At 45.1% G+C, this 144,179-nt stretch overlaps 2 protein-coding genes across 2 annotated transcripts in view; both read left to right on the top strand.

The window, feature by feature from the left end:
* Window positions 1-40,149: 40,149 nt before the first annotated feature.
* On the top strand, window positions 40,150-110,401 carry SLC13A3 (solute carrier family 13 member 3). Its single transcript, XM_082272978.1, has 13 exons — window positions 40,150-40,311; window positions 66,596-66,861; window positions 68,654-68,817; window positions 74,723-74,789; window positions 87,532-87,717; window positions 88,382-88,507; window positions 89,372-89,467; window positions 94,286-94,390; window positions 95,935-96,032; window positions 99,219-99,331; window positions 99,939-100,100; window positions 102,272-102,409; window positions 109,325-110,401. The coding sequence occupies exons 1-13, from the start codon at window positions 40,201-40,203 to the stop codon at window positions 109,490-109,492; spliced, it is 1,800 nt and encodes a 599-aa protein (XP_082129104.1). The 5' UTR covers window positions 40,150-40,200; the 3' UTR covers window positions 109,493-110,401.
* A 17,870-nt stretch (window positions 110,402-128,271) lies between these two features.
* The window catches only part of OCSTAMP (osteoclast stimulatory transmembrane protein), a 16,397-nt gene continuing 489 nt past the window's right edge, over window positions 128,272-144,179 (top strand). Inside the window, exons 1-3 of the mRNA XM_082271998.1 lie at window positions 128,272-128,327; window positions 141,316-142,366; window positions 144,157-144,179. The exon at window positions 144,157-144,179 is cut by the window's right edge and continues 489 nt beyond it. Coding sequence (XP_082128124.1) covers window positions 128,281-128,327; window positions 141,316-142,366; window positions 144,157-144,179 — 1,121 coding nt within the window. The 5' untranslated portion in view covers window positions 128,272-128,280. The remainder of the gene's footprint in view (window positions 128,328-141,315; window positions 142,367-144,156) is intronic.

The raw sequence follows: 144,179 nt of genomic DNA, 5'->3' as shown, positions 1-144,179 counted from the left end.
GAGATTTGAAGATCCAGAGATTGAGGTCGCCCGTCCCACATGGACAGGACCTCCGCTTGGAGACCCCGCGTGTGAAACTGGGCAAAGGGAATCGCCTCGAAGGCCGAGACCATCAATCCCAGACATCTCATGCACGTCCGCAGAGACGAGTGCGGAACGTCCCTGAGGGACCTGACTTCCTCCTGAAGAGTTCTGAGTTTGTCTTCCGGCAGGAAGACCTTCGCCTGCACCGAGTCCAGAATCATTCCCAGGTAGGGAAGACGAACCGACGGACTCAGCGTCGACTTTGGAAAATTTATCGTCCAACCAAACTCCTGCAGAGTTTGCATCGTGACAGACAGGTCCTTCTCCAGACCCTGGCTGGTCGCAGACCGAACCAGAATGTCGTCCAGATACCCCAGGACAGAAATGCCCTGGGCCCTCAATAATGCCAGAACCGGTGCAAGCACCTTGGTGAAGACCCGCGGAGCCGAGGCGAGACCAAAAGGCAACGCCACGAACTGGTAGTGATCCTCCGCAATGGCAAATCGAAGGTACCTCTGGTGACCCTCGAAAATGGGGATGTGAAGATACGCATCCTTCAAATCGATGGAGGCCATGAATTCCCCCGGAACCAGGGCAGCCACCACCGACCGCAGGGATTCCATGCGGAACTTGCGAACCCGCACAGAGCGGTTCAGAGCCTTCAAGTCCAGAATTGGACGAACCTTGCCCTCCTTTCTGGGCACGGTGAACAGATTGGAATAAAACCCCCGAAATCTGTCCAGATGAGGCACCGGAACTACCACTCCCTGAGCATTCAGGTCCCGCACCGCCAGGTGCAGGTCCCGTAAACGCTCTGGAGACAGTTGAAGATTTGAGGGAAAAAATCTGCTCTCCGGCCGAGAGAGAAACTCGATCTTGTAACCAGATCGAACGATCTCCTGAACCCATCTGTCCCGCACGCGGGTCAACCAGGGCTGAAGAAAACCGAGCAAGCGTCCCCCACCCCAAAACTGGGTGAGGGCGCCCCTTCAGGCCGCACTGTTATGGGCTGCGGATCCGGATTGACCGGACTTCTGTTTACCAGACCAGGGCTTCTTCTGAGAGCCTTGACCTTTGAACGGTTTGCCCTTGTAGTGCGACCGAAAGGCACGAAAGGACCCCTGAGGGGGCCGAAAATTAGCATGCTTCTTCCCAGAAGCCCCCTTAGCCTTGGGGAAATGGGGCAAGAGAGTGCTCTTACCTCCGGTGATCCCCTTAATCAACACATCCAAGGACTCCCCAAAAAGGCGAGACCCATCATAAGGCAGATTGGCTAAGGTCTTACGTGAAGACTGGTCCACCGACCAACATTTCAACCAAACCAGGCGGCGAGACAACACCGCCACGCTGTGCACACGTGCAGCCAACGGAACTAGGTCCAAGTCCGCATCACACAGATACATGACACCCTGGTGGATTTGATCCACCATATCCAGGGTCGCCGGCGAGGCCGAATCGGCCACTAGGACGCGCCTAAGCATCTGCGTCCAACTTGCGATCGCCTGGGCCGCCATGAGAGAAGCAAACAGAGCCTTAAGCATAGAACCCGTAACAGAATAAGTATGACGGGCAAGAGACTCCAATCTCCTATCCGTGGCATCACGGAACACAGGGGAATCCTCTGCCGGAATCGCAGTGGATTTGTTTAAAACCGCAATTGCGTGATCCACTGGGGGAGGCACACACCACCTTTCATCAGTGGAAGGCGAGAAAGGATAACGCAGCTTGAACCTACTTGGTACAGCAAAAGGTTTGCGCAGATTGCGCCATTGTTCCTTAACAGCGCGCTGAAAATCATCATTGCAGGGAAAAACCTGCGGCGTCCTTCGTTTTCTCTGCGTCCCATAAGCCGCCAAGGCAGCGGGGGGACACACTTCATCCTGCAAACGCAGCGTTTGCTTTATGGAAGCAATCAATTCATCCATGATTGCAAGCTCTTCAGGCGAGCCAGGGGGAGAATTATCAACCCCTTCAACTTCAGCCTCCACCTCGGACCCCACTAGATCCAGGGAGGAGCGGGACCCCGATAAGGAGGCCCCCGCCATAACAGCCCCATCACCTTCACCCTCAGAATCAGAGGAAAGAGCAACTCTGGGTCTTTTAGTAGATTGAGCAGCCACCAGCATCTGCACCTGAGCAGCAAGGCCAGCCACAATAGTGGCTAAATCCCCCCCTGGGGGGGAAACAGCGGTCCCCTGGCTTTCCACCAAGGCGGTAGGAAATTTGCCCTCCTGAGAATCCATTGCCCCTATAACAAATGCCGGATAATAAAGGGTTAACTGCCCCTTTAACTCGCGCGGCGAGCGCAGCCCACCGCACCACACACAAGCACAATGAGACCCCCACAGGGACAATAAAACTGACACAGGCAATGGATAGGAAGGATATAACCTGAGGAGACCCTCGCCGCTGCTGCTGCCTCGATCGGTGTTCCTGGAGAAGAGGAAGTGATGCTGCCAGGGCGCTCTATGAAAGCCTATGGGAGGCTACAAGAAAATGGCCGCCATGCATGTAGAACATGCGGCCGGAGCGAGTGTAGGCAAAATGGCGCCGTTTGGCGCCGAAACCGCTGCTCCACAGTACAGTAATGCACACATGTCTGTATAAAAAAACATGTCAGATCGCCGCAGCGATCGCTGTATAATGCCCAAACATGCCACAAAACATGCCCCACAGCACACAGCTTCTCACACTGACAAGGCTGACACACACAGTGTCACACAGCTCCCCCCCCCCCCCCCTTGCAGCCCACAGCATGCAGCCGAGAGGTAGGGAGACAAACAGTGTGAATAGAGGCAGGGTTACACAGTCCCAGACTGACACCCCCCCAGACAGACAGGTCCCCACATAAATACACTTACCTCACAGTGGCGTGGGGGACCCGCACAGGCGAACAAGCCGCTGCACATGAGGCAGGGAGAGTCGCATACAAGACGCACAGAATGGGGGTTAAGAAACCGCACAGCGTCCAGTGAGGTAGCCACCTCACCAATCATCCCTGCACCGAACAGGGATGGGTCGTTCACTGTGCCAGGAGCGTTACCTGGCTTAACGCTCGATGGCAGGCTGGGAAGCCACTGACCCACGACCTGCGACCAGGGGGATCAGAGACCCAGCCCGCATGATCCTCTTCATCCGAAGAACTAACTAAAGCTGACAAAAAGAACAGCTAAGTAAAGGTAGAGAGAAAACTCAAACAAAAAATCAAAAAAGAAGAAAGAGTCTGGGGCACAAAGCCCCAGCACAGAGAGAGCCAGCCACTCCTGACAAGCTAGACATTAAAACTGAGATATGGTTGCAGGAAGTAGGAGGGTATTGACTGAGGGGACCACCCCTTGAGGGTGGGATGTGTTAAAAGCTTTAATGTTAACATATTCTGTTGCCTAGCTACTCCTTCGGAGCAAAGTCTAATACCCCATATGTGACGAATATGAAGAGGCGGCGACTGTCGGAGAACGTAAGAGAAATAGGGTTTCCATCCGTCCAGATTTCAGCACAGGATCGGATGCGGATGGCAGCGGGTGTCAGCGGAGGTGACCTCCGCTGACACCCGCTGCCCCATAGAGCTGCATGGAGGATCCGATCAGATCCGCCTAAAAAACTGACAGGCGGATCTGATCGGACCGCCCGTGTGAAAGAGCCCTAAATCTCTCAATCCATCTTCCTTTGTAGTGGAAAAACTGTACCCAAATTCACACTGGTCATACAATCTTCATAACACAAAGCGAGGCACACGTGTCACTGCTTCCCCATCACATATACACTCACCAGATACTTCCCCATCACATATACACTCACCAGATACTTCCCCATCACATATACACTCACCAGATACTTCCCCATCACATATACACTCACCAGATACTTCCCCATCACATATACACTCACAAGATACTTCCCCCCCACAAACACTTTTTGCAGATACTTCCCCATCACATATACATTTACCAGATACTTCCCCATCACATATACACTCACCAGATACTTCCCCATCACATATACACTCACCAGATACTTCCCCATCACATATACACTCACCAGATACTTCCCCCTCACAAACACTTTTTGCAGATACTTCCCCATCACATATACATTTACCAGATACTTCCCCATCACGTATACACTCACCAGATACTTCCCCATCACATATACACTCACCAGATACTTCCCCATCACATATACACTCACCAGATACTTCCCCATCACATATACACTCATCACATGAGTTTTCCTCACACTCTCATGCTCTCAAATGTGAAGCACACAAACACTTACATTTCCTCTGTCCTCTTGCCTCGTGGAGTGACCTTCTGCTCCCCCCATTGCCTCTTGTCCATCTCCTCCTGTGGGCAGGCTGGGGAGTGTAGTCTCTGTCCCCAGGGATTGATATGGGGCCGCTGGTGATAGAGACTACATGTCCCACGATGCTTTGCAGCTGCTGGAGTCCTGACAGATGATGGGCTCCCTCCCCCTGCCAATGAGGAAGCAGGGGAGGGAACAGAGCGGGCGGCTGCTCTCACATATTGCAGTGTGAAGAGGGGAGAGGAGTTAACAGCCTCGCTATCACTCGCAGTCTGTCAGAGGATTAGTGAGAGGCTGTGAGGGCAACCAGCTGGACTGCGGGTGAAAGAGCGGCCCCGCTACCTAAGTGAGTGCCACTTGAGCCAAATGCTGATAAGTGCCACTGTATAGCAAGCCGCTGGGGACTGTATGCGCGCGGGAGGCGGCCGCGGGAGGCAGACACAAGAGCCGGGACTCAAAGGACAGATGGGTTTTTTTCATGTGGGCGGTTGCTTTTTTGTCGCCGCCCCCCCCCCCCCCCCCCCCCACACACACAAAGTGTTGGCCTAGGTCAAAATACAGCACTGGTCATGTGTGCATCACCCTCTAGTCTGTGCTTTTAGAAGTAAGCATAGTTAAAATATAGTTTCGCTCTGGGTTAAACCTGAGTCATTGAATCTGGGTCAGGGTTACTAGAGGCCATGGTTGGATGACTCATCCTGGACTGGTGCCTCCCCGTGTTTCTAGAATGTTGGAGAATGTTCTAGAAAATAGTGAACAGAGGCTAGGAGAGGTTGCCTTGAGTATTTTGAGGCCTTTAGCCAATCCCCAGGTTGGGGGCCTGGCAGGGAACTAGAGAGCCTTTAAATAAACATGGCCCATGCTAGCAAGGGAGTCAGGTAGAAGATGGAGAAGCATTGCTGAGGGAGGCTGCCGGTGGCCCCCCTTACTTGAGGGACCCCTTACTGGGGGGTTAACTTTAAACTGGAGCTCAGGAGACTGGCTTTGAAGGATCCCACCATAGGAGGCAGTTGGAGAGATTCAAGCCAGGGAGGCAGCGGAGAGAGCAAGGAGAGAGAGTGAGGAGATCAGCATGGTGCAGGGATAGACAGGGGGAGAGACTCAAGCTGTAGCAGGGCTCTCTTGAAGACAGCGGTGTGCCAGGTCTTCATCTAACCTTGCCCTGGCAAATTTCTCTATGTGCATGTCAGTCAGGAGGACTGGGTAGAGGAAGGTAGTCAGGTGCGGCTGTTGGCAGCCAGTCAGGCTAGCAACTTCTGCAAGCAGTGGAACTGGGATCAGTGGCCACAGGGAAGCAGAGGGTGATGTTTTGTGCTCTTCACTCTTTACAGGTATGTGCTTCTTTGCTAAGGGACTGAGTCTGAGTTCCTGCCTGTAATGGGCCATTGCTGAAACAACAATAGACTGGTTCCTCCAGGAGTGAACCAGCAGAAGCTGTACAAAGAGGAACAAAGTTTGTGCAGGAGGAAGGAAGAAGAGGAGTCTGTAAATAGGGAGCAAGTGCCTCTGAAGTATTGTTGTCACACTGGGCATCCCATGATCCTTTACCTCAGTGCTGTCCTGTGTCACTACACACTGTAACTTGATCTATGTTGTGTTAGGAGAGACATGCTGAGCCTGGGCTCTCTCCACCAGTCTAGCTTACCTCTGTTACCTCATTCCGAGTACCTGAATGGGGTCCTGCCATGCACACAGCGCGGACCTCATGCATGCACTTTTTAACTCCTTCCTACCCTGTGGCCAGGCCATGGATTTCTGAAATGCAAGTTCAGTACCGGTTGCAAGTACAACCGACCGTTAGGGAGGAAGCCAGTACATCGACCCCCTCGCTACAAGAGGACCTGTCACCTTTACCAGGTACCATGACTGATAATTGGTTGCTTTGTGTCTTGAGCTAGTGCTTGGTTACTCCTCCTCGTCTTGCCGAGTTACCCTCATAGGCGAACCCCTGCTGAGAACGTGATTTTTACACGAAACGCGTCCAGGACTTGGCCTACACGCTGGCGTCCGTCCGCCGTATCCCTGTTGTGGAACGGCGGACCATCTGATGTGAGTTTCTGCTTCATTGCTCTTTTATGTACATGTTTTACCACAAAATTCAATAAATATACTACACCAGGGCTTTTTTTCTCAGAAAAAAAGTGCAGGAACTCCCCTTTCTAAGTTACTTTGTGTCTCCGCCCCTACCCACCTTTGAGCACTAACCCTTGGTTCCACCTCTACCCACCTCTGAGCACCGACACTTGGATCCACCCCCTACCCAGCTTCCAGCACAGCCCTTTAAAGAATATAGAGCTAAGTATAATTTTGTAGTGGAATGTATGGAATTTGGTTATGATAACAAGAAAAGCAATAAAATTGATCCCCCACAGCCAGCAGCAATATACCCCCCCAGCAGCAATAGACCCCCAGCAGCAGCAAAAAATCTCCCAACAGCCAGCATCAATAGATCCCTTCCAGCAACAATTAACCCACAGTATCAAAATGTCCTCCACCAGCAACAATAGATTGCCATCCAAAAATAGATCCCCTCCAGCATCAATAGATCCAGCATCAGTAGACCCTCCAGCCCCCTTTGCCATGGCATACATTCAGTGCTAGAGGTGCCGGAACTGCGTTCCCCCCCGCGTTCCCGCTGAAAAAAAGCCCTGTACTACACTATATAACATCTTTGGCTCCATGTGGTGAGTATTTGCATCTAGTGTATGCACGGTGAGAATAAGGATGACCTTTTAGACTCAAGGGATATCTCCACTGGGATTTGACTTAAGGCTTGGCTCCCTGGGAATTCTGGTGAGCATTTATATAAATGCGTGGTGGAGGATTAGTGTGTAGTGTAACGTACTGGCTGGTGAAGGTCTATCACCCGTTTTGGATCTCTTGTGTGAACTGTGCTCTATTCTCGGATACCTGAGGAGCTCCTTCTTCTTTATCTCTCAGACAATGTGGTTTATGGATTTTTAAAGAATTGAACTTTTATTTATATTTACTATTATCCATTATCTATGGATCATCAGGGACTGATTATTTAGTATTGACTTGCTACCATCCAGCGCTTCACTCACCCCATGCTTTTCTTAACCCTCTTGTAGTAGTAGCTAAGCTTCATACCCCACATGTACCTTATAGACTCTGGTTCTTTTGATACGCCAGAACCAATATGCACCCCTTTGAATAACTTCAGACCAGGTTTCGAACAGTTGATGAGACTTTACAGAGAAGTCCTTTAGCAAAATCAGTGTGAACAGAGTCCATATCCAAATCCTAACTACAACTGAATGGCTGCCCAGGCATAACTATACAAGGTAGTAGTCCATCTTGGCATTTGCCATGCTTGGATGTTTTTCCAGAACCCCGGTTTCTCCTACAGACTACAAGGTGCAGTCCTTCTCCACAACAGTCACAGCATGTCCGGTATTGTACAGGCAAAAGCCAGCCCCTGGACCTGAGCCTTCCCCATTTTTATATCAAAGATGGGCAAGCTGGATCCAAAATGCCTGGGAACTAAAGTAAACACATTGAACTCTTTGCCCTCCAGCCACTAACACCCTAAAGGTAACCTGACTACACGCACTCCTGGACCACTTCAAGAGATTGAAGTTTGAATGAAGTGCCTGCCAGAGAGGTAAGTAGAAAGGGGACTGCTGTAGTTATATTTTTACACTTGGCAACAAGGCCCCTTTAATGAACATGGAGTCCAGCTTTAACGTAAATGTACAGTAGGTACGGAAAGTATTCAGACCCACTTAAATGTTTCACTCTTTGTTATATTGCAGCCATTTGCTAAAATCATTTAAGTTCATTCTTCTTCCTCATGAATACACACAGCACCCCATACTGACAGAAAAACACAGAATTGTTGACATTGTTGCAGATTTATTAACCACTTAAGCCCCGGAAGATTTTACCCCCATTCCGACCAGGGGGTATTTTACGACTCGGCACTGCGTGACTTTAACTGACAATTGTGCGGTCATGCAATGTGGTACCCAAACGAAATTTACGTCCTTTTTTTCCCACAAACAGAGCTTTCTTTTGGTGGTATTTGATCACCTCTGCGCTTTTTATTTTTTGCGATATTAATAAAAAAAGAGCGAAAATTTTGCAAAAAAATGACATTTTCAACTTTGTCTTTTAAAAAATATCCAATATACTCAATTTATGTATTTTTTTTTGGCCAAAATATATTTAGCTACATGTCTTTGACAAAAAAAAAATTCAATGAGCGTATTTTTATTGGTTTGCGCAAAAGTTATAGCGTCTACAAACTATGGTGTAAATACAGAAATTTACGCAGCTTTAATTTTTGACTGCCTATCTCATTTCATGAAGTGCTAAAATGGCAGGGCAGTACAAAACCCCCCCAAACTACCACTTTTTGGAAAGTAGACATCCTAAGGAATGTTCTGAGAGGCATGTTGAGCTCATTGAATATTTCATTTTTTTGTCACAGGTGTTTGAAAAATGACTAAAAATTTTTTTTTTTTTTTTTTTACACAAAGTTGTCATTGAAATGATATATTGCTCACACATGCCATGGGTATATGTGTAATTACACCCCAAAATATATTCTGCTGCTTCTCCTGAGTACAGGGATACCACATATGTGGGACTTTTTGGGAGCCTAGCTGTGTACGGGACCACAAAAACAAATCCCCACCATCAGAATTTCAAAGGGCGTACATTTTTCATTGCATTTTCTCACTACCTCTAACGGTTTAGGAGGCCCTGAAATGTCAAGATACCACAAAACCCCCCCAAATGACCCCATTTTGGAAAGTAGACACCCCAAGCTGTTTGCTAAGAGGCATGGTGAGTCCATGGAATATTTTATATTTTACCACAAGTTTTGGGAATATTACTATTTTTTTTTTTTATTTTTTTTTTTTTACACAACGTTGTCACTAAAAGATAAAATTCTCACACATGACATGGGTATATGTGGAATTACACCCCAAAATACATTCTGCCACTTCTCCTGAGTATGGGGATGCCCCATGTGTGAGACTTTTTGGGAGCCTAGCTGTGTACAGGACCGCGAAAACCAATCAACACTCCCAGGTTTTCTAATGGCGTAAATTGTGCATGTCACCTCTGCACTACCTGTCACAGTTTCGGAGGCCCTAAAATTCCAAGATAGCACAAACCCCCCCCAAATGACCCCATTTTGGAAAGTAGACACCCCAAGCTATTTGCTGAGAGGCATGGTGAGTCCATGGAATATTTTATATTCTGCCACAAGTTCCGGGAAATACATATATATATATTTTTTTTTTTTTCACAAAGTTGTCAGTAAATGAAATATTGCTCACACATGCCATGGGTATATGTGAAATGACACCCCAAAATACATTCTGCTGCTTCTCCTGAGTACAGGGATACCCCATGTGTGAGACTTTTTTGCAGTCTAGCCGAGTACAGGTCCCCGAAAACCAGTCCCCGCTTTCAGGCTTTCCAAGGGCGTAAATTGTTGATTTCACTCCTGACTACCTATCACAGTTTCGGAGGCCCTAAAATTCCAAGATAGCACAAAACCCCCCCAAATGACCCCATTTTGGAAAGTAGACACCCCAAGCTATTTGCTGAGAGGCATGGTGAGTCCATGGAATATTTTATATTTTGCCACAAGTTCCGGGAAATATATATATATATATATATTTTTTTTTTTTTTCACAAAGTTGTCAGTAAATGAAATATTGCTCACACATGCCATGGGTATATGTGAAATGACACCCCAAAATACATTCTGCTGCTTCTCCTGAGTACAGGGATACCCCATGTGTGAGACTTTTTTGCAGTCTAGCCGAGTACAGGTCCCCGAAAACCAGTCCCCACTTTCAGGCTTTCCAAGGGCGTAAATTGTTGATTTCACTCCTGACTACCTATCACAGTTTCGGAGGCCCTAAAATTCCAAGATAGCACAAAACCCCCCCCAAATGACCCCATTTTGGAAAGTAGACACCCCAAGCTATTTGCTGAGAGGCATGGTGAGTCCATGGAATATTTTATATTTTGCCACAAGTTCCGGGAAATATATATATATATATATATTTTTTTTTTTTTTACACAAAGTTGTCAGTAAATGATATATTGCTCACACATGCCATGGGTATATGTGAACTGACACCCCAAAATACATTCTGCTGCTTCTCCTGAGTATAGGGATACCCCATGTGTGAGACTTTTTTGCAGTCTAGCCGAGTACAGGACCCCGAAAACCAATCATCGCCTTCAGGCTTTCCAAGGGCGTAAATTGTTGATTTCACTCCTGACTACCTATCACAGTTTTGGAGGCCATGAAATGCCAAGACAGCACAACCCCCCCCCAAATGACCCCTTTTCGGAAAGTAGACACCCTGAGCTATTTGCAGAGAGGCATGTTGAGTGTTTTGCAGATCTCACTTTTTGTCACAAAGTTTTGGAAATTGAAAAAAGAGGAAAAAAAATGCATTTTCCTGTTTTTTCTTCATTTTCCAAAAAAAATTAGAGCTGCAAAATACTCACCATGCCTCTCAGCAAATAGATTGGAGTGTCTACTTTGCAAAATGGGGTCATTTGGGGGGGGTTTGTGCAATCTTGGCTTTTTATGGACTTCAAAACTGTGATAGGTAGTAAGGAGTGAGATCAACAATTTACGCCCTTAGAAAGCCTAAAGGTGCGCATTGGTTTTCCGGGTCCTGTACGCGGCTAGACTGGCAAAAAGTCTCACACATGGGGTATCATTGTACTCAGGAGAAGCAGCAGAATGTATTTTGGGGTGTCATTTCACATATACCCATGGCCTGTGTGAGCAATATATCATTTACTGACAACTTTGTGTAAAAAAATAAAAAAAAATAAAAAAAAATTTTTTCCTCGAAACTTGTGGCAAAATATAAACTATTCCATGGACTCACCATACTTCTCAGCCAGTAGCTTGGAGTGTCTACTTTGCAAAATGGGGTCATTTGGGGGGGTTTTGTGCCATCTTGAAATTTCAGGGCCTCTGAAACTGTGACAGGTAGTCAGGGGTAAAATCAGCAATTTACGCCATTAGAAAACCTGAAGATGTGGATTGGTTTTCGGGGGCGCGTACACAGCTAGGCTCCCAAAAAGTCTCACACATGTGGTATCCCTGTACTCAGGAGAAGCAAAAGAATGTATTTTGGGGTGTCATTTCACATATTCCCATGGCATGCATGAGCAATATATCATTTAGTGACAACTTTCTGTAAAAAAACAACAAAAAAAAAAAAAATAATAATTTTCCCGAAACTTGTGGCAAAATATAAAATACTCCATGGACTCACCATGCCTCTCAGAAAAAAGCTTTGGGTGTCTACTTTTCAAAAAGGGGTCATTAGGGGGGTGTTTGAACAGTTCCGGCATTTTATACTCAATCTTATCCACACATCACCCACTCTTCTAACCACTTGAAAACCAAGCCTTTTCTGTGCCTTTTTGTTTACATGAAAAAATATTTTTTTTTTACTAGAAAATTACTTTGAACCCCCAAACATTATATATTTTTTTAAAGCAGAGGCCCTATAGAATAAAATGGTGGATGTTGCAAATTTTTTTGTCACACGGTATTTGCGCACAGATTTTCCAAACGCAATTTTGCGAAAAAAATACATTTTTTTTAATTTATTGCACAAATACACTATATAATTCCAATTTTTTTGGTAAAATTTAAAAGATGATCTTATGCCGAGTTCATAGACACCTAACATGACATGCTTTAAAAATTGCGCATGCCTGCGCAGCGACAAAAACGTATGTACATTTTTGAAAACCTTTAAAAGTCTCTACAGGTTACCACTTTAGACTTACAGAGGAGGTCTACTGCAAGAATTACTGCACTCGATCTGGCGATCGCGGCGATACCTCACATGCATGCTGCAATTGTGGTTTACATATGACACTAGACCACCGCTTGCGTGCGCCATTGCGCGCAAGCACCGGGGGTAAGGGGGGGGGCTCAATTTTTTTTTTTTTTCTTTTTTCTTTTGCTTTTTTATGTTATTTTGACACCTTTCCTTTAATTTTTTTTTTTTTTAAATCATTTTTATTGTTATCATAGTGAATTTAAATATCCCCTATGATAGCAATCTGTAGTGACAGGTACTCTTTTTAAAAAAAATTGGGGTCTTTTAGACTCTAGATCTCTCCTCTGACCTTAACGCATCTGACCACACCAAAATTGGTGTGATAAAATACTTTCCCAATTTCCCAATGGCCCTGTTTATTTCTGGCGAAACAGAAGTCATAAAATGCTCGTAGCCTCCGGCATCTTAGGCCATAGAGATGATTGGAGCCATTCTCATCTCCAATTAGCTCTATGGTTAGATAATTGAACCACCGGCTGCACTCTCGGGTTAACCGGTGGGACAGGAGAGCCAGAGAAAAACCATGGAAGGCTGCGGAAGGCGGCGGTGGGGGGGGGGAGGCCCCTCCCACTGCATGTAAAAGCAGTCTAGCGGCCAATTACCTGCTAGAATTGCTTTTACATGTAAGCCGACCGCTGGCTGTAAAAAACGATACCAAGATGATGCCTAAATCTGCAGGCATCATCCTGGTATAACCACTCAAAGTCCAGCAACGTACCAGTACATTGCTGGTCCTTGTTTGGCATATAGGTTTTTTTTTTTTCATGCAGCCTGTGGGCTGAACGGAAAAAAAGAGAACCTATCAGAAATCAGCACAGGAATAATGCGTAGTATTACTCATCATTAACCGCCCAAACAACCACCCACTGAATTTAATGATGGGTATACACGACACTATCCACGTATACCAAAATAGGATTTTAACTGCAGTGCTGAAATCAGAAAATCACCACAGCTGCTATCAGCAAAGGTATCCATATATGCTGAGCGCAAACACTGTTTGTGTCAGAATATATAAAATCAATGCGTGGTAGCCGACGAGGGACCTGCAAGAGAAACAGGTCACAAAAGAATGAAAAAACAAACAAAGGACATTGAAAAAAAGTATAGTAGGAAGGAGTAGAAGGACATATAAAATGACTGACAACAACAGTTTTTGGATCTTCATCATTAACCGCCCAAACAACCACCCACTGAATTTAATGATGGGTATACACGGCGCTATCCACGTATACCAAAATAGGATTTTAACTGCAGTGCTGAAATCAGAAAATCACCACAGCTGCTATCAGCAAAGGTATCCATATATGCTGAGCGCAAACGCTGTTTGTGTCAGAATATATAAAATCAATGCGTGGTAGCCGACGAGGGACCTGCAAGAGAAACAGGTCACAAAAGAATGAAAAAACAAACAAAGGACATTGAAAAAAAGTATAGTAGGAAGGAGTAGAAGGACATATAAAATGACTGACAACAACAGTTTTTGGATCTTCATCATTAACCGCCCAAACAACCACCCACTGAATTTAATGATGGGTATACACGGCGCTATCCACGTATACCAAAATAGGATTTTAACTGCAGTGCTGAAATCAGAAAATCACCACAGCTGCTATCAGCAAAGGTATCCATATATGCTGAGCGCAAACGCTGTTTGTGTCAGAATATATAAAATCAATGCGTGGTAGCCGACGAGGGACCTGCAAGAGAAACAGGTCACAAAAGAATGAAAAAACAAACAAAGGACATTGAAAAAAAGTATAGTAGGAAGGAGTAGAAGGACATATAAAATTACTGACACCACAACAGTTTTTGGATCCTTTTATTTTTCTTTCTAACTGTTCCTTTACTTCTTGATTTGGGAGGGACTGCGATCATCTGCGATCTTCTCTTCCAGCTTGGGTCTCTCAAAATGTCGATGGACATCCAACATCCTTCGAGACCCTGTGTTTATGTGCCCTACACTGTGTCGTGCTGTACCCTACGCTAATAATCCACTAGTGTATGGTAGCGCTCGAAACATTCCCCGATGCAGAGACCAGGTTGGTCAGGACATTTGGGACAATAATAACGGGTGTCACGCCTAAATCCGCGCTTGCTACAGACACGACATCTTCTTTGGGGCCATCTTTGGGTAGGGGTACTCGGGAGGACATGTGAAAAATGCCTCTCATGCAGCCGGCTCACTGCATCTGGAAGGGGAAGTTGGGCAGGCATGCCTCCTGGGTACAGGTAGGCAAGGATGATCTCTTCCTGGAATTCCCGGAAAGATCCAGTTCGTCCTGACGCCCTGTATAGGACAAAGGCGTTCAGCATAGCCAATTGGTATAGGTAAACAGACACTTTTTTGTACCAGCGTCTGGCTTTACGGGCAACTAAATACGGCGCCAAAAGCTGGTCGTTAAGGTCCACCCCTCCCATGTTAAGGTTATATTCGTGGACACAGAGGGGTTTCTCCACAACGCCAGTTGCCGTAGGAATTTGGATCGTCGTGTCTGGGTGAAGGGAGGACAGAACATAAACATCCCGTGTATCCTTCCACTTCACCGCAAGTAATTTGTCCGTTTTCAAGCAGGCTCTCGCCCCCCGACTAAGACGGGAATCTACAAGCCGTTGGGGGAAGCCCCGGCGATTAGGTCGCACGGTGCCACATGCGCCAATTTGTAAATCAAGAAGGTGACTAAATAGTGGCACGCTTGTATAAAAGTTGTCCACGTACAAATGGTACCCCTTTCCGGATAAGGGTGACACCAAGTCCCAAACGATCTTACCGCTGCTCCCTATGTAGTCTGGGCAGTTGGGGGGCTCCACACAGCTATCTTTTCCCTCATAGACCCGGAAACTAACTGTATAGCCTGTGGCCCTGTCACACAATTTATACAGTTTGACCCCGTACTTGGCACGCTTGCTGGGGAGGTACTGTTTCATAGCAAGGCGGCCAGTAAATTTAATCAGGGACTCGTCAACGCAGACAACTTGTTCGGGGGTAAACAAGGCTGCAAACCGCTGATTGAAGTGGTCTATGAGGGGCCGAATTTTGTGGAGCCGATCGTATGCAGGGTCTCCCCGAGGACGACAGAGTTCATTGTCGCTGAAATGCATAAATCGCAGAATTTGCTCGTATCTCGTCCTGGACATAGAGGCAGAGTACATGCGCATATGGTGAACTGGGCTAGTGGACCAATATAGCCGCAATTCACTCTGTTTAGTTATGCCCATGTGGAGGGAAAGGCCCAGAAAGATCTTAAATTCGGAAACCGTTATAGGTTTCCAGCCGAATTGTCTGGCAAGGTGTGAATTTGGGTTGGCGGCGATGAACTGTTGTGCATATAAATTTGATTGATCCACAATAGATCTGTAAAGATCTTCCGTGAAGAACAGCTCAAAAAAGTTCAGGGGCGTAAAACCAGCTGTCTCCACGTGGATTCCAGGTTGGGCGGTGAATGGGGGAAGTACTGGCGCTGTAGTATCAGTGGGTTGCCAATTAGGAAATGCCAGCGCATCAGGGAGGGCACTATGGGCTCTACGGGCCTGTCTTCGAATACGCGGTGGCTGCGGGCCACTACTTGTGCTAGCCACCGCACCAGCTTCAACTGCACTTAGGGGACTCGCCACGTCACCAGGTCTTACTGCAGTGCTGGTTGTACTAGGTCCAGGGTGTACTAGGCCGCTGGCGCTTGCCAGGTCGCCAGAAGGATGAGCGGCACTAGTACCCACACTCTGCTCCATACGAGCACCCTGCGATTCCTGCATCACAACAACTTCAGAATGGGGTCGGGTACGCCTGGGTCTAACAGGGACCCATCTGTCGTCGGAGCTATCTGTCAGGGAGCCGCTGCCGTCATCAGGTTCATATACTGACACTAATTCGGTCATTGTAGCTTCCCCTTCGCTATCAGATGACTCGGTCAGCATATAACTGAGAAGCTCTTCATCCCTGTACGAACGTTTGGTCATTTTGGTAACTAAATTTACTCGTACAGTGATGCGACTCACAGGTAATAAAAGCACCTGGTTGTTGAAGATTATTTCAAGCGCTACAAAAAAAACTGCTAATGCTAGCAGGGATCAGGCCTGACTCTGCTAACACAGCGGTTTTGTGTCTTGTGTTTTTTTGCAAGTGACAGTAATCTATTGATTACTACACTTGCCTGGGTGAAAGGGTTAAACGCAGGTGCTGGCCGGAATCAGTACTGATCGTGCAAACACCGCGTTTTGGGAACCCTAAACTATGGGGGCGCTAGTATAGTTCTGATCAGATCAGATATTGATCTGTTCAAACACTATACTAGAAATGGAAGTGTAGGTGCGTGCGTGCGTGCGTGCGTGCGTGCGTGCGTGCGTGTGTGGCAATCAAGGGGTTACTTCTAAACTATGCGCTGGGGATCTGGGGGGGGTGGCGGGGACCCTAAACCTCCTTTGGGAAAGAAACTAGCTAGCTAGCGCAACCTCAAGTCACAATGACACCAATACAAAATACAGTAAAAACAGTATATTATGTGTGTATTAGTGCTAATGTGACAGAGGGTGTAGGGGTTAACGGGATGTGATCAGGGGGGGATCAGGGGTTTAAATCTTTATTGGAAGGGACTGGCGGGTATCCTAAGGATAAAAGGAACGGTGGCAAGCGCTAAACCTGGTCACAAGTCACACTTATACGGGTATATAGAAAATGCTATATACTGTATACAGTGTGCGTTGTGGCAGGGGGTGTAGGGGTGATCAGGAGGGGATCAGGGGATTAAATCTTTATTGGGCGGGTGGGGGGGACCCTAAACCTGCTTGGGACACAAACTTAGTCGCCTGCGCTAATTCTGATCACAATGACACTAATACAAAAATACAAAAACACAGTATATTACGTTTGTATTAGTGCTGATGTGACAGAGGGTGTAGGGGTTAACTAGCGGTGATCAGGGGGGGATCAGGTGGGATCAGGGGCTTAAATCTTTATTAGGGGGGGGTGGCGGGTAATTCAAGTGGAAAAAGGGGGGTCGCAAGCGCTAGACCTGACCACAAATCACACTTATACGGGTATATAGCAAAATGCTATATACTGTATACGGTGTGTGTTATGGCAGGGGGTGTAGGGGTGATCAGGGGGGGGTCAGGGGCTTAAATCTTTATTGGGCGGGTGGCGGGGACCCTAAACCTTCTTGGGACAGAAACTTAGTCGCCTGCGCTAATTCTGATCACAATGACACTAATACAAAAATACAATAACACCGTATATTGCGTTTGTATTAGTGCTGATGTGACAGAGGGTGTAGGGGTTAACGGCGGTGATCAGGGGGGGTTCAGGGGGGATCAGTGGGTTAAATCTTTATTAGGGGGGGGTGGGGGGTAATTTGAGTGGAAAAGGGGGGGTCGCAAGGGCTACACCTGTTCACAAATCACACTTATACAGGTATATAGGTATATGCTATATGCTGTATATAGTGTGTGTTGTGTCAGGTGCTGTAGGGGTTAATTGGGGGGGCGATCGGGGGTGAAATGTGCCTATCTAACTGTGTGTGGGTGTGCTTGGTGCAGTACTCACAGTAAGATGTGCTCTCCTCTCACGCTGGATCCAAAAAGACCGTTGTGGGGGGAGGGCACATCTCCTCTAAGCCTGTGTTTACATTTCACAGGCTTAGAGGATGATCTGATTGGGCAGGACCGATCAACAGGTCCAGACCAAAAATGATTGGCCTGGACCTGATGACTGATCGGTTCTGAACCCAATCGAGTCATCATCGGCGGCGGGGACGCGCGGGAGCGCGCACAGGGCCGGCAAATTGTGCTGACGTAGGCCTACGTCAGTTTGCCTGGCCGGGGCTGAGTGCCGACGTAGATCGTCGTGCGCCGGTCGTAAAGTGGTTAAAAAAGAAAAACTGAAATATCACATGGTCCTAAGTATTCAGACCCTTTACTGTGACACTCATATATTTAACTCAGGTGCTTTCCATTTCTTCTGATCATCCTTGAGATGGTTCTACACCTTCATTTGAGTCCAGCTGTGTTTGATTATACTGATTGGACTTGATTAGGAAAGCCACACACCTGTCTATATAAGACCTTCCAGATCACAATGCATGTCAGAGCAAATGAGAATCATGAGGTCAAAGGAACTGCCTCAGAGACAGAATTGTGGCAAGGCACAGATCTGGCCAAGGTTACAAAAAGATTTCTGCTGCACTTAAGGTTCCTAAGAGCACAGTGGCCTCCATAATCCTCAAATGGAAGACGTTTGGGACGACCAGAACCCTTCCTAGAGCTGGCCGTCCGGCCAAAACTGAGCTATCGGGGGAGAAGAGCCTTGGTGAGAGAGGTAAAGAAGAACCCAAAGATCACTGTGGCTGAGCTCCAGAGATGCAGTCAGGAGATGGGAGAAAGTTGTAGAAAGTCAACCATCACTGCAGCCCTCCGCCAGTCGGGGCTTTATGGCAGAGTGGCCCGACGGAAGCCTCTCCTCAGTGTAAGACACATGAAAGCCCGCATGGAGTTTGCTAAAAAACACCTGAAGGACTCCAAGATGGTGAGAAATAAGATTCTCTGGTCTGATGAGACCAAAATAGAACTTTTTGGCCTTAATTCTAAGCGGTATGTGTGGAGAAAACCAGGCACTGCTCATCACCTGTCCAATACAGTCCCAACAGTGAAGCATGGTGGTGGCAGCATCATGCTGTGGGGGTGTTTTTCAGCTGCAGGGACAGGACGACTGGTTGCAATCGAGGGAAAGATGAATGCGGCCAAGTACAGGGATATCCTGGACAAAAACCTTCTCCAGAGTGCTCTGGACCTCAGACTGGGCCGAAGGTTTACCTTCCAACAGGACAATGACCCTAAGCACACAGCTAAAATAACGAAGGAGTGGCTTCACAACAACTCCGTGACTGTTCTTGAATGGCCCAGCCAGAGCCCTGACTTAAACCCAATTGAGCATCTCTGGAGAGACCTAAAATGGCTGTCCACCAACGTTTACCATCCAACCTGACAGAACTGGAGAGGATCTGCAAGGAGGAATGGCAGAGGATCCCCAAATCCAGGTGTGAAAGACTTGTTGCATCTTTCCGAAAAAGACTCCTGGCTGTATTAGATCAAAAGGGGGCTTCTACTAAATACTGAGCAAAGGGTCTGAATACTTAGGACCATGTGATATTTCAGTTTTTCTTTTTTAATAAATCTGCAACAATGTCAACAATTCTGTGTTTTTCTGTCAGTATGGGGTGCTATGTGTACATTCATGAGGAAGAAGAATGAACCTAAATGATTTTAGCAAATGGCTGCAATATAACAAAGAGTGAAAAATTTAAGGGGGTCTGAATACTTTCCGTACCCACTGTACATGCCACGTGGCTGTTGGACTTATTCTGGGCATCCTTCCAGAAGTAGAGAATTTATTACAATCTATAGTAACAGAGCCAGAATAATGTCATACTAGGCTGCAATTACAGGGGGTTCAAAGGGTGCATACTCTCCAGAGACACTGAGGTCAGGAGGCCGACCATAGCAGCTACTTTGCTTTATTCACATTGCACAGTACATTCTGTACTCAATAAAACTGCCTTCTCTTATCTCTCTAGTTGGGTTATAAGGATCACAATGATGAACATTTACCTAGTTTTAATCAAAGGTGGCTGAATGAGATTTCCTTTAAGACATAGCAGGGGGTCCCTCTTAAATTGTTCTCCTGGGCTTTGTGGCTTTAATCTTTCTCTGAGCCAAAATAGATGGTGAGATGAGCCTTGTGTTTAATCCGGTTACTCAGCAGTTGATGATGCCAATGTGTATCATGAAATCAGATAATTATTAGTGATGGAATCATCAAATGTATAGGTGTCGGTTATAATTAGCTTAGCACTTGGTCACATTCCGAGAGGCGGTTAGATGGATTAAACCTTTAAGATACACATGCCTGGTTGCAGTTGTGACATCTGCAACCCTCGCTCTTATGGCACTGCTAAGGCCAATGAGCCCCACCATGTAATACATGAGTAACATATTTATTGAATTGATTTGCACTTAAAGGACATGTCCACCCCAACTGAAATTTTAGTTCTATATTGATGTTGGTCCATCACATCCCTTGACAAGAGGATTCATTAACCTTCGGTCCTCAAACTTATAATAAAGACACAAACCCCGTGACATTGGTTTAAACGCCCAGAGCAGCCAACTTATTAACAAATGAATAAATAACAGAAATAGAACAATTTCAACAATGTAAATTCAACAATGCAACCAGGAGAGGGTCTTTGGGTGTCCTTAAGGCACACTTTATGACTATAATCTGCCATGTCCATGAAGACGTTACGACTTACACATTTTAGACTTTCCCCCAGGGGACCTAGCTCCTGGGAGAACCACCAACAGCCAACCAGGTGGAAGCGCTATACCGTAGATGGCCCCCAATTCTTTAACAATATGGTTTTTCACTAACCCCCGAAAGACCCCCTGACCCGCAAGCTGCTGCGACAAAAGTGCTAAATGTTCAAATTCTTTTTTTTTTAAATATAAAATGAGCAACACAAAAAAAAAAAAAATTGTCTCCCAAACCAAAATACACCAAAACCCAGAGTACAGGACGGGAGGGAGGGAAAGTCTTCTTGTCACCTGATTTTTCTGGAATGACTACCCATTAACCCCTACACTGGACCACCCTTGCGGCTCCACCTTACCCATCTGACCTTTAGCCACCAATCAGGTAAGCTAACCCTCTACCACACTTCTTTAACCCCTCCCTGACCTGTTCCTCCCTTGGTCATGGTGACCCTCCATCTATTCTCTCTTCTCCGGGTCACACTTTCTTGTTTCTTATAGTCAGTAAACTTCATTGCTGCTCAGCAACTGATGTCAAGTTGTTACCCCATGTACAGAGTTTAATACTGGTCTTGAATAGATCTATGAAGTCTGTCTAAGAGAAGAGTCCGTCCAATGTTTTTTATCCTGTGTTAAGCCCTGATGAAGGGGAAGTGGTGTTTCTTCCAAAACAAGTTTTTACGACTTGTTTTTTATCAACCAATAAAATGATCTTAGGTTCTTTCATCTGGTTTTGATCTGGCACTCCTTTCTGTATTTCTATAGCTACCAGCATAGGGAGCATGTTTGTGCCAACTGCCATTGAATCTTGTGGCAAGCTTCACAAGTTGCCAATGCAAATTCTGTGTAAGCATTCTGATTTCAGCTAGAAGGGAGATAACTACTACACTGTGCTACTTAGATAACCCATAATGCTCTGGGGATTCCTTGTCATTAAATGTTTATTTATAACACAAATACAGTAATAACATATAAAAAACAGATATAAAACATCAGTTAAAAACCTCAAGCAATCAAACTGAACTAATGAAATGATGCTAGTTCCCATTTACAATAGTTCTGGTTCCTTAATGGACAGTGACTCAATATATGATCCTCTATTTTTCATGAACCAGCAGCCACTTCATTTCACAACCAGCGCTGGTTGAGTTAAGCCTTCACAGTGTAGGTCATGGAAGTACATGTGATCTTATGAGAAAGTCTCATGATACAGAGTTATGATAGCGTGTCGGTTGGTTCATATAGAAAATTCAGTTCTTTCAGTCTCTAAAAAGCTAAAAGAGTAAACAAGTTGTAACAAGCAATGGTAAATCAGTTTACATTGAAGTGTATCCAAAGCCAAAACCTTTTTCCCTGTACCAGAGACACAACAGGAAGTGAGAATAAATCTCGCCTTAGTGAGGGGGATCCCCTCTTAAGCAGTTGTCCCCCTAACTGATGTCTCCATTGGAAGATTTGCCTTCACCTCCTGTTTCAGTGCTTTAGATACACTAACCTAGTCCTTAGGTTTCTGTAGAAATTATTTTTAAAAGTGTGCAGCAGCGTTCCCATGAACTATACATTTCCTCTTTATTGCCTTTCGGAAATCAATGCCCCACAATCAGAGTTGTATAAAGTACTCGAAACCCATACTTGAGTAAAAGTACAGGTGCTTTATCAAAAAGTGACTTGAGTAGAGGTGGAAGTGCTTGATCAAAAAGTGACTTGAGTAGAAGTGGAAGTGCTCGATCAAAAAGTGACTTGAGTAGAAGTGGAAGTGCTCGATCAAAAAGTGACTTGAGTAGAAGTACTAAAGTATTGAACATTTTTTGTACTTAAGTATTGCAAGTAGTTTTTTTTTTTTTAATTTTGCTACTCAAGTACTGAAAGTAAAAGTACCAGTAGTTTTGAAAAAAAAAAATTGCTACTCAAGTACTGAAAGTAAAAGTACAAGTACTGTGTTATGTAGTTATTAAAGAAAGAAGTCAAAAGGTTGAACATCATATTGTTTTTTATTATTTCAAATGCAGCTTTTATTTATACATACAGTAGCTTTTATTTTCGTATGTGCTGATAATACACATGTTTTGAGCTTCATGAAACCTGCCATTTACTGTTCTGGCAGTGGTAATTTTTATAATTGTAACAAGTAACTATGCAGCACAAAAAAAAAATATTGGAGTAGAAGTATTGAAATCATCGAAAAAATGTAGTGAAGTAAAAGTGGAAGTAGGAGAAAAAAGTTCTACTCTACCTACGTCGCTGGACTCCTAGTGATTTCGGCAACGCAGCCGGAGTCGGGCCGGAGGAAAAGAGGCAGCGATTGCCGCCTCTCTACCCGGATCGCCGGGGAAAGTGTGAGAAGACCCGCCTGCTTATTTAAACAAAGCAGGTGGATCTTCTCAGTGACAGACAGGAGGAGATCACAGGATTCAGCATAGCTGAACCTGCGATCTTTGTCTTGTCACAGAACCCCCCCCCCAGACACACGCACACGTCAGTAAGCATGAGACTCACATTTAACCCTTTGATCACCCATAGGGTTAACCCTATGCCAGTGTCATTATTACAGTTATTATATAGCACTGATTACTGTAGTAATGTCACTGGTCCCCCCAAAAGTGTCAAAAATGTCAGTTAGGGGTCCGATCTGTCCACCATAATGTCGCAGTCCCACAAAAAATCGCAGATCGTCGCATTACTAGTAAAAAAAAAAACAATAAAAATTAAATAAATCTTTCCCTTAGTTAGTAAATGCGATAACTTTCGCGCAAACCAGTCAAAATACGCATATTGCGATTTTTTTTTTTTTTTACCAAAAATATGTAGCAGAAAACAAATTGGCCTAAAATGTTAAAAAATTTTGATTTTTACATTTTTTTTTGGGAATGTTATATATCAGAAAGTGAAAAATCTTGTTTTTTTTTTTTTCAAAATTGACGCTCTTTTTTTGTTTATAGCGCAAAAATTAAAAATTTGCACAGGTGATCAAATACCACCAAAAGAAAGCTCTATTTGTGGGGAAAAAAAGGATGTCAATTTTTCTTTGGGTACAGCGTCGCAGGACCACGCAATTGTCTGTTAAATTAAAGCAGTGCCGAATCGCAAAAGTGAGGAAGGGGGTCAAATCTTCCGGTCTTAAAGTGGTTAAAGAGGAGCTCCAGTCTCCCCCAAATAAATTAAAAGTCAACAGCTACAAATACTGTAGCGGTTGACTTTTAATATAAGAACTCTTACCTGTCCAGGGATCCAGTAATATACTCCCCCGAGCCGATTCTTCAATTGGCTTTCGGTGCAGGCACCAGCATCTTAGGTGAAGGAAACCAGTGATGTCCTCACCAGAGCCAATTCTTCAATTAACTTTGGGTGCAGGTGCCCCTTCTTAGGTAAGGGAAACCAGCGATGTCCTCACTCGAGCCAATTCTTCAATCGACTTTGGGTGCGGATGCCGCATCTTAGGTAAGGGAAACCAGCAATGTCCTCAACCGAACCAATTCTTCAATCGACTTTGGGTGCATGTGCCCCTTCTTAGGTAAGAGAAACCAGCGATGTCCTCACACAAGCCAAATCTTCAATCGACTTTGGGTGCAGATGCCGCATCTTAGGTAAGGGAAACCAGCGATGTCCTCACCCTAGGCAAGTCTTCAATTGGGTTTGGGTGCAGGCGTCAGAATCTTAGATAAGGGAAACCAGCGATGTCCTCACCCGAACCAATTCTTCAAATCGACTTTGGGTGCAGGTGCCCCTTCTTAGGTAAGGGAAACCAGCGATTTCCTCACTCGAGCCATTTCTTCAATTGACTTTGGGTGCAGATGTCGAATCTTAGGTAAGGGAAACCAGCGATGTCCTCACCCTAGGCAATTCTTCAATTGGGTTTGGGTGCAGGCGTCAGAATCTTAGATAAGGGAAACCAGCAATGTCCTCACCGAACCAATTCTTCAATCAGCTTTGGGTGCAGGCACTGGCATCTTAGGTAAGGGAAACCAGCGATGTCCTCACTCGAGCCAATTCTTCAATCTGCTTTGGGTGCAGACGCCAGCATCGTAGATAAAAGAAACCAGTGATGTCCTTACCCGAGCCAATTCTCTAATAAGCTTTGGGTGCAGGCGCTGGCATGTTAGGTAAGGGAAACCACCCAGCGATGTCCTCACTCGAGCCAATTCTTCAATCTGCTTTGGATGCAGACGCCAGCATTGTAGATAAAAGAAACCAGTCATGTCCTTACCCGAGCCAATTCTCTAATAAGCTTTGGGTGCAGGCGCTGGCATCTTAGGTAAGGGAAACCAGCAATGTCCTCACCGGAACCAATTCTTCAATCGACTTTGGGTGCAGGCACCCACGTCTTAGGTAATGGAAACCAGTGATGTCCTCACCCGAGCCAATTTTCTAATCGGCTTTGGGTGCAGGGGCCGGCATCTTAGGTAAGGGAAACCAGCGATATCATCACCAAAGCCAATTCTTCAATCGGCTTTGGGTGCAGGTGCTTGCATTTTAGGTAAGGGAAAGCCTTCCAGCTTCACAGATGGTTTTCTACTGCACATGAGCGAGCCATGCTGCGCTTTTTGAATGACCCTGCAGTCTTCTGGGACCTATGACCAGAAGTTGGAGCCGGTACCAGTCAAATTGGATACCCACTCCCCCTCAAGAAGTGCCAAATGCGGCAATGGAGGGGGGGGGGGATGCAATCAAGCTGAACTTTCACTATTGGGTGAAGTTCTGCTTTAAATTGGTACTATGGGCAAAATCACAAATGACGTATATGATGCACTCTGTGACTAGCGATAACATAATATTTATTCTGAGTTTACCCCTTAACAAAGTTTTATTATCTGTTGATCCTGCCAGTAGATTCAAACCAGCTCTAATGTGAAGGGGTCTCTGATGAAGTGAGGGGAAATCTATTTATTGGAGTCCTGGATAGGACTTTTTATCCTTTCCCAAGCCATCCTAAACTAGAAAGAAAAGATTCTGGCTTGACATACACTTGGCAAAGATTTCCATGTATGCCGGGTAACGTGTGTGACATATAGCAGAACATAGAACCCCATAAGACGTCATTATTCCTGGCAGCTCTGTCTTGTATATTGCACTACACTAGAAAAATATCAGCCATGTCCCTTTAAGAACACTGCCCCTTCTCACAACGTGCCCCCACCATGCGTCCTCATGAATTGTATCACTGTGCTAAGACCGGTCATTCACCCGTGCTAAGGCTCCTCCAATAGGAATGTCATTCAGTTACTTTACCCCAGACTTTGGAGTTCATTTATAAAACTGGAGAGTGCAAAATCTGGTGCAGCTATGCATGGCAGCCAATCAGCTTCTAATGTCAGCTTGTTCAGTTAGGGCTCTTTCACACGTTCAGATCCGCCTGTCCATTTTTTTGGCGGATCTGAACGGTCCCCCCATGCATCCCTATGGGGCATCGGGTGTCAGCGGAGACATGTCCGCTGACATCTGATCCAATCCGTCAAATCTGGACGGATGGAAACCCTATTTTATATCCATCCAGCGGATCGAATGGGATCGGATGAGAACGGACCGACGGTCCGTTCCCATCCGATTTTCCCCATAGAGATGCATGGGGAACTGACAGCTGTGTCTCCGCACACAGCGCTGAGACGCAGCTGTCATCCTCCTGCTCAGCGGGGGATCGGCAGATCGATCCCCCGCTGAGAAAAACGGACTCCGTCCGACGGACCGAGTGTGTGAAAGGTGCCTTAAGCTTTGACAATCAAACCTGGAAGCTGATTGGTTTCTATGAACAGATGCACCAGATTTTGCACTCTCCAGTTTTAGTAAATCAGCCCCATTTAATGTGTCCCGAAATAACATCAGAACACAACCTTCAGCCTTCAACCTTTAAATGTAAACCCTGTCCCCAAAACCTTACATCGGCTTCAAGGTGTTATCATCAGATCAAACATTTCTTTTTTTTAATGGTATTTATTCTGCAGCTTTTATTAAAATAACATCCTGCTCTGGAGGTCCTTATTTAGGCACTTCCTTTTATAGGGTGACAACTCTATCCCTGTCTCCTCATTGTGCTCCTGTGTTGTCACCAGGTCATACACACTTCTGATGGAGACTACAAGTGGACACATGGTAATGAACCGTGCATGAACTCCAAACTTTATGGCACTCACACCCCATATAATAGCTGCCTTATTTCTCTTTTAGAACAGGGATTTTCCAATTCAATACTATTTAAAAATCCCTGTTCGAAGACAGAAATAAAGGAGACTACAAGTAGACATTTCACCACTCACCCTTACGAACCTTCCTCGGCTGACAAATGCCAGGCACCCATCACTGGAGTGCTTGTAGGCCTGAAGTGGCTGCAAAGAGGCTGCAAGAGATCAGCAGCACTGAGATGTAACAAGCGATGGAAAATGGCATTTTGTTGGAAGAAAAAAAAAAAAAAAACAGCAAATATCAATAATACAGAGTGCTTCAGAAAACAAAGGGCTCCTTAACACCATGCTGTGCTAAACTGTATGGATCAATGCAGGCTCAACGCAAAATGCATGCAGAAAAGGACTGTAAATCCCTGACATGTAAGGTGGCATGTGCTGCGTAAAAAAAAAGGTTTCACAGTAGATTAAAACTCATTGCGGCCCGTCGGGTTAAAGAAAATTATATTTTATGACATTTTAACCCCTTCCTGCCTCCCCCTTGATTCCCCAGTAACCACTTCAGCTCCAGAAGGTTTACCCCTCCTTCATGACCAGGCCATTTTTTGTGATACGGCACTGTGCTACTTGAACTGACAACTGCGCTGACGTGTGACGCTGTACCCAAATAAAATTGATGTTCTATTTTTCCCACAAATAGAGCTTTCTTTTGTTGGTATTTGATCACCTCTGCGATTTTTATTTTTTGTGCTATGAACCAAAAAAGAGCGACAATTCTGAAAAAAAAAAAAAAAAATTATTTATGCTATAAAACATACCCAATAGAAAAATGTAAAAAATCTAATTTATTCATCAATTTAGGCCAATATGTATTCTGCTACATGTTTTTAGTAAAAAAAAAAAATAAAACCCAATAAGTGATTGGTTTGCAGAAAAGTTATCGCATCTACAAACTATGTATTATTTTTATGGAAATTTTTATTTATTTCTTTTTTTTAGCAGTAATCGGGGCATTCAGCTATAGCAGCTTTAGCAGCTTCAACTCTTCTGGGAAGGCTGTCCACAAGGTTTAGGAGTGTGTCTATGGGAATGTTTGACCCAGAGGCGTAACTAGAGCCTTCAGGGCCCCGATGCAAGAAACCATGAAGGGCCCCCCCAGATCCCTGGCCGGGGCCCTTCCCTTCAAGCCCAGGGCTCTTCCCACTACTCCTGGGGCTCTTTACTCTCGTTGCATGGCCTTTTATTACGGTCCCGCAGCAGGATCCTTTCACAAGTTCTGCAGTGGGCTCCCTTCCTGCAATCTTTGGGCCTCCCCACAGTGGTGCAATGCCAGGGCCCGGTCGCAAGTGTGACTTTTGCAATCCTGGAAGTTCACCCACTGGTTTGCTACTGGGCCCCCTGGAGCATGGGGCCCGGTAGCAATCGCAACCCCTGCAACCCCTGTAGTTACGCCCCTGGTTTGACCATTCTTCCAGAAGCGCATTTGTGATGTCAGGTACTGATGTTGGATCAGAAGACCTGGCTCGCAGTCTCCATTCTAATTCATCCCAAAGGGGTTCTATCGAGTTGAGGTCAGGACTCTGTGCAGGCCAGTCAAGTTCCTCCACCCCAAACTCGCTCATCCATGTCTTTATGGAGCTTGCTTTGTGCACTGGTCCAAATCATTTGGTGGAGAGGGGATTATGGTGTGAGATAGTTCTTTAGGGGTTGGGCTTGGCCCCTTAGTTCCAGTGAAGGGAACCCTTAAGGTGTCAGCATACCAAGAGATTTTGGACAATTTCATGCTCCCAACTGTGTGGGAACAGTTTACGGATGGTCCCTTCCTGTTCCAACATGACTGCGCACCAGTGCACAAGGCAAGGTCCATAAAGACCTGGATGAGCGAGTTTGGGGGGACTTCTGGAAGACTGGTCAAACATTCCCATAGACACACTCCTAAACCTTGTGGACAGCCTTCCTAGAAGAGTTGAAGTTGTTATAGCTGCAGAGGCTGGGCCAACTCAATATTGAACCCTACGGACTAAGACTGGGATGCCATTAAAGTTCATGTGTGTGTATAGCAGTGTTAATTTTGTCGACTAAAACCGACTAAAATGTTTTCGTCGACTAAATTAACACAATTTTAGTCGACTAAAATACGACTAAAACTAAAACAATTCAGATGACTAAAATATGACTAAAACTAAAATGGCATTTTAGTCAAAAGACTATAACTAAAACTAAATCGAAATTTTCTGCCAAAATTAACACTGGTGCATGCTCAAAGCTTAATACCATAAATAACCTATTCGATTTTTCACTCCAGGACCAGCAGTAGTATATAATGAGTTTGGAAATTGTAGAGAAATGCCTAAATAATGCAATACAAATTACAATTGAACTACACCCATTCCATTATAGATGACTAAAATGAGTTTTAGTCGACTAAAATGTACTGGAGTTTTAGTCGACTAAAATGTACTAGGGTTTTAGTCGACTAAATACGACTAAAACTAAAACACTTGCAGAAGACTAAAATGGGACTAAAACTAAAATGCCATTTTAGTCCTAAGACTAAGACTGAAACTAAATTGAAATTTGCTGCCAAAATTAACACTGGTGTATAGGCAGGCGTCACAATACTTTTGACAATATAGTGTATGTGTCTGGCAGTTGTAAAGGGGTTAGTAAAGTAAAAAAGGGTTTAGGGTGATGGGGACCCATAGGGAACAAATGTTTTCGATGTGTCCTTGCGTTCAGCCTACGTTGATCACCAGACGTGGTGTGAACAATTTCTCAGCTCTTTCTGCATCTTCTCTAATTCTTTTTTTTCTGTGTTAGTAGTAGTAGTAGTTCCTGTGTTAGTAGTAGTAGTAGTTCCTGTGTTAGTAGTGGAGGAGGAGGGGAATGATGAGCCAATCTTTCATCGTTTACAGGCAACTTAAATATGATTGGTTGATACATGGAACAGGCCCGCTTGTCTAGGCTGGTGTTTTCATCAATCAGGCCTATGTTTCCTGGGAAAGGTCGGAGGTCACCTGGAGAGAAAGAGGCGTGCGCCAACACAAAGGGCGCTTCATCTGAGTATTCAGAACATTCCTGTACACAACCTGACTGCGTCTGTGCACACGCCGCTCACAGGAGGCTCTCCACGTGAATCGGCTTTCCTTAGTTCGTGCCTGTCAGGCACGAGTAAAGGAGCGCCGATCGGCGGCTTCCCTGACAGGGGGGGGGGGGGGGTCGGTACTGGTAATCAGATCATTGATTACCAGTGCAGACCCTCGGGGGGGATGCCACTAGATCCCCAGGGATGCCCACTATGACCCCAGGGATGCCCACTATGGCCACCAGGGATGGCAATCAGGGCTCAGGGTGCCCCCCATTGCCCTCCCCATCAGTGATGCCCACCAGTGTCCTCCCTATCAGTGCTGCCCACAAGTGCCCATCATTGCCATCCTTTAGTGTCGCCCACCAGTGCCCATTATTGCCCACCAGTGCTGCCTATCAGTGCCCATTAGTGCCCATCAGTGCCGCCCGTCAGTGCCGATCAGTGCCGCCCATCAGTGCCCATCAGTGCCCACCAGTGCCGCCTATCAGTGCCCATTAGTGCCCATCAGTGCCACCTATCAGTGCCCGTCAGTGCCACCTATCAGTGTCCATCAATGCCGCCTATCAGTGCCCAGCAGTGCCGCCTATCAGTGCCCACCAATGCTGCATATCTGTGCTACCTATCAGTGCCACATATCAGTGCCGCCTATCAGTGCCGCCTATCAGTGCCACCCCATCAGTGCCACCCCATCAGTGCCACCCCATCAGTGCCTCCTCATCAGTGCCTGTCAGTGCAGTCTCATCAGTGCTCATCAGTGCAGGAAAAAACTTATTTATTTACAAAATTGTATAACATAAACAAAAAATTTTTTTTTTTTTTTCAAACTTTTCAGTCTTTTTTTATTTGTTTAGCAAAAAGTAAAAATCGCACAGGTGATCAAATACCACCAAAAGAAAGCTCTATTTGTGGGGGGAAAATGACATAAATTTGGTGTAAGTACATTGTTGCATGACTGCGCAATTGTCATTCAAAATGCAACAGCGCTAAAAGGGGAAAATTGGCCTGGGCAGGAAGGGAGGGAAGTGCCCAGTATTAAAGTGGTTAATGAGTTTGCCAGGATAAGAGACTCCCCTGCATGCCAATCAAGACGGCTGAAGACAGCTTTCAGAAGAAACCAGGGAGAAGATGCCATTACCCGCAAGGGACATCAGACTGTTAAAGGAGAGGTAGATATTGCAGGCTTTAGGATCTAACATAAGCACACTAGTAACTGTGAGAGCTCGTAAAGACACGCAGCAGCCCTTGCCCAATCCACCGTGATGACTTTTCAAAGTGGGCGCTCGCTTAGCACGTGGCCATCACATGCAACCGGACCCGGCCCAGACAAATGCAGGTTACCCAGCTGTACTGACTGCCCATTGCAAGGATGGTGACCAGAGGCCTGCATTTCCAATCTTCCTGACCATGTATGGTTAACCACCCACCTCCTGGGAGATCTCCCACACTATGTCCAAGCTCCAGCTTTCAGGGCTCAACGGCATAAGGTCACAACTGTCTAGATAATGGATGAGGTATTAATTGATTTCTTCATCTATTTTGGAGGTGCTTGTACCTCTGGTGAGAGCTTAAAGTGGAAGTAAGCGCTCCTATCCTTTTCAGCCAAGGAAGCTACCATCTTGGCCTGTATAATCCTGAACTGTCATGATGCTGAACGTGTGATCAGTTATGACACCAGCCATTGGATGGTTTGACAGTTTGGTTGAGAACACAACCAATTTTTTGAAACTGTTAAATTGATGAGTTTACTTTGACTTTAAAAAAGTATATACTCGAGTATAAGCCGACCCGAATATAAGCCGAGACCCCTAATTTTACCACAAAAAAAGTGGGAAAACGTATTGACTCGAGTATAAGCCTAGGGTGGGAAATGCAGCAACTACTGGACCCAACTGGACCACCACGAGACACAAAACAGGGGCTGCGGGCATGGTACAGGAGATGGCGCAGGTCATAGTACAGGCATTGCACAGGTCATGGTAAGGGCATGGCACAGGTCAGGGCACAGGTGATGGTACAGGCATGGCACAGGTGATGGTATAGGCATGTCACAGGTCATGGTACAGGCATGTCACAGGTCATGGTACAGGCATGTCACAGGTGATGGTATAGGCATGGCACAGGTGATGGTATAGGCATGCCACAGGTGCTGGTATAGCCATAGCACAGGTGATGGTATAGGCATGGAACAGTAAGTACAGGCATGGCACAGTATGTACAGGCATGGCACAGTAGGTATAGGCATGGCACAGTAAGTACAGGCATGGCACAGTATGTACAGGCATGGCACAGGAGATGCAGTGCTGCGGGCATGGTACAGGAGAATGTCCTGTACCATGCCCGCAGCACTGCATGAGGAAATGCAGGGGCTGTGGAGGAGTCTCACTTACCTGTCGGTGAGGCGCCGTCTTCGATTTAAAAATCACGCCACCCACCGCCGCCAATACGTCACCGCAAATGCGCCGCCGATGCTTGGGAAAGGCCGAACGCATTCGGCTATTCCCGGTCATGCGGCACATGCGCAGTGACACGCCGGCGCCATTTTTAAAAAGACACTCTAGCCAGTGACTCGAGTATAAGCCGAGGGGTGCATTTTCAGCATGAAAAATGGTGGCGCAAGCAAAAAACATAGGAAACTAATAAATAGTCCAAAGGGTAGCCATATAGACTGCCCTGATAGTCCTTGTAATGTAAGAAGAAGCAGTCTTTGTACTCAGGGCCAGCCTAGTGGAGAGTGGAAGCAATCTCCAAACATGTAAGAAAAAGAAGAGAAAACAGTAAGGACTGTAAAATGTATTGGGCAAAGTACATTAAAAACGTACATATTAGTAAGTGAATGCAGATGTGTGGATTGTCCGGTATCTGGGGTCGGCATGGGGCCACAGCTACAGGTCAACTGCACTCGCTTGTCTCCAGTTCCTGACCGGCATGAGATGACGTGGAAGAAGGAATCCAAGGCCTGGACCGCAGGGTGAGCCGCAACGTTGCTGTGTGGGATCTTCCGGCGTGCTTATGACGCGTTTCGGAGCATGCACACTGCGGTGAAATACCTCAAGCTGGTATTCCACACATCTGCATTCACTTATTAATATGTACGTTTTTAATGTACTTTTCCCAATAAATATTACAGTCCTTACTCAGAGGCGCCCGTTTTCTCTTTGTTTACTTTGACTATAAGATGGTTCCTCCTATTCTCCACATACAGATCCTAGCATATTGTTCTTGTCTCCCCAGAGAGAAGAACCAAGTTAAACACTAACTCCAGGCTTGCTGTTCTGTGTAGAGATCTGCTCAATCCTCAGGTGAGAATCACCTTTTTTTTCTGTTCAGTGTGGGGGACCCCTCTCCAGTCCCTCCTCCAATGAGGGAGAGCAAAATTACCTCCAGCAGGCCTTTCTTATCCTCAGATCCCCTTGTCAGTGAGACCCAGAGCCCCAGCTACACCCACCTTATAAAGGAACTTCTAAAAGCCCTCCAGAACGGAGGAGCAACCCTGAAAAGGTTCTTCAGCCTAGCTTCACTTGCCTACAGGGTGCTTGATATGTTGCCCTATCACCGCATGTTTTAACCCTGAAAAGCCTACATCACTGCTCTGCAACTGTGTGCATTGCATGCTGTTGTAAGGTGGTTGCTGTACGCCCCCCTTCATTTAAGTGGGTCATGCTCGGTGGTGCCCACCGAGCAGTGCTGTATTTTGGCCTAGGCCGACAAGGCCCAGGCCTAGGGCGGCACTTTGCAGCGGGGCAGCAAAAAAGCCAACCCCCCCCCCCCTCGACCTGAGACTCTATTGGCCACTGGTTGCTAGAGCCCCCTCTCTCACCCCTCCCTCTCTCTCTCTCACTCACTCCTCTCTCACCCCCCCCTCTCTCTCTCTCTCTCTCTCTCTCTCTCCCTGCCTCTCCCACCCCCTCTCTCTCTCTCCCTCCCTCTCCCACCCCCTCTCTCTCTCACTCTCACCCCCCCTCTCTCTCTTTCCCTGCCTCCCCACCCCCTCTCTCTCTCTCTCTCTCTCTCTCCCACCTCCTCTCTCTCTCACTCTCACCCCCCCTCTCTCTTTCCCTGCCTCTCCCACCCCCCCCCCTCTCTCTCTCTCTCTCTCTCTCTCTCTCTCTCTCACCCCCCTCTCTCTCCCACCCCCTCTCACCCCCCCTCTCGTGAGATCTTAGGGGTGAATGCTGGGACTTGTAGTCCTTCAATTTTGGAGGAAGTCACATCCATTAAAAAGGAAGGAGTGGGGCAAATTTATTTACTTAGGAGGGGGAGGGGGGGCACCCAATTTTAGTCTTGCCTAGGGCAGCACAAAACCAAAATACACCACTGCCACCGAGCCAACTGGGGGTTTGTAACAAAGCAGAGGCATCACAGCCATGGCATGTGTACAACCCCCTCTGACAGCTGTGTTAGGTAAAGGGGGGTCAGTCGACCCCCCCAACCACAAGTGTAAATGAGGCTTACCAGTTATCATTCAAGGTATGCCTTTAATGTAAGTGTGTTGGGAAACAGTTGAATTGGTGGGTTTAGGTCAACCTTAGTCCCCACCCCCTTCCTACATTTGTCTGCCCCCCTCTTGCATATATGGCTGGGTAGTTTCCTAAAAGCATACTCACAAGCCTGGAGATCCAGCAATGTTGCTTAGATGTCCATCTTTTCATCCCACCCCACCTGGTCCCATACCACCATCTTCTGACATCAGGAGGCCTGGCAGTCTCCTCTAGGTTGTGCAATGGGCTTGTGATGATGCACATGTCATCAGGGGGGTGGCTACAAAAACCATAAAGAGACTAGCTGTCCCTCCTGATGAGATGTCAGGGTGGCCACCTGAGACCCATAACATTGGTATCCTAGGAGGTTATGGGCACAGTACACGTCATTCTGACCTAGGCCAGACACGTCATTCTGACCTAGGCCAGAGATAAGGAAGTGCAGGGAATGGGGTATTCTCTTTTTAGGAAATCATTGACCACATAGACTGGAACGCAGCGGTCAGTGTTATAGACTTTATAAATGGATTGACTTTCACCATTAGGGTCATTCATATTTAATTATTTTACCAGTTAATAGATATATACTGTGCAAACTGATTCACATACTGTTGGTGCTAGACAAATCCTATATAATTATAATAATAAATGAAGTACAAGGCACGTCCACCGGTGTCAATGGGCTCTAAAAATCTATGGCTATTAATATACTTTAATCATGGTGATGAGTAGTGCTCTAACATCGTAAGTCAGGATTGTCCGATAGAATCTTTATATCTTGTACTAAAATGCAAATGTTGGTCTGATGTTATTATCCATTGTTATTATCCATTGTTATTATCCATTGGTGTTCCCGTCTGGGTTAATTTAATCTGCATCCACAATGTCAGTTAGTCTTGTATGAGGAGAGGGTGTGAAAACTCAGCAGGGGGGAGATCCATCAATCAAATTTGCCACAGAACAAGACATGGCGATGGGACGGATACGAGACATAATAAAGTCCCATACGCATGATCAGAATATCGTACAAAAATATAGCTTTCAAATCGATCGTATGCTAATCTGATCGTTAGTACACAGCTTTCGTACGAAATTTTCCGAAAGGACAAACATGAAAATTTTTCTCGTACGATACCAGATCATGCAATTTTTATTTAATCAGTACAGTTTTCGTCTGAAAATACAATATAATACATTACATCACAGATCACATGATCTCTGGCTATGAGGAACGATGCGGTAAAGCTTAGGCACAGATCACATGGTCTCTGGTTATGAGGAACGATGCAGTAAAGCCTAGGCACAGATCACATGATCTCTGGTTATGAGGAACGATGCAGTAAAGCCTAGGCACAGATCACATGGTCTCTGGCTATGAGGAACAATGCAGTAAAGCCTAGGCACAGATCACATGATCTCTGGTTATGAGGAGTAATGCAGTAAAGCCTAGGCACAGATCACATGGTCTCTGGTTATGAGGAACGATGCAGTAAAGCCTAGGCACAGATCACATGATCTCTGGTTATGAGGAACGATGCAGTAAAGCCTAGGCACAGATTACATGATCTCTGGTTATCAGGAAAAATGCAGTAAAGCCTAGGCACAGATCACATGATCTCTGGTTATTAGGAGTAATGCAGTAAAGCCTAGGCACAGATTACCTGGTCTCTGGTTATCAGGAAAAATGCAGTAAAGCCTAGGCACAGATCACATGGTCTCTGGTTATGAGGAGTAATGCAGTAAAGCCTAGGCACAGATCACATGATCTCTGGTTATGAGGAGTAATGCAGTAAAGCCTAGGCACAGATCACATGATCTCTGGTTATGAGGAGTAATGCAGTAAAGCCTAGGCACAGATCACATGATCTCTGGTTATGAGGAGTAATGCAGTAAAGCCTAGGCACAGATCACATGATCTCTGGTTATGAGGAACGATGCAGTAAAGCCTAGGCACAGATTACATGATCTCTGGTTATGAAGAGTAATGCAGTAAAGCCTAGGCACAGATCACATGATCTCTGGTTATGAGGAGTAATGCAGTAAAGCCTAGGCACAGATCACATGATCTCTGGTTATGAGGAACGATGCAGTAAAGCCTAGGCACAGATCACATGATCTCTGGTTATGAGGAGTAATGCAGTAAAGCCTAGGCACAGATCACATGATCTCTGGTTATGAGGAACGATGCAGTAAAGCCTAGGCACAGATCACATGATCTCTGGTTATGAGGAGTAATGCAGTAAAGCCTAGGCACAGATCACATGATCTCTGGTTATGAGGAACGATGCAGTAAAGCCTAGGCACAGATCACATGGTCTCTGGCTATGAGGAGTAATGCAGGTACTTTATTAGGTACACCTGTTCAATTGCTTGGTAACACAAATTGCTAATCAGCCAATCACATGACAGTAACTCAATGTATTTAGGCATCTAGACATGGTGAAGATGAATTGCTGAAGTTCCAACCGAGCATCAGAATGGGAAAGAAAGGGGATTTAAGTGACTTTGAAGATGACATGGTTGTTGGTGCCAGAATCTGCTGATCTACTGGGATTTTCACTCATAAACATCTCTCGGGTTTACAGAGAATGGTGGGAAAAAGAGGAAATATCCAGTCAGCGGCAGTTGTGTGGAGGAAAATGTCTTGTTGATGTCAGAGGAGAATGGGCAGACTGGTTGGAGATAATAAAAAGGCAACAGTAACTCAAATAACCACTCAAGATAGGAGGTAGTGTTTGTGGTAAATATTAAATTATAAAAGGTAACGACATCCCCAATAATCACAATATGATGGTGGGAATCCACCCAAATAGAAAGAAGATAGACTCAGGTGTCAGAGCCTATGGACAAAAGATAAAGTAAAGGAAAAAGCCTCAAAGAGGAAAGAGGGCAGGCGGAAATGTATGGGAAACAAATGAGGGCTATATGGGATTTTTAAATGGTACCGTATCAATTCATATATAGAGCAGAAAATAAAACATATAAAGTTTATTTAAACAAAGGTTAAAAACAACGTATACACATGACACAAAAGACATTGTAAAATACATAGGAGAATCCTCAGTACATCCAATACAAATACCGGACATTTGACCCAACATGTTTCGTAGTTATATCGAACTACTTCTTCAGGGGTATACAATGTCCTGTAGCAAAGTTGTCCTGAGTTTCCTATATAACAACTCTTTCCTCTTTGAGGCTTTTTCCTTTACTGTATCTTTTGTCGATAGACTCAGGTGTCAGAGCCTATCTCCTTTCTATTTGGGTGGATTCCCACCATCATAGTGTCAAATAACCACTCGTTACAACCGAGGTATGCAGAATACCATCTCTGAACGCACAACACTTGGAATCTTGAAGCAGATGGGCTACAGCAGCAGAAGACCACAGTGGGTGGCATTCCTGTCAGCTAAGAACAGAAAACTGAAGCTACAATTCGCACAGGATCAATAAAATTGGAGAATAGAAGATTGGAAAAACGTTGCCTGGTCTGATGAGTCTCGATTTCAGCTGCAACATTCAGATAGTAGGGTCAGAATTTGGCGTAAACAACATGAAAGCATGGATCCATCCTGAATTGTATCAACGGTTCAGGCTGGTGGTGGTGGTGGTGTAAAGGTGTGGGGATATTTTCTTGGCACACTTTGGGCCTCTTAGTACCAGTTGAGTATCGTTTAAACCCCACCAGCCTACCTGAGTATTATTGCTGACCATGTTCATCCCTTTATGACTACAGTGTACCCATCTTCTGATGGCTCCTTCCAGCAGGATAATGCTCCATGTCACAAAGCTCAAATCATCTCACCACTGGTTTCTTCACCATGACAATGAGGCCGTTCTGAAGGCAAAAGATGGTCCAACCCGGTACCAGCAAGGTGTACATAATAGTGGCCGGTGAGTTTATATTGCGCCTTCAATCAGTGTTGCCAACTGTCAGTTTTTTTACTGAAAACCAGTAAAAACAGGCACTTTTCTCCTGCCAGTGACAGGAAAAGGTTGCCAGTAAAAATATGTCTGTGACACTTGGATCACTTCACATGCGGAGCCGGCTGAGACCATCCAAGTGCCTGCTACAGGGTGTTCGGGCGGTGCTGCCTGGGGGCGGGTCTGGCGGACAGTGATGTCATAGTGCAAGGGAACGGAGTGCAGCAGCTAGAACCTTGTGTGTGCGTCTTTCTTGCCCTCCCGTCTCGGAGCTACTAACTTGCTATATGGAAAATAAAATAAGAAATGTTTTTTTGCCTTAGGGCCAGTTCACACCACATGCAATCCAATGCGTTTTGTTTTAATGCATCAAAAACGCATGGATAGTAGGTTATATGGTTTTCAATGGCATAGTTCCCACCAGAGTGGTCAGTTCCCAAAAAAAAAGTAGAATATGCTGCAATGTAAACCAGCACTAAATCACATTGCTAATCGCATATTGTACTTGTTTGGAGCCTAAATACTAAAATTCGCCCTTAAAACTGTAATTTAGTAACTTTTGCAAATGACAGTAAAAATTTGCAAATTTTGGGTCCTGTGTCAGTAAATTTGCGATCTGGTAGGTTGGCAACACGGCCTTCAATTCATGCAGCACTTCTACATATGTATTGTACATTCACATCAGTCCCTGTCCTCAAGGAGCTTACAATCAAAGCTCCGTAACTCACATAGTATTATCAATTTAGACAGGATCCTTTTTACCTCCCAGCATGTCTTTGGAGTGTGGGAGGAAACCGGAGTACCCGGAGGAAACCCACACTGGCGCAGGGAGAACATACAAACTCCAGGCAGGTAGTGTCATGGTTGGGATTCAAACTGATGACCCTAGTGCTGCTAGGTGGGAGAGCGCTGACTACTGCGCATTTATGTGCGCATATGTGTAAAATCTATGGATGTAAACTCTACATTGACGTTAGTGATCGACCGATTATCGGCAAAGCCAAAATATCGGGGGCCAATATGCACTTTCCCAAATATATTGGAATCGGCCCCTGAGGTTACCGATATTGCCGATATTTCAGGAAAGTGCATGTACCGGAGTGATGCCTGCAGCTAGAGACATCACCCCGGTACCGGCTTCCATAGCCGACAGTCGGCTGTCTTGTAATGACAACCGATGCGGCTGAGAAGCCGCTCAGCTGTCATTACAATGAGCGGGAGGGGACGTCGCCCCCCCCCCCCCCTGTGGCTCGCCCGGGTCTCCCGTCCCCCTGGAGACCCGGGCAACCAGCCTGCACAGCTGCCGAAGACCCAATCAAAGCCGCATTCAGCTCTGATCGGGTCTCCATGCAAAAACCGGGAAGTGATGTCATGACAGATACTCGGCGCCAGATTAAAAAAAATTGACAGCATTCAAAACAGCCAAACTTGGCATTTTGAATACTTTTAAGTGCTGAGGAGGGAGTTGGGGTCTTTTAGATCCCCAGATCCCTCCAACAGTACCCCTAAAAAATAAATAAATAAATAAATAAAAAATACATTTTTTTTTTTTAAATGTCCGAAAATATCAGCAGATATCGGCCAATACTGATATGTGATGACCAAAATATCGGTGATAAAAAAACGATATCGGTCAATCACTAATCTACGTCCTCTTTTTTTTCTGTGCAACTAAACGCAGTGCACATTTATATATGTAATCGCAGTCCTGTGCATGGGCTCATTGATAACTACAGTGCTGCGTTTAGATACGTAAAAAACTCTCTGCTGTACGCATAAGTGCTGCGGCGGTTTTTTTCTACCCTCGCGAATGAGCCCTAAATCTAAACGTTGGATTTTTTGTCCGTCCTGAGGCTACTCATACAAGTCTGCCTGGTGATAAGGAACTTCATTCTTGCAACACCACTTCCAAAAAAAAAAACTGTGACTACATTAAACACTTCAAGGATCAGTGGTAGTATGTTAATGTTGCGGTGGGCGGGGCTCCAGGAAGGGGTGTGTTGTTTGCATTACAGAGTGACTTGGTTAGTGTAGCTGTGGTCCAGGCTGATATAACCAGCAGCTGAGCCCAGGCTCCCTCCAGTCTCCTCCTGTCCTGCACTATGTCTGTCCTGGTCACTCTGGTGAAGAAGCTCTGGTGCATTAAGAGGTATATCGTCCTGATCGCCACACCGATCCTCCTGTCCCCCATCTTTTTCTCTCTACCTCCACAGGTAAGACCCCTTCTTTATTACAACTTATTACAACAAAAGTTTCTTTTTTTTAACTTTAATAGAAAAGGCAAACTTTTCCCCAGCTGTCACAAACTGTACGCCTACAAACGCTTTGAAAACGCGCCTTGTCGTTTTTAATCGTCTTTTGAGTGTATGAATGCTGTTGGGTTGGGAAGCTGTAGGGTTGTCGCACGTTGCTGCTCTTGATCTCATCCATAGAGTCGCTTCCCTGTGCCTGTCATTTGCATTATCGCAGCAGCGCCAAAGTTGGTTTTTTATAGCGTTTCCAGAAAAAAACAGTCCTGTTTGCACCGGTGGGGACAAGTCCTTCATTTCTGATCACAGCAGGGATAAGAGTCTGATTATTGTCAATAATCCTCAAGGCTAAGTTTAGATTATGCAGCTGATAAGCGATCTGTGTTCACATCACTTTTCAGAGGTGTTTGACATTTACCAAATAGAAAAGGCAAACTTTTCCCCAGCTGACACAATCTGTACGCCTACAAACGCTTTGAAAACGCGCCTTGTCATTTTTAATCCTTCTTGCGTGTTTTTTGAGCGCTGTTGGGTTGGGAAGCTGTAGGGTTGTTGCTGCTCTTGATCGCATCCATAGAGTCGCTTCCCTGTGCCCTGTGCCTGTCAGTTGCATTATGGCAGCTGCGCCAAAGTTGTTTTTTTTTTAATGTTTCCGGGGCAAAAAACAGTCCTGTTTGCACCGGTGGCGACAACTCCTTAATTTCTGATCACAGCAGGGATAAGAGTCTGAATATTATTAATAATCCTCTAGGCGACGTTTAGATTATGCAGCTGATAAGCGATCTGCGTTCACATCACTTTTCAGAGGTGTTTCACATTTACTTTAATAGAAAAGGCAAATTTTTCCCCAGCTGACACAATCTGTACGCCTACAAACGCTTTGAAAACGCGCCTTGTCATTTTTAATCGTGTTTTTTGAGCTTGTTGTGTTGGGAAGCTGTAGGGTTGTTGCATGTTGCTGCTCTTGATCGCATCCATAGAGTCGCTTCCATGTGCCCTGTGCCTGTCATTTGCATTATCGCACCTGCGCCAAAGTTGTTTTTTTTTTACGTTTCCGGGGCAAAAAACAGTCCTGTTTGCACCGGTGGGGACAAGTCCTTCATTTCTGATCACAGCAGGGATAAGCGTCTGAATATTGGTAATAAGTTTAGATTATGCAGCTGATAAGCAATCTGCGTTCACATCACTTTTCAGAGGTGTTTGACATTAACTTTAATAGAAAAGGCAAACTTTTCCCCAGCTGTCACAATATGTACGCCTACAAACGCTTTGAAAACGCGCCTTGTCATTTTTAATCGTTCTTGTGTGTTTTTTTGAGCGTATGAGTGGTGTTGGGTTGGGAGGCTGTATGGTTGTCGCATGTTGCTGCTCTTGATCGCATCCATAGAGTCGCTTCCCTGTGCCCTGTGCCTGTCATTTGCATTATGGCAGCTGCGCCAAAGTTGTTTTTTTTTTTTTAGCGTTTCTGGGGCAGAAAAAAACAGTCCTGTTTGCGCCGAACAAGTCCTTAATTTCTGATCACAGCAGGGATAAGTCTGAATATTGGTAATAATCCTCAAGGCTAAGATTAGATAATGCAGTTGATAAGCGATATGCGTTCACATCACTTTTCAGAGTTTTTTGACATTTACCTAAATAGAAAAGGCAAACTTTTCCCCAGCTGACACAATCTGTACGCCTACAAACGCTTTGAAAACGCGCCTTGTCATTTTTAATCGTGTTTTTTGAGCGTATGAGTGCTGTTGGGTTGGGAAGCTGTAGGGTTATCGCATGTTGCTGCTCTTGATCGCATCCATAGAGTCGCGTCCATGTACCCTGTGCCTGTCATTTGCATTATCACAGCGGCGCTAAAGTTGGGTTTTTTTTAGCGTTTCCGGGGCAGAAAAAAACCGTCCTGTTTGCACCGGTGGCGACAAGTCCTTCATTTCTGATCACAGCAGGGATAAGAGTCTGATTATTGGTAATTATCCTCAAGGCTAAGTTTAGATTATGCAGCTGATAAGCGATCTGGGTTCACATCACTTTTCAGAGGTGATTGACAGGCGGCACGATGCCTCCTCATCTCCTGTTTTAACCCTGTAAATGCTGCACAAATGTTCTGCAACCTGGTTTGGCCCCATTTGCTTGAATTTGTGAGGTTCTGCGGCGGTGCTGTCCACCAAACGTAACAGGGAAAGTTTTTGCCGTGGGTGCAAAGCATGTGAGTGCCCCCGTCTCTGCCTTTGCAGCCTAAACCCAAAACCAAAAGTGTAATATATTGCAATTTAACCATCATTAACAGTGCCGGGACAAGGTCATCCAGCGCCCAGGGCAAGGATGCCAAACTGCGCCCCCCTTCCCTTAGGTATAGGGTCAAGGTGCCCCCCCCCATCCCTGCAATAAACCTTTGCGCCCAGGGCAACCGTCCCTCCTGCCCACCCCTTGTCCCAGCCCTGATCATTTTCTTTTTTTTTTTTTGGGGCTTTTTTCCCCATTGTTTTTAAATGGTGATCTGGTCAGTATCACACCTCCTGTATTATAGTGTCTCCACTCAGGATGAAGGAGCAGAGGTGGCACAGCAGCCAGCAGCATTGCCAGTCTGGGGGGAGGGAAGCATTAGATGTACTAGCAGATTTATATACACTAACAAATTGAAGCCAAACTCCCGGGTTCACACTAGCTGCGACTCGCAGCAGGGGGTCCGCTGCATCCCTGTCCTGTTTCAGGGGCGAATCAGGTCCGAATTGTTGCATGAATTTGGACCAGAAGACGCACAGGACCCTTTTCTATAGCGGACCTCGGCCGCCCCGGAGGTGTGTGAATCGGCTCCATTGAGAGCCAATCACAGTCTCCTCGCATCCAATTCGCATTAATGCGAACCCAGTCTAACACTATAATATATATTTTCATATTGCCTATCATATATATTTATTATTATGATTGTTTAGTAAACTTATTTTACAGCCTTTTTTTAGTATGCCATGGCTCCATTATATCATCCATGTATTAAAATCATCTCATGAATTGTATCTACCAGAATAAATTATTGTTACCATTTACTAAATAGATGTAAATAAATACCTGGTTTTATTACATATTTATTCTTTTCTATATATATATACATTGTGTCGATATGTAATACAATTACGGGTGGTTACACACCTCACACAAAGTCCCTAACTCCTCCTTTGTCTAACGCTATAATCAGTTACTGTAAAGCAGGGATATGCAAACTCTGGCCCTCCAGCTGTTGCAGAACTACAAGTCCCATGAGGCATAGCAAGACTCTGACAGCCACAAGCATGACACTCAGAGGCATGATGGGACTTGTAGTTTTGTAACAGCTGGAGGGCGACAGTTTGCATATACCTGCTGTAAACAGTTCTTTTTCCTTTTGGGATAAAGGCTGATAAAAGCTGACCATTGTAAGCACCCCTGTCAGCGGTAAAAATGTATTATTATTATACATATACTTTATATAGCGGCAGCAGTTTGCGCAGCGCTTTACAACGTCAGGGCAGACAGTACAGTTACAATACAATTCAATATAGGAGGAATCGGAGGGCCCTGCTCGTTAGAGCTTACCATCTAGAAATGGTTTGTCTCATCCATGTAAACTAATACATTCTGCTGGAGAGTTTGTTTTTTTGTGAAACAACAGACTTGCTGGCCGGATCACCAGATAAACATAGAAAACAAAGAAAGCCTAATGCCTCGTACACACGTACCGATCGTCGGCCGACCGATCGGCCGTCTTTTGTCCAGGGCTGTCCTGTCTGCTGAAAAGTGCAAAAGACTGCACAAGAATTTTGTCCGCCGACTGCAGAAGTGATGTCATGTGATGGGTAACTTTCCCTGTCTTTTTTCTTTTCTGAGCATGCCCAGTCTTGCAAATCTGCTGATTGTCGGCCGAAATCTGTACTGACTGGCGAACAATCGGCCGTTCTGGTGTTGGCCAACAAAAATTTTAATGCCTGCACGACAGATTCTTTTCGGCCGAAAGTGCGCTGTCGGCTATCGGAAGCATCATACTAACAAGCCTACAATCGGCCGATCGGTCGTCGGCCGAATATTTACGGCCGACAATCGGTTCGTGTGTACGGGGCTTAACAAAAAGAAAATGAAAGCAGCCATCACATCTAATTGGTAATCTGCAATGTAATAAATGTTTGCCTTTGGGTTTAATACTACGCTAAAAAGGGGGGGGGGCGGCAAACATATAGCTCAAATGTATGTTTTAAAGCCCCCCTCTTGCCACCTGCAAGTCTAAGTGCCAGTTCACATTAGTGCGATCACAGAGATCGCATGTAATTCGGAAGCGCACTGCTCCTAAAATTACATGCGATCTCATGTGCGGTGCAAATTCAGCCATACAGTTTGTATGGCTGAATTCGCACCACAGACACACTAAACTTGCACAGGACCCTTTTTCTGGTCCGCAGCAGAATCGGATTGCATGGTGGTTCACACTAGTGCGATCCGATTCTGTGCGAACTTACAGATCGCACTGCGATATGCGATCTGATCTGGGGGTGTCGTTAACATTTAATTGACACCCCCAGCGTATCGCATATAGCAGTGTGAACTGCGAGGGGTGCGGATGCAATGCGGGAACACGCTGCTTATTCACAGCCTTCCCGCATCGCACAAGTGTATACCGGCATCTATGACATCATACCTCCAGCGATAGGGGTGATTTTTAGTTAGCATTAAAAAGTGGTGGAGCCTCTGATTGGTCCGGCCAGCCTTATGACTGGTGACTACTAAATGATATCATGGGACCATCATTGTCAGCATTTTGTACCACTGAAAATCACTGCAAATTACCCCATGAAATGAAAGTGTGACCGGTGTGGGTGGATACAGAAATCTGAGTGTGTACAGCACTTATAGAGTGCCTATGATGACATTCCTGTGCTGGCTTCAATACCGGGCACCTTCACCCCTTTCCTGCCCAATTGTTAGCTTCCAGTGCTGTCACATTTTGAATGACAATTACGTGGTCATGCAACACTGTACCCAAACAACATTTTTATCATTTTTTTCTATTTATAGATCTTTTTTTTTGGTGGTATTTAATCACTATTGCGGTTTTTTTATTTTTTACTAAAACAAACAAAAAAGACAGAAAATTTGTGAAAAAAAGTTTTTCTTAAAGGGGTTGTAAACCTCTGATTTTTTTTTTTTTTTAAAACGAACACCTGAAAGAAAAACACATAATGAGCTAATGTGCATCGCATACTAGCTCATTATGAAATATTTACCTAAGAACGAAGCCCCCGCAGTGCCGACCGCTCACCTCTCTCATGGGCGACATGTTCTGTTGCCCTTCTCCCGGGTTTGCGGCATCCGGCCATCTGATTGGCCGGAGCCGTGATGACGTCATTCCCGCGCATGCACGCAGGAGCCGACGGTCACGGCACGGGGCTCTGAAGGACCGGCACCAGCGGCCTTTCCTTCAGAGCGCATGCGCCAGTGACGCATGCGCCATCTCCTAAATGGTACATGTTTAGGAGATATTTACAGTACCTATAGGTAAGCCTTATCATAGGCTTATCTATAGGTACAAGTGTCAGAGGAGGGTTTACTTCCTCTTTAATTTCTGTTAATACTGTAAATGTTATAAATAAGTAATATGATATGCTGCACTGATAGGCGGCACTGATAGATACTAACAGGCATCACTGATAGATACTAACAGTCAGCACTGATGGGCATTGACAGGCATCACTGACAGGCAGCACTGATGGACATTGACAGGTATCACTGATAGATACTAACAGGCAGCACTGATGGGCACTAACAGGCATCACTGATAGATACTAACAGTCAGCACTGATGGGCATTGACAGGCATCACTGACAGGCAGCACTGATGGACATTGACAGGCATCACTGATAGATACTAACAGGCAGCACTGATGGGCACTAACAGGCATCACTGATAGATACTAACAGTCAGCACTGATGGGCATTGACAGGCATCACTGACAGGCAGCACTGATGGACATTGACAGGCATCACTGATAGATACTAACAGGCAGCACTGATGGGCACTAACAGGCATCACTGATAGATACTAACAGTCAACACTGATGGGCATTGACAGGCATCACTGACAGGCAGCACTGATGGGCATTGACAGGCATCACTGACAGGCAGCACTGATGGGCACTGACAGGTATCACTGATAGGCATCACTGACAGGCAGCACTGATGGGCATTGACAGGCATCACTGATAGATACTAACAGGCAGCACTGATGGGCACTGACAGGCAGCACTGATTGGCGACACTGATAGGCATCACTGACAGGCAGCACTGATGGGCACTAATAGACATCAATGAGGGACCCTGATTGGTAACACTGATAGGTATTTCCTCTCACTTCCTGTCTGGCTATGGAACAGGAAGTGAAGGGAAATCTTTGTAATGGGACACAAATATCTGACAGGGGTTATAATCCTCCCTTGCTTTATCCAAAATTAAAATAAAACATTTGCCCATAGTTCTACTTTAAGGTAAAATACTCCAAGGCTTTAGAACTATTTTAAGTCTAACCATTTTTTATTTATGATTTATTTAACTCTTTGTTTGGAGTTGCATTTACCTGCATTTGCGGTACATTCACGTGCGTTCTGGTACATTTATATGCCAATAAAAATGCAGCATGCTGTCATTTTTTACTGCACATGAAGGCACCATAGTGGTGCAAACTAGGCAAATTGAAATACATTCATTTTTATTGTATAAGTGTTTCAAAATGCCTTGGACTGCATCTGGTGTGAACGAGTCCTAATGTCCCGCTGTCCTGGCTTTCCTCTGACCGGAAGTAAAAGAAGAAATCCAACAGCAACACAGACATGAAATAAAAGTGATTTCTTTAGTAGAGAGAGGGAAGAGTAGAACGCCTGTCACATCTGTATTACTGTCAGTGTCACTCTGGGGTGTCAAACTAAATGTCAGGGCCGCAAAGGCCGCATCAGCATTATGGTTGCCCTCAAAGGGCTGGTTCTAATTGTAAGACTGGATGCACCAGAACACCCCACCCCCTCTTACATCAGATGTCAACAGCCCCCCCCACCATTAGAAGTCAAAAGTCCCCCATCCCCCCTTACATTACAGTGCATCCTGCTTACCTTATGCTGCTGCCGAGAAGAAGCTGGGGGTAGAACTGACAAGCCGAAAGTGCAGAGTCTGGAGGAGGACCAGAGGAGGGCTGGAGTCTGCTGCCAATGTCTGCTGAATGCTTAAACCAGGGCAAGCGAAATGAGGGGGTGCTGCGGCTGCACAGAGAAGCAAAGGATCTGTAGGAGCAGTTCTGTCCTCCTTTCTGCTGCCGACTGCTGAGATGGGGGAGGGGCAGAGACGAGCCTCTCCATAGCTGCACAGAGAAACGCATGATCTGGTGGAGGAGTTCTGTCCTTCTCTCTGCTGCTGACTGCTGAGACGAGGGGGGTGCAAAAGCTGAAGGAGAGCAGCAAGGGCCACGTGAAATGGCCTAGTGGGCTAGATTCGCCTTGCAGGCCTCACTTCCTGTCTGGTGAAACTGTTGTCACTGGGACAGGAAGTGAGGGTTCATTTCTCTAATAGCAGTAAAATTTGACAGGGGTTCCAATCTTTCCCCACCCAATCCAAAGCTAAAGAAACGTTTGTGCTGGGAGGACACTTTTAGGCTACGTTCATATCTTGGCGTTGCTATTTACAGGCGTTTTTTAGGCGTATTTTCAGGCGTTTCTATGGGCGTTTTTTCAGGCGTTTTACAGGCGTTTTTACAGGCGTTTTTGTGCAGGCGTTTTTAGGTTGACTAGTGACCAATGGAAAAAAATAAAAACGCCTGTAATCTGCCCAAAAAGAAGCGCGTGTTGGGCGTTTTGCTTAAAACGTCAAAACGCTCAGATGTGAACAGGGGCCATTGAAATGAATAGGATTTGTCTTGTTGGGCGTTTTTTCAGCTGATCCTAGAGCAGAAAAACTCCCCAAAAACGCCCCAAAACGCCTACATGTGAACTTAGCCTAAAGGCAACCTTCACTAGGAACAACCTGGATGCAACCATCACGAACCTCTCATTTTAAAATGCTCATTGCCTTGATTTCATGCTGATCCTCCGGTCCTTAGACCCAGGGCTAGTATGTAGACAGGTATTCTGACCTCTCATTCTGAGCTCACTTGCTGCATGCTTATTCTGGCTGGTGACTAAGGAGGTCAGTAATAACAACCTACCTATATTTCTCAGTGTAGGTTTCCTTGAAGAGTGGCAAAGATAGCGTTAGAAAAGAGGGAAATCACAAGGAGTGTCGGGACAAGGTCATTTAGAGCCCAGGGGTGAACTTGTATCAGCAAAAATCCCCCTCACAGAAACACGAATATTCAAACTAGCCCCCTAAGCATAAATTTTCCCTCCTCCCAGTACAAATCCACCCTGCTGCTGAAATCCCCCTTCTCAGCACAAATCTACCCCCCCCCCCCTCAAAAGTTCCCCTCCAATACACATCTGTGACAGGAGACACTTTGGCTGGGGGGGCTCGTGGAACCGGATTACTATAGAGAGGTCAGGAAACTCCTTGTCCAGCTTCCCTGGCCCCTCTTAAGTGTCACTCTGTGCCTATTAGGGGCATGGAGTGACCAAGAACCCCAGTCAGGTCTGCACTAATCAGACTCACTGTACAACCACACCGCATTTGGTAGTACCCCAGTTATCCTGGGTTCTATATGTGTGGTTTGTGTTGAAAGAATGAAGGGCCTCTTTCACTTGGGACAGTAATATTTCAGAACAACATCCCTCAAGAAATATATAAAGATAAACAATTTGACTTTTCAGATTGCTTGAATATTGTTGGAGTCTCTCATAGACCCTTGCTAGATAGTGATATGGGGTGGGGTTTGTTATTGGTAAGTGCCTGTATTCCATTGTTCTATTGTTTCTGTCTGCCTTAAGATCAACCTATTATGGGATGTATATGTGTATGTGGATTGGCTGCTAAGGGGGAGGGGTTGTCCCACAGTGTATATCTCTTTGTATCTGTGTTTGAATAAACAGTTCTTATTCTGGAAAGTTCCTTAACCACTTGCCTACTGGGCACTTTCACCCCCTTCCTGCCCAGGCCAATTTTCAGCTTTCAGCGCTCTCACGCTTTGAATGACAATTGCGCGGTAATGCAACTGTGTACCAATATGAAATTTTTATCATTTTTTTCACACAAATAGAGCTTTCTTTTGGTGGTATTTAATCACCTCTGGGTTTTTTATTTCTTACAAAAAAAAAGAAAAAAGACAGAAAATTTTGAGAAAAAAAAAGTTTTTCTTATTTTCTGTGAGTAAACTTTGAAATTAAATAAAATTTTCTCCTTCACTGATGTGCTCTGATGAGGCGGCACTGATGGGCACTGATAGGCTGCACTGATGGGCACTGATGAGGTGGCACTTATGGGCACTGATGAGGTGGCATTTATGGGCACTGATGAGGAGGTACTAATATGCCGCACTGGTGAGCACTGATAGGTGGCACTGATAGACGGCACTGATGAGCACTGATAGGCGGCACTGATGAGCACTGATAGGTGGCACTGCTGGGCACTGAGAGGTGGCACTGATGGGCACTGAGAGGCGGCACTGATGGGCACTGAGAGGCGGCACTGATGGACACTGATGGGTGGCACTGATGGACACTGATGGGTGGCACTGATGGGCGGCACTGATGAGCACTGATGGGCAGCACCATCAGTGCCCACACTCAGTGCCCATAGTTCTGCTAGTCAGTGCCCATCAGTGCCTAGATGAGCAGGCACTGATGGGCACTGACTGGCAGCATTATGGGCACTGATTGTGGGCACTGATGGGGGGCACTGATGGCGGGCACTGTGGGAACTTATGGCATTTTTTTCCCCTCTTGTGTAATCAGGGCACTGGTGATCAGTGCCCTGATTACATTCCTCTGTGTCCCCTTACCGATCGGCTCTCCTCTTCCTCACACTGCAGTCTCTGTGTGAGGAAGGAGAGCTGGCGATGAGAGATGATCTCATATGTTTACATATAAGATCATCTCTCATTGCACGGTCCGATCACGTGGTGAATGGCCGCTGTGATTGGCCATTCACCACGATCTGTGATTGGCTGTGTCCAAGGGACACGGCCGACACAGATTTCCCCTGATGCTCGCGGGAGCGCGCGGGGAGCCTGTCATTGGGAGGCCGTATAAAGACGGCCTCCCGGAAATTAGAGCCCGCGCTGTAGCCGTTTTTCGGCTATAGCGCGGGCCGCTAGAATTTGATATCTATGTTCACGACTGGGAGGAAGCCCTATACAGTACTGACGGAAGTCCACAAGTACAGTGTGGGTTGCGGTTCCGTTACTACATCTTCTCCCTCTGCTTCAAATCCCCCCTCCTAGCACAAATGTTCTTCCCCTGATCCCTCCTCCCAACACAAATCCCCATAAGTCACCACTTTTAGCACTCCCCCCCAGATTTCCCCTACAAGAACAATACTTACCCCCAAATCCCCCCTTCTAACACAAATCCCCCCCACCTCACATGATAGCACAGTGCCAAGGGCAGCTTCCCCTCTTGCCCACCCTTTGTCCCAGCCCTGGTTAGAAGACTCTCTGTAGATGAAATATTTTGCTCTTATCTTGATGTAATGGCAGTTCTACATAAAAACTTGAAATTTCCATTATAGTTCGCTGACTGTCTTTCAGCACAGGCAAGAATGAGGGGTTTCCAGTGGGCTAGGGCCATGGTGGAGAATCAGGGATCTCAGTACACGTTTCCAACTCATGGAGGCATCTGTTCTCCCTTATTGTTTCCAAACCGATTGCATGCAGAATGTTTTTTTTTAAGTTTTTGCATCTCCAGCAGATTGCAGAATTGAATATATGATTGTCTCTGAAATGCTACAACAGTTGCATACCAGGGCTCACTTTCTTCACAAATATTAGAACTAATTTTCATCCAATTGGGTGTAAGGCTATGTATGAGACCAAGGTTGGAAGACTTAACTGCTGCCATTTTTTCTTACAGAAGGTCTTTAAAAAACTGCCATGATTTTTGAATGCGTATGTCCATGTGTGGAGCACAAAGCCATGACCTCACCGACCTTATCTCAGGGAACCATTAGGAACTGTTCAAGAAAATCCATTTCAGATAACAGATCCACCCAACAATGTTTAGCAGGTCACACAGTGCATACAGACATAGGACGTTTCCGGGCGGGCAGTCAGTGGCCAGCTCCACCAATATGCATCTCATACAATTAGAACATCGTCAAAAAGTTAATTTATTTCAGTAATTCAATTCAAAAAGTGAAACATTTTATATAGATGTGTTACACACACAGTGATATATTTCAAGCATTTCTTTCTTTTAATTTTGACGATTATGGCTTCCAGCTAGTTAAAACCCAAAATTCAGAACTCTCAGAAAATTAGATTGCATGAGACCAATAAAAAAAGTATTTTTAATACAGAAATGTTGGCTTACTGAAAAGTCTGTCCATGTACAGTATAGTACGCACTCAATACTTGGTCGGGGCTCCTTTTGCATGAATTACTGCATCAATGCAGCGTGGTATGGAGGCGATCAGCCTGTGGCACTGCTGAGGTGTTATGGAAGCCCAGGTTGCTTTGATAGCGGCCTTCAGATCATCTGCATTGTTGGGTCTGGTGTCTCTCATCTTCCTCTTGACAATACCCCACAGATTCTCTAAGGGGTTTAGGTCAGGCGGGTTTTCTGGCCAATCAAGCACAGTGGTACCATGATCATTAAACCGGGTATTGGTACATTTGGCAGTGTGGGCGGTGCCAAGTCCTGCTGGAAAATGAAATCAGCATCTCCATAAATTTGGTCAGCAGAGGGGAGCATGAAGTGCTCTGGAATTTCGTGGTAGAGGGCTGCGCTGACTTTGGACTTGATAAAATGCAGTGGGCCAACACTCTTTGTATTGGCAACTGAAAATGACCAGAATTTTGGTGAATTTTGTGTCACTTTTATTCAGCAAGGCAAACAGCAGTATACAAAGCACCAACAGCTTTGTCAGCCAATTAGGAAACATCTTTGGGTACCCATAATCATTCACATGGGGGGGGGCGGGATTCCAAAAAGCCCCCGCACCTGCAGACCCCCATAATCACCGCCCAGGGTTGTTGGTAAGAGGCCCTTGTCCCCATCAATATGGGGATAAGGTGCTTTGGAGGGTAGAGTTCCCCCCCCCCAGCCACAAAGCATCCCTCCCATGTTGAGGTCATGTGGCCTGGTATGGTTCAGGAGGCGGGCGCTCGTTCTTTTCCCCCCCCCTTTCCTGGCCTGCCAGGCTGCATGCTCTGATAAGGGTCTGGTATGGATTTTTTTGGGGGGGGGGGACCCCACGCCATTTTTCTTTACATTTTTTATTGTTGGAATTGTTTTGTTAACATTTCAGCTAGCAGCGGGGAAGCCGGCCCGTTCCTTAACAAGCAGCTATACTTCACACAGAATCATTTTTCGATCGATCCGAATTTGAATTATTTTGAAAATTTGGAATTTGAAAAAATATACAAAATGAAATGAAATTAATTTAAATTAAATGCATTACTATTTATTTTGGAGATTCAGATACATCCAAATTTGCTGAATAACTATAAATTTGTCTGAATTTATATTCGGACCGAAAATAATTGCACGTCTAGTGAATGATAGAAATTAAATCCAGTGAATGAAACAGGCAGGTCGAGGACAGTCAAGCTGTGGAAGAAAGGGCTAGAAAATGTAGGATGTTATCAAGCTAGGAAATTAGGCAGACTCTATCTGACTTTCTAATGCATGCTGTGAGAAGCTTACAGTGTGCAGTGAAATCGGAGTAAGCAATGTCAGTACAGGAGAGGAGCCGGTACAACCGTGCTAGACTGAAAGGAAGGCTGGAGATCAGCTTTGCATCTGATTGAATGCAAAGTGTAAAATCCCATTATTGCCATGTTGCAGTTGTGTGTTGCTGGTTATTCTGCACATCTAAATCTATTGTTGGAAATTTTTCCTGTAAAAATCTGATTGTATGTGCTGACTTCCACTTACCAGAAGGTTTGATTTGGTTGCGTAACAGCGTTATACAAGAATGTTATAACAGTCAATGAAAGAGCCGACTCAGCTCTGCTGGAAGGACTCTGTGACTTCCCATAGAGCTAAGCTGGGTATACACCACACTACTCTACACTGCTAGAAGCTCTAATGAAAACTCTCACTACAATTCAATGTTCTTTAAAAGGATTTCATGATTTTGTTTGCTTCTAACATTCAATTTTGGAATAATTACACTGTTAGAAATTTGTACATTCAAGAAAAAATTTCCATCCGGTAAGGTGTATTATTAGGGGTGCAGGGGTGAGGTGTGGTACTAGGGATGCAGGGTGAGGTGTATTATTAGGGATGATAAGTGTTATTAGGGGGTGTGGTGTATTACTAGGGGTGCAGGGCTGGGGTGTATTACTAGGGGCGCAGGGGTAAGGTGTATTATAAGGGGTGCAGGGCTGAGGTGTATTATTAGGGGTGCAGGGGTGAGGTGTGGTACTAGGGATGCAGGGTGAGGTGTATTATTAGGGATGATAAGTGTTATTAGGGGGTGTGGTGTATTACTAGGGGTGCAGGGCTGGGGTGTATTACTAGGGGCGCAGGGGTAAGGTGTATTATTAGGGGTGCAGGGCTGAGGTGTATTATTAGGGGATGCAAGGATAAGGTGTATTAGGTGTATTCAGGGTGAGGTGTATTATTATGGATGCAGGCTGAGATGTATTATTAGGGGTGCAGAGGTAAGATGTATTATTAGGGGTGCGGAGGGGAGGTGTATTATTTGGGGTGCAGGGGTGAGGTGTATTATTTGGGGTGAAGAGGTGAAGTGCATTTTTAGAGGTGTAGAAGTGAGGTGTAATCTTTGGGGTGCAGGGGGTGAGGTGTATTTTTAGGGGTGCAGAAGTGTATAATTTGGGGTTTAGAGGTGAGGTGTATTATTAGGGGTGCAGAAGTGAGGTGTAATATTTAGGGCGCAGGGGTGAGGTGTATTATTAGGGGTGCAGAAGTGAGGTGTATTATTTGAGGTGCAGGGGTGAGGCGTATTACTTACCACATTACTTCCTGAATCCATGCGCAACAAGTCCCCCACATTGTCCTCTCTAAGCAGCTTTGGGTCACATGCTTCCCTGCTCATGTGCAGTTAATAGACCTACACTATGGTGATGATGCTAAGGGATGCTTGAGGACAGCACTGGAGCCTGCTGGACCGAGGGACAACGTCTAGGGGTGCAGGGAATATAGTTGCTGCACAGACACAGCAGGTCATCCCAAATTGTCAGGTTTTTGGCCCCAAACACAGACAGTGTGCATGCAGGGCTGCACACCCACGCTCACATATCTGTCAAATTGGGATGAGCGGCTGTGCTTGTACAAATGTTGTGTCCCCCTGGTGGCTCCACCTGCATAAACACATAGTTCATTCATGGACTGCAGGCCTCAGTGCCCGGGCGATTGAAGCCCTGCCTGAGGGAGACGAGTTGTTTAAAGGCGAAGTCCAAGATATCTGACCAGTCATCTCTATCCAGGTCAGGTATATCAGCCAGGCATCTTTTCCATAGGGAGGTCAGATCTGTAAGCGTGACAATACACAGATGATTATACAGTGTGGACATGGGTTTGACAGAACAATCTAGATCGATACATTTTAGTCTAGTTCCCCAAGTGTCAGTCTGTCTTTGTTCGAGATCGATACATCTCAGTTAGTTCCCCAAGTGTCAGTCTGTCTTTATTCGAGATCGATACATCTCAGTTAGTTCCCCAATTGTCTGTCCATCATTGTTTTAGATTGATACACCTCTAATTCCCCAGATGTCACTCTGCCTATGTTCTAGATCAGGGATCCTCAAACTACGGCCCTCCAGCTGTTGCGGAACTACACATCCTATGAGGCATTGTAAAACTCTGACATTCCCAGACATGACTAGGCATGATGGGAATTGTAGTTCCTGAACAGCTGGAGGGCCATAGTTTAAAGACCCCTGTTCTAGATCGATGCATGACAGCCTAGCCCCCCGAGTGTCTGTGTTATTTTGCTAGATCCTCAATAAGGTCTCAGTGAAAGTGCTCTAGATCTCATGTATCATTGTTCTGGCAATAGGAAGGAACATTTTCCAATTTGAGCAGTAAAGCAGTAATCTTATCTTTACATTTTTTGTGCATGATTGGGTGTTCAAAATGAAGACAGGTTCTTGGCAAAGTGAAAAATGTCCTCTTATAGTTATTTAACCTAATAGTATATCAGTTAACTAGCATTCTGAATGTAATAATATTGACGTGCCATTGTTCTGGGACTCCAGACATGAAAACCCCATAATATGTATTGATAACGGAGGGACTCAAAATTGGATTAAGGCTCCCTACATGCCATTCCAAACCTCATCCTCAGTTTACCCATCCCTATTGGCTGTGACCTGGTTCCCAAATCAGACAAATGATAGGCTCCCATCCATTTATAGACCTCAAACCCTGTCTTCATTAAGTCTTATTTATTGTCCTCATTTTCTACGAGAGAGGAATTTACCAACAAACAATGGCCCCCTTGTGTATGCCACATCCATAAATAACTACTTTGGCAGCCACGTTGCTTCAAATTAATTTTAACTCTTTATAAAGTGTTCCACTTTGGCCAGCTCTTTTTTTTCTTCCTAAATCTAGTGAAATGTTTACATAACACAAAGCACCTAATCTCTATAATCCACGTGTTAATAAGCAGGGCCTTAAAGGAGATTATAAATTTTTCTCCTTTGTAAATTTCCACTACAAGGGGGATTCATTGGTTCAGGTGAGGAGTGTCACATTTTTTTGCAGTAATTCAGAGAGAGCAAACCAAGGAGTTTTAAAACGGGGCTATATATAGAATGTTGGTTTAAATAGAATCTGTCCCTTTGCCCCCATTAACTTAGAGTAGACTAAGCTTTGCCATGCTCCCGCGTCGCTCCTTATGCCCGTGAGAGGCCCGAGTCTTAAACCTGTGTAGGCCCTGTGTTGGACTGTTGCACAGGGTTTCCGACCTTCTCGTGGTCTGGTGATTAGCTGCCCAGGCCTGAGCCTGGAGGAAAGGGGAGAAGGTCACATGATCCACTGTACATGGAAGTACCAGATATTTCCTCAGCCTGTGGGCTAGGTGCAGTGGGCAGTGAGCACACATAATCCAAGTTTGGCAATAGCAATATATTGTAGAAAAGTTCAGCTCCTACAAACAGGCCCGGCAGAGAGGCAAATCCATCCAGAGCCACTTATAAACTGTAACAGCGGCGGAATGGTGGTCTGAAGGCTAGAGGATGCTGAGTTTCTGCCTTGTGTAGAGGAATGCGGCCTGGCTGGTCCACATCCAAAGGGGAGGCTTCCAAGAATGAGTAAAAGTATAAGAAAGGGATGTATTCCAGAGATAAAACTATAATCCTTCCACTTTATAAAACTCTGGTCCGACCGCATCTGGAGTATTCTGTCCAGTTCTGGTCGCCGGTCCTCAGGAGGGATGTGTTGGAGCTGGAGAGAGTCCAGAGAAGGGCAACTAAACTGATTAGGGGATTGGAGGACCTTAACTATGAAGAGCGGCTGCAATCGCTCGATTTATTCTCCCTGGAGAAGAGACGCCTGAGGGGGGACATAATAGCAATTTATAAATATCTTAATGGGGATCTCAGTTTAGAAAAAAAGCTGTTCAGTCGAAGGGATTGCATGAGGACAAAAGGGCATACAATGCGATTAGAGGAGAAGCGTTTTAACCTCAGGCAACGTGGGGGACTCTTTACAAGATTGTGGAATTCTCTACCACAAGAGGTGGTTTCTGCGGGAAGTATGGTGGCTTTCAAAAGACTCTTAGACGTACATCTCAAGGATCAGGACATTAAGGGCTATGTGAGATGATTACAGCCACACACACCTATACAGGTTGAACTGAATGGACTATTGTCTTTATTCAACCTCACCTACTATGTAACTATGTAACTATATAAGAAAAGGTAGACATATTCCCTGCACTCTCCAAACTCCTCAGGAACTTTTCCCCTATCTCTAAGAAACCTGTCCCTATGCTAGACATTTGCATAAAGTGCACCAAGCCCAGGAGCCAGAGTCTTAAGTAGACTCTGCCTGACCCAAGATGGCAGCCAAAGTCACTCGGGGCACCAGCATCCAATCAGATAGCTGCCAACCCTGTGACCAAGGAAATCATATAGGAACCTCTCACCTTCCTCTCCCATCTGCATTGCCGCCGCGGTCGAGCGCCACCTGCAGTTGAGAATAGACTGCACCTGCCTACAAGCCTTTCCGTGAATAAACTGAACAGAGTAGTGCAGTGAAGGTGAATATATATTGGTTGTGGGATTTCCTTCCCTACCAAGAAAGCCCATCACTTTGACCTGGATGGTGTTTATAGAAAAATCCCTGATTAAGGCTTTCTCCGGTGCTGGTGCAGAGCTTTAGCCTTTATTTGCATGATCTCAGCTGAAGGGGAAGAGCAGCGTGAACTTGGATATCTTCTTTCAAAAGAGATCACATGACCAAATACCTAGGCTTCGGTGATGTACTTACAGGTACAGAAGAAGCACTGTCTCCAAGAAACAAAAATATTTTGGCCTTTCTAATCTTGGTTTTAGCTCAGTATGATTTGAAATCACTTTCAGCAAAACCTAGGAGGCTTCAAAATAGAAACCAGACCTCTACAGTAATGGTCACACTATGGCCTGTCCTCTCATATTCTGTGTGGGTGCAATGAGAAGAACCTTCAGTGAAGCGTTGTACACAGTAAAGGCTCAGCTCCATCATCATTAGTGATTGGTAACAGCCAATGTGTTTTGGGGGAAAGCCTCTTCATTCCTATGAATTCTTCCCTGAATGTTTGTGGAGTGGTGCAGTGTGGTGCACCCACACAAAATTTACACCAGACCCAGGAGCCAGGGTCTCGGCTTGACCCAAGGTGGCTTCCAAAGTCATATCCAGGGCTTTTTTTCAGCGGGAACGTGGGGGAACGCAGTTCCGGCACCTCCAGCACTGAATGTATGTAATGGCAAGGAGTGCTGGGTTGTGCTACACTGTCTATTGATGCTGGCTGCTGCGGAACCTATTGTTGCTGGAGGGGATCTATTCCTGCAGGAGGATTTATTGCTACTGGGGAGATATAGTGTGGCTGCTGGGGGATCTATTATCTGTGGAAGAGATCTCATTTTGCAGGGGCGTCTATTGTTGCTGGGCTGGGTCTTATGTTGCTAAAGGGTCAGTTATTGCTGGGAAGGATCTACTGTTTAGGCAGCAGTCTATTGATGCTGGCTGCTGGGAGATTTGTTGCTGCTGCTGAGGGCCCATTGTTTCTGGCTTGATCTATTGTTGTTGGCTGCATGGGATCTATTTTACTGCTTTTTTGTTATCATTAACAAATTCAATACAAATTACTAGTACCACAAATGTTACTTTGTTCTGTATTTTATAAAAGGGATGGTACTGGGAGGTGGGTAATGGGTGGAACCAAGGAACGGTTCACGGAGGTAGGTAGGGGCGGAGACAAGGAGTAAGTCCAAAAGAGGGAGTTCCTGCATCTATTCTCTGAGAAAAAAAGCCCTGGTCATATCTAATGGAACGCTGCCTTGCTGTGACTGAGGAGATCATAGAGGAGCAAGGTTACTCTCAACATCCTCCTCTGCATGTATCGCTGCTGTGGATGAGTGCCACCTGCAGTGGGGAAAGTAGACTGCACCTGCCTATGTAGAACATCATCACGCATGCACTGTTTCGATGGTCGGCGGTCAAACGGTCGGGCGATATTCGGCCTGTGTATGTTGGCAACGTTTTCGACCAAGGAACACTTTTTCATAAGTCGGTGGTCGAATGATCAGGCGATATTCGGCCCGTGTATTCCAGCCATTACAAAGTCAAGTCTACCAAACCTGGAGTCCTGATCCTCCAAAACTAAATCTGTTAAGCATGGTCAGTAACACAAGGATCATCATATGTCCCGCTCCTTGGCTTACTTTGTGGTCGATATGAAGCTGAGGAAATAGGAGGGAGATAATAATTTTTTGGAGTGCCAGGGTGATCAAGACAAAGAACAGGTATACGGGGGTGCAGCAAAGGGAAGATAAATAAAAGCAGCTGCTGGGACCATTGCTTTGCCGTGTAGAGGTGTCAAACAGACAGCTGTATAGCTTAACTTTTTTAATTATATATCCATGTACTGCAGTATTTTTCTCTCAAAATACAATTGGATATTGACAGCAAAAGTCTTCATATGCTATTCTAATCTCACAGTGAATGGTCAAACAAAAACATTAATTTATCTAATCAACTATACAATTATCTTCTAAGCCAGTCGTTACATTGGCACATTTAGATAGTCACCAGACATGGCCACAACCAGGCTTTAGATCAGGGGTGGGGAACCTATGGTTCGGGGGCTGTATGCGCCCCCAAAGTCATCTGGTCCGGCCCCCCATGCAGCTGAGTCTGTGTCTCTCAGCTGATCTGTCAGAATGGAGCCGATGCTTCCTGTATAGTTCCGGCTCCATTATGACAGTCTGAGTGAGTCACAGGCGGAGTGATATCAAATGCACTCCGCCTGTGACCAATACAGGAAACATCACCTCTTCCAGCCAGAGTTAGCAGTACTCACAGCAGTACCAGCCAGAACCAGAAGTACACACAGCGGTACCAGCTAGAACCAGCAGTACACACAGCAGTACCAGTCAGAACCAGCAGTACACACAGCAGTACCAGTCAGAACCAGCAGTACACACAGCAGAACCAGCAGTACTAGCCAGAGCCAGCAGTACCAGCCAGAGCCAGCTGTACCTACAACAGTACCAGCCAGCAGTACCTACAGCACAGTACCAGCCAGCAGTACCAGCCTGAGCCAGCAGTACCCACAGCAATACCAGCCAGCAGTACCAGCCTGAGCCAACAGTACCTGCCTGAGCCAGCAGTACCAGCCAGCAGTACCCACAGCACAGTACCAGCCATCAGTACCAGCCTGAGCCAGCAGTACCCACAGCAGGACCAGCCAGCAGTACCAGCCTGAGCCAGCAGTACCCACAGCAGTACCAGCCAGCAGTACCCACAGCAGTATCAGCCTGAGCCAGCAGTACTCACAGCACAGTACAACCCAGCAGTACCAGCCTGAGCCAGCAGTACTCACAGCAGTAGCAGCCAGCTGTACCCACCAGCAGTAGCAGCCAGCTATACCCACCAGCAGTACCCGCCAGCAGTTCTTTTCAAAACGTACCACCACAAAAAAGTCGACTGCGCTACAGACTGACCAACGCAAACCTTGAAAAACCTGTTGCGAGTAGCAACATCATCAATACCATCTAACATCACACACCTCACCAAAGAGAAGCAGTTGCAGCCATCACATTAGGGTTGAGTTAATTAAATGTTTGACCAAATATAACAGGCTAATTTTTAAGGTGATAATTTTGTACGCCCCCCGAATGATTTTATAAATACCCAAATGGCCCTTGGCAGAAAAAAGGTTCCCCACCCCTGCTTTAGATACATGAATTCTCCTCAGATACTTGTTTTTTTCTGCTTTCTGAACTATTTCGCCCCCCTCTCCTTTTTTTATCATCTCCTTATGATACTGTGTACTGAGCGGACAGGTTGTGAAGGTCACGTCCCATATTAGTTCAGCTGTTCACTCCCTATAGGGATTAAAGGAACATTAGACTGAAACCTGGGTTATAGGGAAATTTTGAAGGCAAAATGGACTCATTAAATAGATTAGATATGTATCTATCAAAGATAGTGAAAGCAAAGTCGTTTAGCACTACATATTAGATCATTTGTAATGAAAATAGGTCTTACGGATGTGAAAATCAATGGAGAAAAGGCTTACACAAAGGGTGGTAGAACACAGCATGACTGTGGCTGAGCAACAAAACAAAGAGTGTGAAGTGTATTTATAAAAGAGCCACATGGCAGATGGAAAAAAAAAAAAGGAAACGGCAAAAGTGTGTGTAAGGCGTTAGAAGAGAAGGAGATAGGAAATGAACTGTAGATTGGGTTTATTACCTTGCAATTAAAGATGGACTCCATACACAGAAACTTACTGTCACAATCAGGGGCCAGGCTCGATGACCAGTTGCTATAGCAATAGCGGAACTACCACTGACCAGCAGGATAGGTACACAGGCAGTTACCCTGGTGCATAACAGGGGCTCCCCTGAGGTGCATGGTCAAGTACTAATCGGTATTCACCAGAGCTCCTAATGGTGGAGATTGATTTTGCTGTGTGTTTGTACCAGATTGTCGTCCTCAGGATTGCCCCACCAGGAGGTGAGCAAGCCGGGGTCCAGTAGCAGATATACCGTATATACTCGAGTATAAGCCGAGTCTTTCAGCACATTTTTTTGTGCTGAAAAGGTCCCCCTCGGCTTATACTCGAGTCAAGAAAAAAAAAAAAGTCCCTGGCCGCTCCGACGTGCTTAAGCTTTAAAAATGGCGCCGCCCGGCGCATACATGTCACCGCGGATGCGCCGCCGCTCGGGAGAGGCTGGGAATAGCCGAAAGTATACGAGCGGCGGCGGCGCGTGCGCAATGACATGTCGGCACCGGGCGGCGCCATTTTTAAAATGAAGGCACCTCTGGAACAGGTAAGTGAAACAGCTGCACTACCTGCCATTATGCAGGGCTGCGGGCATACTACAAGGGATGCAGTGCTGTACCATGCCCACAGCACTGCATCTCCTGTAGTATGCCCACAACCCCGGATCCTCTTGTACCATGCCAGTCACCCTGCCTTCTCCTGTACCATGCCAGTACCCTGCATTCTCCTGCACCATGCCAGTACCCTGCATTCTCCTGTACCATGCCAGTACCCTGCATTTTCCTGCACCATGCCAGTACCCTGCATTCTCCTGTACCATGCCAGTACCCTGCATTTTCCTGCACCATGCCAGTACTCTGCATTCTCCTGCACCATGCCAGTACCCTGCATTCTCCTTTACCATGCCAGTACCCTGCATTCTCCTGCACCATGCCAGTACCCTGCATTCTCCTGTACCATGCCAGTACCCTGCATTCTCCTGCACCATGCCAGTACCCTGCATTCTCCTGTACCATGCCAGTACCCTGCATTCTCCTGTACCATGCCAGTCACCCTGCATTCTCCTGTACCATGCCAGTACCCTGCATTCTCCTGTACCATGCCAGTACCCTGCATTCTCCTGTACCATGCCAGTACCCTGCATTCTCCTGCACCATGCCAGTCACCCTGCATTCTCCTGTACCATGCCAGTCACCCTGCATTCTCCTGTACCATGCCCACCGCCCTGCATTCTCACCCTAGGCTTATACTCGAGTCAATCATTTTTCCCATCTTTTTGTGGTAAAAGTAGGGGCCTCGGCTTATACTGGGGTCAGCTTATACTCGAGTATATACGGTAATAAGGATAAGGATCAAGCAGAAGCGTAGTCAAGGAACAAGCCAAAAGGTCAGTAACGAGTAGTTGCAGGTTGGGATCAGGCAGAAGCGTAGTGGAGGAACAAACCCAAGGGTCAATAATGAGTGGTAACAAAATATAGACGACATATGGTAAGACAGGAGCACAATAATCTGGCAAAAAGGAAGGGCAGAGACATGGCTTAGAACAGGAAGTTCATGGGAGGAGCAAAGAGTTCAGGGTTCAAGGCAAACAAGGTTCAAGTCAGGATCATTAAAAAAGAAAAAATGCCCAGGGATCTGTTCAGTATTCCAAGTAGCTCAGCAAAAAGAGACATTGCCTGAGTCAGCACACGGTTCCGGGTTTAAATCCAGGCTCTGACACATTTACATGTATTCCTCAATAGCCACAAACTTTGTGTGCACCAAACGCCTTTGCGAATCAAGATGTTACTTTTTAAAAGTAGCAGTGACATCGTCACTGTGCTGTACACAGCCTGTGCAGAGAGCAGAGCTGTGGGAGGGGGCCCTGCAGCCCCACCCACTACAGGCTGCTTGCATAAAAACACAGGAGGGGGGTGGAGATAAGACCAGCCACCCTGCAGAAGGAGAGAGAGCAGTCATGAGCAGTCTTTATTACAGAGGTAAAGATTCCCACTAGATCACTGCATAGATCTGGAAGAAATACGCAATGCACACAAGATTCAGTAAGAATACACACAATGAATGCATTTAGATAATATTCCCTGGAATTCAGCTTTAGAGTTTTTACTGATGTCACTGTCCCCAATCTGAGAGAATTCACCTACAGACCAGTACAAGCTCTTGGAGAATTTAACTTTTACCCACTTTACTAGGAAAAGTGCTCTTTTGGCTGCCCCATTGGAAAGATTCTCACTTCCTGTGATGGTGACACAGCAGGAAATGAAGAAAAACATCCCCAAACACTTGAATAATGTCTTTCTGAGAAGCGAAGGAGATGCTTTAAAGAAATCTTGCCACTAGAGTCTCTGAGAGATATAAGAAACTGGCAAGTGATTTTACCCAGTTGATGTTTAGCTAAAAGCGAAATATCAGTTGTGGGTGGAACTGGCCTTTAAACTGAATAATGTGTTCTTTTATGTGCTGGAAAAGTAAAGTCTTTCTGTTAACACAAGACTTCCTACACTCACTTAGATGGCACCATGACTTTAAACTGTAGTAATATATACTGTGTATGCAAATACACAGGCAACAAATGGTGGCATGATGGCAGTCATAGCATCATGAGACTAACCCCCCGGCAATATATCAATACATAAGAATGGGCATGATATGGTTCAGAAGGGGGGGGGGGATGCTCACTCGCCCCCCCCCCCCCCCTTGTTCCTGGGCTGCATGCTGGGATAAGGGTCTGGTATGGATTTGGGGGGGTACCCCACACAATTTGTTTAAAAAATGTTGCCGTGGGGTTCCCCTTAAAATCCATACCAGACCCACAGGGCCCCCACGCCATTTTTCTATTGCTGGCAATGTTTTTATTTTTTTCATTCAGCTATCAGCGGGGAAGCCCATTGACAGCTGATGACTCATCCGCAGTGTTCCCTTTAAGGTGCGCGCGTGCGCGGACGCGCAGTGGAAATTACGTCCCGCGCAAGCACCTAGTTAGACGGCGCAGCCGCAGACGGAGCGGCCAGGGAGCAGAGCGTGCACCCCGAGAGCACGCCCATCGTGTGACAATAGCGAATGAAAATTCGCTATTGTCATACGGGTCCTCCTCCTGGCCAATCAGGGAGCGGGTCCTCCCGCTTCCTGATTGGCCGAAAGGCCAACTTCATGCCATTGGCCGAGGAGGAGGCACCGGGACTCGGGAGGATGGAGACGCGGGAAGCTGGAAGCCGGGGACTGAAGACAGAGTGCCGTGACCGTCCGTGAGGTAAGTGCACGGGGTCGCGGGGGGGCAATGCTGTGGCACTCTGCAATTTATTGGGGGCATTGCTGTGGCACTCTGCATTTTATTGGGGGCAATGCTGTGGCACTCTGCAGTTTATTGGGGGCAATGCTGTGGCACTCTGCAGTTTATTGGGGGCATTGCTGTGGCACTCTGCAATGTATTGGGGGCATTGCTGTGGCACTCTGCAATGTATTGGGGGCATTGCTGTGGCACTCTGCAATGTATTGGGGGCATTGCTGTGGCACTCTGCAATGTATTGGGGGCATTGCTGTGGCACTCTGCAATGTATTGGGGGCATTGCTGTGGCACTCTGCATTTTATTGGGGGCAATGCTGTGGCACTCTGCAGTTTATTGGGGGCAATGCTGTGGCACTCTGCAATTTATTGGGGGCAATGCTGTGACACTCTGCAGTTTATTGGGGGCAATGCTGTGGTACTCTGCAGTTTATTGGGGGCATTGATGTGGCACTCTGCAGTTTATTGGGGGCATTGATGTGGCACTCTGCAGTTTATTGGGGGCAATGCTGTGGCACTCTGCAGTTTATTGGGGGCATTGCTGTGGCACTCTGCAATGTATTGGGGGCATTGCTGTGGCACTCTGCAATGTATTGGGGGCATTGCTGTGGCACTCTGCAATGTATTGGGGGCATTGCTGTGGCACTCTGCAATGTATTGGGGGCATTGCTGTGGCACTCTGCAATGTATTGGGGGCATTGCTGTGGCACTCTGCAATGTATTGGGGGCATTGCTGTGGCACTCTGCAATGTATTGGGGGCATTGCTGTGGCACTCTGCAATGTATTGGGGGCATTGCTGTGGCACTCTGCAGTTTATTGGGGGCATTGCTGTGGCACTCTGCAGTTTATTGGGGGCATTGCTGTGGCACTCTGCAGTTTATTGGGGGCATTGCTGTGGCACTCTGCAGTTTATTGGGGCAAGCTGGTCACTCTGCATTGACGTCCCCCCCCCCCCCCCAATTGCTCAATCTAAAGGTTTGCGCTCAGAAATTTTTTTATTTGCTCAGCACAGTAAAAAATTAGAGGGAACATTGCTCATCCGTTGTTAAGGACGCAGCGGCCGGCTTCCTGGCCCACTCCTTAACAACCAGCAATTCACTATGCCCTAAATAGGCAAACCTTAGAATGCACTGTGCAGCGCACAGTGCATTTTGGGGCTCTCAGTGGGCGACCATCCCGCTGAGCCTCCTGCAAATTCGGGTGTTCACCGAACTTTTGCTCGGCTCGAACTTTTCACCCAACTCTATTGGGCAACTAACAGGCAACTATGATAATACATGGGACATAAGCAGATAATCTTGTCAATATATGGGTAACAAAGCTCAGTCATGGTAACAAATGGGCAGTCATGGCAATATATGGGCAACAAATGAGTGATCATTACAATATGTGGGCAACAAATGGGTATTCAAATTAATGAAGCCACAAAAAAAAGAGAGAGGGCCTACCAACCTAGTGCACTATCCTAAAACCATTGCTTTAGTAATGTAAAAAGTGGTAAGCATTATACTGCATCAAACCTCATCACATAGCACAGCATAACCTAGTCCACAGTACATCATATAAGAAAGAAGAAAGTGCAGACTTAATAGGCTGACGCGTTTCGAGGACTAGCCTCTTCCTCAGAAGAAAGCTATGGTTTTAGAATAATGCACTAGGTCGTGCTCCCTCTTTCTCTTTTTTGTGGTTTCATTTGTTCCAGACTTCTCCAGTCTTATGAGGGCAGTAAGACGAAACTTATCCATACAAGCCAGGATAAAAATATAGCTTATTAACACTTTGTTGGCCCACTCCCATGCGCAGGAGATTTTGTGCTTGTGACTATTTCAATACATTTAAATTAATATATGGACAACAAACTAGCAATTGTTTGATATGTAAATAAATGAGAACCAATTTTCTTTATGGTTGCAGGAAGGAAAATGTCTCTTTGTGGTCCTGCTGATGGCCTTCTACTGGTGTACGGAGGCTCTACCTCTGGCGGTTACTGCCATGCTTCCAATAGTGCTATTCCCTTTCCTGGGCATCCTCCCCTCCAGCAAGGTTTGCCCGCAGTACTTCTTGGACACAAACTTTCTGTTTCTTAGTGGATTGCTCATGGCTGCTGCTATAGAGGAGTGGAATCTACACAGACGGATTGCCCTCAAAGTCCTCATGTTGGTGGGAGTACAGCCCGCCAGGTACTGTATTTTTTAAAATTTATTTATATCATACTAGTAACCCAGCTTTGGTCTGCATTTAGTAAATCAGTAGGGGTTTGCTGAAATAACTGAAACATTCAGCCTATTAGATGTCTGATGTGTGTGATAGCGTTGGACTAATAAGAGAAAACATTGGTCCAATAGATCTACCATGATTTTACTTTCAAATAAGCAAATCTATGAGTGGAGTCTAGTACGGTTGGACCCTGTTCTGGTCCTAAGCTGCTACCTATCTGAAAGTGAACCAAGGAAGCACCCAATTCTTGAATGTATATGGAGCAGCACCTTATACAAAATGCATATTACTTAAGAGACTTTCTTAAACATCTAATAATTAAGAGCACCAGACATGGGCATCCGCAGGTAGGGGCAAGGGGGGGCAAATGCCCCCCCTTGGAATCTCAACTCCCCCTTTTAAGTGGTTGTTAAGCCAGTTTATACCATCCTGTCTGTTCTGTTTAATAATCATGTGTGCCTGTGTGTCTGTGTTTTAAAAAAATAAGCTGTTCTTTACCAGTATTCAGAGGGCCGAGCGCCGCTCACGTGACCCGTCGGCTCTCTCCTCTCTCCGGCTGACAGCTGCCTGCAGCGGGCGGGGCCAAGGATTCCTCACTGATGTCAGTTGGGAGGGGAGGAGGAGGGGAAGAGGAGAGGAGGAGAGAGGTGGCGGGTCTCGTGAGCAGCGAGTGACACTCTATACTTGTAAAGAATGTCTTATTTTTATAAAAAACAGACACAGGGGCACACAGGATTATTAAACAGACTGTAGACAGGATATGAAACTTTAAATGAAACTACAGCAGCAGGAGGGGAGGGGAGGTGGGCACTGACACAGGAGCAGACAGGCAGGGAGGGGGGGGGGTGGGGTGGGGAGACGACAGAGGAGGACAGGAGGGCTGCAGATGACGAAGGCACATAAACTGACCACGGTGTCAGGGCTCAGCAGCCAAGGTATACCGTGGTCAGTTTACAGAGGGGAGGACATAGCCAGGCAGGATCAGCCAGGTATTTTAGGTGATAGAAGGGGCCAAATTACACAGCAAAGCACTGTGCTGTATAACATGCTTTAAGGGGTGGAGCATGGGTGACCTTAAAATTATGCCCCTCCTGAAAAAAGTTCTGCGGACGCCCATGGCACCAGATGCAGCCAACCCATTTCGGGGAGAAAAGCCTCACTTATTTTCGGGGGTTGAGCAGTTGACGTTTATACAATCACAACAGAATTCACAAAGGGACCAGTGTTAAAGCTTGAAGCCTAGCATCTCCTGACAGCACTGTAGACATCAACTGCTCTAGCCCAGAAAAAGGGGGAGGCTCTTTCCCCATGTCTGGTGCTCTCAACCATTAAATGTTTCAGAAAATCCTTTAAATAAGGATTTTTTTTTTACTAGGTGCTTCTCCATATACCTTCCCACTGGTACTGTCCCACACTACAAGAATTTAATTGACTGCTATCGGTGATACATGGGAGGAGACTTAATAAAACTGGAGCTCTCAGAATCTGCTTCTAACTGCAGCTTGTTCAATTAAGCTTTGACAAAAAAAAAAAAAAAAACCTGGCGGCTGATTGGTTTCTATGCAGAGCTGCACCAGATTTGTATGCTCCAGGTTTAGTAAATCTTTGCCATGGTGTCTAAAGCAATTCTTCATATGTGTGTGTATACATATATGCATTTAACTGCAGCCCATAATTTTACATGTTTTGCAGCATCTGATTGGCCTCTACTTATCCTCTCCGTAGACACCTTTTTTTTTTCTTTTTATTTTGCAGACTCATACTGGGGATGATGATGACCACGGCTTTTCTGTCCATGTGGTTAAGTAACACTGCCTCCACCGCCATGATGCTTCCCATAGCCAACGCCATCCTGAAGAGCCTCTTCGGAGAAAGGTTTAATGAAGGAAAAGGGGCGAAGGGCAGTGAGAATAACCCAGGTAATTCAAACTGGCATAGATGGTGACAATGGTTCTTGATGGAGAGGTCCATATTGGAGTCCACTTTTCCTTTTTGGAAGTGTATAGTGTGTACGTATACATATTTCTTATGGCTCATTTCCACTGAGCTTTCTGGTACGGTTCGGTATGGTACGGTACGCTATTTATGCCGTTTCCATTATGAATGGTACCCTAATTCCGAACCGTACCGTACCACTTTTTTGGTACCCTTTCGTTGGGGTATTAAGCACAATAGTACCGTACCAACAGGGTGGAGCTACACTCTGCAGAACTTGATTGGTTGACAGAGAATCGTCGATCACAGCTTTCTTGCTACACCACGCCTATCATGAAAGGGTACTATTGGCAGTGGAAACGCAAGGTGTACCGTTCCGAACCGTACCGTACTGAACCGAACCGTACCGTACCACTCAGTGGAAACGAGGCATTATTTATTATAATCAGGGCTAAAGGAAGTCCTGCTTATTGCAACTGGTAGGACCCAACACTCATTTTCCCATTTACCAGACTTATCTTAGCTGCTGTCCATAAAGCCTTTTAATTACACAGCTCAATATCTCAAGTTCAGGTGGACACAAATAACTATGGATGATTTTGAGATGTTAAAGACCATCTTGAATTTCTATATAAATTTTCTTGTTACATTAACCTCAATATAGTGACTTAACGCCACAAGAAAACCATAAAAACAAACTTTATTGGTTTGGGGTGATTTTGGTTTTAGTGTAAATGCCTCTGCACCACCTTTGTGTTTGGGGGGAAAAAAAGTTGTACATGTGCGGGAAAATGAAGAAGCCATTGGCGTTTACACCAATATGGCTGCATACAGCTACTCACTTGTATGGGCTACTGTATGTGGCACCTGCAGCTCCCTGGCTGTGGGAAAGTTCTGGGGATTTTACACTAGTGGCCTGTAGACATGCATGTGCCTGAGGCCTTTGTATTTAACATTGGTATCTTTATTCCAAGTAAACATTTAATACAGGATAGACTCAGGGCACCAATGAGGTTTTCCAAAATAAAAGCGCATATGACACTCTTTGCTTTAGGACTGTGTCTCTCCAACTGAAACATTACACACCTGTGCAGAACAGAGAGAGAGGGAGTGTGAGTCATCCCCAAACTCATTTAGCTGTGTATGTAATCTTGGACCATATCCAATAATTTGCTGATGCAAACAGTATCATTAGCAGTAATCAGCATGGGTTTACAAAAGGTCGCTCTTGCCAAACCAAGCTATTAACATTCTATAAGGCAGTGAGTTGCCATCTGTACAAAAGTAGGCCAGGAGATATGGTGTATCTGGCTTTTGCAAAAGCATTTGATACAGCCCCCCCCCAAAAACGCTTAGTCTACAGGCATGGGCCATAGGGTTTGTCCTTGGAAAGAAAACTGGCTACAGGGGCGTTTTCAAAGAGTGGTGATAAATAACGTGTACTCAGGCTAGAGGTCTGTCGTGGTTAGTGGGGTAACCCCTGGGCTCTGTCCTGGGACCAATTCTGTTTAATTTTTCCATAAATGATATAGAGCAGGGGTGTCAAACTCAATTTCATTGTGGGCCACATCAGCATTATGGTTGGCCTCAAAGGGCCGGCTGTGTCTGTAGGACTAAATGTCCAAAGCGCCACCCCCCTTACATCAGATGCCAAGAGCCCCCCCATCATCAGGAGTCAAGGGTCCCCCACCCTTCCTTACATCACAGTGGGGGCAGAGCTGGGAAGCAGAAAGTGCAGCGTCTTGAGGAGGACAGAAGTCTTCTGAATGCTGAGACCAGGGGAGGTGGAGATGAGGGGTTGCTGCAACTGCACAGAGAGCCGCAGGATATGAAGAAGGAGTTCTGTCTTCCTCTCTGCTGCCGACTTCTGAGACAAGGGGGTGGTGGAGATGAGGTGAATGCTGCAGCTGCAGGAGACATATAAGGGCCACATAAAAATGACCTGGAGGGCCAGATTGGGCCCGGGGGCCTTGTGTTTGACACATATGATATAGAGGATGGGATAAGTAGCTCAATCTCAGTGTTTGCTAATGACACAAAAATAAGTAGGGCAATAGCATCACAGCAGGATATAGAAACCTTACAAGAGGACCTGAATAAATTATTGGCGTGGGCAACTAAATGGCAAATGAGATTTAACATTGAGAAATTTAGGTAATGCACTTGGGGGATAAAAATATAAATGCAAGTTACTCACTAGGGAGAGAACCTCTGGGGGACCTCTGGGACTCTGCTCAACAGCCAAAGACCCCGAGCACATGTGCTCCTGGCTTTTATACCACACCCCACAATGCGCTGAGACCACCAGTCTGTGCCAATCACTGAGGCTGTATCAAAGCTTGTGTGCCCATTGGTCAGGTTTCCACCACCGTCCAACATGCCTCCCTATTGGACCAGTGTGAAACACTCCCTAGACTGGATGAATGACACACTGAGCACCATGAGCAGACCTAACTCATAGATCCTGCTCCATGTTAAGCAAAGAGCCACATAGATTTTGCCTGCTGCTCCTCTGATAGGCAGACAGAGCCAAAACTATAGTCTCTCACTAGCACCTACCTAGGAGGGTGCTACAAAAAATATATATTATTTTTTGTTGCAGGAGCCTGTAAAGCATTGCACCTGTGATCAACAGATCACTAATGCCAACACGTGTGCTACGGATCTGTCAGACATCGGTTTGCTCATACCTCGTATGAGGAAGCCTATACATTCTAACAGGAAGACTCACTGAACTACCACATCGCTCACAGCACCGTGGTAGTTCATTGAAAACTACAAGCCGACAGCCGCAAAGGCTAGCGAACCTAGTAGTTTTCCATTTACAGAGGACTGTGAATGAGTGACGGGGCCAGAGCCCTGTACAACCATGTCTTTTTTAAATTCCTTCAGCGGACACGGGGAGAACAACCCTGGTTTGCTTTCACAATGGGGATTGGGGGGGGGGGGGGGGTCTGGTGCATTAATAACATGTTACACCTTGAATATGGGTGTAACATGTTATGAAAGGTGAACTTATCCTTTAGGCATAACAGCTAAAATTAGCCTGGTATACGTTTGAAAAAGTCTCTAGAATTGCTGGTTGATAGCGTGAATATGAAATACCCATATGCAAAATATGTTAATCCTGAGCATAATAAAGAACTATATACAAAAACGATGCATTCCCTTTAAAAGAACAAAAATGTTGTCTGTCATGATCTACTTATACTGTTTTGTCTGCATTAAGGACGGTCGGGTTAAAGGTCTATCATTATGAGACAGATTATAAATTAGATTAAATATTCAACGTTTAACAAGACAGAGCAGGAGAATACATGATGTCTCTGCCTTTTTCACCTAATGATCCCCCGTATTTCCATCCACTTTAGGTCTATATCAAAATTATCCCTAGTCCTTATACCTTGATGTAGTAGCAAACCCGGGGTATTGCAGGAGCAGAATGTAACATTTATACCCAACATTCTGGTGTCCTGTATTGCATCACTCCAGTGTAGTACCTGATAAGAGGCTTGTCCGGATGTTCAGAGCTGTGGATTCTCATAAATAGACAGGGTAGAGGAGACACTGGAACTATAGCATAAACCTTTCCATCAAATAAATAGGAGCACGCTCATGTGCCCGAGACTCACGGAGCTAAAAAATAGGTTGGAAGTCCCATTCAGACATCTAAGCAAGCTGCTTTTTTTTTTTTTTTTCAATTAACATTTTATTGAGATGAAAAAAAAAAAAAAAAAATACAGTAACAGAGAATAAATGGGCATACATTCAAGAGTACAAGTAGAGCCACCAAACGGCAGGCCAAAGTATGAACACAGATAACCCAACAGTAGCCATGTAACGCTTAAATTTGAAAATGACAACAGTAACATGAACAGCCAAATGATGGGGACACGGAGGGTACTCATATGTTCAGAGGAGCTATCAGTGCGTGTGAGTAATGCCAACCATGAGTGTACGGACCAATATCTAGCATGGGTGAACACCTGTTCGGTGTTCCGAATAATAGAACAACGTGTTAAGGTCCGGATAGCCCCCCACTTAAGGGTAGAGAACCCTAAAGGATTCAAGTGCGTGTAGAGAGAGAAAGAAAAGACAGAAATATGAGAGAGAGAGAGAGAGAGAAAAGCTGCTTTTTTTATTCTAGTTGCTAGCAAAGTACCTAAACCTGTCTTTATAGTATCCTTCTGTCAGAGCCGCTATTAGAAATCATGGGGCCCCATATAGCCTTCCTGACGGGGCCCCCCTACACCCCTCTGGGTGCAGCGGAAAAAAAGCACTGACTTTATCTGCCTACGCTTTGCAAATGGAAAAAAGTCCCTCCTCTGCTCCCACCTCCTGGACCCCTCTGTTAACCCGATGGGGCCCAGGGAAATTTAATTAAACCCTGGTAGGCAAGTAGGAGTGAGGGTGTGGTCTAGTAAATCAATTAATTTATTGAGGCAGAAATGAAAAAGCTGCTCTGGGCCCCTCTGTTTAGCTGATGGGGCCTGGGCCCAGTACAACAGGACTGGTTGTACTGCCTTATCAGCGGCCCTGCCTTCTGTTATTTGTGTACAGCAGAGGAGAGAAGAGTGCAGAGGTGGGGGACTTGAGTCACATGACTTGACTTAAGTCAGACTTAAGTCACCAGTTTGAGGACTTGAGACTTGCTCAATAAAAGACTCGACTTGACTTTGACTTGGTATTCATGACTGAGACTTGACTTTGACTTGAGACATATGACTCGAAATGACTTTACTTTTTTAAGTTATTAAATATTTGCATTTTCTCAAGATGTGTTAAAGCAAAATGAATATGCTGTTATGTTTCTGACACCACAGTCACTTAAAACACCTCAGTATGTTCTGATTTTTAGGACACTGGCTGTTTAACAATAGAAATACTTAACATGTTTTTAGTGACTGTGGCGATGAAACATGACCGGAGGAAGGATTTTGAGCTGTTTGGGCATTCAAAGTGTTTCTTGAGCCCCGGTTCACACTACTGCGTGTGCGGGGTTCGCATGTCATGTCGGAGCGCACTGCTCCGACATGACATGCGATCAGCTGAGCGGTGCGAGTTTAGCCATACAGTTTGTATGGCTAAATTCGCATCGCACCCGCAGCAAACACGCACAGGAGGCATTTTTGCTGCCGCATCAGGATCGGATCGCACATCGGTTCACACTTGTGCGATCCGATCCTGTGCGAACTGCACGATCGCACTGCGATATGCGATCAAACTGGGGGTGTCGTTAAGATTACATTGACACCCCCAGCGGATCGCATATGGCAGTGTGAACTGCCGGGGGTGCGTGTGCGATGCGGGAACAGGCTGCGAATTCGCAGCCTTCCCGCATCGCATCAGTGTGAACCGAGCCTTAATGTGCCAAGAAAAAAGCACAAAAGCAGTTTTGTTAATGTTGAAAATAAAACAAAACCTTTCCTGACCACTGACTTTTAACTGATTTAAAGGTGAAAATTGGGGTAGATCAGTATTTTGACTTGATTTGTCACTTGACCAAAATAAATGACTTGACTTGCTTGACTTCTAGCAGGGACTCAACTTGACTTGCTTGCTTTTCACCACAGTAACTTGGGACTTGCTTGAGACTTGAAAGTAAAGACTTGAGACTTGCTTGTGACTTGCACATGTGTGACTTACTCCCATGTCTGGAAGAGTGGTGACCTGATCAGTGTTCTGCTACTCCTTCCCTATCCAATCACAGACTTTGCAGTGTACTCTGTTGTGGGTATCCAGGACGCTCACCAATATAATTCTCATTTTGGTTTAATAAATATGGTTTCTAAAAATATGATATACATTTTTGTTTCTCAAAGATTTGAAAAAAAGACATTTTAACGTGAAAAAGTGTAGATCTAATGAACTCATTCATCTGTCTTTTAGCTTCTTTGCAAGAAAAGGGATTACATCCAGTGTCAACGGAACTGCAGCTGCTTACCGGCATGGAGGAGTAAGTCTGTTCTGTATTCAGTTATTTGTCAAGTAAAAGACAATAATCAACCTTCATGTTACCCCGCTGTGATCTTACGCTTAGTAATCTGCTATTTGTATGCAATAGGGAAGTATAGGGAAGGATTAGCACCCCTGGCAATGTTTCTGTGGAGCCTTCCTCTCTTGGTGACAACTGTAACCTCCCACTGCTTTTTTGGGTGTCACAGGGACAGGAAGTGAGGTAAACCTTCCTCCATAGAGATGCAGACATAAATCAAAACCTGACAGAACCCTGTCTAAAACTAAAAAATAAATTGGCTAAAGTTAAACTTTTAGGCCCCTTTCACACCTGCGACTTGTCGTGTGACTCGGGACTTCAAAATCGAATGACAAGTCGTACTCATGGGCGTCCACAGAACTTTTTTCAGGGGGGAGCATTATTTTAAGGTGACCCATGCTCAGCCCCTTTCCCCCCCATAGATCCCCCTATAGAGCAGGCCAGGGTCCCCCATAGATCCCCTTTAGAGTAGGGTCCCCATAGATCCCCCCTTTAGAGCAGGCCAGGCCAGGGTCCCCCATAGATCCCCCTTTAGAGCAAGCCAGGGTCCCCATAGATACCTCTTTAGTCTTACCTTTTCATCTATATTGCGTGTGCTATCAGTTTTTCCCTGCAAAGAATATAAACAGTATATATACTTAACCCATATGACCCCCTTTAGAACAGGCCAGGATTCCCATAGATCTCCTTTAGAGCAGACCAGGGTTCCCATAGATCCCCTTTTGAGCAGGCCAGGATTCACATAGATCCCCTTTAGAGCAGCCCATGGTTACCATTGATCCCCTTTAGAGCAGACCAGGGTCCCCATAGATCCCCTTTAGAGCAGACCAGGATTTCCATAGATCCCCTTTAGAGCAGACCAGGGTTCCCATAGATCCCTTTTAGAGCAGACCAGGGTCCCCATAGATCCCTTTTAGAGCAGACCAGGGTCCCCATAGATCCCCTTTAGAGCAGACCGGGGTCCCCATAGATCCCCTTTAGAGCAGACCAGGGTCCCCATAGATCCCCGTTTAGAGTAGGCCAGGCCAGGGTCCCCCATAGATCCCCTTTAGAGCAGGGTCCCCATAGATCCCATTTTAGAGCAGGCCAGGAAATGTCCCCCCCTTACAGGCGCCCATGGTCATACCCCATGATTTCCAATGAGTACTGTTCATATCTGTGCAACTTCAAGTTGCAGTGACTTCAAAGTAGTCCAAGATTACACAGGCATTGCTTCAAGTCACGTCAAATTTGCGTGACTTTCAGGTCGCACAAGTGTGAAAGGGGCCTAAATGTTTGTTTACTACCTTGAGAAAATAAACTAAAGAGAAAAAAAAAGAAAATTAAATAACATTTGCGAGGAAATAAAAAATTCTGTCCAAACAGATAACTTTAAATGCAGAAAATTCCTCTGCTGCACACCTCTGACCACAATAGCAAATCTTAAAGTCATGCAGAGATCAGAACAAATGTTTTACTAACATAGGTGGGGTGTAAAACCAACTAAACAAACTGAGATAGCGCACTTATCAGCCTCCAATGAGTGTTTAGTACAGGGAAGGGTTTATGTAATCAATAGGTAAGAGGCTGATTCCTTTGTAGGACAGCCGGGAGATGTTTGCTCTGTATATTCAGGAGCCCTCCTATAGATATTATGCAACAATAAGTAGGAAAGGTGAAGGACGGGGTCAGCTAGGTCTGAGATTTGGGAATATTTGACATGTGTAGAGGGTTTGTACATATATATTTTATCTATCATGGTAAGGACTAAAATATGAAATGTTCAAAAATAATTTATGATCATTAAAAAATATTGCTTAGGGATATTTCATATTTACCTGTCCTGCTAGCAGATGAAGCTGCGGCTTCTATTTTACATGTTTAGGAAACTAACCTTAGCTTTAAAAAAAATAATAATAATTTGCAGAACTTAATAAGTTAACCCCTTCACGGCTAAGGGTAAAACAAATCTAAATGCCTAAGCACAATTTTGCAACTTTGACATGTGTTAGTAAAACCGTACATATCATCACAACTACAGTGCCTTGAAAAAGTATTCATACCTCTTGCAATTTTCCACATTTTGTCATGTTACAACCAAAAACGTAAATGTATTTTATTGGGATTTTATGTGGTAGGCCAACACAAAGTGGACGAAAAATTATAATCGGTTTTGAACATTTTTTTACAAATAAATATGTGGAAAGTGTAGCATGTATTTGTATTCAGCCCTCGGAGTCAATACTTTGTAGGACCACCTTTTCCTGCAATTACAGGTGCAAGTCTTTTTGGGGATGTCTCTACCAGCTTTGCACATCTAGAGAGTGAAATTTTTGCCCATTCTTCTTTGAAAAATAGCTCAAGCTCTGTCAGATTGGAGGGAGAGCGTCTGTGAACAGCAATTTTCAAGTCTTGCCACAGATTCTCAATTGGATTTAAGTCTGGACTTTGGCTGGGCCATTCTAACACATGAATATGCTTTGATCTAAACCATTCCATTGTAGCTTTGGCTGTATGTTTAGGGTCGTTGTCCTGCTGGAAGGTGAACCTTCACCCCAGTCTTAAGTCTTTTGCAGACTCTAACAGGTTTTCTTCTAAGATTGCCCTGTATTTGGCTCTATCCATCTTCCCATAAACTGACCAGCTTTCCTGTCCCTACTGAAGAAAAGCATTCCCACAACATGATACTGTCACCACCATGTTTCACAGTGGTGATGGTGTATTCAGGGTGATGTGCAGTGTTAGTTTTCCGCCACACATAGCATTTTGCTTTTAGGCCAAAAACTTTGATTTTGGTCTCAACTGACCAGAGCACCTTCTTCAACATATTGCTGTGTCCCCATATGGCTTTACGCAAACTGCAAACAGGACTTCTTATGGCTTTCTTTCAACAATGGCTTTCTTCTCGCCACTCTTCCATAAAGTCCAGATTTGTGGAGTGCACGACTAATAGTTGTCCTGTGGACATATTCTTCTACCTGAGCTGTGGATCTCTGCAGCTCCTCCAGAGTTACCATGGACCTGTTGGCTGCTTCTCTGATTAATGCTCTCCTTACCCAGCCTGTCAGTTTAGGTGGACGGCCATGTCTTGGTAGGTTTGCAGTTGTGCCATACTCTTTCCATTTTCGGATGATGGATTGAAGAGTGCTCAGTGAGATGTTCAAAGCTTGGGATATTTTTTTATAACCTAACCCTGCTTTACACTTATCCACAACTTTATCCCTGACCTGTCTGCTGGGTTCCTTGGACTTCACGATGCTGTTTTTTCACTAAGGTTCTCAAACAAACCTCTGAGGGCTTCACAGAACAACTGTATTTATACTGAGTAAATTACACAGAGGTGGTATGTACACCTCTGTAAAGTTAGGGGTGGTGTCAGAGTAAAGGGGGCTGAATACAAATGCATGCCACACTTTTCAGGTACTGGTATTTATATGTAAATATGTTGAAAACCATTTATCATTTTCCTTCCACTTCACAATTATGTGCCACTTTGTGTTGGTCTATCACATAAAATCCCAATAAAATACATTTACGTTTTGGGTTGTACCATGACAGAATGTGGAAAATTTCAAGGGGTATGAATACTTTTTCAAGGCACTGTACTTTGTGCAACCAGGTGGAATATACCTTGTTTTTTCAGGACAAATTGGGCTTTCATTTGGTAGTAAATGGTTACGGATATCTCCTGATTTTTTTTTTTATTATCAAAGGAAAACTGGCGCAAAATAATTAAAGAAAAAAAACATTTTTTTTAAAATGTAGCTATATATTTTTTTTTACTACCATAACCTACCAACAAAGAACAACCCAAAATAGTTTTCCCTGCTCCTCGAGATTGCAGCAATACCACATATGTGTATGTTATTTGTTGTTTGTACCCATAATACAGCCCTGAAGCAATAGTTTGCATTTTGCTTTTTTTTTTTTTTTTTTTTTTAATTGTCCTGCCTAAAACACACTGATACTAATGCTAATTAAAAAAAAAAAAAAAAAAATCATGCTCAAAACTTACTGATTCTGACCTTTGACCCTTACTTGACCCAAATACTAACCTTGATCAAACCTTGATCTAGGAATCTTTTTCTTTATTTTTTATTATTTGTTTATTTAATTTTTTTCCCTCTCTGCAAGGAATGAGAAAGATACAATATATCTTTCTTCTCCATTAACAGAGAGAGAAACACAGGGGCGGGTTTCACAGTGACTGATCACTGTTATAACCAATCAGAGGCTACCACAGTGATCAAGTGACCCGGAAACGGGAGTTACAGGTTCAAATTGTTAGTATGGGGCTCAGTGCCCTCTGTGCTAGGAGCATGCTGGGCGGCGCGCTCCCAGCACAAACTTAGATACGCATATATGTGGCGCAAGGAAAAAAGCTCACTTCTGTGAGGCCGCCTTTATGTGTTACTTCGATGGGAAGGCGTTAAGTTCAAATTTATACACACAGGGTAATAAGGAAGATGTGCAACTCCCCCATTTTCTGCCTTGTTCAGATGAGGTCAATCACAGATTCAATTTACAAGCGACAGTCTGAAAGAAAACAGCTTCTACTGTGTTCTGTCTATAGAAAACCCATAGTGCTTTGTGTTGTAGGTGTTCACTATATTATACCTTTGTAATATGTTTTTGTTTGCTAAAAAGAAAACAAAGTTTTAAAATAAATATAAATAAAATAAAACTGACCCAAATGCATTTTAGTTTCCCTGTAAGAAGGCAGTGCTAAATAGCAGTGATGATGGTACAACTCTCCATACCATCCAGTATAAAATACTATTTGTTTATGCAAGGTGTGCTTGCCATAGGACCCCTTTGGACCAGTGTCTAGGGGTGGCAGGCTATAGGTACATATAGCTGCAAGGGTATATTTTTTGTAGTCACAATGTATAGAATGGTATGTGTGCATTCAGGTGTCTTTATTTAGGGATCCTCAAACTACGGCCCTCCAGCTGTTGCGGCACTACACATCCCAAGAGGCATTGTAAAACTCTGACATTCACAGACATGACTAGGCACGATGGGAATTGTAGTTCTTGAACAGCTGGAGGGCCATAGTTTGAAGACCCCTGATTTAGGACCTGGATCACCTGCTGGTGGAAATGTGCTTCCCAACGTGGACGATTGCAGTTCCGGTGTCCACCAGCGGATGTCTACCAGCAGCCAGCAGTAATCAATTTCCACCTGATGCTGGTTCCTTGTAGACACCTGCTGGTGGACACTGGAACTACAACCTTCCATTCTCGGAAGCACAATTCCACCAGCAGGGTATCCAGGTTCTGACAGTTTGTTCTTTAATTTAGCTAATGAACTCTGGAATTTAATGACGGGAGAAAGAAACATTTCTCCAGGGTAGTGACCCAACAAGAGACTGGCAAGTATTGGATTTTGGATGATGAGGCTGTTAAAGGGTCATATATTAGCCTCTAGATGCTTTAGTAAACCAAGAACTGAGTACTGATTTATTTTGAGAGTTCTCAGTTGCACCCCCCTACATATTTGCAACTCAAATTGAACACTATTGTTTTTTTTTTTTTTTTTTAACAATCTTTATTTTCAACTTATCGCAAAAACACACAGTACAAGAAGAAAACGCATAGCAAAAACAGCGAATTAACCAATAGGCAAAGTGACAAGTGTTGCATGTGGGGAATAACAATCCCAAGCATCCAAAGGTGTAATGGCTTCGTAAACTTCAGGAAATAACAAGGGTTGGTGAACCATAGCCCAGGGGCGAGAGGCATGCCACCAGGCGTCAGCGGTGAACTCAAAAAATAAATAAATAAATAAATAAATAAATAAAAAAAAAGGAGGAACACTCAGTCTGCCTGGCGTGCGAAAAAAAAAAGAAAAAAAAAAAAAAAAGAAAAATCAGGAACGGCACCCCATTGGGGGCCTCCGGCGGGGCTCGCCCAGGGAGAGGGGGGCCAAATAGGGCCTCCAACATACCGCTCCCTGGGGAGTCGCCCCAGCAGAGGACATTCCCACTGCTCGACCCACCACCCAAGCCGGGCGGCGGGGAGGGGGGGGGGCCAGGTTTACGGCACACCATAGTAGCCAGTACTGATATCAGACAGAGCGTCCGCAACCCACCGGGTCAACGAACCCGACGCCGGTAGCATACCTATCGCAGGGCGTATACAACATAAGCTGTCAGCAGCACACAGTCAGTGAGAGGAACAGAACGAGAGGGGAAGAATAACAGAAATAGGAAAGAACAAAGGGGGGGGACAGTGGGAAAAAAAAAAAAAGGGGGGAAGAGAGTAACGTACCTGTTGCCACCCGGGCCCCACCCATCTCCGCCACACGTCCCATTTAGCGCTCTCCAGCTGCCGGCGGCGAGCAGCGCCCAATTGCAACCTAAGGGGAGGAGGAAGCTGGGTCTAGGGGCCGGGCCGTGGGCGAGGAGCTAGCCAAGTCCGCTAAGGACGGGTCGGCGAGCACTAATAGGGCTCTATCCAGGCTGGAGGGTACAAGGGCAGGGTCACCAACATGGTCCAGCCAGGGTCTCCACTTCTCTGCATCGCGGTCACTGGTCCCCCTGCATTTAGCAAGCCATTCTTCCGCATCTCTGATGCCGTCTACCACCCGCCTCCACTCCGAGCCACCCGGCACCTGTGGCCTTTTCCAGTATATAGGGATCAATCTTCTGGCCGCATTAAGAAGATGGGGCAGTATACTGCGCCGGTATCGGCTAAGCGGCTGGCATGGAACGTGCAGCAAGAAGTGGAGGGGGTCGAAGGGAACCTCAACATCCAAGACGGCTTTAATCTGATCTCGGACTTCCCGCCAGAAGGGGGCAATGACCGGGCACTCCCACCAAATATGGAGGAGAGTACCACGGCCACCGCATCCCCTCCAGCAAGTAGCAGGAACGGAGGGAAAAATGCGATGAAGGTCGGCAGGGACCCTGTACCAACGAGTCAGTATTTTGTAATTCGTCTCTTGCATTTTGGAATCCACAGAGCTCGAGTGTGTAAGCTGGTAGAGATGAGTCGACCGCTCCTCAGAGAGCTCCTGGCCCAAGTCCCGCTCCCATGCCCGGAGAAATCCGGGCCTGGAAGCAGGAGCCGCCTCCCCCAGAAGTTGGTACATCTCTGATACAAGACGTGGCGGAGCCTCGTCTTGAACGAACAAACGCTCAAAGGGCTTGAGAGAGGCAGGGGGGCGAATCGAGGGGCCGTGAACCCGGAAGAAATGATGCAGTTGGCGGTACTTCCAGAAATTTAGTGGGGAACCACCCCGGCGGCCCCCCAGCCTTTCGTAGGGCAATAGCTTGCCACCCTCCAGCAGCTTACCACAACTGGCGTTCCCATCGTCCACCCAGGGGTCGAAGAATGACATCTGCTCACCCGGAGGAAACCAGAGGAAACCTCCCAAGGGCGCCAGCGGGGAGACAGGGGGCGCCAGGTCCAACAGCTTATTGATGCGATCCCAAGTGTCTAGGACCTGGGTCGTCAGAGGAGACGTTTAAGCCGACAGCCCCCTGTACTCCCGGGACAGCCAGGGAGCATAGGACAGGTTCCTACCCGCCATACACTTTTCTAAGGAAACCCAAAGCTTGGAGTGGGTATGGAAGCGCCAGTTCAGGATACGCTGAAGAACAACTGCCCTATAATAGCGACGCACATCTGGCAGGCCTAGGCCACCCAGATTTTTCGAGCGTTTCAGGGTAGTCAGTGCCAGGCGGGGACGCTTTGCGTTCCAAACAAAATCAATGAGCATGCCGTCTAGGTGGGTGAAGAAACTGCGGGGCAGGGGGATAGACAGCATTTGCAAGTAAAACAGCACCCGAGGGAGGACAGTCATTTTCACAATATTAACCCTCCCCAGCCAAGTAAAAGCCGTCTTAGTCCAATGAAGGAAGTCCTGTTTAATGTTAGATAGCAGTCGGGGGTAGTTCTGGGCGTAGAGCGTGTCGAAACTGTTAGTGAGTTGGATGCCAAGGTACCCCAGAGACGCGGTAGTCCACGTAAAGGGAAAGGCAGCCCTAAGGGACTCGGAGAGGGACGAGGGAATGGATACCGGTAGGATCTCCGACTTGGTGAGATTAATTTTAAAGTTGGAAACAGCGCCGAAGCGTTCCAGTTCCCGCATCAGGACCGGCAGTGAGAGCAAGGGGTCAGTGAGGTGGAACAACACATCGTCAGCGTAGGCCGAGAGCTTGTGTTCCATGTTGCCTACTGCCACACCCCTAATATCGCCATTCGCCCGAACCTTGCTCAGGAAAGGTTCCAGAACAAGGGCAAAAAGAAAGGGCGAAAGGGGGCACCCCTGCCTGGTACCGTTCCTGATCGGGAAGTCCGCCGATAAGCAGCCATCGACACGAACCCTAGCCCTGGGGTCCGCGTAGAGCGCCAGAATCCAAGCCATCATATGGAAACCGAGGCCCAGGGACTCCAACACCGCTCGCATATATAATGCCACTCCACTCGATCGAACGCCTTTTCAGCGTCGGTCGAGAGGATCAGGTAGGGCGGGGATTCAGGGTGTGAATTGGCCCAGTGGATCAAATGCACAGCCCGGATGGCATTATCTCTGGCCTCCCTACCAGCGATGAATCCCGTCTGGTCTAGATGAACGAGGTGGGGCATTAAAAATTTCATGCGGTTGGCCAGGATTTTAGCAAGTATCTTCACATCGGTATTTAGTAGCGAAATGGGGCGGTAGCTCTGCGGGGAGGTGGGGTCCTTGCCCTCCTTAGGGAGCACCGTGATATGCGCCAGCAACGCCTCAGAGGGGATCGATCCACCCGTGGCCAGGGAATTAAAATACTTGCACATCGGCCCCTGCAGTAACGGGAGAAATGTCTTGTAGTAAGGTTTCGTGTAGCCATCGGGGCCCGGGCTCTTGCCATTGGGCAGGGAGAGAATAGTACTTTCCAGCTCGATCGCGGTGATCGGAGCCTCCAGAGCGGAGCGCTGTTCTGCAGTCAAGGAGGGGAAGGCATGATCTGAAAGGTAGTTCTGGATCGCACCAGTCTTAGCGCGGCGAGTGGCAGAGGAGTCCCGGCCGGACAGGTTATAGAGGTCAGCATAGTAAGTCCGGACACAGCTTGCTATGTCAGAGGGTTTGTGTACTAGGCCACCCGAGGGGGTCCGCATTTTAGGCACGCAGAGTTTGGCCTGTTGTCTACGCAGCGCCCGGGCCAGCATCCGCCCACATTTGTTGCCATGTTCGTAGAACTTATGGGAGACGTGGCGAAGACGAGCCCGGACGCCACGGTCCAAGAGGCGGGAAAAGAGCACCCGAAGCTCCGTCAGGCGGGTCAAGGCATCAGGGTCACCAGTTTGTTTATGAGTGAGTTCGGCCTGCTGAAGGGAGGCCAGGACTCTTGCAAAGTCTACCTGCCGTTCCTTCTTAATTTTGGCGCCCAAGGAAATCAGTTCCCCCCGGACAACCGCTTTATGGCCCTCCCACACCACCCCCTCAGGCAGACCATCCGACCCATTCTCATCAAAATAGCACCGCAAGACCTCTGAAACTTTAGAGACAACCTGGGAGTCATCCAACAGATTTCCATTCAACCGCCACGTCCAGGACCTATGGGTGCTAGCAGGCAGGGCAAGTTCCATCAGGACCGGTGCGTGATCGGAGATCGTGATGTTGCCGATCGACGATCTCCGCAGGCACTCCAAGGAAAGCTGATCAACATAAATTACATCTATACGTGTATAGACGTCGTGCAAGGAGGAATAGTAACTAAAGTCCTTGTCCTGGGGGTGGAGAATCCGCCAGGAATCCACCAAGCGAAGAGATAAGAGGGTCTTTCGGTAATGTTTGAGGAAAGCGAAGGAGTGGGAGGATCTGCCATGGGAAGTGTCCAGGAGGAGATCAAAGCAAACGTTAAAATCGCCCCCTACTACCAGGGATCCCTCCCTAAAGTCCGCTAAACGTGCAAGGGTGGCATCTAAGAAGGAGAGTTGCCCCGTATTGGGAGCGTAGAGTGAGGCCAACGTAATAATTTTGCCCTGGAGCGTTCCCTTGAGGAATACGTAGCGTCCCTGGGGGTCAACCACGTGGTCTAGATGTTGAAAAGGACAGGCCCGGTGAATGGCAATAGCCGTACCTCGGGATTTGCTAACAGGGGAAAGGCTATGATACCACTGACTATAGAGGTGCGTGGGGAGCTTCGGGAGGGAGCGGGGGGTGAAGTGGGTCTCCTGTAGGAGAACCACCTGCGCCCCGAGCTTCTTCAGTTCCCACCACAATCTGTTGCGTTTGTGCGGGGAACACAGGCCCCGCACATTGTACGACATTACCTTAAATGATGACATCTCGAAACCAGGGTCGCGATGAGCCAGCAGGGAGGCAGCGGGGACGACATGGCGAGATGAGGAGGACCGGCCTCCGGATGTGCAGGCACAGAGGAGGAAAAGAACAAAGAAGACAGGTTGAGAAAAAATACAACATGCATGACAATAATACCACAGTCAATAAAATAAAAAAAAAAAAAAAACACAAAAGGAAAACCCGAAAATGGAGGTTGACCGAGAGATCGAGCAACTACCTTGACCCCAACAGTGGAGGGAACTAAAGGCCGGGCCGAGCGCGCCACCCCAGATGGAGAGGCACACTGGGCAGCGGCTTCGGTCCACAATAGGGGACTAAGCCCACAGAGGGAAACCTACTGGGGGAACTTAGGCCGACCACCAAGGGGAAGACGCTCTCAGGATTAGGGTAGGGACCAACAGGAAGTAGGGGACCCAACCCGCACCCGCCCAACAAGTCCCCGGTGGGAGAAAGGGGCTAAGGGGAGAAAAGAAAACCCCCCCTCCCACCTCCCTCCCGCGGAAGGAGCCAGCAGACAGCCGGCCAAAAGGCAGAAACATTGGGAGGCCATAAGGCACAGTTCAGAGCCCCAAGCAGGAGCCCCTCTACTCATTCAACAGGGCATAAGCAAAACCAGAGTCATGACTAGGATCCAGGAGGAGAGGAGGCCACACCGGGTCCCTCCGCATGGCGGGTGCGGTTACGTCTGCGTTGCCGGCGGGAAGCCGGTTGCCAGGGCTGAGGTAGCCGGATGGACGACACTTCGGGCAGCGCCCTCCTGTCCGGGAAGTCCACTAGGCCCAGGCCCAAAGCTGAAAGGAACTCCGGGAGATCATCCTTGGTGCGCAGGGTAGCCGAGGTATCGCCTTTAGTAGCTTGTAGGTAAAAGGGGAAGCCCCAGCGGTAGGTGAGGCCTGCAGCTTGAAGTGACTCGAGCAAAGGACGAAGAGCCCTGCGTTGCATAAGAGTGCGGCGTGACAAATCTTGATAAAAGTAAAGGCGTGCGCCATCAAAGTCAAAAAAAGGCTTATTCCTCATCTTACGCATAATGCTGTCCTTGATGGTGTATTTGTGGAGCTTACAGATGATGTCACGTGGGTTGTCAGCATCCTGCGAAAGGGGCCGCAGGGCCCTGTGTGCCCTGTCTATTTCGATAGGGCCAGTGGCAGGGAGGCCCAGAATCTCTCTGAATATGTCTGTCAGTGTGGGGACAATATCCCTAGGGGCCGTGGCTTCAGGGAGGCCCCGAATCCTAATATTCCCCCGGCGACTGCGGTTTTCAAAGTCGTCAAGTTGGGAGAGCAGGGCCTCAATTTTCTGATCTTGTCCCACACAGCGTGCCTGCAGCTGGGAAATAACAGGGAGAGCTTCATCCAGGCGCTGCTCTACAGACTCCACCCGGGAACCCCAAGTGAGAAGTGTCCGCCTTAAGTTGAGCGATGTCCTCTTCAAAGGCAGTCTCAACCCTGGAGACAAATCTGTCCAGGTCTGCCTTGGTGGGTAGGGCCCAAATGTGTCTCCTCAGGTCGCCATCTCCCAGGGTATCTGCAAGATCGGGGCCCCCCTCCTGGGACTCCGAGAGGCAGGGGGTGGCAGGGGGGATCGGGGTATGTACCGACCTTTGCGGGGAGAGCCCGGTGTCTGCACTCCAGGAAGGGCTGGCCGCAGGACGCGGTGAGGCTGGCGCCGCCGCTGCCGCCGCCATCTTGGAAGGCTGTGGATCTCGGCCGCGGACCTCCGGGAAGAAGGCCGGTATGCGGCCCGGCTTGGAACGATCCGGCCTTGGCGGCTGGGAAGCAGTCCGGCGTCTGGTGGACATCGTAGGAGTCGGTAAGGAGGCTGATGAAAAGGCAGCGGCGGGTGCGGAGCTGAGACAGCATGCGTCTTCACTCCTCCATGGTCAGGACACGCCCCCGAACACTATTGTTTTACTTTGCACAATTGTTGGGTAACTTTCTTTTGGGTCTGGCTTTTTAATTCTCGAAGGTTGAAAAGAACATTTAAATAAGCCTCAAACACTCCAATTCCATATTCCAATAGTTGGCAATGTAACTTCTCACCCAACTTTGTTCCTTTGGACTACTAGGCTTAAAGTGAACCTGTGCTATGCCCATGGAAAGCAATAGGTTCACTTTATTAATGCAACTAATCAGTGCAGTGCAACCATTAGTTAAGTAATGGTTGCGCTGTACTGATTAGTTGAATTTCTTCGGTTTGTGGAGTCACTGATGGGCATACTCTGATAGGTGTTGGCAGCAATCACAGTGGGCTTTTAATTTAGGCCATTGAATAATATTGGCGAGATAATTGTGTATCGAGTTTAGTTTATATTTGCGCTGATTATATATTGTTTTACAGATTCACTTTATTGGGGTGAAAAAATTGTGCAAGGTGTTGTTTTTACTGCTTTTATGATAATAAATTAAGTGGCGTTCCAATTTACCCCTTACAGAAAAGAGCTGCCTGAAAAAGTGGAGATATCCAATGATATGCACAAAGACATGGAGAAAGAACGGGCATACCAGAACAGAATTTGGAAGGCATTTCTTATATCCATTCCATATTCTGCCAGTATTGGAGGAACCGCCACCCTAACTGGGACAGCTCCCAACCTCATCCTTCTGGGACAGCTGAAGAGGTGATTATTCTATTACGATTGAATGGCCATCACTGATACATAGAAAACATGCTTTGTGGGACTCGGTTATTCCACCTGTAGTAATAATGACATGCTAGCTCCGACTTGTCTTAAAGGCAATAATTATTAGTTAGTTTCTGGTGACCTGGGATTCCCTGTTTTGTGATCCAGAACAAAGATTCCCAGACACACCCACTGCAGGCTTCTGGCTGCTTCTCACATACAGAAAATTCAGAATTAATAGAAGTTAGTGATGGCCACCACTTAGGTTTAAGGTTTCTTTAAGAGCTCAGATATGATTGAGAGATAGTAGATTACACAGCACAGGCTTCAGGAAGTACACTCCCAGTGACCTTGTGAGATGCTGTGTGTACTCTGGCTGAAATGGATCAGATAAACCAAGAGAATGTTCTTGGATAACATTTGTAGCTCATTGATTGGTTTCACTTTCCACTTAAAATCGCTCATTAAGTCCCACCTCCAGTATTAGGCCACACTCACCCAAGGACCAACCTATGTAAGGCCCACCCATTTTTGCTTATAGCAGCATATATGGTTGACTGCCTAGGGACTCTTTATATATAACCTAAATGTATTTTGTTTTGTGAAATCTCTTCAGTACTGTCTACATACAACCTGATCTACCTGTCTATGTTCTTTGCAGCTTCTTCCCAGGCTGTGATGTGGTGAACTTTGGTTCCTGGTTTGTCTTTGCTTTCCCGCTGATGATCATATTTCTTGTACTTGGTTGGTTATGGATCTCAATTTTACATGGAGCGATCAGCCTCAGGTATTGCATCTACTGGTACATTAGAAATAAAATAATAATAAAAAAGAAGATGAAACCCTAAAGCCCAAAGCCTAAACTCCAGTCTTCTGTCAAATCCCCTCCATGCTCTAGACTAGAGCTGCCCCATACCTTGTCTTCCGTTGTCAAGCACTGGTCCTCCTCCAACTTCATTCAACTCAATTCCTGTGGGCCCAGGGTATCAAGGAGCCATCTGTTGGGGGTATGTCATCAGGCCACCCTGGACTTACAGAAGAGTGCTGAGGAGAAGGTCACTGTGCAATTAAATTATGCCTTAAACACTCATCCACCAGCAGAGGAGGAAGAGGACCCATGATGTCATGTGAAAAAGAATATGGTCGGTGGCCATTTTCAGTGCAGATTTTCCTGAATTTACATTGGTTTGTCACTCCAATACACTGTGGGGTGCATTTATAAAAAACTGAAAAAAATATGACCTTCAGCTCCATCTAGTGACCATAATGTAGTATTTTTCCAAACCCCTTTATTTTTCATGCATGCATAACATTTGACCTATAGAGGAAACAGGAAAACTATAGATTTTGCCCCATTCACATAGAACATACTGTATGTACCAGCAGTTTTGTTGGACAAATAACTGTGATTTTAATTTATAAATACATCCCTGTGTATTTTAGTGCATTTCAAACATACACATCTAAATACATACAAACTGTGTAACAGAGTTTGTGATGTTGACTTTAGCAGTGCTGTAGTAAACCAACTACATTGTGCCTGTATTTCCTGTACTGAATCTTTGTTACAAGTTATAAAGTACTGCCTTACAGGTTGTAAATACTTTTGATTATTCTTACTCACACAATGTTTTTCATACGGTTATATCAGATGCAAAAGGAAAAAGAAGTCAGAGATTCGAGCGGATGCAGAGGTGAAAGCCAAAGAAGTCATAACGGAGGATTACAGAAAGCTGGGCCCCACAATGTGAGTAAAGTGTGCTAAGCAGGGCTTTTTTTTCAGGGGGAACGTGCAGGAACCCAGTTCCGGCACCTCCAGCACTGAATGTATGTAATGGCAAGGGGTGCTGGGGTGTGCTGCAGGGTCTGTTGATGCTGGCTGCTGGGGGATCTATTGTCACTGGAAGGGGATCGATTATTGCAGGGTGAATCTGTTGTTGCTGAGGAGGTCTGCTGTTGATGGAGGGGGAACTATTGTTGCTGGAGGTGGGTCTTATGCTGCTGGGGGCTTAGTTGTTGCAGGAGGGGTCTACTGTTTCTGGCTGCTGGAGGGTTCTATTGATGCTGGTTGCTGGGAGATCTTTTGCTACTGCTGGGGAATCTATGGTTGCTGGTGTGCATCCATTGTTGCTGGGGGGGGGTCTATTGTTGTGTGGGGGTTCTACTGTTGCTGGCTGCAGGATAGCTATTTTACTGCTTTTTCTTGTTACCATTAACTCGTTCCATAAAAATTGCTCAGCACCACATCATGATACTTGGTTTTGTAATCTCTAAAAGGTGTGGTACTGGGATGTGGGTAGGGGTTAGAACCAAGGGACAGTTCTTGCAGGGGGGTAGGGGACAGAGACAAAGGGTAGACTCAAAAGGTGGGGAGTTCCTGCACCCATTCCCTGATAAAAAAAAGCCTTGGTTCTAAGCACTGATTTTCCTAGTGCCTTTCCCCAGATCCCACTGTCTGCCATATAAGACTCATTTTTTTGAACATATTGTTACATTTCAGTGCATGGCCCTCTTACGCTTTAAACACCTTCTTACTCCATTTTACCTACTTACATTGAGGGGAAAAAACTTTCTCCGGTTATTAAAATACATTTCAAGGGTGTTTAGCAAATTTCATTGATACTTACCTGCTGCCATTCTGTAGATACAGAGACAGGACACTTCAGTAACTCCCAATTAAAGTGAACCTGTGTTTTGCCCATGAAATAGGTTAATTTTAATGCTGGCCCTCCAGCTGCTCGCCTTTCCTTTTCCTCTGCTGCCGCTTCATTCATCAGAAAGGGCAGGGAAAAGAAGCTCTGTATAGTCATCAGGGAATGACCTGGAACTTACACAGGGCTAGGGACCCTCTTCCTGCCCCCATGTGACAGCACTGGGTGTTGAGCCGCCAATCACCAATCTCTAGCGCTGTGATGTGGGAGAATAGGTACAAAGTCACATGGTCTCCATACTTAGAAGTGCCAGGTGTGTTACTTTTCTTCTCTCTGGGCAGAGAGAGTGAATATAGACAGCTGTAGAGTCAGCATTACATGAAAGTGCCCTGCTTGGGTCTGGATCTACATACTATAATCATCTGAGGCAGTGGTGGTCAACACTCTTCATATAGAGGGCCTCAAATGTGTGGCCCCTGACATCGCCAAAGGGCCCGTATGATATTCAGTGAATGTTATGCTGCTGAAAACTGTCAGAGATTGTAGACTTGCAGCTGGGGATAGTCACAGATGACCAACATGCTAAAAGAGATTGTCAGAGACTGCAAGCGTCCAACAGGAAATAGTCAGAGACTACAGGCAGGCTACAAGAGATGGTCAGAGACTGAAAACATGCAATAGTTGATAGTCAAAGACTACGGGCATGTTACAAGAGATGGTCAAAGACTGCAATATTGCAAAAGTAGTTTGTCAGAGACTACAGGCAGGCTACATGAGATAGTCAAAGACTGAAAACATGCAGTAGGTCATTGTCAGAGACTACAGGCATCTTACAAGAGATGGCTATAGACTGCAAACGGGCAATAGGAGATAGTCAGAGACTATGGACATGTTACAAGAGATGGTCAGAGACTGCAGACATGCAATAGGAAATGGTCAGAGACTATGAGCATGTTACAATAGATGGTTAAAGACTGCAGACAGGGCCTCCATCAGGGGGGTACAGCCAGTACTCCTGTATGGGGCCCCGGCACATAGGGGGGCCCGGACAGCAGGAAGATCGGTAGGATGACAGCATACCTCCCAACCCGGGCAGGACTGTCCCGCTGTACAGAGTCTTTGTCCGGCATAATTCTGGTGATAAATGTCACCTTCTAGCTCAGAAGGACCTGCAGCAGTGGGAACATTTAGAACAGCCAGGGATTGGCTAACAAACCAGCTGGGTGTGCACTATGCAGCCACAATGAGAGACTGCACCTGTCAAATTCATGCTGTGATGTTTCAGTAATGGGCGGGACTGCTACTCAGACCCGCCCCCTGTGTCAGGCAACACGTGCATAGGGAAAAGGAGAAGGAAGATATGGCAGCCAGCAACAGAAAGGTATTTTAGAAAGGAAATTATGTGGAAGATGGGGGACCTTTGGGGAAGATGAGGGCAGAGGAGAGGTGTGTGTGTGTTGCAGAGGTTGTAGCAGCTGGGAAGAGGTGCAGTACAGAGGCATTTACGTACATTCGCTACTATGTACAGCTTGGTATGGCACTACTCCCGATTTTTAACATTGGCCTCAATGGAGAATCTTGGTCACCTTCGTATGGCACTGCTCCCTGTCTAACATTTGCATCTATGGGAAATCTTGGTCAGCTTAGTAAGGCACTACTCCCTATCTAGCACTCTCCTGAACCCTGTGCATAATGCGTTCTAGAACCCTGCATTCTGTATCTAGCATTCTCCTGAATGCATTCCTGACCCCTGCACTCTGTAGGTAATGCATTCCTGACCCCTGCACTCTGTAGGTAATGCATTCCTGACCCCTGCACTCTGTACGTAATGCATTCCTGACCCCTGCACTCTGTAGGGGGTTAGGGTTGTGAATTTGTGGAGGGATTTGGGGGGTTGCGCTGTGAGGGGTGATTGGGAGGGATTTCTACTAGGAAGAGGGATTGGGGGAGGGGGTGATAATATAATTTTGATATTTTTGGTGGAGGGGGGGCCCTGTCAGGTAGGCTGTATGGGGCCCCAGGATTTCTAGCGGCAGCCCTGACTGCAGACATGCAAACAGCGATGGTCAGAAACTACAGGAATGTTACAAGTGATGGACAGAGACTGCAGACATGCATAGGAGACTGCAGACATGCATAGGAGACTGCAGACATGCAAACAGAGATGGTCAGAAACTACAGGGATGTTACAAGTGATGGTCAGAGACTGCAGACATGCATTGGAGACTGCAGACATGCAAACAGAGATGGTCAGAAACTACAGGGATGTTACAAGTGATGGTCAGAGACTGCAGACATGCATTGGAGACTGCAGACATGCAAACAGAGATGGTCAGAAACTACAGGGATGTTACAAGTGATGGTCAGAGACTGCAGACATGCATTGGAGACTGCAGACATGCAAACAGAGATGGTCAAACTACAGGGATGTTACAAGTGATGGTCAGAGACTGCAGACATGCATAGGAGACTGCAGACATGCATAGGAGACTGCGGACATGCAAACAGAGATGGTCAAACTACAGGGATGTTACAAGTGATGGTCAGAGACTGCAGACATGCATTGGAGACTGCAGACATGCAAACAGAGATGGTCAGAAACTACAGGGATGTTACAAGTGATGGTCAGAGACTGCAGACATGCATTGGAGACTGCAGACATGCAAACAGAGATGGTCAAACTACAGGGATGTTACAAGTGATGGTCAGAGACTGCAGACATGCATTGGAGACTGCAGACATGCAAACAGAGATGGTCAGAAACTACAGGGATGTTACAAGTGATGGTCAGAGACTGCAGACATGCATTGGAGACTGCAGACATGCAAACAGAGATGGTCAAACTACAGGGATGTTACAAGTGATGGTCAGAGACTGCAGACATGCATAGGAGACTGCGGACATGCATAGGAGACTGCAGACATGCATTGGAGACTGCAGACATGCAAACAGAGATGGTCAGAAACTACAGGGATGTTACAAGTGATGGTCAGAGACTGCAGACATGCATTGGAGACTGCAGACATGCAAACAGAGATGGTCAAACTACAGGGATGTTACAAGTGAGGGTCAGAGACTGCAGACATGCATAGGAGACTGCGGACATGCAAACAGAGATGGTCAGAAACTACAGGGATGTTACAAGTGATGGTCAGAGACTGCAGATATGCAAAAGGAGATGGTCAGAGACTGCAAGCATGCCACAAGTGTTAGTAAGACTGCAGACATGCTGTAGGAGTTGTTGGAGACTGGAGAAACATTACATGAGACTGCTAGAGATCACTGTTATTGCAGCCCCTATATAAGTTAGTGCTTTAACATTTGTGTTCCCTATAGCCGTCTTGTGCCACATTTAATATTTAAGAAGTCTAATAGAAGCCATTTTAAAGATTATTTTCCTTCACTAGAGTAAGTACCTTTGGTAATGAAGATGCAGACTACTGTCTGTGGAGGCAATAAATGCCATAGGGCCACATGAGGGGTTGCAAAAAGAGAGGATATGCAGTCACGCATCCCTGTAAATGAATGGCTGGTATATAAGAAAAGATGAAAGGCTTGGTGCAGTAAATGTAAGGGCAAGCTGAGGATGCCTGAAATTTAAGTCTATGCAGTGTCCAGAGGCTGCAGGGCGCAAGAAGCACTGCAAAAGGTTTGCAGAATTTAGATTGAGTGAATCCGTTTTTGAATAGCATTACCTGTTCAGACAATTTTGGTGACCTGGAGGTCTCTCTTTGATTTTGACCTATGTCTGGTACAGACCAAAGCTATTTTTTAATTACCTGTCAGGCCTGAGGCATCAAAGGGACAAGTCTTAGGGGGTGTAATGATGGTGCCTGTCTGTTTAATGAACGCTTCATGTCCTGGTAGGTTGTAGAGGAACACTAGGAATTTCTCATCCATATCTCATTTCTTAGTTTTGCAGAGAAAGCCGTCTTTTTCTTCTTCTGCCTCTTCGCCATTCTACTGTTCACCAGAGACCCCAAGTTCATCCCTGGATGGTCATCAGCCTTCACCCCTGGGTAAGTCATCGCTGCGTCCTTACCCTTATCCTAGAAATCACACATTTAGGCTTTTACTCATCTGCTGCTAAATGATGAGGTAATACTGTATGTATGTATCCAATATAAGGATATCCTTCCCAGAATTTTGGGTTCTAGTCATCTTCTGTTAAATGATGGGATCATTGGTCTCCAAAGGAAGGATATCCCTTTTCAGAGTTTTGGGTTGTAGTAGTTTTCTGCTAAATGATGGGGTCATAGGTGTTCAATGAAATTATATCACTTCAAGAATCTGGGCTTCTACTCATCTGCTGCTAAATGAAGAGGGCATAGCTCTCCAATGGAAGGATATCCCTTCCAGAATTTCGGATTCTACTCATCTGCTGCTAAATGATGGGGTCTTAGGTCTCCAAAGGAAGGATTTCCCTTTCAAAGATTTGGGTTCCAAAGGAGGGCTATGTCTTCTAAAGTTTTGGGTTCTAGTCATTTTTTTTGCTAAATGATGGGGTCATATGTCTCCAAAGGAAGGATTTCCTTTTGAGAGTTTTGGGTTCTAGTCATTTTCTAATAAATGATGTCACTTCTAAAATCTGGGGTTTTACTCATGTGCTGCTAAATTAAGGGGCTCTCCAATGGAAGGATATCCCTTCCAAAATGTTAGGTTCTACTCATCTGCTGTCAAATGATGGGGTCATAGGTCTCCAAAGGAAGGATATCCATTATAAAATGTTGGGTTCTAGTCATTTTTTGCAAAATTATGGGGTCATAGGTCTCCAAAGGAAGGATTCCCCTTTCAGAGTTTTGGGTTCTAGTCATTTTCTGATAAATGATGGGGTAATAGGTCTTCAACAAAATTATATCACTTCTAGAATCTGGGGTTCTACTCATCTGCTGCTTTAATGAAGTAGTCATAGTTCTCCAATGGAAGGGTATCCCTTCCAGAATTTTGTGTACTGCTTATCTGCTGCTAAATAATGGGGTCATAGGTCTCCAAAGAAAGGATATCTCTTTTAGAATTTTGGGTTCTTGTCTTTTTTTGATAAATGAAGGGGTCAGACGTCTTCAATGATATTATATCACTTCTAGAACTTGGGGTTGTACTTATCTGCTGCTAAATGAAGGGACCATAGCTCTCAAATTAGTATATCCCTATCAAAATGTTGGGTTTTACTCATCTGCTGCTAAATTATAGGGTCATGATGAATAGGTTTCCAAAGGAAGGATATCTTTTTCAAAGTTGTGGGTTCTAGCCATTTTCTAATAAGCGATTGTTGCATAGGTCTTCAATAAAAGGATATCACTTCTAAAATCTATGGTCGTAGTCATCTGCTGCTAAATGTTGGGGTCATAGGTCTCCAATGGATGCTCCATTATTGGATTATACAGTATAAGGCTGACATACTTCACACTAGATTATCTTCCCGGCTATTGCTCTGTATGGGTAGATCATATTCAAGCTTTCATTGATAGCAGACACAGCAGGATTGCTGTTAAGAATGTTAATCTTCTTGGTCTAATGCTCCCTAATACTATAATATCATTAATTCTCTGCGGTTGTTTGGCAGCTTCACCTCGGATGCAGTGACTGGGATTACCATATCCATCATTTTATTTTTCTTTCCCTCTGAAAAGCCTTCCCTGACTTGGTGGTTTGATATGAAAGGTGAGCTACATATTAATGATCGAGTTGTCTACGTGCCTCTTTCCCTACAGGCTTCATATTCATTTCTTATTATGTATCTGATCCAATTTTTTTTTTAGTTTTGGTTTGAGTAGGGAAGGGTTAGAACCATGGGCAAGTTATGTGTCCCCCTTGGGGGATTTACTCCCTCTTTTTGTTCTGATAAACAAAGCGAAGAGTTGTCACCAGAATAGGAATCAAAATAACATTTTTAATCCGTAACACATGTTCCAGTGACCAAACCAAAAAGTAGTGCAAAGCACTTATCTCCTGCGCTCTGAGAGGTGATCTTCTAACCAACTCAAGCCACACACATGCAGCTACAGTGCCTTGCGAAAGTATTTGGCCCCCTTGAACTTTTCAACCTTTTGCCACATTTCAGGTTTCAAACATAAAGATATAAAACTGTAATTTTTTGTGAAGAATCAACAACAAGTGGGACACAATCATAAAGTGGAGCGAAATTTATTGCATATTTCAAACTTTGTTAACAAATAAAAAAACTGAAAAATTGGGCATGCAAAATTATTCAGCCCCTTTACTTTCAGTGCTGCAAACTCTCTCCAGAAGTTCAGTGAGGATCTCTGAATGATCCAATGTTGACCTAAATGACTAATGATGATAAATAGAATCCACCTGTGTGTAATCAAGTCTCCGTATAAATGCACCTGCACTGTGATAGTCTCAGAGGTCCGTTTAAAGCGCAGAGAGCATCATGAAGAACAAGGAACACACCAGGCAGGTCCCAGATACTGTTGTGGAGAAGTTTAAAGCTGGATTTGGATACAAAAGGATTTCCCAAGCTTTAAACATCCCAAGGAGCACTGTGCAAGCGATAATATTGAAATGGAAGGAGTATCAGACCACTGCAAATCTACGAAGACCTGGCCGTCCCTCTAAACTTTCAGCTCATACAAGGAGAAGACTGATCAGAGATGCAGCCAAGAGGCCCATGATCACTCTGGATGAACTGCAGAGATCTACAGCTGAGGTGGGAGACTCTGTCCATAGGACAACAATCAGTCGTATACTGCACAAATCTGGCCTTTATGGAAGAGTGGCAAGAAGAAAGCCATTTCTTAAAGATATCCATAAAAAGTGTCGTTTGAAGTTTGCCACAAGCCACCTGGGAGACACACCAAACATGTGGAAGAAGGTGCTCTGGTCAGATGAAACCAAAATCAAACTTTTTGGCAACAATGCAAAACGTTATGTTTGGGGCTGAATAATCTTTCACGCCCAATTTTTCAGTTTTTTATTTGTTAAAAAGGTTTGAAATATCCAATAAATTTCGTTCCACTTCATGATTGTGTCCCACTTGTTGTTGATTCTTCACAAAAAATTACAGTTTTATATCTTTATGTTTGAAGCCTGAAATGTGGCAAAAGGTCGAAAAGTTCAAGGGAGCTGAATACTTTCGCAAGGCACTGTACCAGAGATCTTCTACTTGGCTTCTCCTGGATGCTTCGGCCTTGCAGCCCCTTTCAAGACCAGGGTAGTCTGGGACCACTGTAATCAAAAAACAAACACAAGGCCTAGCGCATTATCCTCCACAAAGGTTTTATTGAATAAAAACATAAAAATACTCACAAACAAGTTCTTGGTACATGCATATCAAAATAATATATTGCCTTCAGCATCAGAACCGGAAGATGTACCGTCCTCTAAAGCTTGCAAAGTCTTACGTGTTTCGAGGCTTAGCCTCTTATTCAGAGCCTCTGAGGAAGAGGCTAAGCCTTGAAATGCGTAAACCTTTTCAAGCTTTAGAGGACGGTACATCTTCCGGTTCTGATGCTGACGGCAATATATTATTTTGATATGCATGTACCAAGAACTCGTTTGTGAGTATTTTTATCTTTTTATTCAATAAAACCTTTGTGGAGGATAATGCGCTAGGCCGGTGCTCCCTTGTGTTTGTTATTTGATTACATGTTCCAGTGACAACTAGCTAAGAGAGGATTTCCTTCACCTCACAGAGATTTCTTCTCACTTCCTGTTGTGTCTTTAATAAAGGAAGTGAAGGAAATCTCTGCAATGGGACACATACAGCCAATAAAACCTGACAGTGGTGTTGACGTAGTATAAATCCCTCTCTGCTTTTCAGCTTAGCACATTGAGCACAAATAATAAATATCCCTCAGTAATTTTTTTGTTAAGGCCCCGTTCACATAGGGGCGACGCTACTTCGCACCGCGACCTCCGAGGTCGCGGTGCGAGCAGCGCGCCGCGACCTCGGAGCGGCCGCCACGGACTTCATAACATTGAAGTCTATGGCGGTCGCCTCCTGGTCACCCCAAAGAAGCTCCGGACCCTTTTTCTAAGTCGGAGCGACTTGTGTCGCTCCTATTAGAACGGGTCCGCAGCTTCCCTATGGGAGGCGACCTACGGCGACCTGTGAGGCGACCAGGTCGCCTCACAGGTCGCCTCAGTGTGAACCGGGACTAAAAGTTCACCAGCACTTGCCGTTTATAACTTGCAATGCTGCTGGCTCCTGCTCTCTCAGGGCTGCTTCCCCCTAACTTCCAGTCTTCACAGGAAAGCGTTAACAGTTGACAGTGAAGAAGGGAGGGATGATCAGGGGAGTGCATTGCCATTCTAAGCTGTGGGGCTGTGTGTTTCTATTGATGCACACAGTGCAGGGATACACAACTCAAGTCCCTGCATACAAGGGTGACTCATAGGATGCTGCAAGAGAAAGAAGCCACCTAAAAACAAAAAACCGGGGGTAGTAATCATGGCACCAGCTTAAACTGGAATATAGGCAAGGATTAAAAGATAAAGAAGCTGTACACTCGGTATGTAATTAGGTCATCTGCAGTAAGTGCTAAAAAAATTGAGGGTTAATGGGGTCGCAGGGCCACTGGGTTTGTCTTCACACCCTCCTGTAGTTTTCTGGAGGCAGCCTGTAGAGGTGGAGCCTATTGGGACCCTCCCACAGCTCTGCGCAGGCTATGGACAGCACAGTGATGATGTCACTGCTACTTTTACAAAGTAATACCTTGCAAAGGCATTTGGTGCACCGAAAGTGTTTTTTTTTTTTAATCCTTTGAAGCTCTTGAGGGAATTATTTAAATAAAAGATTTTTATGCTCGAAGTTCAGCTTTTATTATCAATACAGGGTATTCATAAAACTGTTTAATGGATGATTTGGATGTTTCTACCCTTCAGCTCCGAATACAGAAAATAAACCTTTGCTATCATGGAAGAAAGCCCAAGACACTGTTCCATGGAATATTATTTTACTGCTGGGAGGGGGCTTCGCCATGGCCAAGGGGTGTGAGGTGAGTGCTTGTCCGCTTTTTCTTTTTTGCTTTGTATTTGGAATTTTATAGTTTATAAGCTCCTGTTGCAACAGAAGGAGTGAGACCAGTATGGCAGGTTAAAGTTGCAAAAGAAAAGTAATTACTGCTTTGGGTGTTTAAGTATTTTCGATTTAATGTGTTTGTCTGGGCAAAATAAAAATAGATGGACATTTTCCAGTTCTAACCTCCTGTTGTTGGCTGACAACGCTTCCTCTGCTGCTCCAAAATCCCAAACAGTAGTCAGCCCTACCAGTGTTTTCCCCTGCGGGACTATAGGACACCTCTCTATTATGCTATAGAGACAAGGAGAGGGGGAAGCGTTCTGTAGTCCTGTCCTAGGATGACAATGCTGCTCCTCCTTTAAAAGGGAACTTTGGGTAAGCTGATTATCTATAGGCAGGCATTTCCAGGACTAGGCCAGTCTGTTATATATCAAACCTGTAGATTAAGGATGCTAAGAGGAGGTGCTGCCTGTATTTTAATGGCTTCCTCCCTCTTTCACTGTCTTTATTCTTCATGAGTGAAATGCCTGTTTTGGCTCTATAAAAGTACATTGGAATAATAGAAAATACCTTTATTTATCTAGACGTCTGGTCTATCCACGTGGATTGGAGGCCGATTGCAGCCGCTAGAGGGTCTCCATCCCGCTTTGGCCGTCCTCCTTATTACTATACTCATCGCCTCCTTTACAGAATTCGCCAGTAACACTGCGACCATTATAGTCTTCCTCCCAGTATTATCAGAACTGGTAAGTATTCAGTGATGCCTTCCAATCTTTGTTTTGTACATCAATATTTAATACAGGATAAAGGATTCCCAGAGCACTTGAGCAGCAAAGCAGAGCGACCTTCCTTGTGGCTGGCTTTGTCTGATTGATTTAGTCCAGATCATAATAAAGAACTGCTTTACATTTCCTTTAATGTAGTGATCAGCATTTATTTTATGGCTTGAGGGATAATATTACCGTATATATTCGAGTATAAGCCAACTTTTTCAGCACGTTTTTTTATGCTGAAAAAGCCCCCCTCGGCTTATACTCGAGTCAGGGTCCCACTTACCTTTCTCTGGTGCAGTGCGCATGCGCTGCCACGTACACGTTTGGCTATTCCTGGGCAGACGGCGCATGCGCGGTGACGTGTTGGCACCGGGTGGCGCCGTTTTTAAATGTAAGGCGCCTCACCGAAAGGTAAGTGAGACTCCTCCGCAGCCCCTGCATCTCCTCAGGAGATGCAGTGCTGCCGGCATGGTACAGGAGATTCTCCTGTACTATGCTCGCAGCCCTGCATCTCCTGTACCACGCCTGTACCATCTCCTGACCACGCCTGTACCATCTCCTGTGCCATGCCTGTACCATCTCCTGTACCATGCCTGTACCATCTCCTTTACCATGCCTGTACCATCGCCTGACCAAGCCTGTACCATCTCCTGTGCCATGCCTGTACCATCTCCTCTACCATGCCTGTACCATGCCTGTACCATCTCCTGTACCATGCCTGTACCATCTCCTGTGCCATGCCTGTACCATCTCCTGTACCATGCCTGTACCATCTCCTGTACCATGCCCACAGCCCTACATCTCCTGTACCATGTCCGCAGCCCCTGCACCATGCCCGCAGCCCCTGTTTTGGGTCTCGTGGTGGTCCAGTTGGGTCCAGTAGCTGCTGCATATCCCTAGGCTTACACTCGAGTCAATAAGTTTTCCCATTTTTTTTGTGGTAAAATTAGATGCCTCGGCTTATATTTAGGTTGGCTTATACTCGATTATATACGGTAATCATTTTTTTTAGTAACTAATTTTAGTAGTAAACCACTTCCCCCAGAAGATTCCCGGTTGTGAGACGCTGTACCCAAATACAATTTATGTCCTTTTTCCCCCCACAAATATAGCTTTCTTTTGATGGTATTTGTTCACCTGCAGTTTTTATTTTTTGCGCTATAAACAAAAAACACTGACAATTTTGAAAAAAATAAATAAATAAATAAATAATAATAATTCTTTACTTTCTGCTACAAAACATATCCAATAAAAAAAAAAAAAAATAGAAAAAATAGAATTTCTTCATCAATTTAGGCCAATATGTATTCTGCCACATATTTTTTGTAAAAAAAAAAAAATCCCAATAGGATTAGATTATATAAGGTATCTACAAACTACTGGATATTTTTATTTATTTATTTATTTATTTTAATTTTTTTACTAGTAATGGCGGCGATCAGCAACTTATAGGGGGACTAAGATATTGCAGCGGACAGTCGGACACTAACTGACACTTTTTTGGGACCAGTGACACTAATACAGTGATCAGTGCTAAAAAAATATGCACTGCCACTGTACTAATGACACTGGCTGGGAAGGGGTTAAACATCAGGGGCTATCAAAGGGTTAACTGTGTGCCTAGCCAGTGTTTGTGCACTGTGTTGGAGGTGCTTTTACTAGGGGAAGGCATGGATCCATGTCCCTGCTTTGCAGCAACACAGGATCAATGCCTTCCCTGCTGACTGGCTAAGTACCAAAGGATCAGCGGGTGCCGGCGGACATCAAGTCTGCGGCACCCGCCACTGAGCGGACCGCTGGCAGTTGCAAATGCACGCCCCAGACCCGTAGAGTGTTGGATCACGTACTAGGTGAGTGATCCGGTGCAGCAGTGCCAAATGGTGGTAAGGTGGTTAAGGGTTTCTATCTAGCACTGTATAAACATTATGTATATTAAACCTTACAGGACCGCCTACAGTTTTGTGAGTAAAAACTTGATTAGTCCCACGACCAAACAGCACCTGTGTAGCTCTCGGCTAATAAACAAAGCTCAAATCCTATGACCTTGGTGTTCTAAACTGGGACCTTATGGTACCTTTGAATTGTTGGCTATGTTTCCCCTGTAATTTAACCCTGTAGTAAACTGTGATACTCTGTTCTTCCAGGCCATCCGTCTCAAGGTAAATCCTCTGTACCTAATGATTCCTGGCACCGTTGGCTGCTCCTACGCCTTCATGCTCCCTGTGTCCACACCTCCCAACTCCATAGCATTTTCTACGGGACATTTATTGGTGAAAGACATGGTAAGTATCAGAACATCCGCCTTTTCATGTGGGACTGCATGGGTCACTTACATCCTTTAAGTCAACACTGATATTTACAGAGCAGTATAAACATTATTACCCTTTCTAAGGCTCGTCAGTATAGGAGAACATCTTATTGCCTGGGTTCTGGCATCAGTATATAGAGAACCAGATTTTTTCTTCAGTTTTAAAGATTGTGCAAGCCTACTCATTAAACCACCTCCCACCCGGGCCATAGTACATATACGGCCGGGTGGGAGTCTCGTCCTTCTGAATGGACGTTCCGGAACGTCCTTCAGAAGGAGCGAGATCGCGCCGCCGCGGGCACGCGCAGCGGCGCGATCCCGATGTGCCTGTGTCCCTCGGACACAGCGCAACAAGATGCGTCAGGAGGGCCCTGTGATTGGCCCTCCTGATCACATGACGGCTGTGTCCAATCACAGCCGTCATGCAATGTAAATACAGCCGTTGTAACGGCTTCGATCTCTTCTCCTCCCTGACAGATCCTGTCAGGGAGGAGAAGAAGAGGATCGATACTGGAGCTGGGGTGATCAGTGAGTATTTCTAAGTACTCACTGATCACAGGGGGGGTCTGTGCTGGTAATCAGATGATTGATTACCAGTGCAGCCCTGGGGGGAGGGGATGCCACTAGAGCCACCAGGGATGCCCACCCATGACCACCAGGGATGCCCACCATGGCCACCAGGGATGGCAAACAGCCTGCCAGTAGTGCCCTCCTATCAGTGCTGCCCACCAATGCAATATATCAGTGCTGCCCACCAGTGCCCATTATTGCCCACCAGTGCTGCCTATCAGTGCCCATCAGTGCCAATCAGTGCCGCCCATCAGTGCCAATCAGTGCCGCCCATCAGTGCCCATCAGTGCTGCCTATCAGTGCCCATCAGCGCTGCCTATCAGTGCCCACCAATGCTACATATCAGTGCTATCTATCAGTGCCACATATCAGTGTCCATCAGTGCTGCATATCATTGCTACCTATCAGTGCCCATCAGTGCTGCATATCAGTGCCACCCCATCAGTGCCACCCAATCAGTGTCTCCTCATCAGTGCCTGTCAGTGCGGCATCATCAGTGCAGGAAAAAACGTATCTATTCACAAAATTTTATAACCTAAACAAAAAAACTTTTTTTTTTTTTCAAACTTTTCTGTCTTTTTTTATTTGTGCACCAAAAAAGAAAAAACCTGACAGTGATCAAATACCACCAAAAGAAAGCTCTATTTGTGGGGAAAAAATGACACAAATTTGGTTTAGGTACAGTGTTGCATGACCGCGCAATTGTCATTCAAAATGCAACAGCGCTAAAAGATGAAAATTGGTCTGGGAAGGAAGGGGGTTTAAGTGCCCAGTATTGAGGTAGTTAAAGAGGAGTTCCAGACGGGGGAAAAAAAATCTTAAAGTCAGCAGCTACAAATACTGTAATTGCTGACTTTTATTATAGGGGGACATACTGTACAGGGATCCTGCGATGTCGGCACCCAAAGCCGATCCATCTATTGGCTCCAGGTGCAGGCGCTGGTATCTTCCCTAAGGGAAACAGAAAGTAAGACCTTGCGGCTTCACAGCCTGTTTCCTCCTGGGCATGCGTGAGTCATGCTGCGCCTTCTGAATGGACCCACTTTCTTCTGAAACCTGTGTGTCTCCCAGAAGGAAGCAGGGGGGGGGGGGGGGGTTGAAATTTTGTAGGTCGCTGCACGATTGTGAAAATCTTACCCAGAAGTGGGAGGGGGTACGTGATTTTGACAGGTATCCTCTCCCCCCATTGGCAGCAGAGGAGGAGAGTAAGCAAACAAGCAGAGCTTCCCCTTTTTGGGTTGGGCTCCTTTTTAAGTAAAATGATAAGTCACTAGTTGCTTGCTGCCTACTCAACTGCCTCACCCTGGACACTGTTTCCCAGCTCCTGAGTCTGCCGCCATTCATAGAACACCTTCTATTTTTCTCAATCCATATAAGGTGTTCTTTGATTGGATGAGGTGGAGATTGTGATGTCACCCCTCATCAAAATCAAATCTGGTCTCCTGAGTGGCTTCCACTGAGTTCAGTATGGGTGATCTACCTAGAAGTGACAGAGGCGGGGAGGTACTAGAACCGACTGGGTGCTTTAGCTTAATACAGAAACAAAAGTAAGACATATGTGTAGCACAATTCCTAGCTGTTTTGATGGATGTGGGTCCCCCTGGGTTACCGCTAGCAACAATAGCACATTTATGCATGTTCTCCAAGTGTGAGTACTGAGACAATGACCAGTCCAATATCTTTGGGTTTTTTTGTATTTATTTGGTAACTTGGATGGGAGAAGGGATGAGTGGGATACTCCTGGAACAAAACTAGGCTCGTTTGGCAGAGACTTAAAGGAGGACACACTTTTAATTTGCTGAGCCTCTCTTGGTATGGAAAGGCTGAGGTCATCTAAGGGGAATAGGCAGAGGCGTAACTAGAACATTCAGGGCCCCGGTGCAAGAAACCATGAAGGGCCCCCTGGACCCCTGGCTGGGGCCCTTCCCTTTAAGCCTGGGGCTCTTCCCACTAATCCTGGGGCCCTTTACTCTCCTTGCGGGGCCCTTTATTATGGTTCCGCAGCGGGACCCTTTCACAAGTTCTGCAGTGAGCCCCCTTTCTGCCATGCAGGGGAGCACACAGGGGCCCAGAGACAGCAGAACACAAGTGAACTGGATAGGAGGAGTGGCGAGGTGGGGGGGGGGAGCATATAGAGGAACCAATCTCCATTATTTTCCTCCTGCAGCTACAGAAGGAAAAAGGAGGACAGTAATTTCTCTATATGCTGCCCCCGCCGCCCCTCCTATCCAGGTGTACAGGGGAGCCGCACAGGCCCCCTGGAGCATGGGGCCCGGTTGCAATTGCAACCCCTGCAACCCCTGTAGTTACGCCCCTGGGAATAGGGCTGATTTGTCCCAACTGATAACAAAACTTGAGAATGAGCCAAAGGTTTGTATAAGGGACATAAGGGGTATTAAGGATTTCTCTGTGTCTCCAAGAAACAGTAGCACGTCATCCCCGTATAACGATATTTTCTCGCATCGAACGTCCCTATTAAACTCACAGATATCCTCAGATTGCCTAAATGCTGCAGGCAAAGGCTCAATTGCCAAGGGAAATAGCAAAGGGGAAAGGGAACACCCTTGACAAGTCCCCCTAAACAATGGGAAAAATGTCAAAACCGAGCCATTGATTTGCATACAGGCCCTTGGAGCAGAATAAAGCTACATAACCCAGCAAATTAATCTACTGCCTAGGCCGAACACCTCCGAGACCTCCCGCAGGTACATCCACTCAACGCTTTTGAAAACTTTCGCAGCATCCAGTGACAAATCCAGCGATAAATCTGCACTGATCTGGGTGAACCCACCCTTGCACCACTCCACTAAGTCTTGTTGCCAGGACCCTAGCTAGGATCCTAAGTTCGAGTTCAACAGCGAAATAGGACAATAGGATTCCGGCATCAGTAGATCCTTGCTCGGCTTAGAAAGCACTATAATACAGGCGTGATTCATAGAATCTGGAAGTCTAAAAATCTAAAAATTCCCTAAGGCAGGACACAGGGTAATTAACTGTACTCTGGTATATGTTGCTATAGAAAGTGCTAAATTATCCTAAAATGTCCTGCCGGTCATGTGAGCACACACCCTCCGCTGTTAGTATAGAATGAAATAAAATTAGCGTTAACTTGAGAGTTTGCTATCACCGCCAGCATGTGACCTGTTCTCTCCCCCTCCTCGAAACCTTTACACCTGGAGAGAGTGATCAGCCTTATCTAGAGCTGATCTATACAGTTGTTGTACATCTTTCCAGCGGTTAGAAGGGGGGGGGGGATCATAAATGTACTGGATTTCCTTTTTCTGTACTTCAGCTATCAGTACATTTTCCCATGCTAGATTGGATTTTTTTGTGAGAACTAATAGCTTTGAGTAGTACTCCCCTGCTTTCATAGTGTCCCATACCACTTGAGAGGGGCAGAGTTGACATTATTGTGGAAGAATTCAGTTAAAGCATTGTTCATTGTGTCCTCCCGAGAAATCACCTTTAACCAGAAGGTGGGGACACGCCAATTAGGCTTAATCTTCGGTTTAATCTTATCTAATGTAACTACTGTAGTATAGGAGAGTGGTCCGAGAGCCCTCTGGTTAAATATTGTACTTTGGAGACTCATAAAAGCATCAGATCTGTGCCCAAGGTCAGATCTATTCTCGAAAGAGTCTGATAAGTACTGGAGCAGCAAGAGTAAGCGTGGAATAGTGGATTTACACATGAACTTTAATGGCATCTAAGTCCCCATGGTCAAACATTCCCATAGACACACTCCTAAACCTTGTGGACAGCCTTCCCAGAAGAGTTGAAGCTGTTATAGCTGCAAAGGGTGGGCCAAATCAATACTGAACCCTACGAACTAAGACTGGGATGTCATTAACCACTTTACCACCGGAGGATTTTGCTGTCTTACGTCCAGGCCACTTTTTGCAATTCGGCACTGTGCGACTTTAACTGACAATTGCGCGGTCGTGCGACGCCGTACCTAAACGAAATTTATGTCCTTTTTTTCCCAGAAACAGAGCTTTCTTTTGGTGGTATTTGATCACCTGTGCAATTTTTACTTTTTGCGCTATAAACAAAAAAAGAGCGTAAATTTTGAAAAAATAATATTTTTCACATTTTTTTATATGAAATTCCCCTCCCAAAAAAATGTAAAAATCAAATTGTTTTAAAATGTTTGGCCAATTTGCTTTCTGCTACCTATGTTTGGTAAAAAAAATCACAATAAGCGTATTTTGATTGGTTTGCGCAAAAGTTATTGCGTTTACTAACTAAGGGAAAGATTTCTGTCATTTTTGGTGTTTTTTTTTTTTAACGAGTAATGGCGGTGATCTGCGATTTTTTTGCGGGACTGCGACATTGCGGCGGACAGATCGGACCCTTGACTGACATTTTTGACACTTTTGGGGGTACCAGTGACATTACTACAATAATCAGTGCTATACATATGCACTGTTACTGTAAAAATGACACTGGCAGGGAAGGGGTTAATTTTATTGGAGAGGGAGGGGTTAATGTATGCCTGGTGCTTACTGACTTGTGTGGGGGGAGGTGACTGAGTGACACAGGGACAGATCGCATGTTCAGCTATGCTGAACCCTGCAATCTGACCCTGTCTGTCACTTAGGAGATCCGCCCGCTTTGTTTACACAAGCGGGCGGATCTCCAGACTCGATTCCCAGACGATCGGGGAAGAGCGGCGGTGATCACTGCCGCTCCTTCCCTGGCCCGACTCCCACTGTGACTGAATACAGCGGGAGCGAGTCTCCGGCGGCGAGCATGCGCTGCCCACAAGGGGAGGAGTCCAGCGATGTAGGTCTATGTCGCTGGACGGAACGAGCCACTTTGCCGCAGTACAGTCAACGTGACTGGTCGGAAAGTGGTTAAAGTTCATGTGCATGTAAAGGCAGACGTCCCAATACTATTGACAATATAGTGTGTTTGTGTGTGTGTGTGTGTGTGTGTGTGTGTGTGCAGTGGTGTATTTAGGTTTTGTGCTGCCCTAGGCCTGACTAAACTTGGGCACCCCTAATTTAAATATGACCCACCCCTTCCTGTAAAGGCCGCACCCTTTCCTGTTTATGACCCGCCCTGTCATCTGTAAACCACAGACCACAACCATAGTCTATCAGTGCCCATCAGTGCAGCCTCATCAGTTCCCATAAGTTCAGCTTCATCAGTGCCCATCAGTGCAGCCTTATCAGTGATCATCAGTGCAGCCTCATTATTGCCCATTAGTGATGCCTCATCAGTGCAACATATCAGTGCAGCCTCATCAGTGGCCATCAGTACAGCCCCATCAGTGGCCACCAGTGCAGCCTCTTAGTGCCCATTAGTGCAGCCTATCAGTGCATCATATCAGTACCCATCAGTGCTGCCTTATCAGAACAGCTTATCAGTCCTGCCTCATCAGGGGCCATCTGTGCAGTCTATTAGTGCCCATCAGTGCAACATATCAGTGCCCATCAGGGCAGCATATCAGTGCAGCCCCATCAGCTTTTTTGCTGCCCCCCTGCAAAGTGCTGCCCTGGGCCTTGTTGGCCTAGGCCAAGATACAGCACTGTGTGTGTGTGTGTGTGTGTATATATATATATATATACCATTGCTAGCCTCCTTCTGAAATTGCCTGTACTTTGGCTGTCATGCCAATCTCCAGGCTTCAGTTATTAGTCACTAACACAGAACAAATTTGAAGGTCTGACTTTACTGGCTTATTTATTTTATCTATATTCATAATCCCCACAACACCTTCCTTAGGCTAGGTTCACACCAGGGAAATGGCATAGTACAAAGAGGTTCCTAGTGCGGCGAAACCACGCTACGGTTTCCAGTGTGTGGGGGTTCCATTAGGATTAATTGTGTCCCCACGCATCTCCTGAGCAGCATCGTGGTTTTCTATGTGGGTGGTTGCGGCCGCAGGAACAGGTGCGGTCCCACAGCAACAGCCACCTGCACAAGTGTGAAACTAGCCTTATATCTTTGTTTTGTTGGCTTAATAACAAAGTATCAAAAATTGTATGGTTTCATACTCTGCTACTAATAAACAAAGCAAAGCTATAAGGAAGGTGCTGTAATGTTGTGTAACCTGAGCTATATAAGGAGTCAGGTGCCTGGTTTGCACTCAACACCATCCTTAAATGATTCCCAGGGTGGAGTGGGGCTATTTGCAAATGATTTATCCTGGGTTATTGAATAAGAAGCCAGCCAGAGGCAGGGGTTCTCTCAGCACAGGTTAGTATTGTAGCTGTGATTGCATTGTATAACTACAGTAAAACATGTTATATTGTATATCAATTGGGGCAACCCTCTAACACTTTCGTGTCTATTTTTTGCTTCCCTTTTGCAGGCAAGGACGGGACTTCTGATGAACTTAATGGGCGTTCTTCTCCTTAGCCTGGCCATGAACACCTGGGCATCCAGTATATTCGGGCTCAGCACTTTTCCTGATTGGGTCAATCTCCATTCACACAACGTTACCGCCTTGGCCACACATAATATGACCACCGGTGGCTGACGGGTCAGCTGTTCATCCAGGGTGGCCACACAAACTGACATTATAAAGACACTAAAGTGACAATTTATCGGCCTGCAACCTAAACTGCAGAATGGCTATTGTACCTTATTGTGAAGGACTGTCCTTATCTTTTAGGAATCAGAATCATTTTTTTTCTTTGTGTAATTGTTACACAATTGTCTCACTTCAATTCATTCAGAATTGTACACAAATGCTACGTACGTTATCGGTGACGCAGAGTTGCTGATATCTGCAGCCTTGCATACCTCAGGTATACGTTGCACACAAGCTATTGGGTACCTAGTCTAATTAATGCTGGACACCATTGGTCTTTTGAATGGACCTCCATGGAGTATTGGATAAGGATAAGGACCTACAGGCACTTTCTGTCCAGTGCTTTAGTGCTGAAGTGCTGCTAATTTCTTTTTAAACAGGTTTAAGCTAAATGTGTACAGGACTCTATACTCTTCTTTTTATGATACACTCAGATGGCTTGCAGATTTTAAAAAATTGTAAGTCTCAGAACATCTCTGTGATATAGACATACAACAATGAAGCTTCCATTGGTGTAGCGATGAGGAATGAGACAGCCACCCTTGCTGGAATATCAGGACCGTGCCCAACTGACCATTAAAAGGCCCACTATTGGACCCCAAACTTATAGTGGTTCCATATATATTGAAGAATGGAAACAAAAACGTACAAAAAGGAAATATACCTATCCTTACCATAGAAAATGCTGCTACAAATGCACTGATTTATTCCACATTCTAAAATGTGAAGATGTGCCGTCATACTATTTACAATAAACTCTGTAAGGGTTGCCTCATCCGATAAGAGGAGAAAACTTTTCTATTGAGACCGCTGCCCTAAAACCCCATTGCTTAACAAGCTCTCAGCTGAAAACTAGATTAGAAGAGGAGGTATGGAAAGTGCCGCAGTTGAAGATTAGAGAGGTTTACTGGAAGTATATCTGCTTTATATGGGTTAATTCAGCCTTACATCAGTTAGTGAAAGAATGCTCCTTACATTGGTCATCAATGGGAAGAATGTCCCTTATTGGTGATCCGTGCGAAGAATGTCCCTTAGATTGGTCACCAGTGGGAAGAATGTCTCCTTACATTGGTAGTCAGCGGGAAGAATGTCTCTTATTGGTGATCAGTGGGAAGAATGTCCCAATCTAAGGTCACCGATGGAAAGAATGTCTCCTTAATTTGGCGGTCAGTGGGAAGAATGCTCCTTACATTGATGATCAGTGAGAAGAATGTCCCTTATCGGTGATCAGTGCGAAGAATGATCCTTAGATTGGTCACCAATTGAAAGAATGTCTCCTTACATTGGTAGTCAATGGGAAGAATGTCTCTTACATTGTTGGTCAGTGGGAAGAATGTACCTTACATTGGTCATCGGTGGGAACATTGCTCCTTGCATTGGTGGTCAGTGCGAAGAATGCCCCTTCGATTTGTTACCAATGGGGCGAATGTCTCCTGACATTGGTGATCAGTGGGAAGAATGCTCCTTACATTGGTGATCAGTGAGAAGAATGTCCCTTATTGGTGATCAGTGCAAAGAATGTCCCAATCTAAGGTCACCAATGAAAAGAATGTCTCCTTACATTGCGATTATTGGGAACAATGCTCATTACATTGGTGATCAGTGGGAAGAATGCTCCTTAAATTGGTGATTAGAGAGAAGAATGTTCCTTATTGGTGATCAGTGGGAAGAATGTCCTTTAGATTGGTCAACAATGGGAAGAAAGTCTCCTTATATTAGTAATCAGTGGGAAGAATGTCTCTTATATTGGTCATCAGTGGGAATAATGCCCCTTACATTGGTGGTCAGTGGGAAGAATGTCCCTTACATCGGTGATCAGTGAGAAGAATGTCCCTTATTGGTGATCAGTGGGAAGAATGTCGAATCTAAGGTCACCAATGGAAAGAATGTCTCCTTACATTGGTGGTCAGTGGGAAGAATGCTCCTTACATTGGTGATCAGTAAGAAGAATCTCCCTCAGATTGAGCATCGATGAAAAGAAGAATCCTTCCTTACATTAGTGGTCAGTAGGAAGAATGTCCCCTTACAGTGGTGGTCAGAATGCTACACTTACAAACAGCTAAAAAGATAATTTGCATCATACAGTTGGCTCTGCCAAGCGGAACCATGTAGGCACCATCAGATGGGAGGTCAATTAGTCACAGCTCCAGATACCCCTAACAACCGTGTGGAGAAACGCCAGCATTCCATGGAACTCTGGTTGAGAATATCTGGGATTAAATATTTCATTCAATGAACAGTGGAGGAAGACCATGCAATTGCTATGGGGACCAGTACTATATGGCCACACAGTGATTAATGCAACTAGCCATAGTGTTTGGTAATAATTGTGGATAAACTAGAAGTATATCCAATATAGGAATCTTTATACGATTTCTGTGAAAGCAATCAGTATTTTATTTTTATCATAATTGCCTTTCAGATGGAAATTAGATAAGTGAGGGGGCCTCTTATTCGAATTCCTATGGAGCTCCATCACATGTAGTAATGGCCCTGAGAAGAGTTGTAAATTCAGCAATGAGTATTTCCATATTTTATGGTGAAAAAACTTTGGGTGGAGACTTTAAGACTGGTATCTTTCACCAGGGCAGTTTTTTGGAGTTCCCGGGAAGCTCAACCAGGTCTGTGAAAGCACGCTTTACCAGTACTGGTCTCCTTTGAAAAGCATGCTCTTCTATCCTTTTTAATACATTTGCCCTCAATTCTGGTTGCTATAGTGGCCAATCAGAATGGGGAATTGTTTGGTCCAATTTAAGCAAAGGGGGCTGTTCAGCTCCTCTTTTTTTTTTTTTTTTTTTTTAGTCCCGTGCATATTTATATTAGATTTGTTAAAAGAAAGTGAGTTTGAATTGTAAAGAGATGTATTATATTTTTAAGTATTTTTTTTTATTTGTTTTATTTTTTTGGCATATAAAGGCAGAACTTTTTTCTTTAATTTCGGATAGAATAACGGAGCGTTATAACCGCTGTAATTTTTTATGCCATTTGAGCCTTATGGGGAGGTTTCCCTTCACTTCGTGTCACATAGCCAAAACAGGAAGTAAGAGGAAATCCCCCCCGAAGTTGAAGAATCCCTGGTTGTCACCAGAACTAGTGTCCCCATTGGAAGATTTCTCCTCCATTCCTGTTCTGGTGACAACCCAAAATTCTGGATTTTCATTTTCTTTTATCCTCAGTGATAACGGTATACAGGACACATAGAGAGGGTGTATCTCCCTAATATGGGCGCAGACAGCAATTAAGCATGACAGGGATTCTAATCCCTCTCCACGCTATCTTAAACTAAAAAAAAAAAGTTTTGCCTTCAGCTCTACGTTAACTTATATCAGTTTCCTGATTTTTTTTTTTGCTGATCAGGTTAATGTTCCTCCGATCAAAAATATTCAGTATAATAATGACACAAATGTATATTGTAAATACTTGTCAATGACTTCAAACCTCCACTCTTAAATGAAATGACAGTTGGGGAATGAAAGTTGAATCTAATTGATTGTTGCCGGGCAACACAAACTTTTTTAATTCTAGGATCTTCAATAATGAGGATCAGTGTCTTTAATAGGGATGAGAGAAGTTACGCATTTTCCTATCTCAGAAATGTTGGTGAAATGCATTGGAGTCAATGAGGAAGGCTAAATATAACTGGTTTCTAGTTTTCTTTGTTAGTTTTTTTTTTAATGCTTTGTGAGGGTTATGGAAGCTTCTTCTGACTATCCATGACCTGTTCCTGTAACAATAAATTGGCCCCTCATTGCCTTTATTTTTTTAATTATTTTGTAGAAAGAAATAAAATGTTAACAAAGGAAAGTAACATTTTTAAGCAACAGTACACATATAATAAAATACACACACACACACGCACATACAAAAAAACAGTTGCTCAGCATTCACAATGCCATCTTGGAAAATTCCCATAATGTTTCTAATACGTATATTTCTTATAACTGTCGACTCAATCTATTGGTCAAAAAGTGGTATTTTCCTAATTGCCATATTTTAGGGAAATACCGCATTATGCCACTGGATGGAGCTGGCGATCATAGGAAGTATACATATTAGACAGATTACGGGAATATTTTTGTGATGGCATTCAAACAGAAACATTTTTTAAATAGACCTCTGAATGTAATAAACTACCCTTAATACATCCTCTAAATAAAGTAAAAAAAAAAAATAGATCACTTCTCAAGCAAATTTTACCTAAGCAAGGGTCACTCTTTCCATCACCATTAAAGGTGGCCAGTATGTCAGTGTGTTATCTCAGTATTTAGCATTACAGATTTGCAGGGATGGGGTTCTGGTATTCAACAAGTAAAGAGACGTTGGACAACAGTCACTGTCATGATTATGATCCGTCTGGGACTGGGCGATGAATCCAGACACACAAATGTTCTTGTTATTTCTGAAAATGTCATAAATACATCCTTGCAGTGACAGGGGACTTGGCTTTGGACCAGAGTGGCCCTGTTGTGTGTGACTATGATGAGAATGGTAAATTGTGAGCTCCTCTGGGGCGGGGCAAATGCGAATGGTACTGTGTACTCTGTAAAGTACTACATCAATATGGGGAAGAAATACATCCTTGCAGTGACAGGGGACTTGGCTTTGGACCAGAGTGGCCCTGTTGTGTGTGACTATGATGAGAATGGTAAATTGTGAGCTCCTCTGGGGCGGGGCAAATGTGAATGGTACTGTGTACTCTGTAAAGTACTACATCAATATGGGGAAGAAATACATCCTTGCAGTGACATTGGACTTAGCTTTGGACCAGAGTGGCCCTGTTGTGTGTGACTATGATGAGAATGGCAAATTGTGAGCTCCTCTGGGGTGGGGTCAATGTGAATGGTACTGTGTACTCTGTAAAGTACTACATCAATATGGGGAAGAAATACATCCTTGCAGTGACAGGGGACTTGGCTTTGGACCAGAGTGGCCCTGTTGTGTGTGACTATGATGAGAATGGTAAATTGTGAGCTCCTCTGGGGCGGGGTCAATGTGAATGGTACTGTGTACTCTGTAAAGTACTACATCAATATGGGGAAGAAATACCATCCATTTAGCTCCACGGTCACCAATAAGATATGAAGCTGCTCTGATAATGTAACACAGACAGTTTTTAGTACTGATGTATTTAATGACTACATGAACTGACTATGAAATATCATAGGCTGCTGCTATACGGTGTGTAATTCAGGGATATCGGAATAAAAACTATTTTATTTTCTGCATATTAAACACTCCTTGCTTGTCTCTCCCCCATAAATGGGATTAGTTGTGTGATGGTATTTAGTGATCATGCATGCTGGTCAATAAATGATCGATTGATTTTCCAATAGGAATAATTGATCTTTAGTTCACAACCCATTCGATCCATATACCACACACAGGGAAATGGATCTGGATTGGTAGTTAAGATACAACTGTAGTTTAATGGTGGTCATACACGATTTAATAAATGATTAATTTATTTTCTGATCAATCTCTTCCAAATAGGAATACTGTAAACCAAAATAAATAATCCTATATCGATTAAAATCGGCTCCAGTTGTGCAATACTTTTTTTTATTTTAACTGAGAACACCATATCCTTTTCATGTCGTGTATTTTAGAAAACTATGACCATTTAGAAAAAATTAGGACTCCCAATGGACCAATCAAAAGTTCATAAGCGTGTTCAATGGGTGTGCTGGGTGTGCCTGTACAGTGCGGATTCCCTCTGCTTTCTGTCTCCCCCCCTGCAGTGCTGCCGCCTTCCCTCCTCTCCTCTCAGGAGTCTGGAAGGGGCTGGTAAATATTTCATTAGCCAGCCTTTTATTTTCTGAATGAACACAGTGAGTGATCTTTACTGATCGCTCCTGTCTTCATTCCTAACAGAAGCATAGTACTATGTTTACTGCAGGCTGCAGAGAAAGGGACTGGGGAATCTCTGTTCTCAGTTTCTTTCTCTGTCTCAAACGTGTGACATCTGGGGCTCCTAAAAAAAAAAATGTAAAAAAAGTAAAACATGTTGTAAAAAATAATAAAAATTAAAAACTACTGACACAGTCCACTGCCCTACTGACACCAATCTTTGCTCTACTGATACCATCTACTGCTCTGCTGATATACATGCATGTGTTTGTGATCTGGGGTGCACCCAAATGCTCATAGCAATGCAGAAGTTACACCAACAACGGACTGATTGACTGTAAATCTGGCCATACACTGAAAGATTTCTCTCCATCATCCTTTCAGGATAAATGAGAGAAATCTATAGATTGTCCCATCCATGCTTTACAGTGAGGATAGAGGAATGTCCTCTGCTGGCTATTATATTCAGAAAGCCACGGCACCTGTAGCTGTCAGAATACCTGAGCCTTCGCTGCATCTGATTGGATGGAGGCACATTTAGCTGAGAACTTTCCATACGGCTCCTTTGCTTTTCAGATCAAAGGATGTCAATTGGTAGGGTGCCCACCTGAGCCAACCTTTGCCCGGATTTGAAATGGGATGAAATTCACTCTAGGTATGACCAGTTTTACTGGGGGATGATTATATTTAAAGAAATGCCTGTGTTCATTTTACATTTGCATTTTTTTCTCTGACCCCCCCACACACACCTTCCATATTCTAAGCACATTGCTTCTGTTCATGCTTTTAGACACTACACGGAAGGCATGTGCTGTGTAGAAATCATTATCCTATGCCTGTGGGCACTGTATTAGCCAAGTCTGACACTTAACTTTTTTTTATCATAAAGGTGCAATCATTTTTTAATTGTCTTCATATTATATTTAATACTTAGGGAAGGAAAATGATATCTACAGGTGGCATTTATTTCCACACTGATCCTTTGTATTTATAAATGTGTGAAAATGCTATGTGTATGTATAATGTCTTGTGTTAAATGATGAAAGTGATAGCAATTGTAATGATGGGTAAAACTTGAAATAAACTTTATTGATTATAACAACGTTTCTTTTTTAAATCCCGTTAACAAAACAATAGGCCTGTAAAAAGCAAAGTAGGTTCTATAGGGGTTGATTTACTAAAGGCAAATAGACTGTGCACTTTGCAAGGTGCAGGTTCCCTCTGTAAGTGAGCTTAGTAAATTAGGTAAGGCTTCACTTTGCAAAGAATACCCAATCACCTGCAAGGAACATAAAAAGAAACATCAAAGACAATAAAAGTCACCACCAGTTCATGCGCTAATCATAAAAAAACCCCATCAGTCCTTGTGGAGGAGGCTTCCAATGCCAGGTCATTGCAGCTCTCCTAAAAATCCACTAGGTGGTGGACAAAGATATCTGTACAAAGGATCAAAAAGAAAGAAGAGCGCCCGGCCGCCCTAGCGTAATACTGCTTTATTGTAAACATACAGGAAACTGGATAAAATTGCACTCACATGACGTAGAACAATCGTGGGTGTATCTCCAGTTTATATGTAGTCCCCTCTCCTTCCCTGGATAGCCGCTGCAAAAAGTCTGGAGTTCAAAATCCTCCTCCTCCAGACCTGATGACAAGTTTCAGGTCCTCCTCTACAGAGCTCTGACGAGCTCACTCGAGTGCACCTGCGCCCGGACCAGCCGGCACTGCGGATGGACATGGGGGGCTCCCAGAAGGCAATAGGCGAAGGGGAGAGAGAGATGGAGGGGGAAGGAGGCAATGTCTCCGAAACGCATTGTCATAGCAATCTACGTGGTTGCGTATCGGTCCCGCCATCTCTCTTCCCTTCACCTATTGTCTTCCGGGAGTCCCTCATGTCCATACGCAGTGCCGGCTGGTCCGGGCTCAGGTGCACTCGAGTGAGAACATCAGAGCTCTGTACAGGAGGACCCGGAACTTGTCATCGGGTCTGTAAGAAGAGGATTTTGAACTCCAGACTTCTTACAGCGGCGATCCAGTAGAGAAGAGGGGAATACATATAAACCGTATACACCCACGATTGTTCTACTTCATGTGAGTGCAATTTTATCCAGTTTCCTGTATGTTTACAATAAAGCAGTATTATGCTAGGGCGGCCATGCGCTCTTCTTTCTATTTGATCCTTTGTACAGATAAAAAGAAACAGCATTTGTGTTTGCACATGATTGGATGATGGAAGCCCACAGAGATTCTGCTCATTTCAGAGCTCTGGAGCAACTGCACTTGCAGAGTGCACAGCCTTTGTCCCTTTAGTAAATCAACCCCTTAGTGAGCACATGCAAGCGCTTTGGCATCATAGTGATTTATAGATTTATCACTGCAGGGAAAGGATTTGCAGTCACCCGGCTTTCCTTCATAAGGTTGAACAAAGGATACAAATTATTGCGGTTCTGTATTAATTATTTAATTACTAAATATAATTGCATCTACTGTAAGTATATATGTCTGGTTTACTAATAATAACAAATAAAAGGAACAAAGGAGGTCCTTGATGACGCCCTGTGGAAGGACGAAACGCGTTGACGCAATTTCCAAGTCCTAACGACATAATTTCCTGTTGCCGTGGAACGCATGCTTGTTACGGCATTCCTGGGAGTTCCCTTGCATTTTACATGCCCATTTTTATCCTCTGTTTTGTAAGTATATATTTTTACTGCACAATAAAACATCAGCCTTACAGTACTTCATTATTGGCTCCCTTTCTTATTCTGAGCATGGAGAGCATCTGGAATGTCTGAGAGCCACGTTGGGGAGATTTTTGCTGGATCCTTGTGACCTGCCATTCCCTATATCAGAGCGAAGCCTTTTTCACACCCAGACTGAAAAGCTGGGATTCCATTATTTCTGGTAAGTGGGGACACAGGAGGGGGTGTGTCACATCACGGAGCGAGTTATTATTTGGAGCACTTCAGCACTTATAAGAAGATTGGAGCACAAGAGCACTTTATATGGAGATGATTTTTGAATATTGATTTTTATTGGACATTCTTTGACTTTTTATTTGGTTTTCAATATGTTGTATATAGTTGCAAGCGCTGTATCATTTTTATTTTTATGTCTGGTTTACTATCAGCCTATGGCTATCCCTGTACAGCAGCACTCATGATTGGCTCTCAGTGTTTCCTTCCCCTCTCCAAGTCTGTGTGCTGCATGCAAATGTTTGACAAGAATGCATGCTGAGAGGAGGAGAAGGCAAAGTGAGCAGAGGAGTGACCTTATCAGTCTGCTGCTGCTCTCTTATTGTCCAGTCACCAAGGTGGGAGTGTAGAGCAAAGCACCATTGTATTCAGAGGCGTAACTAGAACCTTCAGGGCCCCGATGCAAGAAACCATGAAGGGCCCCCCAGACCCCTGGCTGGGGCCCTTCCCTTCAAGCCCGGGGCTCTTCCCACTAATCCTGGGGCTCTTTAATCTCATTGCATGGCCTTTTATTATGGTCCCGCATCAGGATCCTTTCACAAGTTCTGCAGTGGGCCCCCTTCCTGCAATCTTGGGGCCTCCCCACAGTGGTGAAATGCCAGGGCCCGGTCGCAAGTGTGACCTTTGAGATCCTAGAAGTTCACCCACTGGTTTGCTACCGGGCCCCCTGGAGCATGGGGCCCGGTAGCGATTGCAACCCCTGCAACCCCTGTAGTTACGCCCCTGATTGTATTCCTGACCTGCTTGCAGTGTCATCAACTTGGCAGGACTGGATGGACAGAAATACAACTCCTTTGGCAGGATATGTATGTGACAAGGTACCTGAAAGCAGGGAGTGAGGGGACATAGCAACAAAAGCACAGAGGATGGATAGAGCCCCTGACGGCTTTTTCTTGCTGTTAATGTCCCATTTAAGATTTTTCATTATTTTCTATCCAAGTGGCAAAGCGGACAGGAAATTAGGGAAAAATCTACCCAAGGAAGCCTCAGGCGGCAATAACATTTGTTCCACCTTTTCCCACCATGTACAAAAATGGGCTGGAGTTACACATTTATAGGAATTGAAGCCATAGCCTCTTATAACAGCCAGGCAAGAAGCATCTTCACAAGGCAGTCAGCAATAGAAGCTAACTAGTTGACAATAGAGCACTAAGTCCATTAGAGCAGCAAACAGCCAAGCGACAAGCATTTGCAGAAGAAGAGATCAGCAACGATGCCCTCCATTCTCCTTAATACAGGTGTCCTTCAACAGAAATTCTTTGGATCCTGCCATGAAGTGAACCAAGAACTAAACTTCTCCTATGGCATGTAGAACAGAAGAGTGACTTCATAGGAAATACATATAGGTGACATAATGCATAGTGTCCACTAGATGGCAGCAGCACTCCAATCTATCTGCATGTACAGCAGGGACATAAAGAGTGAATGGCTGTCTCTCTTATTCTTTATGAGCTTTGCTGTGTGCTCAGAGATTCTGGGCTGAAACATTGACTTGTGCCCAGAGATTATATTTGTAAAGGCGCTCAGTTTGGCAGGAAATAGAGAATTCAGCGAACATTTCCTATTAGTCCATCTTATGCCCAGCCAACATTTACATAGGTCTAAGGCCAGTTTTGTGCAGAGAGCAGTTTATGGTCTCAGATGTTTGTGTGCTGCTGGAGGAAACCCATGCAAACATACAAACTCCATGCAGATAGCACCCTAGATGGAGGTAAATGCTAATGTATGCACTGCATATACATATATGCAGCCAGGAGCGGGGTGAGGCGGTCACTTTGGGTGCCTCAGCAGCAGAACATGCGATTTATAATTCTAAAGCAGTTCACAGCTCGTGGGGTGGGCATACGCTGGCCATTGTCTTAGCTTCTAAATGATCTTGTTCCAGCACTATGGCCAACCATGGCTATTACACTTCAGTTCACAGAAACTGAACCCAGGACCCCAGTGTTACAGGGGGACCACACTCCCACATTTCTCTGTATATTAATATCACTTAGTGCAGTATGCAGATAGGGGCAACTGACTTTCCTGATATGGGTTGTAGTTTCAAAAGCACTAAAACCACAGGAACAGCAGAGCAGCCAGAAGACTCGCATTTTCAGAAGAGGATCAGGACAGGAAGCCCCTATATTCTCTTGGGAAAGATGAACTTTAATGAAAACGTATCAGAAAAGAAACACAGACTACTATAGCTGACCTCCCTCATAAAATGCTATTTGCCTGGCCTCCATAAAGATCACAAGTGTTCTCCTAATAGTTTTTCCAGGTCAGCAACTGAAATCACTGAAGCCAACTCATAAGCAATAAAACGTAAAGCCCAATGTCAGTGATTTTCTATTTTCACAAATAGGACCCCATTCCTGTATTGAAATAAAAAAAGTTGCCAGCCACTAATCAGCCCCTCCGCGTTCCAGTTCTGCACCTGTGCATCTGTGATCATTGCCCTTTTGTTGGCCACATATTGTCATGACTGCCCATTTGTTACTCACATATTGCTGTGATTGCCCATTTGTTGCCCACATATTCTAACCATTGCTCTTTTGTACTCCATGGAGTGTCCTTTTTTTGCCTCCGTATTGTCAAGTAAGTGTTTATTTAGAGGACTATAAAACTGAATCCTCCACAGGCCTGTCACTTTAAGGCTCGGTTCACACTAGGGCGACCTGTGAGGCGACCTGGTCGCCTCACAGGTCGCCGCAGGTCGCCTCCCATAGGGAAGCTGCGGACCCGTTCTAATAGGAGCGACACAAGTCGCTCCGACCTAGAAAAAGGGTCCGGAGCTTCTTTGGGGCGACCAGGAGGCGACCGCCATAGACTTCAATGTTATGAAGTCCGCGGCGGCCGCTCCGAGGTCGCGGCGCGCTGCTCGCACCGCGATCTCGGAGGTCGCCCCGGGAAGTAGCGTCGCGGTAATGTGAACCGGCGCTTAAAGTGAAACTTAAGTCTTGTTTTTTTTTTAGTTAGAAATAACAAACATGTCATACTTACCTGCCCTGTGCAGTGGTTTTGCACAGAGCATCCCGGTTCCTCCTCTTCTCTGTACCCTCTTCAGTGCTCCTAGCCCCTCCCTCCTGTCTAGTGCCCCCACAGCAAGCAGATTGCTATGGGGGCACCCGAGCCGTGGCACCCTGTGTCTCTATTCAGACACGGAGCGGCAGCCCGGCCTGCCCCCTTTCTCTCCTCATTGGCTCGCTGACTTTGATTGACAGCAGCAGGAGTTAATGGCGCTACACTGCTGTCTCAGCCAATGAGGAGGGCAGCCGAGTCTCTCATGCAACATCGCTGGATCTAGATGGACAGAAGGCTTTTTATCGTAATGCAGAGAATGCATTAAAGTGGAAGTAAAGTTAGATCAGAAACCTTTACCTATTGGTAAGCTTATACAGCCATGGCCAAAAGTTTTGAGAATAAAACAAATATTAATTTTCACAAAGTCTGCTGCCTCAGTTTTTATGATGGCAATTTGCATGTACTCCACAATGTTATGAAGAGTGATCAGATGAATTGCAATTAATTGCAAAGTCCCTCTTTGTCATGAAAATCAACATAATCCCGTTAAAACAAATATTCACTGCATTTGTGAAGAAGGCTTCAGGGCGCCCAAGAAAGTCCAGCAAGCACCAGAACCGTCTCCTACAGTTGGTTTTAGCCAGAGATGTATAATAACGAAGTAGAACTACTTCACTACTGTACTTAAGTACTAAAAGGCGGTATCTGTACTTAATAGAGTAGAATTTTTTTCTCCTACTTCCACTTTTACTTCAGTACATATTTTTGATGAGTTTAATACTTTTACTGTGATATTTTTTTATGTGCTGCGTCGTTACTCGTTACAATTATAAACATTTTACGGAGTCTCACTGTCTCTGAGACTCACAAGCAGGGCCGGATTAAGAGCATCATGGGCTTGGTGCTGAGGATTTTGAAGGGCCTTAAGGGCCGTGCCTTGGCATGCACCCAGAGGAGGAAGGGTGCAGCCATGCATGCCTAATTCAACATGGGATGCTGTCTCTGAAGCCCATAAACACATCCATGCATCGGCAACTGTCGCTCCTTGTCCGGCCTTCGTACTGTGTGGGGAAGTTTTGAGGGAGCTGCCTGGGGAAGCGAGCATAGAAGCCAGACTTCTGTGTTTACAAGTGACAGAAGAGCGGTAACAGTGAATATGGCCAACCCGGGGCCTATATTAAGGTAGGGGCCTGGAGCTGCAGCTCCAATAGCCCCTATGTTAATCTGGCCCTGCTCACAAGTCACGACCAATCCCTGACCCGATGCGATGGCTTAGGGGCAGAGCCTCGCCGCCTCTGCCCTCCCTTGGCTCGGCCCGAGTCCCGCCTCCTGCTCGGCTCTCAAGTGAAGTGGTGGGGGCAAGAGAGGAGAGACACCTGCCTGCGGAGTGATCTCTCTAGGCCCTGGCTGGGGGAGGGACTGTGAGTTACAAGAGTCTAGACTATTAGACTGTCTCTGGGCACTGTGCAGTGCGGCCGCCCAGAGCAGGAGAACTGGATGGAGATAGGAATATATTCTTCTATCAGCAGGGGGGACTGGACTGGGGACTGTGGAGAGAGAGGCTGGAGAACTCGAGACAGCCCAAGGTAGGAGAAGTAAGAACTGTCTTGAAGTGAAGTCACTCACTAAGGGGATCGGATCTATTCAATGGGGGGAGGGACCTGCCCTGGCCTGCCCTACTCTAAGGGAGATCTATAATGGGAGTGGGACCCTAGCCTGCTCTAAGGGGACTCTATAAGGGGAGGGGGACCCTGACCTACTCTAAGGGGAATCTGTATTGGGAGGGGGACCCTGGCCTGCTCTAAGGGGATCTATAATGGGAGGGGGACCTTGGCCTGCTCTAAGGGGGATCTATAATGGGAGGGGGACCTTGGCCTGCTCTAAGGGGGATCTATAATGGGAGGGGGACCCTGGCCTGCTCTAAGGGGGATCTATAATGTGAGGGGGACCTTAGCCTGCTCTAAGTGGGATCTATAATGGGAGGGGGACCTTAGCCTGCTGTAAGTGGGATCTATAATGGGAGGGGGACCCTGGCCTGCTCTAAGGGGGATCTATAATGGGAGGGGGACCCTGGCCTGCTCTAAGGGGATCTATAATGGGAGGGGGACCCTGGCCTGCTCTAAGGGGATCTATAATGGGAGGGGGACCTTGGCCTGCTCTAAGGGGGATCTAAAATGGGAGGGGGGCCCTGGCCTTTTGACCACTTTCTTTAATAACTACATAACACAGTACTTGTACTTTTACTTTCAGTACTTGAGTAGTAAATTTTAAAATAAACTACTTGCAATACTTAAGTACAAAAAATGTTGATTACTTTAGTACTTCTACTTAAGTGTGGCGCTTAAAGAGCACTTCAACTTCTACTCAAGTCACTTTTTTGATAGAGCACTTGTACTTTTACTCAAGTCTGGGTCTCTAATACTTTATACATCTCTGGTTTTAGTTGTGAGGTTGGGGCACCACCAGTGCAGAGCTTCTTCAGGAATGGCAGCAGGCAGGTGTGATTCCATCTGCACGCACAGAAGGGGAAGAAGACATTTGGAGGAAGGCCTGGTGTCAAGAAGGGCAGTAAAGAAGCCACTTTTCTCCAGGAAAAACATCGGTGATATTCTGCAAAATGTACAGGGATTGGACTGCTGAGGACTGGGGTAAAGTCATTTTCTCTGATGAATCCCCTTTCCGATTGTTTGGGGTATCCGGGAAAAACTTGGTCCAGAAAAGAAAAGGTGAGTGCTACCATCAGTCATGTGTCATGCAAACAGTAAAGCATCCTGAGACCATTCATATGTGGGGTTGCTTCTCAGCCAAGGGAGTGGGCTCACCCACAATTTTGTCTAAGAACATAACCATGAATAAAGAATGGTACAAAAACATTCTCCGAGAGCAACTTCTCCCAACCATCCAAGAGTAATTTGGTGAGGAGCAATGCCTTTTCCAGCACAATGGAGCATCTTGCCATAAGGCAAAGTGATAACTAATTGGCCTGGAGAACAAAACATCAAAATTTTGGGTCAATGGCCAGGAAATTCTCCAGGCCTTAATCCCATTGAGAACTTGTGGTCAATCCTCAAGAGGCGGGTGAACAAAAAAACCCCCACAATTTCTGACAAACTCCAAGCATTGATTATGCAGGAATGGGCTGCCATTAGTCAGGATGTGGCCCAGAAGTTGATTGACAGCACGCCAGGGTGAATTGCAGAGGTCTAGAAAAAGTCCAGCAGTTTACAACCATTTTAAGATAAAAAAAAAAACCTTAATAAAAAAAAAAAACTTCTGACTTTGCATCCACTTTAAACCACATCAATTTTATCCCCACTAATGGCCACATAGGGTACCGCTATTAAACAATTGCCTCAATTTCATTGCAACAACCCAATTCAAGTTCCCAGGTATGATCATTCCTATCTTATCTTTGAGGGCCTGTGTGGATAGCTTTATGTCAAGGGCATCAGTTTGAGGCACTTTGAGATCATTCAGAATTCATTGACAAGTGGATCTGACACTGCAGTCGATCTCCTTCTGATCTGCATTGGACATGCTTTAGGTTCTGTGTGGATGGCGTTCATTTGAGAAGCTTCTAAGGCTGGCCATACACTATACAATTTTCTTGTTCAACTTTCCTTTAGATTTACCAAAACCATGTAATATAGGGTCAAACCTAAACACTTTCAATTTGTATGCAGTCAGGCAGGCCCTTGCACTACGTAGTTTAAGGTAAATCTAAAGGAAATTGAATAAGAAAATTGTATAGTGTATGGCCAGCCTAAATATCCTTCAGAATTAATTGACAGGTGCAATAGACTTGCAGTTGACCTTTTTCAAGCCCATAGACTTGTACAGATCTGCAAATCCCACGTGAAAGGAACAAAAGTCTGTCAACACAGGAACCAAAGACAGCTAAAAAAAACAGGTTTTGTTGGCTACTTACCTGAAGGATGAGAGGACAGGCTTCACTGGTTCCACGTGTCTGGCTCTACCAAGTGACGACCCCACAACAAGGCAGGCACTGGCATGCAGAAGATCCACCAAGACCCACTGACCACACCAATGACCACAGATTTCCAAAGCACTATTCCCTCTCAGAACCCCCATATCACTAAGAGCCAGTTCACACCACATGCAGTCCTGGGCGTTTTTTTTCTGCCTCAAAAAAGCATGGATAGTAGGTTATATGGTTTTCAATGGCATAGTTCACACCAGTGCAGTCATTTCCAGAAAAAAAAGTAGAACATGCTGCATTTTTTCTGCACTGGACTATACTGGAACGCTGTAAAACGCATCAGAAATGCACCAGAACGCATCTAAACGCACCAAAAACGCACTGGAACACACATGTCCTTATTTAAGGTTAAAGCGGAGTTCCACCCTGGGACATTTTTTTTAATAAACATACCCCCGGGACAGTCAGGGCTAGTACATTCCACAATGGCTAGCCTCTGATCTGTCCCGGGTTGCACTTACCTTTTAGGACAAATACTTTCCTTGAAAATGTATTGTCCAGCGCTGCCATCTCAGGTGTGGGCAGCTTGAAGCCAGCGCGATCCTCTTCTGCGTCCTCTTCCGTCTTCTTCGGTCCCACGATGCACTGCACCGGCCCCGCCGTCACTTCCGGTGCGCGCGCGTCATCCCTCCACAGCTTCTGGGCATGCCCAGAAGCTGTTTAGAAGGGTATGACGCGTGCGCACCGGAACTGACGTCGGGGCCGGTGCAGGCGCAATGATTCCTGGGAGCAATGACGTTCAGCTCCCAGGAATCATTGCAAAGGCAGGAAGTGACGACGGGCCGTGGCCGCCGAGGGGAGGAAGAAGGAAGTAAGGTAAGTATATTTTCTTTTCTACGAGGTAAGTAAAAAAAAAAAAAAATGCGATTATCCATTTGTTTTTCAGGTGACCCGGAGCGAGAAGATGGAGGTAAGTATAATTTTAGGGTGGAACTCCACTTTAAGAAAAAAAGAGGGTAAAAATGTACTGGACCGCATTTAAAACGCACCAAAAACGCACTGGAAAGCTTAAAAAATGCGTCAAATACGCACATGCAGAAAAGACTCCAAAACGCATATAGACTGCATTTCTATGGTGTGAACTGAGTCTGAAGAAGAAACATGAATCTGCAATATAAATACAAAATAACAGCAGCAAAAAGAGATGCATTCCCTAAGAACTGATCTTTAATCACCTTATGATCCTCAGCTCCATCTAGTGGCCATAATGTGGTATTTTCCCGAACTACCTAACATAAAAATATTTGGCCTCTAGAGGGAATAAAAGAACATTTGATTTTGCCCCATTCACACAGAGTGAATGTACAAGCAGATTTACTTGCCGAAAAGCTATGCATTTTTTCATTTTTCTAAATAAGCCCCAAACTGTACACTGTCAATTAATTTAAAGAGTTCCAGTAAATTATAACAAGTGTTCTACTGGGCACACGGTATATTGAATGATAGTCCAAGAAATTAACATAGGGGGTTGGGTAGGGAGGTTCAGGGAACTAGGGGACTCAACATGGTGGGGCCAGAGTGTGTTCTGGGGTATCATTGTAGATAGGAGGCCCCCTAGAGGAGGTGTTACAGAACTATGGAGTGTGTGGGTAGGGGGTTAGGGAATTTTGAGCGGAGGTGGAGTGTGTATGAGTATGTTGGACAAGGAGGATGGGGGGCAGGAGATGGGGTGGAAGTGTCCGGGGAACGTAGAGACTAGAAAGGAGGAAAGAAGGAAAGGAGAGGAGTAAAGGTCCATAGACACTAGTGATCAACCAATATCGGTTTTTCGTTGCCGATACCGATATTTTGGCCAATGCATATCGGTATCAGCCGACATTGGCCGGCATTTTCGTACATTTAAAAAATTATTATTATTTTTTTTTTATCACTTGACAGGTACTCTTGTGGAGGGATCTGGGGGTCTAAATACCCCAAACCTCTCCTCTGCACTTAAAAGTATGCAAAACGCAGAGTTCGGCTATTGTGAATGCTTTAATTTTTTTTAATTTGGTGCCGAGTACCCGGAAGCGAGCCGCGGAAGGAGGCGGGAGGGGGAGGGACGTCCCCTCCCGCTCCTTGTAATGACAGCCGAGCGGCTTCTCAGCCGCATCGGTTGTCATTACAAGACAGCCGACTGTCGGCTATGGATGCCGGTACCGGGGGTGATGCCTCTAGCTGCAGGCATCACTCCGGTACATGCACTTTCCCGAAATATCGGCAATATCGGTCACCTTGGTGGCTGATTCTGATATATCGGGGAAAGTGCATATTGGCCCTCGATATATCGGCTTTGCCGATAATAGGTCGATCACTAATACACATGATCTAAAAATTCGGACGACGATCTTCCATTTTTCTTTACATGCTAGTTGCATATCGAAAATGAAGAGTTTACTAAAGGTTAGAAAATTCTCGTACGACAGAATAAAAATTCGGAAGTGATGTGTTGTAGGTTATTTGTATTGTATCTTCGAAATGACAACTGTACTGATTAAACGAAAATCGTACGATCTGGTATCATACGAGAAAAACTTTCGTACCTGTCTGCTCGGATAATATCAAATGAAATGTCGTGATTGGCTGTCAAAAGCTCTGTACTAATAATCAGATTATCATACGATCGTTTCAAAAGCGGTATTTTTCTTTCGATTTTTGGATCATGTGAGCCATGAGGGTCAAAGAGAGTAAAAGAGAACAGAAATTGAAAATAATGCTCTCTCCACTTAGTTTTTAATAACAAATGCAAAATATCTCATTTATTTCTAAAGAAGTTACATTGAACTTTGAGGGTTTCTCCGTAGGAGGTTCAGTAAAATCCCAAGTCAGCAGGGAAGGGCTGTCCTGTAACTTCCTAATACGTGTGTGAGTATATAATGTTGTGGGACAGCTCAGACAACTGCTGACACTGACACATACTCTCCACAATGGCACCGCACACTCCAACTGCAATCAGGATCCTCTCCAAATGCAGGTATGTCTCTTCACATCAACTGTATACCACTTACCTCCACCCAAAAAAATCTATATTTCAGTTTTTGGTATTCATGGGTGGTCTAGATCTCTTTTATCTCCACTGGGACAGCAAGAAAGGCGTCACTTTCCCATGGCTAAATTGCCCATTTATTTACCATTTATATGTATTTTCTAATTTATCAAGGAACAGTGATGTCATCATATGACTTTGTATCCACTGGGGTGATTGGATGGAACTAGAATCTCTGGAGGTTGATAGCTTGCCTCAGGAGGGCCAGGAGATATAATGTATCTCACAAAAGTGAGTACACCCCTCACATTTTTGTAATATTTTATTATATCTTTTCATGTGACAACACTGAAGAAATTACACTTTGCTACAATGTAAAGTAGTGAGTGTACAGCTTGTATAACAGTGTAAATTTGCTGTCCCCTCAAAATAACTCAACACACAGCCATTATTGTCTAAACCACTGGCAACAAAAGTGAGTACACCCCTAAGTAATAACTTCCAAATTGGGCCCATTTAGCCATTTTCCCTCCCCGGTGTCATGTGACTTGTTAGTGTTACAAGGTCTCAGGTGAGAATGGGGAGCAGGTGTGGTATATTTGGTATTATCGCTCTCACTCTCTCATACTTATCACTGGAAGTTCAACATGGCGGGGCGCCGGACGCATGGAGTTCAATGGGGCTTTTTTTTTTCTGAATCACCTGATTAGAGCCAGAGGCTCTAATAGGCTTCAGAAAAGGGTGGACCTGGGGCGCAGAGCACTGCGCCCTGGCCCACCCATTTGTGTGACAATAGCGAATGAAAATGTGCTATTGTCACATGGATCCTCCTCCTGGCCAATCAGGAAGCAGGTCCGAGACCCGCTTCCCGATTGGCCGAAAGGTGAACCCATGCCATTGGCCAAGGAGGAGGCGGGGGGACTCGAGGAGACGCGGGGGACTGAGCAGAAGCCGCCGCTACGGGTAAGTGCACTGGTCACTCTGCATTGAAAGGGGCACACTGGTGACTCTGCATTGAAGGGGGCACAATGGCCTCTCTGTGTTGAAGGAGGCATGCTGGTCACTCTGCATTGAAAGGGGCATGCTGGTCACTCTGCATTGAAGGGGGGCACGATGATCACTCTGCATTGAAAGGGGGCACAATGATCACTCTGCATTGAAAGGGGGCACGCTAGTCTCTCTGCATTGAAGGGGGCATGCTGGTCACTCTGCATTGAAAGGGGCATGCTGGTCACTCTGCATTGAAGGGGGGCACGATGATCACTCTGCATTGAAAGGGGGCACAATGATCACTCTGCACTGAAAGGGGGCACGCTGGTCTCTCTGCATTGAAGGGGGCATGCTGGTCACTCTGCATTGAAAGGGGCATACTGGTCACTCTGCATTGAAGGGGGCACAATGGCCTCTCTGTGTTGAAGGAGGCATGCTGGTCACTCTGCATTGAAAGGGGCATGTTGGTCACTCTGCATTGAAGGGGGGCACGATGATCACTCTGCATTGAAAGGGGGCACAATGATCACTCTGCATTGAAAGGGGGCACGCTAGTCTCTCTGCATTGAAGGGGGCATGCTGGTCACTCTGCATTGAAAGGGGCATGCTGGTCACTCTGCATTGAAGGGGGGCACGATGATCACTCTGCATTGAAAGGGGGCACAATGATCACTCTGCATTGAAAGGGGGCACGCTGGTCACTCTGCATTGAAAGGGGCATGCTGGTCACTCTGCATTGAAGGGGGGCATGATGATCACTCTGCATTGAAAGGGGGCACGCTGGTCACTCTGCATTGAAAGGGGGCACAGCACGCTGGTCACTCTGCATTAAAAGGGGGCATGCTGTTCACTCTGCATTAAAAGGGGGCACGCTGGTCACTCTTCATTGAAATGGGGCACGCTGGTCACTCTGCATTGAAGGGGGCATGATGGTCTCTCTGCATTGAAGGGGGTATGCTGATCACTCTGCATTGAAGGGGCCACGATGGTCACTCTGCATTGAAGGGGGCACGCTGGTCACTCTGCATTGAAGGGGGCACGCTGGTCACTCTGTATTTAAGGGGGCACGCTGGTCACTGTTCACTCTGCATTGAAGGGGGCACACTATACATTGATTACTGAAGGCCCCTTTCACATTTTTGTGACCTCAAAGTCACGCAATTTTTTACAGCGTTTTTTGCCGCAAAGCAATGCCTATTAAATTTTTCTGTTTGCGCCCCCCCAAAACATTTGAGCACCAGCCGCCACTGCCCCAGTCTTTTTCTCTGCAGCCTTAGCTGCCCTTGATAGTGAATGTATGGGAAGTGTTCTGTGCTGAGCGGCTTCCTGCTCATTCACAAACTGAAGCATAGTTAACACAGTTTATTATGCTTTAGTTATAAATGAACACAGGAGCGACCAGTACAGATTATATATTATATAACATTGTATTCATCCATCCTGAAACATCCCTCGCAGAAGCCGGCGGGAGAGGAGGAAATCTGGCAGCACTGCAGGGGGAGACAGGGGGCGCCAGGAAGCAGGGGAAATCGCCACTGCACGGGGTGATTAGGGTGTGCCTGTGCGCAGGCCTAAAGAGGGATCCCACTATGTCCACTAGAATTTTATTATATATTATGGAAAATGTTTTAGGAGGATCTGGGACACACAGAGGTGGGCAGAGACACCCAAGACTCCCAGGTAGACAGGAGTAGAGCCAGAAATTTTGGCAGGAAGGTCTCACTGTTGGAATATTCAGGATTTATAGGAAGGGGGAGCTGACTCAGCCCAATAAGCTTCACTTATAAGTATTAGTTTGGGTGGACTAACCTTTAATAGGTCACCCAGAATGGTTATATCAGTTATAGGTGGAAACTGACAGCCTGAGACCTTCAACTGGTTTCTTATATCCCTTCAGGTGCTGAGCATCCTTAAGGCTCCATTCACGGTATCAGGACAATATCCCCCCGGACAATATCCCCCCAGACATTATCCCCCTGGCAATATCCCCCGGGACAATATCCCCCCCGGGAAACATCCCGCAGGACATAATCCCCCCGGGACAACATCCCCCCGGATAATATCCCCCCGGGACAACATCCCCCAGGCAATATCCCCCCTGGACATAGGGTTGGGGTTAGAGGGTTAGGGTTACAGGGGGGATATTGTCCAGGTAGGATATTGTCCGGGGGGATGTTGTCCAGGGGGGATATTGTCCGGGGGGATATTGTCCGGGGGGATGTTGTCCAGGGGGGATATTGTCCCGGGGGATATTGTCCGGGGGGATATTGTCCTAGAATCGTTTGATGAGTTTGGGGTGGACTGACCTCAACCCTACTGAAAACTTTTGGGATGAAGATGGTATTCCAGGTCTTCTCATCCAAAATTGATACCTGACGTTACAAATGAAGATGGTGAACAGGTCTCATCCAGCATAAGTACCTGACCTCAAAAATGGCTGCAATTTTCCAGAAACACCACTCCCAAATCTTAAGGAAAGAATTCTCTGAAGAGTGGAGGCTTTTATTAATGCAAAGGGAGAGAATAAGCCATGCTTTTGGAACAGGATGTCCAATAAGCTTGTACAAGAGTGACAGTCAGATGTGCTTTAACTTTTGGCCATATAGTGTACTGTTTTTGGTGCACTGGAAAAAAATGGCAGACTCAATTCAATGTACTGCAGCATAATAAGTCAAAACAGGCATGTGTAGGTTTGGATGGGAACAATGGGAGGAAGCAAGGAGCCGCACAACTGGGAGAAGATGTAAATTGTAAAAGTCCAAGTTTTATTGAATTCCAAAGTTAAAAACACATTCAAAGTGTGACCACAGCAGTCGGAGACATGGAAAAAAGCACGGCGGTTGACGCGTTTCACGGACTTTACCGCTTAGTCGTAACCATGCTTAAACAATACAAAACAATGCTTTAAATAGGAAAAAATCATCTCAAGTGCACCTCCCAGATCTCACTTGATTAGGCACACACAGCTGTAGATAGTAATTAGTAATCCCCAATTGAGGGCTCACAGAGCAGCAGAGATTGTTTGTATGTTTTGAACACAGAAAGAAAAGGGAAAAAGAAAAAGAAATGAAAAAAGGAAAAAGGAAAAAAAAGAAAGAGAGAAAAGAGAAAAAAGGACAAAAACTACACCGAATGTATACATAAAAAATATATAAAATATTACAATAATAACATATATATTGACTGAAATGAATATATAAAAAAGGAAAAAATATGTATACATATCTGGTGTAGGGATAAGACCCAAAACAAAAGAAATAGAGTAGACTGAAAATATGAAGATGAAATAAAGATAATAAAAGAAGCAAGCAGTGGGTGAAGCCTAAAAGAATATAATGAATTATATCCACATATATATCAAGAATATATATACATATGTATAAAAGAATATATCTATGTCGTATAGCTCCATACATTGAGAGACATGACCACAGCTGTATGTGTAGGCAAGAGTTGACCTGAGAAGAGCCCCACATATTCAGTCCGACATAAAGGAGTGTACATGTATAGAATTCTCAATAAAACAGATGCATAAATATGGAATATACTGTCCACATGTAAAAAAAAAAAAAAAAACACAATGTATTGAAAAAATAATAAAAGAAATATATTGAAAAAATAATAATAATAATGATAATGAAAAAGGGGTATTCACACAGCTGTGTAGATATATGAACAAAGACATGTATATAAATGCATATATGCGTGTATGTGCGGGACATCACTTTTAAATTTATAATGTCGCCCGATAACCATCAAACGAATGATGAATATATATATGCAGAATACTGGTACGGACCGCACACATATTCAAGCATATATGGAAAAAGAAAACAAAACAAATTATGCCTAGAACATGCCCGATGTGGGTATATATATATATCTAAACAAAGGAGACAAAGAAAAAACCTAAAAAGAAGAATAGCAAATGTAAATGGTCTTTGAGCACATAGGATTGGCCTATAATTGCAGGCTATTTATATCCTCAATTTTGACTAAAGTAAAAAACATAAAATGTATATATATACATGTGGACAAGTACATTCCTTTACAAATATCACATCACATATATATGTATTAACCCATCCGTAAAACATCTGTATATGATAAACAGAATATTCTTGATATTATAAAACATGTATATAACTATAAACAGAGACCAACTGAATGGTCCATTACACGTGTTGTCTATAAGTAAAGAATATCTTGGCTGGGCTAAATAGACTGAATCCCGAAGATTTAAAGCAAAAGGATGCGCACAAGAAAAAGGGAATAGAAAAAGGGGGAAAGGGATGAAAGTGGGGGAAGTAAAAAATAGATAGAAAGAAAATAAGCGCTAGGAAAAGTGAGAAGACACAAAATGACCGATCAATAATAAAAAAGAAAGAAAAAGAGATACATGTATGCCAAAAGATGGAATGGAATGTGTATACCGCAAAATCTAGATTATTCTTGTGTATAAAAATGTGTAACATCCCATTCAAAATTTAAGCCCCCAGGTAAGCGGGTCTGGAGTCTATGGATCCAGAAAAATTCCCCTCTTACATAGGAGGCGGAACACATCCCCCCCTCTTGTAGGGGCTGTGACACGTTCGATGATTTGTACCGATATTAAGGATAGGTCACCATTATGTTCCAAATTAAAGTGTCGAGCCACATTTGTAGATTTCTGCAGTCTGACATCACTAAGATGTTCTCTGAACCTATCTTTAAGTTTACGTGTCGTGAGACCTACATACTGGACAAGACATTCCCTACAGGTGATAAGATAGATTAAAAATGAGCTGTTACAATTGAAAAACTTATCGATTTTGTATACTCTATTTGCAATGGAGGATCTGAAAGTATCTCCACCCAAAATATGGGGGCAAGTAATGCAGTCCCTCACACCACATTTAAAGTTGCCCTTTAAATGCAACCACGTTTCAGACGTCTTTTTATTGCTGCTAGTAAAAAGACTAGGAGAAAGATAGTTACCTAGTGTTTTTGCCCTTTTAGCTACAATGTTTACTCCCCCCTCTAGAATTTTAGCACAATCCTTATCTCCATACAGGATAGGAATATGTTTGTTGATAATGTGTTTAATCCTATTAAATTCTAGACTGTATGGGATGGTAAGATTGATGGAATCACTCTTGCCATCGGTTATAAACGCTTTAGATTCTTTGAATTTTTTAGATTTTTTAAAGGATTTCTTTGGCAAAAGCAAACTTTTTCTATCTCTATTGAGGGCAATGAAATATGCCCTGTCCAGAGTCCATCTAGGGTACCCCCTAGCCAAAAAACGTTTGTATAATTGTACCGACTCTTTATTAAAGACAGCCAAATCACTGCATATCCTCCTAATACGGAGGAATTGGCCTACTGGAATACCTTTACGGGTATGGAAAGGGTGGCTGGAGTCAGCATGTAACAGGCTGTTGCCCGCTGTGGGCTTCCTATAGAGGCTGGTAACTATTTGACCCTGTCGATGTTCCAAGGTGACATCCAGAAAGTCAATTCTATCGGCACTGAATTGACCCGTGAATGTCAAATTGTATTCATTGTTGTTGAGATAGTTCAAAAATAAATCAAACGGGAGACCTTGTCTGCAGATGAAAATCAGGTCATCTATATACCGAAAAAACATAATGATATGGTTCCTATAGGGGTTTCCATCTCCAAAGATGTGGGTCCTCTCCCACCAACCCATATACAGGTTGGCTAGGGAGGGTGAAAAAATAGCCCCCATGGCTGCCCCACACCTCTGGAGATAGAAAACCCCATCGAACATGAAATAATTGTGTTTTAGAAGATATTCCAAAACCTCCAAGATGTACAATTTAATCGTTCCAGTTAGATTGGTATATTGGGTTAATGAAAAATGAACCGCTATTAGGGCCAAATTATGAGGGATTGAGGAGTAAAGACTCGCCACATCACACGTTAACCACTGATAGTCTGACTCCCAATGAATCTCATCTGTAACACGTAATAAATGCATAGTGTCTTTGAGATAGCTGGGCAGATTTTGTACAATGGGTTGAAGTTGGCCGTCCAACCATTCACCCATACGTTCATTGAGAGACCCAATGCCAGAGACAATGGGTCTCCCCTGAACTGGGTGAACCCCCTTGTGCACCTTGGGAAGGTGGTGGAAAATCGGGGTAATGGGAAATTCCGGCATGAGTTTGCCCGATTCACTGGGAGTCAGAATGCCCAAAGAGGCTCCCTTATCAACAAGTGTCTGGAGAGTATATTTGAATTTTTTCAAAGGATCACAGCTTAATCTTGTATATGTACGTGTATCCGATAACTGTCTAAGTGCCTCCACTTTATAATCATTTTTATCCAATATCACCACTGCTCCTCCCTTATCTGCATTTTTAATTACAATGGAATCATCCTCCATAAGGGAAGCCAAAGCCTTTCTTTCTTGAACACTTAACTTATCATTTTTCACCTGTACCTTATTGGGAATATTTCGTTTGAGCTCAAAAATGTCCTCTTCAATCTGTTTCTGGAAGGTGTCCATCTGTGGGACTCGTGAGTGCACAGGATAAAAATAGGAGGGTACCTTGAAAGAGACTTTATTAACACTATCTTCTCCTTCATGTGCACGATCCTCACTTTCTTCCATTAAATCCTCCAAGGCGATGACAGCACAATGTTCTCTAAAGGATCTGGGAGACTCTGGTGCGGTGTCTCTAAGTTCATGCATGAATTGATCCGATCCTGCATCCGTCTCCTGCGGTGTATGTGCGATCGTGTCATCACCCAGAAAGTGTTTCCGTAGTGTAAAATTACGAATAAATTTATTGATATCCAAAACCATAGAAAAAGGATCGAAGTGCATATGGGGGCAGAAGTTTAAGCCTTTCGATAGAAGGCTCAATTCTCCTACAGAGAAGATTCTCTGTGACAGGTTGATAACATTGTCAATTTTGTGATCTTCATGTTTTAATTCCTCTGAGCACGTAGAGAATAATGGTGATCTCGGGGGCCCCCGATGCTTTTTTCCTCCCCTCCTTGTTTTCTTTGTGGTTTTGATTTTTTCTTGGCTTTTTTCTCCTTTCTTTGACCGTTTTTTGAAAACGGGGTGCTATAGGACGCACCTCCCGGTCTGGAAGATTGAGAAAGGTCTAGTGAACTTTCTGAGCCTAAGGTTCCATTGGAGCTCTCCATAACACTGGTCTCCGGATCAGAAAAGCTCACCCTTTTTTTTATAATGGTGACGATTCCATCGCTGCGATTTCTTCCATGTATAGACGTTGTCCATTTCATAGTCGATTTTGTCGCGTTGGAGCTTTTCTTTTTTGCCATTTATAACTTCTTTCTCTAATTTGTCGGTTCTAATACTCAAATTTCGATCAAACTCTGAGAAAGAAGGCAGGTCTTTGAAGGTGGATAATTCTTGTTGTAACATAGTAATATCTTCTTGTAACTTTTTGAGTTCCAGTGTTCTAGATGTGATAATGATTTTCATAAGCTCGGTGGAACAAATGGAGAGGGTATCTGTCCATAATTTCTTAAGATCCTGGTTGAATAGGTCAAATGTGGGGAATTTTTTAATTCTTAAACCGCGGGGAATGCGTTGAACCTCCACATACTCCATAAGTGTAACCTTTTCCCAATAAGCTTTAATTTCTTTAGTCATTAATTTTTCAAGTTTCCTGAAAGAAGCATCCATGGGGGCAGGGGGATTTTCCACATCTTGTCTCAGAAGAGCTTGCGCTTCTGTCCTGAGGGGGTTGGCGTCATGTTTCCTTAATGATCGGCCATTCATAGTCTCATTCATGTCTCCGGCTGCGTGGTATGGTGAAATAAGGTATAAAGTCTAATGCAACATATAGGTAAAGCAGGACTCACCGAGCAGGTATCCAAAAACGGAGACAACAGCAAACGTGTAGGGAGAGAGCGAACCGCTCAGGTGAGGGGATGATCCAAAGCACATCCAGCACAGGTGCAGGCAAGGATCCGCAATCCAGAACAGCAACAATGGGAGGAAGCAAGGAGCCGCACAACTGGGAGAAGATGTAAATTGTAAAAGTCCAAGTTTTATTGAATTCCAAAGTTAAAAACACATTCAAAGTGTGACCACAGCAGTCGGAGACATGGAAAAAAGCACGGCGGTTGACGCGTTTCACGGACTTTACCGCTTAGTCGTAACCATGCTTAAACAATACAAAACAATGCTTTAAATAGGAAAAAATCATCTCAAGTGCACCTCCCAGATCTCACTTGATTAGGCACACACAGCTGTAGATAGTAATTAGTAATCCCCAATTGAGGGCTCACAGAGCAGCAGAGATTGTTTGTATGTTTTGAACACAGAAAGAAAAGGGAAAAAGAAAAAGAAATGAAAAAAGGAAAAAGGAAAAAAAAGAAAGAGAGAAAAGAGAAAAAAGGACAAAAACTACACCGAATGTATACATAAAAAATATATAAAATATTACAATAATAACATGTAGGTTTGGATGGGCCCTTAAAACACATTTACTGCTTAAGCGATGTATCCCATTCTGAGCCAATGCATACATGAAATGAACAGAGAGAATTTGATAGTGCCATATAATCACCTTTTAATGACCCGTTTTTTTTTTTTTTTGAGTCATTATAAGTCACCTTCCTGAAGCCCTCAAGCTATAGAAAAAAATCCTCCCTAATGCTGAATACCCTACTTACCATGCTACAGTACAAAACACAGACTGATAAAACCTCTACCTGGAGCATGTTCAAAACACTAATGCATTTCCGGCCAGCTCTTCGCCCATACACAAACAGACAAAGAATGCACAAACACATTAAGCTATTAGCGAAAAGAAGGCTGCTCTTAACTCATCAAAGCTTAATAGTACAAAAAATGTATAAATATATATACATATATATATATATATATATATATATATATATATATATATATGTCCCCAAGAAAGTAGGTGGAAGGAGACTTAAACTACAGGTTAAAAACTTCTATCAAAAAAATGAGGGGGGTGCCCACTTTTTTGTATTTAAATTGTTGGACACTGGTGAGCAGGGCCAGGACAAGGGGTGGGCAGGAGGGACAGCTGCCCTGGGCACTGTGGTATCAGGTGAGACATTGGGGGGGAAGGGGATTTGTGTTGGGAGGGGGAATTTGGGGAGTGGCAGGAGGTAGGAATTGTTCTAGGAGGGGAAATTTGGGAAGGTGTGCTAGGAGTGGTGATTTGGGGGAATTTCTATTGAGAGGAGGGCAAGGGAAAGAATATTTGTGCTAGGAGGGGGAATTTGTGCTAGAAAAGGTAATATGGTGTGTGTGTGTGTGGGGGGGGGGGGGGTATTCGTGCTAGGAGGGGAACTTTTGCTTGGGAGGGGGATTTGTGTTAGTAAGGATGTTTGGGGGCATTTATGGTAGAAGGGGGAATTTGGGGTGGGGGGATAAGCATGCAGATTAGTACTCAATTTTTTTTGGGGGGGGGGGATTTTTCTGACTTATAGTGCTCATACATCTTGGGGGGGGGGGGGGCAATTTGGCATGTTTGCCCTGGGCTCTAGATTACCTTGTCCCTGCACTGCTGGTGAGATGAACCATACCTCACTATGGCACTTGTCCTGCTTCATTTTCAATAATATAAAAGATACAAATATAATATTTAGAGTTGGACTTTCATACAATAGTTGCAGCAAACGGATTGAGCTGGAGACTCAAGTAAAAATGTTGCTACTGAATTCTCTGAAATAAGAAGATATGTCATTCAGGCTAGGTCTTACTTCATCAATACAGGTTCCTACATCAGACCCCAAAATATTTGGTGCCACATCCCCAATCAATTATATTATTAAAGGAAACCGGGATGAAACCGACTTTTAGGGCACCCAAAGTATTAAAAAATGTGGGTGCCCTAAAAGTCGGTTTCGTCACGACTTTTAACAAAGCCTTTATTAACCTCATAAGATTAAAAAGTCACCCTAAAGGTCTACTTAAACACAATAAAAAAGTACATATATAAAGATAAAATTACGTAAAATGGTAGTGAACCCTCACTTAAACCATATCCAATAGAGCCAAAGGTAAGAGACAAACCAGTCGCAACTTCTATCCCCAAGAGTGGAGGAGGTAGTGGGGTCTTTTACCTTTGGCTTTCTAGGATTCCCTTCCATCCTGATGATTCCCATTTGTTAACCTTTCTTACGATATTTATAATCCATCTTTTGCTGTGGGAGCCCAAACATTGGAGCGAATGTCATTGCGCAGCCTTTTGTTATCCCTTGTGTAGTCCCTTGTGCCCCCCTCCTGAGGAAGACATGCTATTGAAAAGTTAAAATGTGTCAGACTATTATGTAAATCTGGCACTCCCTTTGGAGTATCATAGATATGGTTTTAAGTGATGGTTCACTACCATTTTTTTGTGATCTTTTCTTTGTATATCTACTTTTTACCTGTGTTTATGTAGCCCTTTGGGGTGACTTTTTAACCACTTAAGCCCCAGAAGATTTTACCCCCTTCCTGACCAGGGCCTACTTTGCGATTCGGCACTGCGTGACTTTAACGGACAATTGCGCGCTCGTGCGACGCTGTACCTAAACAAATTTGGCGTCCTTTTTTTCCCACAAACAGAGCTTTCTTTTGGTGTTATTTGATCACCTGTGCGATTTTTTGATCATGCGCTATAAACAAAAAAAGAGCGTCAATTTTGCAAAAATAACAATATTTTTCACATTTTTTTATATGAAATTCCCCCCCAAAAAAATTTAAAAATCAAAATTTTTTAACATTTTAGGCCAATTTTTTTTTTACCATATGTTTGGTAAAAAAAAAATCGCAAAAAGCTTATTTTGATTGGTTTGCGCAAAAGTTATTGCGTTTACTAACAAAGGGAAAGATTTTTGTCATTTTTTTTTTTTTTAACGTGTAATGGCGGCGATCTGCGATTTTTTTTTGCAGGACTGCGACATTGGGGCGGACAGATTGGACCCTTGACTGACATTTTTGACACTTTTAGGGTTACCAGTGACATTAGTACAGTAATCAGTGCTATACATATGCACTGTTACTGTAAAAATGACACTGGCAGTGAAGGAGTTAACTGTATTGGAGAGGGAGGGGTTAAGTGTGTCCTAGGGGCGTGATTCTAACTGTGATTGGCTGTGGCTTGATGTGTAAGAACAATGATCAACGGTCCTACATAGTAGAACTGTTTGATCACCGTTCTTACACAGGGAGAACTGACAGGCGGCTTTGTTTACACTAGCCGCCTGCCTTTCTCCCGTTGTCACGGACGATCGCGAGTGCCCGGCGACGTCGGGTCCGCCGGGCACACGCGCGGGGGGGGGGTCCGTGACCGAGCGGGAGCGTGAGCGCGCATCCGGCGGCACACGCTCGCTCCCAAAACCCTTACAGGCTAGCGACGTAGCCCTACGTCGCTCTGCCTGTGAGGGGCTGACTGCCAACGTAAATAGTCGTGCGGCAGTTGGCAAGTGGTTAATCTTATTAGGTTAATAAAGGCTTTGTAACTTTTTAATATAATATTTGGTACTTACTTTGGGTGCCTAAAAGTCCCGGTATCTTCCCCATTTCCTTTAATGTTATCTAGGTCTTACTTCCTTAAATGGAGTTATCAGTTTAAGGTAGACTAATGCTTTAAAAAGTCTATTTACTACAATGATTGGAAAGATTTTGCTACATTTTTGGATATGTTTAAATTACTATTGAATAAGATTATAAAAATGAACTCCAGGCAAGCAGCTGAATCCTTATTAGAAATACACATACTGTATAGCAGTGGTCCTCAACCCTGGCCTACAGGGCCCACTAACAGGCCAGATTTTCAAGATAACTGAAATACATCCCAGGTGATATCATTTGCTGCTCAGTGATTGCAGTATTCTAGTCTGCATCTCCCCAAGGTAATACCTAAAATCTGGCCTGTTAGTGGGCCCTATAGGCCAGGGTTGAGGACCACTGCTGTATAGGAACTCATTTTAACTTGCCATTGCCTTGTAATATGTGTTTCTTTATACCTTACAGATCAGGCTGGGCATATTTACAGACTGCCATCTATCCAAGAGTCCACACCATTGCATTAGAAGTTTCTGAGGCATATTCCATCCCCGTGCCAAGAGACTGGAGGCAAACCTTACTGCTGGTCCTAACATGTTTCATTATGTCATCTTTATCTGGAACTTTGCTCTTCGCCTGGCTGTTTCATTCCCTACTCTATGATCATTTTCCTGCCTTTGTGTTGTCCACCACCTTAGCCCTTCTTCTCTGGGGAATCCTCGTCCTTGTTCACCCCATTCGTTGTGTATTGACCATCATGATCCCGACTCTCGGCACCAAACAAGGCTCTCGATTATTACTGTCGACCTGTTTCATGGTCATAGCTCTCAACATCATTCCTAATATTTTGCAAAACCTCAAAACCATCTTTCAGATATTCCGTTGCATTTCTCAGCACTCTACGGAGCAAATATTAAACTCCACTAAAAGCTTCACAGATCTTGCTCATGATGTGAACAACCTGGTGACGAACACCATCTGCGCCATGGCGAAACTGAGTGGGACGTTTGCTCCAGAGGTCAACATTGTAGCCCAAGTCAATGCCTCTGCGGTATCTAATGTGATAGCTCAGGCAGGGAACAGGCTGAAGGTCAACTTTGAAACTGTAGAATCACTTTTCAAGGATGTCATGCTCACAGCCAATAGAATTATGGCTGGGCTTTTCATTGTCTACACATTGGTTGGTGCAACTTGGTATTTAAAGAGCTACTTAACCAACATCAGGTTTGACAACAAGTACATTACAAGTCAGTTGGAGCAGCTGGCCAAGAAGAACAAAGTATCAAATCTTGCCAATGTCTCCTCGATCAAACTGATAAAATCAACAGGTTTCAAGATGTCCAGGAAAGAGCTTGGGGTCAGCCTGTTTCGCTGTCTGGTAATTTTGCTGTTTGCCCTACTGACGGTGCTGATCATAATCGCGGACCACATAGTTTTCCAGTTTACTGTAGCTGTGAGCCAATGGGTGGATAGTCTACCGTCTCTACAAGTGACATTTGATTTGAAATATCAAGCAGATGTAAGTATCATTAAAATAATCCCATTGTGACAGAAATATCAAATAAAAATATCTACGCATTGGGCCCTGTAGTCTCTATTGAAGAGGAGCATTCATGTTCAGAATGGCTTAGGCTAGCCCTAGGCTAAGATCATGTGACCAAAGCCCTAGGCTAAGACCATGTGACCAAAGCCCTAGACATGTAATCATGTGATCAGCACTGGAGAAGGTTATTTATTCCTGCCAACAAGATTGTGAACAAAGCTTTAATTATTTAATAATTAGTACAGGTCATCATAAGAGAAACTGTTTATAGAGGGGATAGGGACAATGGACTTTATTGGCACTGACAACCAGACAGTTACGTCGTAAAAATAAAGATATTTTATTGAAAAATCATTAAAAGACATATATACGTATGTGTACCACCACAGGTGCAAAACAAGAAAAATAAATCAAAAGACATTCACATCCAATTCAAAGAACACACATTAAAAGGCATATATAACCTCAATAGCCATAGCCTCTAAAACCCTCTACATAGACCAAGTATACCATGATGGAGCTATACAAACTGGAAGCTGTGGAAAAGCCCTAGGGCTATTTCTGGTATGGTAGTATGAAGCTTGTAGGCAGATTCATCGACAGTAGAGGTAGAGAGGCTTGGTATTTGGGTATTGAATTCGGTCAGAAACAAACTCTACATGTTTCGCGCGTTTAGCGCTTCTTCAGGAGTTTAAGTATTAGCTGAACAATTCTACAGAAGTATAAAAAGGAACAAATTTAGAATTATATACATATGCCATTAAACCAAATATGCACATACATATCTATGTTTTGTCACCTTCCAAGGAGAAGGGAAAGGAAAAAGAAAGGGGGAAAAAGGGAAAAGGGAAAGAAGGGGGGGAGGGGGGAAAAAGAAGGGAGGGGGAGGGGAGGGGAGAAAGAAAAAGGGGGGGGGAAGAGAAGGAGGGGAAAAAATGGGGAATAAGGAGTGGAAAGAGGGACAGGGGATGGGAGAAGACAAGACATATAATGTGATAATATCCATAATTGCAAAAACCTGACTGGGTGAATTGGTTGTATTTTTAACTTACCAATATAACAATGTTGGTAACATAGTGCACAGAGGGCACTATTTTCAATTAAAAAGGTTCAAATGCCTGTGCCTGCAGAGCAGACAGAGAGGAGCAGCCGTCCCCACCTCCTTCATACATACCCCTCTCCGTTGTGTTTGGGGCGTGGCTTGAGGCAATTTTTTGGACGGCTGCTCCTCTCTGTCTGCTCTGCCAAGAAAAATTTTATAGCATGCACACCAGATTTTGTTCGACCGAAAAGTCGCAGTCGGTTGTCGTAAGCATCATACTAACAAGCCGACAATCGGCCGATCGGACGTTGGCCGAAAATTCACGGCCAACAATCGTTGCGTGTGTACGAGGCATTCGTTTATTTTGTGATAGGTCTGTCTCCATTAAAAGAAGAACATTGTGGATCAGGGGGAAGGGTTATAATTTCTGCTTGGTTTTCTTCACTTCCTGTGTGGTCACTAGGACAGGAACCAGGCAGAATCTCTCCAATGGGGGCACAGAAATCAACATAACCTGTGTCTTTGTGTAAAGTTCCCCTCACTTCCTGCCCAGTGACTACACAAAAAGGAAAAAGAGGAAATCTCCTCAACTGAGACACAGAAAAAAAATCATGACACAGGGTCTAACCCTTCAATATGCAATACAAAACTAAAATCAAACTTGCTTTCTCCAAGAGTATGTGTGTTTGCTAAAAATGGTAATTGTTACCTTTTGTGTTTATAGGTGACTGTTCTGCGAGTAGTCAC

This window comes from Pelophylax lessonae (genome assembly GCF_965119305.1).
Source record: "Pelophylax lessonae genome assembly, chromosome: 11".
NCBI lineage: Eukaryota > Metazoa > Chordata > Amphibia > Anura > Ranidae > Pelophylax > Pelophylax lessonae.
The sequence above is the reverse complement of the archived record's forward strand: the minus strand, read 5'-3'. Positions and strand labels throughout refer to the sequence as shown.

Excerpts from the sequence above, each read along its gene's own strand:
- SLC13A3 (XM_082272978.1), top strand. The coding sequence starts at position 40,201 with ATGTCTGTCCTGGTCACTCTGGTGAAGAAGCTCTGGTGCATTAAGAGG. Across the intron at positions 96,033-99,218 it reads TTGGTGGTTTGATATGAAAG|CTCCGAATACAGAAAATAAA; the intron begins GTGAGCTACATA and ends TCTACCCTTCAG. Across the intron at positions 99,332-99,938 it reads CCATGGCCAAGGGGTGTGAG|ACGTCTGGTCTATCCACGTG; the intron begins GTGAGTGCTTGT and ends TTATTTATCTAG.